A 104,170-nucleotide genomic window follows, 5' to 3' on the forward strand; every position below is an offset into this window, starting at 1 on the left:
AAAACCCCACCCAAACCCCAGACCTATCCTAGGTAGTGTCAATCATTAACACATATTGGATGGAATTCCAGGCAGTAAATAGTTTCATCCTGCTGAAACTCGTTCTCTCTGTGCTGGACCGCCCTTCAGCTGACAAACCCAAGGTATTGGTGTCACATCTGAATTGCTAGGATTGACCCAAGAAGAAAACATTCTGGCAGAGCTGATAGATCAAGTGAACAGAACAGGTCAATGACAAGACAAGAAAAACCAGGTAGCTTTAAGATTAAGCAAAATATATTGAGTTCTCAATGTAACACGTCCCTTCACCAAGGCAAGGGCATCACAGCTGTGCTGTGAAAACTCAGTCACTGCTTTTTAATTTTTTCCTCTCTTTCTTCTGACAGATCTGACTCCAGATGCACTCAGTGAAATTGGACAGTGGGAGGCTGCAGCAGTGCAAAAGCTGCACTCACACTGCACTTCATAGCGACTGAGCAGAGCCAGACCACAGCTGCTTCCAGTTCCAGAGATGATGGTCTCTGATGGTGTCCCTGAAGGGAAAACTGGTACCACGGTACCAACATGGGCCAAGCTCAGTCTGTAGCTGGTGAAGAGGAAAAGTAGGTTTTTTCCTTCAGGGACTGCCAAATTTCCTATGTAGTGCTGAAAAAAAAAATCCACTGGAAATGGCTTGGGAGACTGTTTTTGATAGCTCAGATAGCCATAAAGAGAAAAATAAAAAAGTCTGTTCAAATACCAAACTAGAAGGTTTTCCTTTTCTTCTTTTTTCCTCCTGCCACCTTATTCCTGACACCAATAGCTTCTTCTGTGTCATCATCATCATTCCGAGGTCGCTTCTTCTCTCCCTGCTCCCGCAGCTCCTGCAATGCAATTAATAGATTGACCCAGAGTTCTGGCACCTGAAGAAATTCAGACTACAGCAGTGAGGACAGGGTCAAAAAGCCAGCACCCACCATTCGAGCAAACCTCTGGGCCTCAGCCACACGCTCTGTCAGCATCATAACTTCTTCCTCTTGCATGGGGAACGCTGGCAGCTTCTTGCCAATCAGGTGTTCAATGCGCTGGAACAGCTCGACATCATACCTGAGGAGAGACAAGACACCAGCTTGAATCAGCCCTCCTGAGAGGGCCTCAGTTATCATCACATACAGACTTCACACCTCATCTCCCTCCAGCCCACAGATACTGTCAGTCTGTGCTGATGGTCTCACAAACAGCTCAGCTGCATCCAAATTATGGGCATGGCTTCTCAGGTTTATTCAGCTCATCTCTGTTCAGAAGTATTTGACGAAGATTTCCTTTTTAGACAATACTTCAGTGTTTATAAAACACCCTCACAGTTACTGAACCTGCATTATATATTTTAAAAATATAGAAACATATTGTATTGTCCAGTTATAAACAGTTCCGCTCAATGAATGCTTGCTTCTGGAATTTATCTAGACTTTCCTCCCTCCCCACCCTGGCCTTTGAATTCTTTCCCCTTTAACTAAATAAAACCAACTGGGCACTTCAAAATGAAAAGTAGTATTTTATTCTCACCCAGGATAAGGTCAGATGTTTTCTGCTCTGAAACACAGCTGGAAAGAATAAGTCTGTTAAATTTTATCACTTACTGTGTAACAAAGGTGATAGATTTGCCAGATCTCCCAGCTCGAGCTGTTCTCCCAACACGATGAATGTAATCCTGGAAAGAATTTTCTTGATAAGCAATAATAATATGTTCACCAAACACAGAAAAGATCTTATGGCAGATGAGCCTATATGTTTTCTCTTTAGGAAAGAAGGAGAGAGTGTCAAGAACATACTGCCAAGATTAAATGCTCAGGAGGGTGTGCAGCATCAGATTTTGAGAAGAGGCATAAGTGGCAGCATAACTTTAGTTTTTGCACTTGAATTCTTCTCTTTCTCTTTTTAAACAAGATAATCAACTTCAATTATTCCAGACTGCAGGACAAAAGTTGCAATAAATGACCTTCACCAAGACTTCCCTCTCACTTCCTTGGAAAGCTAATACCATCACTTCCTTGGAAAGCTAATATTCATAGTGACCCCATGCCTGTATTTTCAGTCTTGGGATCTAGTGCTCTACACATTGCATCTTCCAGAGAAACTCTGACAAGTAGATTTAAGCTTGGTAAGCATGGCAAAAGAGAGGATGATTGAGAATAATTTAGGAGAGTCTGATCTATTGAGCATCTTTGGTCAATATGGTTCTAGGCTGTTTTCCAGTTTATACTACATTATGGCAATGAAAATACTCCCTTCTCCATACAGGATTTGCCGAGAGAGGATTGTAAGAAAGATCTGTTCCATGGGTTAGATGGGAGACGAGCACAAAGACCTTAACACCATTCAAGCTGCTGCCGCCACCATTTTCTTTTTTCTTACTTTTGTGCTGTTACAAAAGGAGTGGCTTCAAAAGACCTACTATCCTTCCTTCTGTTTGCAAGGCACAGTATCTTTAATCATTGTAAGCAACAACAGCAATTCCTGAAGTCCATGTTAATGGTATGCTTTTTAGAATTAAGGTGGGAAACAGTCACATCCCTGAGATAAAATTCCACACTTTCCGTAAAACAGAGTTGGTAACTTACTTTCTTTTCCTTTTGCTGTACTTTTGTGATATGAAGGTGAAACATATTAAGGACACCTTTCTTAACCAAATGCTTGTTGAATGTCATAAGGTGACAATTTAATTTTTTTTTTCTTTTTTTTAAACATGGTTTAAAATACGAAAGCAGACATAGATCACAGGCACAGAGATGACTACATGAAACTAGTAGCATGTTAAAACTGTTTTCAAAGCCCTTTAATGTAATAAGGCAAAACATACAGTCTGAGCAGAAATGCAAACACACAGAGCATTCCACACTTCCCCTCTTCACTTACAGGATCGCTTCTTCTACCCAGGTCATGAGACCATACAAACAGAGATAACAGCTCAATACTGGAGTCTAAACTACACCTTTCAATGTACAGAATCATGAATTAGGCTTCCAGTCAGCAGAACAGAGAAAAGATGTCTCTGTTCCTTTATCTACCTTATTTGTCTATCTGCTGTCAGTGATCAGAAGCTCTCAGTTGGCACGCACACTTACCTTAGAGTGCGTAGGAATATCGAAGTTTATCACCACATCCACATGTGGGATATCCAGACCTCTGCTTGCAACATCAGTAGCCAAGAGAATAGAACGTGCCTTTGCCTTGAACTTGTTTAGGGCGCCCAACCGTTTATTCTGGAAAAATGACAAAAAGGAAATGAGAGAATAACATTCCTTCTAGTTTCTAGTTAATATGCTCTTGTTAAAATACTGGCACAAAAGAACTGGGGGAGAAACCACTCAAAAATTTCACTTCTCTAATGTCTTTTTTAAATATTACAGAATCAGGGGCAGTATTCACATTAGTTAAATTTCTAGGGATCAGTCCAGTCCACTAGTTGTGAAATACTCCTCCTGCAAGGCAGGTGTGACTCAGTATGGTGCAGCCCATTTCCCAAGGCCTAGGCCCCCTGACTATTCTATTCTGTGAGGTCATGCCCATACCTGACTCATCTGCCCATGGAGGGGAATGGCAGTGAACCCCAGGTTGCGGAGCAGTAGAGCAGTCCTCTGAGTATTGTTACATGTACTACAGAATATCATGAAAGAGTTACCAGCCAGTTCATTCAGGATATAAACCAGGTAGCTGTCCTGTACAGAAACAAGAGAGAGAATTCAAAAAATCTCAAGAGATAATCACATATGCAATATTAAGTCTAGGACTCAGAAAATGACAAGATATTGGACAGATGTGGGAACAAGAAAAGACACTAAGAGAGAAGAAACAGAAGTGCCATTACCTTGAATTTGGAGGGGATGAAAATGTAGTACTGCTGTAGTTTTTCAACTGTCTGATACTTGGAAGAAACGGCACATTTAACAGGATTCTTCAGAGCAGCACGCTGGAGTTTTTGAACCTGGTAAGATCAGTGAAATTTAGCTGGACAAAGATCTTGTCAGAAAATGGAATTAATACAGTTTAGTCAAGAGGAAAGCTTGATGGAAGGAGAACTAAAACAGATTAGTCTGCTCCCACCTTCTTGGTCATGGTGGCAGAAAACAGGAATGTCTTCCTGTCTCGAGGAATCACTTTTAATATCTTATCCACCTGTAAAAAAATAAGCAAATGGAAATGCTAAATACTACAAGTAGCAAGACACAAGCCTTTCACAAATATAAAGATCATGCACATGAACAGTAAGGCATGTGTAAACATAGAGTAGGAACAATTTTTTTCTCTTCTAAAGTGAAGGTGTAGGCTAATATCTTGTTGACAATTAGGCAGTGTGAACTCCAAAAATCCAACAATAATGCAAATATCTGGCAATGTTTCTGCAGAAATGTGTGTGTGATTGTTTTCTACACTAACTACATTCTACATCAGGCACTCCAGAAACACCAGTAGATTTCAGAGACAAAGTGCCTCCTACTGTCTTGGCAGTGTTCTATGTTCTAATCCCACCACAGACTCTTGTGTAATTATTAGATCTTAGTTACAATTTACTACTAATTTCTACAGAACAGCTTAGTGTTTGTATGTGATTATGACTGCATGAAGCAATTTTAAAGGGTCTCATGTGGTGTTCCAAATTTGTCTTTCAGCAGATTCCTACCTCTGTCTCAAAATCCATGTTAAGAATCCGGTCAGCCTCATCCATCACTAGGAACTTCAGAGCTCGTAAGTTGAAGCCCTTTGTGTTCTCCAGATGATCAACTAGACGGCCAGGGGTTGCTACCAACAGCATCAGAAGAGCAAATTCAGAACGAAAGCAAAGGAAAAGACTCAAGCAGGCAAGAAAGTTGTCCATTACAGAAATGGGATTCTTTGCTCAAGAAAAGTAAAGATTGCTTTATGGGAATAACTCTTTCATAAGGTATCTTCAGAAAGTGTTTTGAAATAAGACTAATAGACTCTTTGAAGAATGTCCTAAAAAGAAGTGACATAAAAAGAGACTGTAGACAAGCTGTACTTTGAAGGATGAGACCAGTATTTCAAATACTTGAGGAGAATGAAAAAACAAGCCAAAACCACTTTAGGTCTAGCAGGAATGCTTTGGAATGAGCTTGTAGGAACAAAGTTACTGGTGGATACTTTAGAAACATTAACAAGCCAGTATTTAGAGCTTGGAACAAAAAAAAAAAAAAAAAGAAGAACGTACTGTGCTTTTTTTTGTTTAGCTGGAGTTTGATAATATTCATACTCCAAATGCCCAGCACATCAACTTACCAATTATAACATGTGGTTTTTTGGCTAAGGCCAGAGACTGAGACATGGTGTCAATTCCACCCACAATAACCGCTGCAGGACAAAGAGAGTGGAGTGAATCCCTCAGTGTAGCACCAGCCCTCCCCAGCACTGCAGTGTTTACTCCTACTGCCCACCACCCACAGCAATTCTGTACAAATGAAAAGCTACTTATTTTTATAAGAATTTACTTTATTTTTGCATATCTGACTTTCCTAGGCTTTGTAAGCCATGCAATTAATTCCTTACTGGCCACAAGTATTTTATTTCACAGCTGAAGAACTACAAACAGAATCTGTTCCTTGCAGTTTACTCGGCTGCAAAAATCTAGGAATTCTAAAAATACCCACAAAGCTTTTTTGAAAGATTATCTAAAGAATCAATACAGACAGTCTGAACGGAAGATTAAACTACATTGCACCATAGCAGGGAGCTAGCTCCATGCAATTTCACTGGACACAAACCCACTACTGAGAACATTTTCTTCTACTTCCACCTTAAACTATTTAGACATGGAATCCAGAAGAGCTGTAAACGACTCCAAGAGCAAAGACCATACAGTCTTTTTTCCTCCAACCTGACACCAGATCTCTGTCTTCCAGCAACATAAGCTTTTCTCACATTTTGTTCAACCCCTCATACAAATCCTCTATTTTTATCTTTGCAATCTTGAGCTGACAAACTGGTCTTCAGAAAAACTGGTCCAATACCATAAAAGCTACTTACTACTTTGAACACCAATGGAGGAGCCAAGAGCTTCGAACTGCTCTGAGATTTGAAAGGCCAGTTCCCTTGTTGGTGTAAGGACGAGAGCAAATAATCGCTGAGGTGTTTCCAGCAGAGCTTGAAGAATTGGCAAAGCAAAGGCTCCTGTTTTTCCAGAGCCAGTTTCTGCCAGTCCAATGATGTCTCTGCCTGCAAGAATGGGGAAGGGAGCAAAAAGCTGTTACACATCCAGAACAGAGAAAGAAGACTTTAAAGCACTGTACAACAAAACATGAGAATTCCCTAAGGACAGAAAAAAAAAGGCAGACACAAAGAAGACAAAATAATCTTGAAGGACCAAACCAAAGAATTTCAGGATTTCTCTGGAGCATTTTTAGACTGTGATTTTATTCGTACAATCATTACAGTCTCAACAGTTAATTTTCTAGGTAATTTCTGTTAATATTCAAGGTTTTATAAAAACTTTAGGTTCAAAATAAATTTTAGTTTATTATGTCTCAAATCTGACATCAGTTTACAGCTGAATGACTCTATCTCACTATTCGAGTCCAAATGTTGTCTGTTTACTGGCTTGAAAGGAAACAGATTGAGGTGTTTGAGACTTCAGTCACACAAACTACACGACAACAGCACTACCAAACTCACATTTCACAAGCCACAATTGTGCCATTGACTGACAGAGTAATTTAAACTAGTTTGCAGTAGGAAGAGTAGGACAGAGTTTTTTGCCCCAAAACAATGCAGGCAACAGGGTGAAATGCATCAACAGAATCCATTATGACCTCCTCATACAGTGGAGAAGAATCTGCTGTCAACAAACCTTATACTGGAAACAATTTCTCAGGAATGCAATCTTACCTTTGTGTTGTTTTGTTGTTTTTTTTTTTTTTTCCCAAGAGAATGGGGGAAAAAAATCACGTGCAGTAAAAGAGTCTGACAAAAGTTAAATGCTAGGAGAGCGCAGATATTGTAAGTTTGTCCCCATTCTGTCACTATGTTGTTCCTTTCCTCCTCGAGAGTGATTTGGGAGGGGTTTTGTTAAAAAAAGGTATTTCTAGAGGCAGAAATATCTGCTGAATTCAGTAACTTATTTTTTGTAATTCCAGAGTGCTTACAGAAAGTCACTGTGGGTTTGTTATTACTCACTTCAGAATTCTAATTTCAAAGAGTTGACTGCTCATAGCAAAGCAAATTATACACACCACGGAATAGGTCAAGGCATCTTCACTTTCAGTCACCAACACACACACATACACTCTGTAGGTCTCTATCAGAAGCATCACAGTCAAAAACCTATTAAGCTTCCTGTGTATCCCTCAGTATTTCAGGAACAAAATGATCAATGCCAACTAGCAGCTCAAATGATTAATAAGAATTCTATTTAACATGGAGTGTCAGAACTACGTAACAGGAGTGAACACTCAAGGAACAATGTTTGTACCCATTTGAAAGTTCGTGACTGCAAGCAGTGTTATAGGATAAACTAGTATTCCAACCACCTGGGAAGGACACAGAATGAATATGAAAACTACTTCTAGACAGAGATCCTCAACAATGGAGAGTTGGGACACACTCATCCCTGATCCTTCTCACTAGGCAAAATTCATTCACAGAGAGCTCCTGGAGCAGTCCCCAGCTCAGGATCAAAGAAGCACGCTGCTCACCTTGGAGAGCCACTGGAATAGCCTCAATCTGGATCTTCGTTGGCACCTTCCATCCCAACTGGTCACAAGCTTCACACAGGACATCTGTTACTCCCTGGACATTAGTGACAAGAGAAAAGGGAAACAGACATCACCAAAAAGACCGAAATCAAATCACAGGATTAAATTAAATACATACTGCAACAGAGCCAACTTGTCTCTAGCGGAGATAAACCCCACCAGCCCCCAGTGCAATTCTGAAAGGGCAGGCTGCTCACAGTGATCGCTACTTCCATCAGTAACTTCATCAGATTTACTCAAAATCTATTAGAGATGACTGTCACAGGAAGGATATGGTCGATTTTGCGCTAGTTTAAACAAGGAACTTCCCTCCCCACACACAGCTATCTCTTCACCTCAGGGGCGACCCATGACCACGGAAAACAAAAAACACCACGTCAAGCTGAGACAACTTGAATAAAGCGGCGGCCGGCTGCGGAGCGGCGATGGGAGCATCAGTGCGAACCCCAGCGAGGCAGCGGCCGAGTGCCCACAGCTCCTGCCGGGCCCGGCACCGCTGCCCGCGGAGCGCCGCACGTGTCTGCCCAGCCGCCACACGGGACAGGCGGGAGCTCCCCCGGCCTCATCCGTGCGGCGGGAGCAGGACGCTACTCCTCGGGACAGGGCAGCGAGCAGCGGCGGCAGAAGCAGCTCCGGCTCAGCCTCACCAAGTCCTTAAAGTTCCGTGGCTCCTCCGCCGCCGGCTCCTGCTCCACCGCCGGCCCTTCCTGGTCCCCTGCCGCCATCTTGGCCCGTCTCCTCCCGGTGCAGCGCAGAGCACTCTGGGAGCTGTAGTCCCGCCCAGGGCGCGACGGGATTTGTAGTTCCGAAGGAAGAGCCGAGCCGAGCGGGTGGGGTTTCCCTCAGCCCGGAGAGGTGCCAAGGGCAGGGAGAGCTGCGGGTCTGCGGCCGCCTGTCCTGGGACACGGGCACCCTGAATTGGCTGCAGGAAAGCCTGCCCGCCTGGCAGTAACCCCGAGCGGCCAAGCCTCAGGTCTGCAGCTCAGCACTGCACGGTTTAGGCAGTGCTTGCTACCGGTTCATACCTTCTACAGCTCTGAAAGAACAGGCAAAATGAGCTGGCCAGGCACAAAAGGATAAGAATATGTATAAACTTACATCCATAATGCATATAAAGAACAAATAAAGTGCTTCAAATGTGTTGGTATGAAACATTTTGAAGCACTAGTGATGGGAAGAGAGAAAAGAGCTGTCATTGTCCCAAACTGTTTTCCTGTTTGTGCTAATTGCTAGCATGAATTTCTGAAGTGCCAGAAATACAAAATAAACTGAACTGTTGACACACATACTGTGAAATGAGGGAGTACAGGATGAGAATAGATGCGAACACTCTCTCAGCTCTCTTGATTGCTGCTGTTGTGACTCAGGCCTGCAAATGCTTGATGAGAGGTGAAAACAGATATGTGTTTAATGGCTATCCAGGGAGGGTAGCATCAAAATATCTCCACAATGGAAGTTTCTGAATCATTGGTTTCCTTCTGGTCTGGGTGTAACATCTCTGATCTGTAGTCCTGATGCTGACTGCAGCAGGGCAACCCTGCAGCTATGTGAAGTTCCTTTGTTTTAGGGAAAAGAAGGCTAACGTATACAAGATGTTAGGGTTAAATGTTTGGGCTTCAAAAGGCCAGCAGAGCTGGCTCCAAAATGAAATTCATGGCTGCATTTCTGAGCAGACTTTCCTTTCTCTGGGAAGGTTGTCTGGGCATGCTCTCAATGGAAATGCTGATATACTTCAGCATCTGGTCCATCCAGTCCCTGGATTCCAAGTGTGGCATTTCCTCTGCTCCCAGAACAATGAGCAAAGTGAGAGGAAATATGAACGAACGCTCTGCGTGACAGGAAAATAAGAGGAAACCTGAAACAATTCATGGGCAGGAGTAAAAATGAAACTGCTGCATCCCACTGTGCTCAAGAGCAATGATAAATTAAAACAAAAAAAGAACCCAAAACCACCCTGTGTAGATGCTCTTTGTTACCATATGTTTTGAAAATTACAGCAGCCTGAGCCATCAGCTTGCTGTATATCATTAGTGCTAAAGATTAAGCCTGGCCAGCACGTAGACATGAACCCATGTAAGAGTCACTGGGGTGCCTCAGGAAATGGAGTCAGGGATGTGACAGGAAGTCACTGCCTGTGATTCTTTATTGAACTCCTTACCCATATAATATGATGCTGTTCTAGTGGGGAGCAGGGTGGAGCAATTCTATTCTGGTGAAATTCCAGTTTTGTATTGTCAACAGATGTATTCGAATTAAAGTTTTCTCCTGTCCTAAACTGCTGTTAGGAGCATTCATGCATGATAAAATAAATATACAGCTTCTAAGTAGTAATTTGTTTTTTGTACTTTTCAGCAGAGGAAAAGTACAAAAAAGGAATTACTGCAGATTATACTGGATTTAGAAATTGTCACTCCAGGGCTTTTAAACTTGGCTTTTAAACAAATATGCACCTAGCTCTACTGCATGTTACAGCTCAGTCTTCCTTAGCAGGGGCAGGGTGAGAACATCCCCAGCAGATGAATTTTAATGCAGATATAATGTCAGCTGTTTCATAAGGGGTGCATAATGAGACAAGATGTACAATGTACATCACGTCACCTCCAGGTGTGCGGAGAGACACTGACACAAAAGTGCTTCATATTCATTTATTTGAATCAGCGGTGTACTTGTTCATTTCTGCCAAACAGGCATGGGTATCAAAAGCATTTGAGTCCCACTCTGAGGAACCAACTTTTATTCTACCTACAACATATTAAAACAAATATATATATCAGGAAAGAAGAGACAAAAAGGAAAAGGATTCAAGCTTTGTGACATGGAGTGTTGCCCTCCCAAAGAATTTGGTCAGTGTTACAGAATTACAGAGTAGGTTTTTCTGATCGTTTGGATTTGTGCCTCTGCAGAGAAGTTTCCCTTATCCACTGGGGCATGCTTGTGGAAGGAGTGACCTTTGCATTAACTCTTCTAGTCACCTCAAGCTAGTTTCAGGGCCTCTTCCTTGTACCTCTTTCAGTTACTGACGTGATCCCCACCGTCACCATAACTGGGCACTTCTCAGTGGGATGATCCCAGAAACAACCTTTTGAGGTAGGGAAGTGCTACTATCCCCATTTTTAGACAAGGAACTGAGGTACTGATGGCTCAAAATCACAAAGGACATATTTAGCAGAACAGTCACTTGAAACAGGGTTCCAGTCATTGCTCCTGCTTTGTAGGGGCTCTGTCACTGAATCATCCTACTCCTCTCTACTCCTCCTGAATATTAGTACCTGCATATATTTCACTAATATGAAGCCTTCCTCAGGAAGCATTGCTAGGAGTACGTGTAGCTTTCCATGAGTGCTGCCTCCCTCTTCACAGATGATCCACTGTGGGTCTCACAGGCTGCTTGACCACAGGCTGCTTGACTGCATGGAGAGTGGCACCTCCACCTCTCAGGTGTGCTCCCATCACAGCAGGGCTCCAGCTCAGACCAGTAACACCAGCCTATGCTTCCCTTCCTGCTGCAGGAGATATAACTGCTTCCTTCCACCAATGCTCCGAGGCAGACTCTGGTCCCAGGGTCACTCTTCTTCTCTCTGTTTTGGCTCCTAAGTTCTATTGTCACTGTTTGACTGTGTTTCACCTATTTTATAACTATCAGCATTCAGGTCATGCTTTCTTTTTCCTACAGGGATTTGCCCTCTCTCACAGCAAAATAACAGGCAACTTGCTCTCACATGCTACAGACTTGCTTTTAAGCTAAAAATCCAACTGCTTTCCTTTAGAATAGAGGCCTCCTTAAAAAAAAAATATATATGTATATATACACACACTCTTAAATCATTCTATGTAAATAAATAGAATACAAACATCATAGTTCTCAGTCTGGAGAGGTTTCTTCAAAAGGGATAAATTCTGGCTCTGCTATTTCACCCTGGGATGGTGAACTATCTATACAGCCTGTCATATCTGGGGCTGCTTCTTTCTACAGCCTTTCCAGATATACCTTGGTAATGGGATTGTACTCTGCTGGAAATTGGCTGGCAGCTGCTTTTGATCCAGCCCTTATACCACACACAGATTCATAAATTGTTTACAAACCAGGTTCAGTCAGCATCAGGTACTTCATCTGCCTCCTGACCTACTTCTTTTTGCTACCTTGGGGAAGCAGAGCAGTGGAGGTAACTGGGGAAGCAGGGGTCTGCAGAATGTCTGCCTCATGGCATCAGCACTGTGAACTGTAAAACAACAGGTAGCAGTACTAATCATCACAGTCAATAATGTAATGTCTCCAAACCCACTTTTAATATGGACCAAATTCTGCTTCAGCTGGACGGTCTCAGGATCTCAGCAGTGATTTTAGCACCCGAGCTGAGTCTCCTCTTACATGGGGAAAGCTCTGTTCTTGACTCAAGAAGATCACAGACTTCATCCATTGCCCTGGTGCAGGTCTCGAGATTGTCAGCCAGCTTCTGGATTTTGGCCTTCAGCACAGCCTGGCTTACTTTAGTGACCTCCTTTGTGTATTCTGGCACGAGGAAGCTGTGGGAGCCACAGAAGACCATGAAGCAGATGGAGTTGTAGAGCGAGATGGATGCCCTCTTCTCTGACTGGCGCAGTGTAGGGTCACCAGGGCTCTGCCCCCGGCGAAGGAACTCCAGGCAGCCAAGTATTTCCCTCATCTGTTTCCGACAAGTCATTGCAATTTCCTGCACCTTCCTCACCTCACGGGAATTGCAGAGCATTAAGGAGAGGTCGGAAGTGATGCTGACAGCCCCCCCAGCTGTGGCCAGGCCCAGACCCACAGCTGACGCCAGGAGAGAGGCTCCCAGTGTTGCGGGGCTCAGGGACAGCCCTAGGATGGCTGTAGCTGCTCCTGCAGCTGTCAGGGTGCTCCCGCTGACATTGGCAATCAGGGACCTTTTGCGGAGCTTGTTGAGTTTACGAGCTGCCTTGTGAAGGTGAGCAATGTGGCCATGCAGCCTCTGTCTCTGATCCAACAGGGCGACATGGAAATGGTGTGTGGGGTCTGGTGTTGGCAGAAAGGCAGCACTGTTCCTCTCCATGGATTCTGCCTGAAAAAAGAAAAGTCTGGTTTGGGATTTATGTAAAAAACCCCCCATGAGACATTCACATCCTGGACCACTATATCAGGGATGGCACCCAGCCAAATTTTTGTTGCTTCACCCAGCTCCATAAAGGTTTTCCATCTGTACACACATGCACACTCATATGAATGTGTACATTTGATTATGTATTCCTTTGTAACTTTCAAACAGAGAAACTTTAAATTGTTTTTCGTAATGTCAGCAAAGACTAAAATATCCTAAGGTCTGGAGTCAGAGGTGCTGTTACCATTATCTCTGTGAAGACACAAAACATCTCTTCAAACCCTGGGGACAGAAATTCCCTGAGATTAGGTGACTCAGTGCCCAGAAGAGTAATGCTGCCAGAACTAACCTGTTGTCCCCCTGATGGGATTCAGAGTATCTGCAATACAGAAGGACGTCTTTCACAAGAAAGATCAGACTCCAAGGATGTGAAAGCCACCATCCCAGGTTTTTGTTTAGGGGTGATTTCGTGTTAAAGGAGGACAGAGGGAAGCTGCTGAGTGGAATCTATGTCTGGATTTTCCAGGTAGAAGGTGAAGAGTTTATTAATGCCTTTGATGGATATTGTGAACATCCTTCCTTTCTTTAAGCTGCAGCAACTCAAGGCCCTGCAGCGGTTGTTTTTTTTTTTTTTTTTCCTATTGTAACCTGGTGTCAGTGTATGAACAAAGATGGGAACTATTGCTCTGTGGTGCTTAGTCTAACTTGTGGTCATAAATACCCAGTTACAGTGGCAGGGAGGCCTAAGAAACTTGTTTAAGAGTCATGAAGAGCATGTCAGAAAAACAGGCCCATTTTTAGTGTACACTCTCTTGTGGATGGGAAAACAGGGGAAATACAGAGGCCTGTGAATAGAAAAGGCTTGAAAACTGCTGGGTCTGGAAAACCTCCCCTGGCAAGATAGCAGGAGAGCCTTTGCTTCTAGAAGATAAATCTGCAGTGTTTCTGTGCTAGACAATCTCTGTTTGCTGTCTCCATTCTTTGCCATAATGGCAGAAAAAAAAATTCCAATAAACATTTGCTCTAGGGCTCCAAAATGCTTTACAATGCAAGTCAGCAACCTTAATCCTGCTTACAGAGAACCCAAGGCAACAGAGTCAACAGGAGTGATGTAGCTGTTTGTCTGGTGGAAGCAGAGTTTCTGTGCTTCACAATGCTGCATTGTGCACACAGCTATGCTGCCTCTGCACCTAGCAAAGTCCAGCCATAGAGCTGAGAATCAGTTTGGAGCCCATAATGCCCTCACAGCCAAAAGGAGTCTCTGTAGCAGAAAGACCCGGTCACTAAGCCAACTGAGCAAAACTATTAATTGCTGCAGGCACCTTTTCACTTTTAAGTCTTCTGTGCTGTGGGAACTGGAGGTGCCTGGTCCCTCATAAAGTTACACAATGTAGTTAGGATCCTTGGGGCTTCGTTCTGCAGAATCCTCATGTTTCAGAAAGAGAAAACTCTGTACCATAAATAGTCTTTCCATCCGGAACTGTATTCATAAATAATTCTCACTGCAATCTTTTCCCCTTATGCTGGCTTGTCCTAATCCATCTCACACAGATCCTTTAATGCCCCCCCATGCCCTTCAGAAAATGCTCCCAGTCTCTCTTGGTGTCATTGGGTCATTTGAATCACTTAGTATATTGTGATTCTCTCAACTGGGGGCTATGTCCTATTAATTTTATACTATAATTAGAAATAAAGATGGAAGCACAAGGACTAACACTAATCTAAATGGATACCAACATTGAAATGAACAATGAGCATGTCACCAATAACTTAACAGATCAATATGATGACCATTAAACATGTCAATTCCTGTAGCCTCTTAACAGTTTGTTCTGAAGATTTAGTTGCTGAGAACTGTCTAAGGTAATAGCAGTGACTATCTCACTGAAGTATTAGAACAATCATTCAGTATATAGCATAGGCCATGTAGTGATGCAAATGTTTTGATATTGATTAATGCCAGCACAAAGGAAAAAAAATCCAACTCCTGCTCTTAGAGAAAAATCTCCCCAACAACAAAGGCATACGTTAGTCCAACACCTGCAAACACTTTCGTAATAGAGTAGTCGGAGACACTCCAAAAATTACTGGTTCAAACTTACCTTCAGTTTTCAGCCACCCTCCCAGCAGACAAATTTTGATCTGTTTCTGGAGGAGATCAATTTATAGCTCCTGTGGACCAATTGCTGCGATAGGAATGCTTTGCCTCATACTGGGAGTTTGCCATTTCCTGTTCTCCCTTGTGCAGAAGGATGTGACACACTGGAAAGTGACCTGTGGGACAGTGAGCACACACCATGTTCAGGAAACGATCCCTGCGAATGAACATTGTGTGTCGGCTTTTCCTGAAGTGTAGTTGGAAAAAAGTTTGAAAATTGCAGCCTATTCCTGGCTCTGAGGTAGTGCAGACATTCTCTGCAAGGAGCAGTTGCCTTTCCTTTCCCTGAAATAGCAACTGACTTTACTCTGTGCTGGAGCTGCCAATTGCTTGATCACTTAAGTTTCCCTCCACTACACATCTAGAGCCGGGGGAGCTATCAGCCAGCCAAGTACTCCATTCAAGGCCAGTGTACTTTTAAAATCCCAGCTCTTTGGGAAAATCCATGAAAAGGAAGCAGCCCCACTGCAAGATCATTGCTTTGAATTTCCATCCCTTCTTCTTCCCAGTATATAAAAACATGCTGCAAAAGGAGTGATCACCCTGTGGTTTTACTCTGTTTCTCAACCATGGGCCCCACAATAGTTGAGAAACAGCCCTCTTGTTTTCCTGAAGTGCCTGCCTGCAATCAATAATCAGAAAGAAAGGATCATTTGGATCCCCCATTTTGCTGCCTGCTGTTGCCTGGAAGTTGTGCCATACAAATGTCTCTGGAGGGAAGAAGTGATGAAGGTGTCAGGGAAAAGCAGCCTAAGTGCCACTCCTGGGGCCCTGCCTTCTATGTTGAAACAGGGCCAGTTTTAATCAAAGAAAGATTCTTTTGATGGGATCAGGAAAAATAACTTTTTTGATGGCACTCAGTGGTAGTCCAAAGTGACATGTGTCTCCATTGACACAGGGCCTATTGGCCTATTGGGACATATCTTTTGAGCAGCTATGCTTGAAGATGGGGCATCTACTTTCTTGTTTGGTGGATTCTCACTCTTCAGGAAGCTCTGATTTTGCCCCGACCTATCTAATCTGAAAGCTATCTAGCTGTCACTGAGTGGTGAGGCTTTCCTGTGGAATTTGTGGGATGCATAGCCACACAATTGTTGGAGCTGACCTTAAAAAGGCCTGAGACTGAGAAGCAGCAGGCAGGGAGAGGAGAAAGCTAGGTTTATTCATTTCAATGGCAACTTAGTTTTTAATTATGCTGAAATATGTAGGAAATAGTATGTCAAATATTTTTTGAGGATGCCTAAATATGCAGTCCTTGTCTGTTACAATTCGTACATACTGCACAGGAAGGTGAGCTTTGACACCGAAGGAAACTGTACTTTAGCCTTTCCCTTTGTTTTAGCAAGTGTGTGCTTGTATTTGAGCCCATCTGCCTTGGCAAGGGTTTGCAGTTAATAGGGAGCTCTTTTCTCACACTCACAAATAGAATAGGGCACATTTTTTTACATGTAACTGCATCTGTATTAGAATTTGTTCCTGCAGATATGTCGTTGTTAGGACAGCAAATTCTGGTAAAAGTGAAATAACAAAGAAAAGTTTAAAAAGGGCTCTAAAATGAGCCTAAGATGATGACATTATTTTGGATGCCCCCCTTCCTTTCCCCGTTCTCTTCTTTCAAAATACTCAGCTGCAAAATACTGTCTGAAACTCCTGCAATACTCAGTCTGTGGGCAAGGACCTGATTAGGGTGAAGAAGAGACAAATCATTTTTCTTAGACTGTTTCCTCACAGGCTTTCATGCCCACTGAAAGATCTGCGCTTTACTCAAGATGAGATGTTGGCCTCAGTCAAGGATGGTTTCTCACAGGAATCATCCCTGGACTCCTACACCATTTAAAGAGAATGTTTCGCCACCCCTGTAATTAGGCGCATGCTCAGAAAGTATGGACTTCACATGAGGAGCTACAGATGTCAATGTGATTGTAGAAAAGAGACGTGTATTATCAAAATAAACTTTTTCTTCCTAGGGAATGGCCCTACCAGAGCATTTAGCTATCTGTTCTTGTCCCTGCTGACACTCTCACAAACAGCCCTCTGGTGAGAGCACTGTTCTCTCCCCCTGATCATGAGAAAGACTCACTCCAGCAAAGGTGAGCGAGTGGGAATATGTTGCCCTGAGATCTTCCTAGTTTCCTGAGCGTTCATACTAAAAGCAGAAGTGTGCAGCTTCTCACGCTCCTTACTATAAACACTGGCCATGTTTTGCTAACTCTTTCATTGTTTACATATTTCTAAGTGGGAGGAGAAAGGTGACTGACAGTTGGCTTGGCCAATGTGGATTGAGAGGTGGGATTCCATCCTCCAATCTACAGGCCCCATAGGAAATGTATAAAACTGAGTTTTGTAAATAAACTCGGGCTCTGGCTCTCCTGCCCTGATCCTCTCATGAACCCAGACCTCTGTCTCCTGAGTGTGTTCTTATCTAGCTAGGCTCACGGTGATAGGAATAGGAGCTGGATGGGAGAAAAGTGTCTTCTCTTAGCATCTGCCAAGGACTGAAAGGCTTCTAGTGCCATTAGTGCTCTTGCCCGGATGTAAATACATCTGCTGGGTCACCAAGTAGGTTGCAGGAGCTTGCTTGGAGTGGATCTTAGCTTATCAGAGATCTCCAGATGTGTGGAGCAGGTCTGACCTTCACTGGGCAGTTCTGCAAGCTGGTGGAGGCCTGACCATGCTGCCTGCTGTACCCTTTCACCCAACCCCTCTGCTGGTGCTACCTCTTTGTTGGTGACCTGCAAAGCACTTGGGCTGAATGGTGGAAGGGGCACAGCAGCTGTTTCACAATGACACTGACCAAAAATGGTACTTCTGCTCTACCCTTTCCCATCTAGCCACATCCTTTTGAAATGCCTGAGGGCTCTTTGTGGGAGCAGGTGACCAAAAAAGGGAAGGAAGGATGTTTGATTGCCTCAACTCTCTCCTTTTCAGGGGATTTTGGCAAAAAGGACTGGTCTTTATGCTCCCGGTCTCTCCAGTGGAAGGGATATATGGCAGAAGTGTTTGATCTGAAGCTCTTTGCAGCTACCATGATGTAACATTTGAATGCAAATGTGTAACATTTGAAGCTGGAGTTTCAAATATACATTTCCTTTCTTAACATTGCTTCGATTGAATAACTGAGAAAATTTGAGCAAATTTACACTTTTATACCATCTTTCTAACAGGAGATTTCTGCCATGCTTCGTACTTCCAGCCTTAACTACTGGACCCTGGAGCTAAAAGCTGTCTTTTTTTCTTTTATTTTCTTTCTCAAATGTGTCAAAGACAAATCTTAACTTTTCACAGCAAGATATCAATTCAGAATCAGTGGAAACTAGAATACTTCAAAACTAAAACAAAGAAAGCACATTGGAAGATAAGGGCTGCATCAGCTTTTAGTAACCTTACCGTAGATACAAATTAATTTTTTGAAAGCATTCCAGAATGCCACAGGCTGCTCTGGGCTCTGGTCACTGATGTATGTGGGACTTCAGCTGGGTTTGAAGAAAGCTGCAAAAAGCAGATTAGGGTGGGAGGAACAGGAAAGCCTATGGGATGAGAACACCTCTTGTTAGTTCCATTTAAGCAGAAAATTAGTCAAGTGCACTGACTGTGCCTGCTTTGTGAGCAAGCATTCATGTAACAAAAATACCATCCTAAATTGCCTTGTTAAAACACTGTTAGCAGTGTTTGCAGAGATCAAGTATTTATTTGGATGCGGATAATGAATTTCTGCAATGTGTTTAAACAGACCAACTTCTGCTGCCATTTGCCAGCTTTAATTACATGTTTCAGTGCAGGCTGTGTGGCATAAGACACTGTCTTTGACGCACAAAGGAGCAGCTCCCCCCTCAGCCCCTGAGCCTCCAGCCCTGGCTGTGGCACAGCTGACATAGTTCAGTGCAGCCACATGCAGGTTCTGCTGAGACCAGTGCTTCTGGAGGACTTTTCTCTGTTCACCATCCTAGCAGTGGCAGCAGCAGCACAACACCAGAGCAAGTCTGGCTACCCATCCCCTCCAGGACTATAGAAAATTGTTAACATATTTCCAGAACTGTGAAGAAACCTATTAGCTTGGTAGAAGGTAGAAATTAGGTAACCTGGTTTCTTGTGTCTCTTTTCCAATGGACTTCTTGATGGCTGAGTTCACAAGGCAACATTTCTCTTGAAAGAAAGAAGTCTGGATTATTCTCACCTACAAAATCTACTTATTTTTGTGAAACTTTCAAGAAGTCATTGTCTTTGAAATCTTGACTGCTTTATCAAATTCTGGCTGAGATTGCCTGGGAAACTGAAAAGCTACTGTCATTGCATTGACTAGCCTTCCCATCTGGCACAATAGAAACATGACAGAGACAGAGAGGCCTAAAGAAGTCCAGGAAAAGCTGAAAACTGTTTCCTTGAACTTCAGGTAGAGATGCATCTCACCTAATTTCAGCCCTCTTTAGAGCTTCATACACAGCCTATTCACACTCCAAAGCTCCCTCTAGAGCCAGGAGAAGAGTCACCCCCAAAAGCTCGTTCAGTCCATCTCTTCCAAGCACCTGTTCTATAATACATGACAAATTATAGGCAGCAATTCTTTATCCCTTTCCTGCCTCGTTCAATGTCCCACAGGTTTGCTGGTTTATGATCCAATTTCAGATATCCTGTCCCACGGACACTGCTCTGGGCCAGAGATGGTCCCTTAAACCAGCCCTTGCTGTTCTGCAGTGTGAGCAGGAGGTGCTGTTGTGGAAGACTGTGTGGCAGTGATGCATCCTTGCCTGTCCCTTCCGATAACAGGCTCTTCTCACCCATGGACTTTTCAGGTACCTTTTGACCCTGCTGACACCAGCAAGACTTGGGAACATTTCTGGAATACTGAACATTTGCATGAGAGGGATGGATCTCATCTAGATCCAAAGAGAAATGGGCATCTGGCTATGAGCATGCGGTGTGGCCTCCTACACCTCCCAAATATTTGTCATACACTTACCACTGCTTGCATGCATACTTAACTCAGTATTCAGCAAGAGATATATGGCTGTTGGGATGGCCTTTAGGTCTATCATAAATCAAGTTTCTGTATTTGACAAACCTGCTTTCAAGAGTGTTTATGAACTCTGCCTTTAAGGACAAATTACATTCTTGATACCAAGATCAGATTTTGACTAATATCTCTTGTAGTATCTTAGGGTTCCCCTCTAGGCTGAGTATTATTTTATGTTTGCAGCACATCATATATCTAGTGATTGTTCAGATCAGATGACAACATTTTGTAGTGAGCTGGTATAGCTCTAGAAGAATATTTCCCACTTGAAGCAGCTCTGCAGACTTGGAGAACTGGAACTGAGCAGAAAGGGTGAATATATTCTCTTCCTGTCAGCCCTTACTTGAATCTGGTGCAGTCAGGGAGCTGTATTGGATCTCAAAAATCAAATATGTTGCTGTACTTTGTGCCTCTACAGTGATGTCTGAAGATGAGCATCCCTCTTCCTTTAGCTTCAGGGCACACAAATCATTGCACCTGAAACACTTCCCTTCTTCAGCCACTCCATAGGTAGGTCTTCCCACAGTGAATGGTCATGAGGGAGCCTAGAAAACAGTAGTCTCTTTCCCCAAAATGTTCTCTTCAGTAGGAATCTTTTCCTCCATAGCACGGTAGATTGCAAGCAGGCATTGATAATCAGGCTGCCTACTTGCCACCACCTTTTATATTTTGGAAAGCATATGGTGGCTGACACATTTCCTGATGTATACTCAAAAATCACTTCAGTTTGGATCCAGGACTATTGACATGGAGCTACAGACAATTCACTTCCTTCTGTTCTGTAGCATTTTCAATGAACTTTGGAGGTTCCTGTTCTCACCTGATATGTAGGGAAACAGAGGCAGGGATGAAGTCAATGGTTTGCTCATTGCCTCCTGAGCAGAACAAACGGTGAATGTAGGTGGCCTTAGTTTCAGATGAATGTTTGCTCCCAGCAGCTACCCTCTGACCTGGAACAGCTTTATAACAGTGATTAAGGCATGATTTTAAATTCCCTTGTTCTGGGCCTCTTCAAGACTGGTGGATGAGACTTTGCCATGTTTAAGGGTATGTCATACTGAATTCTTCTTTTTATATTTCTTGGAATAGAAAAGGTTTCTGTAAGCCAACGAGTCTTTCCCTTGTAAGGCTTCTGGAATAAAATACTTTTCTTTTTTCTTTTTTTTTTTTTTTAGATTATTAATATGGAAGTGATTAGACAGCTGTCATAGGAATCCTCATTTGAATAGATGTCAGCAATAAGGAAAGAATATTGCTTCATGCAGATAATTTTTAAACACATCTTACAATCTGTTAGTCACTTCAAAACCGCCAGAAAAGTTAGTAGAAAAGGAACAAGAAACATGGATATATTCAGGATCCCACAACTAAGCACTTTACGTAACAGACCTTACATATGCTGAAAAATAAGGTGGTGAAACAACACACAAGAAGTATTCCTCCTCCTCTGGCTCTTATCTGAAGATGCCTGCTTGCCTAAATTCATGCATTTCCCCTGTCTTCACAGGTGCAGTGATACCATCAACTATTTTTGCTCTTAGCTCAGGGCAGCATTTCAGGTGCCAGACATCTGTGCCAAACTGTTCCTTTCCTTTGCTGGTTCGGCATCCCAGTGTCCTCTGGGAAAAGTGCAGGGAACTTCAATCCCTCCCTCAAGCAGCACAGAGGCAGGAGAGAGGGCAACTTTTCTCCCTCAAGGATTCTTGTCCACCTCTTCTGAGCCATTATGAGCTTGTTTTTGTGACGTGGTAACTCATCTCCCTGGCTTCTCTGCAGAAAGTTGAGGAGTTACAGGTTGATGTTCTCTGCTTGACCAGGGTGGGCACCAATGGGGAGCAGGAGAACCCCAAGGGCTGCAGTCAACCAGAAGTTTAAGACCAGCTGCCTCAGAGGAACTAAAACTGCCTAAGTGATGTGAATGTGGTGGTTCAGAGTGGGATGGAAAAAGATGCGAGTCCCCACCAGGAATTGGTAGGGAGAGTTGTACATTGCCACCCAAACCAAAACTGTGGGTCAGGATTTTCTCCAGATAGAAGCTGAAAGGTGAAACAAACTGCTCTTTCTACTGTCCCCTTTGGGTTTTGTGACTGTTACATGGGATGGAAATGCTATTATCTTAGAAGGACATTTTGGAAACTGAAGCTGGTTGTTCTTAGCCCAAAGCCTCCTGAGATGTGTCCTAATGAGAGTGCTGAAATGAAGGTGAAAGGGTGTTCTAGATGCAACTAACTGCTCTGGTCCCTATAAAAGGTCAGCCAAGCAATTCCCACATTTTTATGTTTGATGGCAAAAAAGTTGGGAATCACCACACTGAGGTTCAGGAACTGTTGTTCCCAGCCATCCTGAACCTAAACCTGGTGACTACATCCAGGGTCAATGATAAGCATAAATGGCAGAGGAATTTTGTTGAAACTGAAATCTGCTTTTCTCTCCATTAGGACTGTCATCAAACATCTGCATGCAACTTGGCCAAAAGTGCTCTCTGTGTCTGGGTCTAAAGAGCTGCTGAACCAGTGGTTTGGAGAGCCTTTTACAGTCCCTGCTTCACCAAGGAAGGGTACAGTCAGGGCACCACCAGCCCTGTCTGTACCTATCTGGCATTTCCTGGGGCTCCCCCAACCCTGTTCTGGTCTCAGGAGCCCATTCCAGCCCTACCCAGAGCCATCAGGCCCTATCCCAGCAACACAGAAACAGGGGCAGTCTCACGTTCAGCACAGCCCTGGCTGGCCATGGTGCCGCTGCCCCAGGATGGTATTCAATGCCCAGAGTTGAGGCTGAGCCCACAGCCCTTCTCTGGGCCTGATCCTGATCCCACCTGCAGACTGACTTCCTGGCCTTTTCTATGGCTGTGTATGGCAGGGAGCAGAGGCAAAATAAAAGTTTAAATGAGCAGACAAATTCATTGCGTTTTGAACAGGTTCTGGGGTTTTTTTGGGGGGGTGGGGTTTTTTTGGTTTTTTTTGTTGTGGTGGTTTTTTTTGGTTTTTTTTTTTTTGTTTGTTTTTTTTTGGGGGGGGTTGTTGTTATTGTTGTTGTTGTCATTGTTGTTGTTTGTTTGGTTTGGTTTTTATTTTTTTTTCCGATATGAAATTAGATGAATCATCTCTGAAGTATTTTTCTGCTGACAGGAAATGTTGAGAACTAACACCTATAGCTGAGCCTCAGCAGAATATTAGAACACATGAATCAGACTAAAATAGGAGGATACAAGCAACTGTATTTTTAAGAATTGTGAATGACTCTCAGTTCTCCTATCTCCAAAACAGAGATGGGCTTCACATGTTTGGGGAAGTCATGGTAATGTGAAATGCAGTGCAGTTAGGTATTCATGTGGAAAAGTCATAAGAAAGGGGAGGAATAGGAGAAAGAGTTCAAGAAGAATTATCCTCAGTATGAGTACAAACAGCTGAACACTGGACCTTTGGAAGGTCCTCTTCCTAGGACTTTCAATGTCATCTATGGTGGCCACCCGGCTTTGTTCCCTAGAGCCAAATGTCACAAAAGGGACATGCAATAATTGAAAAGAACATGCAATAATTGGAAAGCTACCCTGATTTTGCAATTTTTTTTAGTTGGCTAGCAGGCACTAAGCTTGGTTTGGATTACTATCTACTTTTGCAAGTTAATGGGCATTTGTTACTGGTTACAATAATCTATGCTTTCCGTGCTGTCAGGGAAGTTCTCTAAGGGTCTTTCAGATCTGATCTCTTGCAGTCCGAGCTGGGTCACAATGATAGCCCCTGCAAACAATAAATTGTTTTGTAGGATTTGCTGGCAGATTCTTGTTACTCTTGAGATCCTGTTGTTCTTGATTTCCCCTCTTCTAAGGTGAGGTGAAATTGTGCTGGCTGTAATTGTGATGGCAAATGCATAAGAGGGAGGGAGAATCTCTCCCAGTAAGGATCCTTCCTATCTGTTCTTTTTTATGTCTGCATTGCAGGAAAATATCTATTACTACATGTCTTAAATAAGTTTGACCGTGACTAGAGTAATGATCTCTGGTGTACAACTTCAGGTTTTCATGCAGCTAATCACACGAGAAACAGCAGGTTTTGGGGGAGGAGGGTGAACCATGAACCACAGTCATCGTATATTTACCACTCTATGAGGTGATGCTGTATTCGTATCTCCTTGTAGGTCTTGATTATTCTTTTTTACTTCAGCATCCTTCCCATAATAAAAATGACTTGACTGCTTGTATATAAAATGGCCATGAGATTATATAATCTTTGTAAAGATAAGGAAAGGGAATAATGGAATAAAAACAGAAGAGGAAAATCAAATAAGTTAGAGCCCCAAAAATAATGACAAAATTTAGCCTCAAGTTGCTCAGTTTAACATTTGATAGAGAATGGTGGAGTCAAAAGTAGAGTGAGACAAGGACTACTACAATGTGTTGCAGTGTTGCTGTGGCACATACTGAGAAGTTTTTGCTCTGGAGATGGTTGGTGTTGTGGTTGGCACCACTATACATGATTTAGGCATACAGATGTGTGCCAGCTGTGTGTGTATAAGGAAAACGGTTTTGGGAATATTCCATTACAGGCTGGAGGAAAGTGTGATATTGTGATGCATTATTACTCTTGTAAGATAAGGTTTGCAGAGAATGGGGGGAGTAGAAAGTCTTCTGTCCCAACACAAATATTGGCATTGGTGATTGAAGTGTTGATGAGTACAAAACCTGCTTAGACACTGTAACACTTTTAGTTTTTAAAGGACATCAAGGATTCTACCTAGATGGGACAGAGCAGACATACAGTCATTCACCTGACTGCAGGAAACTTTAGGCGGTGTCAATAGTTTCACTATTCAATTCTTTATGCCCCCTACTACTACATGGATTAAATGTCATAGAGTCAAGTTCTCTTGCCTTTGTAAAATTTCCAGTGAACCTTCTTCTATAAGCCATCCCACTTCCAATATGGTTTGAAAACCCATAGTTGCTGAATTTGCCATCTTATTGCCACTTTCTGCCTCATTGTAACATCATAATTCCTCAGCTAGGGGACCCCAATGGCATGGAGGACTTAGAAAGAAAACATAAATGCAAGAAAAATGTGTTTATTTTCCTAAAGTCTTTTTTACCATAATTATACAAGAAAATGTCAAAGTGCCTGTATGAGGTTTTTTTGAATCAGACTTTGTGATTTAATTGAAAATAAAGAGTCTTCCAAAATCTTCAAGAGGTTAATTTTACTGTCCTTTAGTGGAATGAAATAGAGGACTGAGGTGGTATTTTCCACTCACAGATTTTGACTCACCTTATTGAAAAAGGAAAATCATAACTGGTCAGCATCATATCTAAACTATTCAAGTGCAGTTTGTTTACATGAGGTATAAATGCAGCAGTTTGACATTGCTAAACTATTGATGGCCATTAAACAACAAGGTAAACTAATTAGGAACTTCTGACAGAGACACAAAACTGTACCCAAAGTAGTAGCTGGTGAGAATGTATGCGTGCTAATGGTGTGGTCACCACAATGTGCATAAAGAGCTTTGCCTCACTTTGTGCTGCAGCCAAAGATTTTATGTACAGAAGCTGCTGTGACATGATCTGTAACAGAAAAAGAACAGTGAGCAAAAATTGTGGCTTTTTTCTTTCCAGCTTCAGATCAAAATACAAATAGAATGATGCTCTCTCATCTCGTGCAGGATCAAACTGCCAGTTTTGTTTTCCCATGTTAATGAGTCATATGAACAGATTTTACAGATTTAGCACTATGTGCTTTATTTAGAGAGTGATCTGTGCACAGAGACTTACATGAAGCTATGTGGCCTAACACAAACTTTTTAATCTTTGGTCTTCATGTCTCAAATTATTCCACTGATATTGGGGAGCCTTTTGCTACGTTAACAGTAGAAAAGTGTTTCAAAGAGGCTAGCCCATTCTGAGGGGGATAAAGTAGATGCTGTCTAATACTTCATGCATAGAAGTGTGGAACGTCTGGAAACTTTATGTTTGGAAGTACAGGAAAAAAATATGCCTAACTGAGGGTTTCACAGTAGCCAGAGATAAACCTCGGTAGGAGGAGACATCATGGCTTTGTGCTGCCTCACTTTCTTTGAAATAGTTTTGTTTTAAAGAATGAGATTCTAATTGCTTTCTTATCTAATGCAGAAAGGACCCTCTGAAATTAATACTGAGTTTTCTGACTCACGTTAACATTAAAGGAGAATTTCTAATTTACAAAGAAAAACAAAACTTTTGTGTTCTCGAAGTCCGTTTGCTGGCAGGACTCGGGATTTCTTGTTCCCTAGCTACTCTAATACAACTCTTTTCGCGACAAAACATCAACAGGCGAAAAACAGCCACTCCCACAGCCTCAGAGATGTAGAAAAAGGACGATTTCGTAACAGATAAAATAGAAAAGAAGCATTCTATTTCACCCGAGGAAGCACAGACGGGGCGCGGGGCACTGGGCGGTGCCGGGGCGGGCGGAGCCAATCAGCGCCCGCAGCGCTGCTATAAAAAGCGGCGCCAAGGGGCCGCTGGGTTCAGTGCTCGTTCTGGTGCCGCCATGGCCGAGATTGCTCCCGCCGCCGCCCCGGCCCCCGCCGCCAAGAAGCCGAAGAAGGCGGCGAGCGGCTCCAAAGCCCGCAAGCCCGCGGGGCCCAGCGTCACCGAGCTGATCACCAAGGCCGTGTCCGCCTCCAAGGAGCGCAAGGGGCTCTCCCTGGCCGCGCTCAAGAAGGCGCTGGCCGCCGGCGGCTACGATGTGGAGAAGAACAACAGCCGCATCAAGCTGGGGCTCAAGAGCCTCGTCAGCAAGGGCACCCTGGTGCAGACCAAGGGCACCGGCGCCTCCGGCTCTTTCCGCCTCAGTAAGAAGCCCGGAGAAGTGAAGGAAAAAGCTCTCAAGAAAAGGGTGCCTGCAGCTAAGCCCAAGAAGCCGTCGGCCAAGAAGCTCGCCAGTGCTGCCAAGAATGTGGTGACAGCAAAGAAGAGCTCCAAAAAAGTTAAACCTGCAGCCAAGAAAGCAGCCAAAAGTCCCAAGAAGGTGACAAAGGCTGTCAGGCCCAAGAAACCGGTGGCAGCAGCAAAGAGCCCGGCTAAGGCAAAAGTGATGAAGCCCAAGGCAGCCAAGCCGAAAGCGGCCAAGGCAAAGAAGGCGGCCCCCAAGAAGAAGTAAGCCCCACGTGGAAATAACCTTGCTTCGGATTTAAACCCAACGGCTCTTTTAAGAGCCACCTTAATTTTGCTGAACGGGCTGAAAGGCTGTGGCTGCCCACGGTTTGGGGAGGATGAAGCGGGGAGGTTTATGGGGGCAGTGACTACTGCTCAATGTGCTATTTGAGTGCGGGACAAACTCGAGGGGTTGAATTGGTAGGGAGAGAATAGCAGGGACCGCTTCTATCCCCGCCCCAGAAGATAGCCTGGGGTTGGTGATCAGTGCACGGAGCTCCGACTGTAGTATAACACAAACATTTTAAAACCCCCAAGATGTATCAAAACCTTAAATAAATTTAAGCTCTTTTTCTGAATTTGTAGGTGGCTCTTAAAAGAGCCTTTGGGTTTCCAGTGGTAAAACTTTTGCGGCCTCTGTTCTGCGGCGCTCACTTGGCCTTAGCCTTGTGGCTGTCAGTCTTCTTGGGCAGCAACACGGCCTGGATGTTGGGCAGCACGCCGCCCTGCGCGATCGTCACCTTGCCCAGCAGCTTGTTGAGCTCCTCGTCGTTGCGGATGGCGAGCTGCAGGTGGCGGGGGATGATGCGCGTCTTCTTGTTGTCGCGGGCCGCGTTGCCCGCCAGCTCCAGGATCTCGGCCGTCAGGTACTCCAGCACGGCCGCCAGGTACACGGGCGCGCCGGCGCCCACGCGCTCCGCGTAGTTGCCCTTGCGCAGCAGGCGGTGCACGCGGCCCACGGGGAACTGCAGCCCGGCCCGCGACGAGCGCGACTTGGCCTTGGCGCGCGCCTTCCCGCCCTGCTTCCCGCGCCCGGACATCGCAGCACCGGCACAGTCTACGGCGAAACTCGCACCACTGTAACTACATCGTCTGAGCTCGACCTTATATGCCTTTTCGGAGAAGGACTGACTTTTGATTGGCTGAAACAGGTAAGTGCCTGAAACAGCCAATAGGCACGCGGATTGAGACTGCACCAATGGCAATGAACATCGTAAGGCTGTCGATGACAAGACTCAGCCAATAATAGCTTAGGCTACAAGAAACCCTAATTTGCATAAACTCCCTATAAATGCGTGGCACTCAGGCGAGCCTTTGGTGCTCTCCGTGACAGCGCATTGTGCAGTGCTCTTGAAGGATTTAGCCGTCATGCCCGAGCCGGCTAAATCTGCTCCCGCGCCCAAGAAGGGCTCCAAGAAGGCGGTCACTAAGACGCAGAAGAAAGGTGATAAGAAGCGTCGCAAGAGCCGCAAGGAGAGCTACTCCATCTACGTGTACAAGGTGCTGAAGCAGGTGCACCCCGACACGGGCATCTCGTCCAAGGCCATGGGCATCATGAACTCCTTCGTCAACGACATCTTCGAGCGCATCGCCGGCGAGGCGTCGCGCCTGGCGCACTACAACAAGCGCTCCACCATCACGTCGCGGGAGATCCAGACGGCCGTGCGCCTGCTGCTGCCCGGCGAGCTGGCCAAGCACGCCGTGTCCGAGGGCACCAAGGCGGTCACCAAGTACACCAGCTCCAAGTAAAAAGGATTTTAAGTTAGAACCCAAACGGCTCTTTTAAGAGCCACCCACCTTTTCAGTAAAAGAGCTGATGCTGTGGCGAGTTTTAGCTGTCTGGTTCATTTTTATTTTCGGGAGGGGTTAGGGGAGGGAGTTGGGAAATGTCCAGTTACGGTGGAAAGGTAGTGAAAATTTCAAGGATAACAGGATTTGCAGCGTCAATGGTAAGCAGCTATGTCCTGCATCTGCCACAACGACCGCGAGGATCTTCATAAGTCGTCGCTTAAAACCCTAGGAGCCCGCTTTTCGTGTATGTAGTGTAGGAGCGGCGGGTTAAAAATAAATACTGTCGGTACTCTCAGCGGTCAAGACAGATGTTCTTACCGCTGGTACGTGCTGTTTTCCGCTTAAGCTACGCTTACAAAAGACTGAATCGGAGGCATGCAGGGCACAGGCGATTGCAGACGACCCTGTGCTCCTGTATTTCAGTTCTCTGTTTATGAGCAAAAGGCTCTGATATGCATGCCCGCTCTCCTTCACTACCCCCAGAATATATTTTCGCAGGCAAACGGGGAGGGGAAGCAGGAGGCTGCTCTGCCTTTTCGGCCCCGAAGTGCACAGTCCCGCACAGGGGGTAGCACCTAGCACAGACTCCCCAGTGTGCCTCTTGCCCGCCTTTCGTTCGCCTCTCTGTCTACCGCCGATACCCCGCGCCCCGTAAACGCCGCCGCCCAGCAGCGGACGGGGCTGGGGGCGGGCGGGCAGAGCCGGGGCCGCGCCGCCGCCGCCGCGCTCGGTCCGACCTGAGTGAGGACTGCGCCCAGCCACCACCCCACCCCCTCCCTCCCCGCGTGTGGGGCGGGCCCGGCCGCCTCACGCACCGCCCCACACGGCGCTGACTTGTGCCGCTCGCGGCTCGCAGCCCGCGCGTCACCGGGGCGCGCTCCCCGCGAGAGACGCGGCGCTTCCACCGGGCCGGGGCGGCAGCCGAGAAAGCTCGGCTTGGCCAGGGAAGTCGGCTGCCGTCTGCGCCTTCAGCCTTTCTGCCGCGGCCCTGACCCGAACGCGGTTACTGAGCAGGAAGAAACCGCGAGCCCTCGCGGAAGGAGGCGGCTGCCGGCGGCAGCTTTAGCCAGCGGTCCCGAGGCCGGGGATGAACGCGAGCGGAGCGGCTTTGGAAAAAAGAGGGCGGGCCCGAGGCTCGGGCAGCGAGACCGTGTTGTAGTGCTCGCCCGCGGCGCTGCCGCCCTTCTCCTGGCTTGCAAGGTGCTGTTGGAAGGCGGCAGGGGCGGGGCGAGGACGGGGCGCGTTTCCCGCCCCGGAGGCGGGGCTTTTCCGAGGCTGGCGCGAAGCGTCCAATGGCAGCCGGCCGGTGTCGCGCGGGCGGCCAATGGGAGCGGGCGCGGGTGCTATAAATAGCGGCGCGGCGGCGCTGCGGTTGTAGTGCGGGCTGCGCCGAGTTTGGGGTGAGCGTTGTGTCCTGCTGCTGGGCGATGGCGCGTACGAAGCAGACGGCGCGGAAGTCGACGGGCGGGAAGGCGCCCCGCAAGCAGCTGGCCACCAAGGCTGCCCGCAAGAGCGCGCCGGCCACGGGCGGCGTCAAGAAGCCGCACCGCTACCGGCCCGGCACGGTGGCGCTGCGCGAGATCCGGCGCTACCAGAAGTCCACGGAGCTGCTGATCCGCAAGCTGCCCTTCCAGCGCCTGGTGCGCGAGATCGCGCAGGACTTCAAGACCGACCTGCGCTTCCAGAGCTCGGCCGTCATGGCACTGCAGGAGGCCAGCGAGGCCTACCTGGTGGGGCTCTTCGAGGACACCAACCTGTGTGCCATCCACGCCAAGCGCGTCACCATCATGCCCAAGGACATCCAGCTGGCCCGCCGCATCCGCGGCGAGCGTGCCTGAGTCTAGTCGCAGGCGATTGCGGCAAGTCACGTGGACCCAAAGGCTCTTTTCAGAGCCACTACATCCGCATTTAAAAGAGCTGTGGCGCTGCCGTGAACCAGAGTACCCTTAATAGTGATTTGGGGAGAAGAGTGCTTAGTGTTTAAGGAGATTTTCAGGCAATGAGGACTTCAGAACTGCGTCACGTGTTCCATGATCTACAGAACAAGCTGATAAAAGTTCCCGTAAGTAATAGTTTCGGGTACGAAAGCAAAAATTGCCATGAGGGTCAGCAATCTTTCTACTTCTTGTGAAGCCAGGTAGGTTTAAGTGTATAGTTGTAGCCCGGGTCTAATGCAGGCACAGTCGTTTCTACACTTGCCCTTCCTTCTTTAGAGCTGTGTCGTCAGGCAGAGTCATAGTGATATAAACTATTCTAATTAAGACTGTTTACCGCCCTTGACCGAGTATATTTTCACATCTCCTCCTGATTTTCTTGCCCTCACCCTGTGTTCATAAAACTCGTTACTTTCTGCAAAGCTTCGAGGATGAATAGTGAATAAAATTTAGAACCTTATGGGGTTTTATAAAATATTATTTTAACATGCAGGAACTCGGTATAATGAGACTTGGGGAAAAAAAAAAGAAGAAGCCAGGACTATTTAATCTCACGTTACAATGAAAAAAAAAATAAGCTCGATTAAAAGCAGTACTACAGTCCTTTTATTATGCATGTAGCGGCTCTTAAACTAACACCCTTTGGGTCTACGTTGGTTGTCTCTGTTCTCTCTAGGTCAGACTGACTTTTAAGAGCCACCACTTCTTTCATTTGAAGAACTTTGTCCCTTTTATTTCGTACACGTTATTTAACTTTTCATAAGTTCTGAATCCAGTAAGTTCTGCTTTTCTAAATTCTATGCCTTTGAAGTCCCACTTGCATAGCTTACCTTGGGACCAATTTTTCATCACTGTTGGCAGTTTTTCCTACCTATCTCAATCTGACGCTTTAACCCGATGCTGTATAACGAAAAAATTACAAAAAATTCAGACAGATCCATAAGGGTGCAGCAGGGACTAAGAAACCACTGTGTATGAATGCTTTTTAGTTCTGAAGCCGCTAACAAGCATTATTTGGAATCTTTCAATAGTAAAACTAATCAATAGGTAAATGCCTGATTAATATTTTAAGGAATTTAACTACTTTCGTTTATCAGATCCGGAAGACAAATGAAGCACAGAGCTAAAAAAAAAAAAAAGTACTTCTATAAACTAATAAATTCTTGAATACACCATTGAAATATAGGGCATTGGTCTGTGGTATGGATACGAGAGGGGAGAGACCACAGCTAAAACCGGTGGGAAGAAAGCAATTTAGTATTTTCCATTTTATTTTCAGAAAGGTCTTCGGCTGACTATCAGCACATAGGAGATGAACAGCACAGGGAAGGTTCTTTTTAAACATTTAATATTTCAAGCAACTCATGCATATCAGGAAAAAAGGCGGCTTATAAGCAAATATCTGGGATCAGTAAAGAAAACAAGATGCAAGTCTAAAAACCGTAATAGGATGGTTTTTATTTCTAATTTAACTAGATAAATTAATTTCCGATATCTAGGGTAAAGCACTTATCACAAAGTAAACCAGGAAACATGCTATGAACAAAGGTACAGCTAAAGAGATTAAAGCTCTTTTGCTGAAAAGGTGGGTGGCTCTTAAAAGAGCCGTTTGGGTTCTAACTTAAAATTCTTTTTACTTGGAGCTGGTGTACTTGGTGACCGCCTTGGTGCCCTCGGACACGGCGTGCTTGGCCAGCTCGCCGGGCAGCAGCAGGCGCACGGCCGTCTGGATCTCCCGCGACGTGATGGTGGAGCGCTTGTTGTAGTGCGCCAGGCGCGACGCCTCGCCGGCGATGCGCTCGAAGATGTCGTTGACGAAGGAGTTCATGATGCCCATGGCCTTGGACGAGATGCCCGTGTCGGGGTGCACCTGCTTCAGCACCTTGTACACGTAGATGGAGTAGCTCTCCTTGCGGCTCTTCTTGCGCTTCTTGTCGCCCTTCTTCTGCGTCTTGGTGACCGCCTTCTTGGAGCCCTTCTTGGGCGCGGGGGCGGACTTGGCCGGCTCGGGCATCGCAGCAAACGCACCTCAGTCCCTCACTAAGCACAGCGACTAACAGCTCGCCACAGCGCACCGCCTCGAGTGCCGCCTTTATAGCAGCGCCACCGACATCGCCGCATCGCTATTGGCCCGCCTCAAGCTCCGCGCACAGCGCCGGGATTCGCTATTGGACACGTCTGGATTCGCTTTTCCATTGGCTGTCGAACGCTTGCTCTCTCGCAGCCAATCACAAGAGGCGCTGCCGCTCCGCCCGAGTTGTATATAAAGCAGGCGGCGAGCCCAGCTCAAGCGCTTGTTTTGTTTGCCCGGGCCGCGTTTGGGTGCTGTTGCCGCTGTTGCTGCTGCTGTTGCTGAATCGCTGCGATGTCCGGGCGCGGGAAGCAGGGCGGGAAGGCGCGCGCCAAGGCCAAGTCGCGCTCGTCGCGGGCCGGGCTGCAGTTCCCCGTGGGCCGCGTGCACCGCCTGCTGCGCAAGGGCAACTACGCGGAGCGCGTGGGCGCCGGCGCGCCCGTGTACCTGGCGGCCGTGCTGGAGTACCTGACGGCCGAGATCCTGGAGCTGGCGGGCAACGCCGCCCGCGACAACAAGAAGACGCGCATCATCCCCCGCCACCTGCAGCTCGCCATCCGCAACGACGAGGAGCTCAACAAGCTGCTGGGCAAGGTGACGATCGCGCAGGGCGGCGTGCTGCCCAACATCCAGGCCGTGCTGCTGCCCAAGAAGACTGACAGCCACAAGGCTAAAGCCAAGTGAGCACCGAAGAACAGAGGCTGCAAAATTTACCTAGAGAAACCCAAAGGCTCTTTTCAGAGCCACCCACTTTTTCAGTAAAGGGCTAAATTGCTTCTAAGTATTAAAAAAAAAAAGTTGGTTCCTTAATTATTCTCTTATACATGTGTTATACATGTATTATGCACAAATCTTACTCTTTAATAAGCATTAAAGTTAACAAATAAAGGCTAGTAAAATTTATCCGAAAATCATGAACATCATCAATTTTTGGAACCAGAAGCCTAATTTCAGTTGTTTAAAAGAAACTGTGTGGCTCTTAAAAGAGCCGTTTGGTTTAAATTAAGAGCCAAGAGTTTGCTCTCTGAGAGGCTTACTTCATTTTGGGAGCTGCCTTCTTGGCTGCTTTCGGTTTAGCCACTTTAGGCTTCACCGTCTTCGCCTTAGCCGGGCTCTTTGCTGCTGCCGCCACTATCTTGGGCTTCGCAGCCTTTATTTTTTTCGGGCTCTTGGCTACATTTCTGTCCACCGGCTTCTTGGCTTTCTTGGGGCTCTTCTTTGCTGTCACCACCTTCTCCGGCTTTTTGGCGGCGCTGGAGGGCTTTCTGGCTGCCGGCTTCTTAGGCTTAGCTGCAGAAATTTTCTTTTGGGCGGCTTTTTCCTTCACTTCTCCGGGCTTCTTACTGAGGCGGAAAGAGCCGGAGGCGCCGGTGCCCTTGGTCTGCACCAGGGTGCCCTTGCTGACGAGGCTCTTGAGCCCCAGCTTGATGCGGCTGTTTTTCTTCTCCACATCGTAGCCGCCGGCGGCCAGCGCCTTCTTGAGCGCGGCCAGGGAGAGCCCCTTGCGCTCCTTGGAGGCGGACACGGCCTTGGTGATCAGCTCGGTGACGCTGGGCCCCGCGGGCTTGCGGGCTTTGGAGCCGCTCGCCGCCTTCTTCGGCTTCTTGGCGGCGGCCTTGGCGCCGCGCGCGGGCGCGCTCTCGGCCATGGCAGCGCGGCGTGAACGCGGCTGCGGCCGCACCGGTGGCTCCTCCTTCTACAGCAGCGCGGCGGGCGCTGATTGCTGCGCTCCCGAGCCCGCCCCTCACCCCGCCCCGCTCCCTGCCGCCCGCCTTGTGTTTCCTCCCTCTGAAAAAAGTGCGTTTTACTGAAAAAAACCTGGACCGCGGCTTCCCGTTTCTTAACATTCTTGGTGAGGACAGAGAATATTTTTTGTCTTCCGACGTTTCTTTCAACCGAGACTTGGAATGAGTTTCAGGTAAGTCAGTAATCCCCAAGTACGGCGATTGCACAGAGTTGGACCTTAAGAGTTTTATTTCTCCTTTTGAATTAAAACTTTTCTTCTGACACCACTGTCTCGGTGACATCGGATACATGTTTCTGAGAGGGTTTTTCATCGTTGTGCTGCAAATTGGGGGTAATCTCGAGACCTTATTTTAGAGTAAATTAGCTTTGAAAAGATACAAGTAACACAAGGTAATCCCTCGGCTCTGTATCTGGGTTATGAGCTGTTTTCCACAACACAATTTCCTTTCTTCAAAATGATGACACCTTTGTACATAGTGCCCTATTTACCTCTAGTAGGACTTGGTAAAAAATAAAAGAAAGTCTCCAGAAACATGAACATGAAAGGCAGCTCTCTTAAATAATCAGCTATCTTGAAAAATCCCAGAATAACATATACAAATTGCTGTCCCCTGGGCTTTCTGTGCCTTTGTATTAATATTTTAATGAACTATATTCCCAGTTTTTCTCAAAAATACTTATTTCTATGATTCACAGTAGATAAACCTGCTCATTTGTATGGTCTTATTTTAAGGTAGTGTTTATTTTTCCTCTTACTTTTACATTTTAATTCAGGAATTTTGCCAGCCATAATCAGCAATTTTATAAGAAGAAAAAATCAAAATACAATGCACATATTTTTGTTATGAAAAACACATAAATCTGCAGGCATTTCTTTAACAAAATAATGTAATTCAAGTGATTTAAGCGAATAGTTTTCTCCTCAGAACTGCTGAGAAAAGAAATGGCATGGCTTTTCGCAAAGTATGACTATTGTGATGTGGGATCAATTGAATATACATAAAAAATATTTTTTCTGGAGATGAGTTGGATAGCAACTGGATAGTCATGTTTAAACACTGTGGGAAAGAACTGGAGACCCAGGTGATTGATTTACATGAGTGTAAATGCAGTCATTTGTCTTCTTTTATCTTTTGATGTCAGAATATCACATACTGTCTTGTGAAGGTTTGATGATGATGGGGTCAGTTTTATGATCATGTCAGTGGTATTAGGTTGTCTTGACTGAGGTGTACTTAAAGACTGTCAAGAGATGTGGTGGCATTTCAGAGAGGCTTTTTTAACAGGGAAGACAACCAGCAGAATAACATCATGTGAGAGAAGCTGAAAACAGATGATTATGTGGATTTGGTTTTGGCTTGATGCTGTATTTCGTAGTAGTTTCACCTGCTGAATCCACTGTGAATTTCGGGTTGTGAACTACATTGGCACAGAAGTGAATCTCTTGGTAAGGATACACAACTCTGGGGAGAAATATCTGGGTGATAATTCTGTAGCATACATATTTCCTTCAAATTCTGTATCTAAATCCATTCTAATCACTCGGGGTCACTAGTTCCTTTGCCTTTAAATTCTTTTGAACATTTGCAACTGCATTTTCCCAGGTTTAGGCTAGGCCTCTATCCTACGTCCAAACACCTGATGTAGCAGCACATTCCTGGAGCATTCTATGTGTTTTCCTAATAGTTCCTTTTCCTGGTCCTCCAAAATTTTGACCGCCTATCTGGACATGTAAAATTTTGTTTTTCACAACTACATGCAGTTATCTTTAGGCTAAGCAAAGAAGGAAATGGGAAGAGATCTTGCAAATGTTTTCAGGTGGAGGAAGGAAGGAGAAATATGTTTAATTTCTTTAATTAATGGGTGAACTTACTTTAAAAAAATAATTACTTCAAATACTATGATGTGCTCAGTAAAAACAAAATTACTTCTGTCTTCTATTTTCTACTTAAAAAAAGTTGTCAAGCTAAGTGACCATTTATTAAATACCAGTTGGCCTTGTGCTGATTGGTTGGAAGATCAGGAACACAGGTTGTGATTTCTTTGATCCTTCTGGTAACAGAACACTCTTTGAATACAGTGGACAGAGATATTTGGAAGTGGTGGACCAGGAGGAACCTTCCCCCTCCTTCCGAAAACGTAACAAGAAGGACTGGCACCTTCTACAACAGGTATGAGGCCCTGGAAATAGAAGACCAGACAGCTGGTGAAGTGAGCCCTTCTGGGATAGAGGGGCTTCCTAAACCGCCACCATCTGCACCCCACATCAAGACCCCCTCTGCTTTGAGGAAAAGCAGGGTAATTGTAATCAGACACTCCCTTCTGCAAGGAACCAGTATTTCGGCTAGGCTGGTTCTTCCACGTCAGGCACAAAGAGTTAGAATGACTAGGGTAACACTAGGCTGTGGCTAGTAGGGTTCTGCAGGGCTCCATCCTCACTCAATTCTCTTCAGCATCTTCATTATCAACTTGGATGCAGAGCTCAAAGAAATACTAAACATTGGCACTAAACTGGGAGGAGTTGTCAATTCCCTCGAGTGCAGAGAGGCCCTGCAGAGAGACCTCAACAAATTGGAGAGATGGGCAATCATAGACAATTTGAAGTTTAATAAGGGCAAGTGCCAGAATCCGCATCTCAGACAGGGCAATCCTGGTTGTGTGTACAGACTGAGGAATGAGATGCTGGAGAGCAGTGCCATGGAAAGGGACCTGGGGGTCCTGCGTGATGGCAAGTTGAACATGAGTCAGCAGTGCCCTGGCAGCCAGGAGGGCCAGCCCTGTCCTGGGGTGAATCAGGAACAGCATGGCCAGCTGGGCAAGGGAGGGGATTGTCCCCTCTGCTGGGCACTGGGGTAGCCTCACCTCCAGTGCTGGGGGCAGTTTCGGTGCCACAGTAAAAAAAGACATTAAGTGATTAGAAAGCATCTGAAGAAGGGGCACAAGGATGGTGAAGAACCTTGAGGGGAAGCTGTATGAGGAGCAGCTGAGGTCACTTGGTCTCTTCAGCCTGGAGGAATCTGAGGGGAGAACTCATCACAGTCTGCAGCTTCCTCATGAGGGGAAGAGCAGGAGCAGGCACTGATTTCTTCACTCCTGTAATCAGTGACAGGACTCAAGGAAATGCCATGAAGCTGAGTCAGGGGAGATTTAGGTTGGATGTCAGGAAAAACTTTTTTATCCAGAGGGTGTTTGGGCACTGGAACAGGCTCCCTAGGGCAATGGTCACAGTACCAGCCTGACAGAGCTCAAGAAGCATTTGGACAACATACTCAGGCACATGGTGTGACTCTTGGGGTGTCCTGCACATGGCCAGAAGTTGGAATTGATGGTGCTGATGGGTCCCATCCAACTCAGCATACTTTATGATGCCATGATTCTATGAAATTTTTCCAAAGTTCAGTCAGGAATTCAAAACTCCCTTATCTCCTGTTCTGGTTTGGATAAGTGCTTTCAGGAAGGTCTTTCCTATGAGCCCATGTGACTTGGTGAACTATGGAATCATAGCACAGTTTGTGTTGGAAGGGTCCTTCAAAGATTATCTAGACCAACATCATTGTCATGGGCAAGGACATCCTTCACTAGACCAAGTTGCTCAAAGACTTATTCCACGTGGCTTTGAGATCTTCGATTGAAGGCATCAACAACTTCTCTTGACAACTTGTTCCAGTGTGTCCCACTTCATAATGAAAAAATTTCTTCCTTGGAACCTATCTAAATATAACTTATTTCACTTTTAAAACTTTACCCCTTGCCCTGTCAATACAGGCCCTGGTGAAAAGTCTTTCTCTGTCTTTCTTATAAGTGCTCTTCATATATCGAAAGGCCACACTGAGGTCTGCCCAGAGCATTGTCTTCTCCATGCCTAACAACCACTGCTCTCAGCCTTTCCTCATGTGAGAGGTGTTCAAGTTCCCTGATCATTTTCATGGCCCTCCTGTGGACCTCCTCCAAGTCTTTCTTGTACTGGGGACCCCAGAGGTAGATGCAGTACTCCAGGTGAGATCTTATTAGAGTGAAGCAAATGGAGGGAATCACCTCCCTCAACCTGCTAGCTGTTCTTTGTTTATGCAGCCCAGGATTCAACTAGCTTTCTGAGCAGCAAATGCACATTGCCACCTCACGTCCAAATTTTCATGCACCCATATCTCTGAGTCTTTCTATGCAGGGCTGCTTACAATCAGTTCATCCTGCAGTCTGTACTGATATTTAGAATGGCCCTGACGTGGGTGCAGGGCCATGCATTTGACATTGATGAGATTCGTGTGGGTCCACTCCTCAAGCCTGTCAAGGTCCCTCTGCCCGGTATCCCTGCCCTCCAGCGAATCAATGGCACCACTGAGCATGGTGTCACCCACAAACCTGCTGAGGGTGCACTTGCTCCCCCACTATGTTACTAATGAAAATATTAAACAATATCTGTATTGAAATTATATCTGCTAAGTCCCTGAAAACTCTGGGATGAATCCCCTTAGGTGCCATGGTTTTGTGTATATTCAGGTTCCTCAAATGGTCTTGAACCTGTTCTTTTCTTACAGTAGGGAGGGGACTGTTTGCCTAGTCTATCCCTTGAGTTTCACAGACTTGGGAGATGAGAAAGAGAGACCTTAACTTTCAGGTCTGTCCTTCTCCTTGATCTCTGAGGACAGTTTCCATATCCTATTTTCTTAAGCAACTGGATACTTACTAAATTAAATATCTTGTCTCTGTGGTTTGCGTGGCCCATATCCCTCAAATTTCTGATAGGTCTGGGCTCAGGCAGCAGCCCAGGTTACCACTATTCTCGACCTCTTCAATTACTTAATTTTTGTTGGCAAGAACAGGTTGAGTAGTGCTCCTCCTCTGGTTGGACTTCCTTTCACCTGGATAAAAAAATATCTTCAGCATGCTCTAGGAGCCTCCTGGATAATTCATGGCTTTCTTTGCAACATTTCAAGCAGATGTCACGTTGATTGACATTCCCCAACAGGAGCCTATGAATATGAGGGCACCTGTAGTTGAAGAAAGAAGCTTCATCAGCATCCTCCTTCTTCTGTGGCCTGTGGTAAATACAACTGCGAGGTTTCCTTTTTTGGCTTGGACTCTAGTTCTGTACCCAGAAGCTCTCAGCTGTTCATCACTGTTTTTCTGACACAGTTCTTTTCAATCAATCCACTATTTTTTTTTACGTGGAAGACAATCTGCCCCCACCCCTCTTTCCTGACCCCTGTGAACAGTTTATAGCCATCAATTTCAGCACTTCAGTCTTATGATTAATCTCACTGAGTGAACTATAACTTGTGACTGACTTTCAGTGTTTGCTTAGGAGGATATATGGAGATATCCATCTCAGATGCAGCTGAGGAGGCAGGCGTGCAGCCTATCTGTGCCTGTTTCAAATAGGGTGATCAAGTCATGCATGAAGCCTGTCGCTGCAAAGCCCCATTACCATGTTTTCCACCTGGGGGTGCCTAAGTCAGCACATTAACTTCAATATTTTCTCAAGTCCTTCCTGATGCTTGTACTACTGAGCAGTGATACTTCATATAGGTTGTGCAGATAAATCCATTCTGACTTTTGGGTGGTTCTGGTACAAAAAAACCCCCATAACTAAAGTCCGAGAGTTATTCATGGCAGCTCAAACCTGCCCTTGATGTAATTGCAGACTTTGTGTGATTTGAAAGACATCTTTTATCCATGCATGATGGATTTTATTTAAAAACTGATTTATTACAATATTCTAAACCATAATACATTATTACAGGAGTAAGAAAACTTCATGTCTCAATAGGGAAGAATTTATAATTACATACTGTTCAGTTTACAGCAAAGGACTCCTCCCCATGACAAAAATTCTTGGTATTCATAGAGATTTAAAGGCCACAGACAGAACTGCAATCTCTAAACATAAAAAAAAATTCATGGGCAGAGTTATAGTAGGCATTATGCAGGAAATTTAGGTCTTACACAGATACAGCTTGCTTTTTTTTTAAATAACCTTCTTAGGAAAATACTCAGATTTTTTCAACAGTTTTATTTTGGTTCAAAGCAAGAGAGAAATAGTTCCTTGATCATCCCAGACTGCCAAGTTTTTGATAATTTCTGAACTCAGTCAAAGGATAATTTCAAGAGTCAGTTCAGATCAATCAATCAATCAGTTGAATTACTAAAACTCTTTTTAATATTTAATGCACATGGTGAGTGGGGCAGGGATTGTGATGGTGACTGGGTACAGCCACACGATCCTGGATCACTGAGTAAGTCTGCAAGGATGGGGCTGGTATGAGGTGGGAAAGCGGAGCCAGTGGAGTCAGAGATGCACAGGCACAACATGGAAGGTAAAACCTGAGACTGAAGGCAACCACAAAGTCAAGGTGTTAAAATCAGCGGGTGGACTGCAGAGTTTCAAGTTTGAGAAAACTTGAAAAACAAGTTACCTTCAAGCCTGGCAAATGAAAAGAGAGAATAGATGTCTAACCAACAAGAAGTATGTTTCCCTAATGGGAACAGAGGCCTCTTGGATACAGAAGCACAAGCAGAACTGCAATGAAATCTGCCTGTACATTGTTACTGTGGTGTATTTTTGCTCTGCACTTCCAGCCCAGGGTCAGATTTTCCATCATGTGGAACTGGCAATGGGGACCAAATTTCCTTCCAAATGTCATTCTGTGTTCAGGGATTCAGTTATTCCATAAAGCTGAAAGCACAGAAGAAGTTAGGAGAGCAACAGACTGGTCAAATATCTCTGTAGGCTGCTCCTGAGGGAAAGACAATATTTTACAAGAACAAAAGGGTGTTTAAATCTCTGTCTGAAATGTGCAAATGCTTTTCTTTGTCTTTGCTATTCCCATTTCCTTAAAATCATGTGGATACATCTACCCTGAGCAATGCGTTCAGCTTACTCATTTACAGATCCTCAATGAATTTTTTTCTAGAAAGACACCAAACTAACCATGGGGGCCCTTACAGTTTTGTTTGTTAAAGATGCAGTTCAATAAGCAACTCCAAAAAAACCCCTGATTATACTGCTGGGGTCAATTTTGGATGGGTTTATTAGTGTGGTTTTTATTGTTTTGGTGATGAGGTTTTGTTGGTTTGGGTTTTTTTTTTTTTTGGCGGAGGGTGTGGATATTTGTGTATTGGGCATTTCTTTGTTGATGGTGGTTTTGGGTGTTTGTTTTTAAACCATGCCTTCTGGTGGTGATCTCAGCTGTTACTCACTATCTTTTTCCATGGCACTTAGCTTTTTTCCTCTTGTAAAATGCCATATGCACCAGTGCATATTAGGGAGAAGACTTTAACAGGCAATCCGTGGCAGAGAGACAACCCATCTGCAAAAATCCATCAAGAAGACTGTTTTAATTTAGATTCTCCTCATCTAAAAAAAAAAAAAAAATCCTGGGACCATGAAACTTTTCTAGATCATATGCAAGCAAAATTAAGGTGGTTGGTAAAATATTTGTTTATGTCCATGGTGGTTGTTGTAGTTTTGAAAAGAGAAAGCATTTCATACTGTCACTGAGAAGAGGAATTTTCCCCCCATCCCATGCCAAGATATTTTCACTTTAGGAGGCTGTATGTAATTGTTCTTGGAAAGCTAAGGATAACACAGAAGATCAGCTAGTGATAGCTGATTTGTTGATTAGGTGAAGCGTGGCTTCATGGCCAAATCTGTGCACAGGGGTGCCACTGACAGAAGGGGATGGGGTGGAGCATGCCCCTGAGTGCAGCAGTCTGCCCGTTGTGAAGGCTGGGAGGAGGCTTTGGACTGCTGAAAGGAACACACTCCTCCACACTTCAAGGAGCTGAGGCACACGAAGAACTCCGTGCCGCCCCTTCACTGTGGGCTGTGCCAGAGGTTCCCTCCTGCCCCAGCCAGACATCTCTCCCACGGTCCTGTGAGTGCATGGGGTCCGAAGCTGCAGCTGCAGCCGCTGAGGAGAGGAGATGAAGTGTGCCAGACCTGCATGGGAAAATGTAGACAGTGAAGGCAGACAATAAGCAAGCAGATTGACAGTCAGGGTCCTACTGTGATTCGGCCCTGAACCTGACCATTGCAGGTTCCCCTAAACAAGTTCTCTATTTGTGGCTATTTCCTGTGTGTGTTGTATTCCACAGATTTCGGCAGTGACAAATGGAGAGACAGGGAGGATCTGAGGAGGAGTCCAATATTTCCCATACAAGATAAGACATAGCATTTGTTTCAGCAGTTCCCACATGTAGAAAACTTCCACAAACAATCACTTTTTACTCAACACCCAGACAAGACAGAGACTTAGTACCAAGAGGAAAAGCAAGGTGAGGTTTGCTGTCAGCCCCATGGCAGTCCCACCTGGACAGGACAGGTTAACCAGGCTGCAGCAGCTGGGGAAAGGAACTCCTCCAGGACACGAGTACAACTGTGGGACTGAGTACAACTCCTCAAAGACCTTGGAAGCCCACACAGACCTTGGAAGCCTATTAAATGTTAATTTGGGGGCCTCAAGCATGACAGTTCAAGGGCTTCCTGCAAAGAGTCAAGAAAAAGAAAGTAATTAACCCCCTTAAAACCAATGTCTCTAGAAAGGCATAGCTGCATGAAACAGATACGAATTCGTCAAGGGAATGTGTGTGTAATTAAAATCTCAGTCTGAAAGCCAGGTGCGGAGAGAGGCTGGGAGCGCGGCTGCAAGCAGAGCACGGTGAAGCGCAGCGCTGGGGCCAGAGCGGAACTAGCCGCGGCTTTAGGCTGAGCGCTGTCGTTGAGCTCCTAATCACAGTGGGCACCTTCGTGACCAGCTCATCTTCCCTTGGCTGAGCAGGGGAGGGTCCGACAGCTAAGGGAGCTTCGGGCAAGAGGGCGGGGAGGGCAGCACTGTGCTCGGCAAACAGGAACACGGAAATGCAGAAGGTTTTCACCTCTCACTGTGCCGTTGCAGCTTGTGCGAGCTCGACTGAAGAAACACAGACTGGAACTGGTAAATTATGATCTAGTGAATTGCACAACATACACTCCCATGTCAAGAGGTGGGAGAAGGGAGACTTGATGTCTTCTTCTGAGTGCTCAGGAGCCCCAGCACGGGATTCTTATTACAGTGACCTCTTCTCTCCACAGCCCATTGCTGTGTTTCAGTACTCTGCTTTGTTCAGCATACACACCCTCCACTTTCTAAACGTTCCATAATATGTTTACCATTAATGATATGCAAACATACTCACAGTGTGTGTCTAAAGTACACATAGCTCTATGATCCCGAAAAAGACTGCGCACCCTGAAAAACAAATTAGATTTACACTCCCCAGCACCAACATCATCGTGCCACCCCCCCCGGACATAGATGTGTCTCCTCGCCACCAGTGCTGCCACCACTCTGCACCTCCTGAAACACACACTGCTCTCCTCCCAATGACATGGGCATTGTCCATGCACACACACACATCACTGCCGATTTACACATGTATGGCTTCATTCCTGAAGGAAAGCACATCTCTCTGCACTGTTTTACAAACCAATCACCCTGCGCCCGATGATGCATGCAGCCCATGACAGTCCCATATCTTTGAGTCACTCTTCACCATTGTCCCCACACACTCCCCACCTGCTGCCAGAAACACATTGCTCAGCACTCTCAATCCACATTAGCCTTATGTCTCGACACACAGAGCCCTCTGCATCCCCTGACACATACATTCCTCTGTTCCCTACAACATACAGTACCTTCTGAGCTCAGCAAACACACAGATCGTTCTGTGTCAGCAACAGCTGACAAACATTGTTCAGCACCTGATAGCACATGGTTTTGGTCTTCCCCGACAGGGGGATCATTCTGATCCTCGACAAACGGACACAGCCCTCTGCTGCTTCCCTATACACTCATTGCTCCACGCCACCCAACACACACATCACTCTGCACCGGCTGGCACACACCTCAGTCAGCACCTGATGGGGCATGGATCTCTCCTCTCCCGATGACAAGATGCATCGCTCTGTGCTTAAAACAGCAAACACTTCGCCTTGCTCTTCCCCAATATATGCATATTCCTCAGCACCCGCAGAAGACATCACCTCACTCTGCGCCCGTGGTGTCCCCACCTCTACGTTCCACGTGGAAAACACTGGATTTTGATACCCAGGAAGCACAAATATCCACGCACATGGATCTGGGGAGACGACGACTACATCTCTCTACAGCCCAGGAGAACTCCCATTGCTCAGCAATCCCATGTTGTAAACCACCCCGCACCCGAACGGAGCATGTAGCTGGCAGGGTGAAACAACATCCGTCTCTGAGCACACCAAGGCTCTCACCAAATACACCAGATCAAAGTAAGCGGCTTCTGTGCCCTGTGCCAGATCTCCTAGACCATCTTTTCAATGAGAGAGCTAATGCTATGGTGATCTATACTCTCCTGTCCAGTTTGTTGTTTTGTTGTTTGTTTTTTTTCCAGAAAAGAAAGGTTATGGTGTGAAAGCATTGTAAATTGTAAGGAAACTGGGACATGTGTTGTTGGTAGTAAAAGAATGTGTTCTACGTCTGCTTCAGTGGAAAAGGGAACGTTCAATATTCCCTTTAAAAACTCTGGGAACCCACTTTTAGGACATGTATGGTTTGGGGGCAGTGAGTTAGACAAGCAAGTGCAGTCGGTGGTCTCAAAACGTCCGAAAAAAATCTGTTCCTGACAGTCAGTACGTGCTGTTTCCCTGTTGAGCTATGCAAATGGATGACGGTGAAATCGGGATTATTCAACTCACAGGCGATTCCAGACGGCCCTGTGCTCTTCTATCTAAGCTCTTTAGTTTTTGAGCAAAAAGCCCCCAGATGGATGCCTTCGCTCCTTCCCTCCCATCAGTATGCGATTTCGGGCCCCGAAGTGCACAGTCCCGCACAGGGGTAGCACCTAGCACAGACTCCCCAGTGTGCCTCTTGCCCGCCTTTCGGTCGCCTCTTTGTCCACCGCCGATACCCGGCGCCCCGTAAACGCCGCCGCCCAGCAGCGGACGGGGCTGGGGGCGGGCGGGCAGAACCGGGGCCGCGCCACCGCCGCCGCGCTCGGTCCGACCTGAGTGAGGACTGCGCCCAGCCACCACCCCCACCCCTCCTTCCCCGCGTGTGGGGCGGGCCCGGCCGCCTCACGCACCGCCCCACACGGCGCTGATTTGTGCCGCTCGCGGCTCGCAGCCCGCGCGTCACCGGGGCGCGGCGCTTCCACCGGGCCGAGGCAGCAGCCGGGAAAGCTCGGCTTAGCCAGGGAAGTCGGCTGCCGCCTGCGCCTTCAGCCTTTCTGCCGCGGCCCTGACCCGAACGCGGCTACTGAGCGGGAAGAAACCGCGAGCCCTCGCGGAAGGAGGCGGCTGCCGGCGGCAGCTTTAGCCAGCGGTCCCGAGGTCGGGGATGAACGCGAGCGGAGGGCTTTGAAAAAAGAGGGGGGGCCCGAGGCTCGGGCAGTGAGATTGTGTTGTAGTGCTCGCCCGCGGCGCTGCCGCCCTTCTGGCTTGCAAGGCGCTGTTGGAAGGCGGCAGGGGCGGGGCGAGGACGGGGCGCGTTTCCCGCCCCGGAGGCGGGGCTTTTCCGAGGCTGGCGCGAAGCGTCCAATGGCAGCCGGCCGGTGTCGCGCGGGCGGCCAATGGGAGCGGGCGCGGGTGCTATAAATAGCGGCGCGGCGGCGCTGCGGTTGTAGTGCGGGCTGCGCCGAGTTTGGGGTGAGCGTTGTGTCCTGCTGCTGGGCGATGGCGCGTACGAAGCAGACGGCGCGGAAGTCGACGGGCGGGAAGGCGCCCCGCAAGCAGCTGGCCACCAAGGCTGCCCGCAAGAGCGCGCCGGCCACGGGCGGCGTCAAGAAGCCGCACCGCTACCGGCCCGGCACGGTGGCGCTGCGCGAGATCCGGCGCTACCAGAAGTCCACGGAGCTGCTGATCCGCAAGCTGCCCTTCCAGCGCCTGGTGCGCGAGATCGCGCAGGACTTCAAGACCGACCTGCGCTTCCAGAGCTCGGCCGTCATGGCGCTGCAGGAGGCCAGCGAGGCCTACCTGGTGGGGCTCTTCGAGGACACCAACCTGTGTGCCATCCACGCCAAGCGCGTCACCATCATGCCCAAGGACATCCAGCTGGCCCGCCGCATCCGCGGCGAGCGTGCTTAAGTGTTCTACTGCCGCCTACATAGACCCAAAGGCTCTTTTCAGAGCCATTACGCGCACACCTTAAAGAGCTGTGGCGCTGCATTTAAACGTTTTGAGTTTCAGTGGCTGGGGGAAGAAGGCTCGCTGTAGAGTAATTGTGTGAGTATTAGGAAGTCATGTAACAGGCAATGTCCAATCCATAGAAACAGCTTCACCTAGAGCTAGAGGCTCTTCTAGTCAGTACATGCGCGCAGAATTAAGCTGTATAGTACTGATATGTGATAGAAGTTACCCTTATTGTTCTACCGATCTTTGAAACAGCTGGTGTTTAATGAGCAATCCTGGAGAAAGGATGAAAAAACAAGAGAAAAAATGTTTGGTTTATACAGTTATGGCAGAACAGTTTATATCCCTGTGACTGCCTGGCCACATCTTTAAATGAGAATAGAGATGGAATGTAATACATGCTCAGTGGTTTTTCTATAGCTAAGATCTAGGAAGTAATTTACAAAGGCCCTCTGCAGTTTGGTCATATGTAGAGCATATTTACAGAATGTTTCAACAACGTTTACTGACAATGCAGCTTGTATTACAGAAACCCTTGGCTTTTAACAAGTCACCTCTGTTTTAACCCATTGGACTCAAAGCTTCTCCGTGATTTCCCACACCCTGCATAGCGGTATTCGTTAGCAGCACAGCAGCTCTTTAAGGTGTGCACGTAGTGGCTCTGAAAAGAGCCTTTGGGTCCACGTGACTTGCCGCAATCGCCTGCGACTAGACTCAGGCACGCTCGCCGCGGATGCGGCGGGCCAGCTGGATGTCCTTGGGCATGATGGTGACGCGCTTGGCGTGGATGGCACACAGGTTGGTGTCCTCGAAGAGCCCCACCAGGTAGGCCTCGCTGGCCTCCTGCAGCGCCATGACGGCCGAGCTCTGGAAGCGCAGGTCGGTCTTGAAGTCCTGCGCGATCTCGCGCACCAGGCGCTGGAAGGGCAGCTTGCGGATCAGCAGCTCCGTGGACTTCTGGTAGCGCCGGATCTCGCGCAGCGCCACCGTGCCGGGCCGGTAGCGGTGCGGCTTCTTGACGCCGCCCGTGGCCGGCGCGCTCTTGCGGGCAGCCTTGGTGGCCAGCTGCTTGCGGGGCGCCTTCCCGCCCGTCGACTTCCGCGCCGTCTGCTTCGTACGCGCCATCGCCCAGCAGCAGGACACAACGCTCACCCCAAACTCGGCGCAGCCCGCACTACAACCGCAGCGCCGCCGCGCCGCTATTTATAGCACCCGCGCCCGCTCCCATTGGCCGCCCGCGCGACACCGGCCGGCTGCCATTGGACGCTTCGCGCCAGCCTCGGAAAAGCCCCGCCTCCGGGGCGGGAAACGCGCCCCGTCCTCGCCCCGCCCCTGCCGCCTTCCAACAGCGCCTTGCAAGCCAGAAGGGCGGCAGCGCCGCGGGCGAGCACTACAACACAATCTCACTGCCCGAGCCTCGGGCCCCCCCTCTTTTTTCAAAGCCCTCCGCTCGCGTTCATCCCCGACCTCGGGACCGCTGGCTAAAGCTGCCGCCGGCAGCCGCCTCCTTCCGCGAGGGCTCGCGGTTTCTTCCCGCTCAGTAGCCGCGTTCGGGTCAGGGCCGCGGCAGAAAGGCTGAAGGCGCAGACGGCAGCCGACTTCCCTGGCCAAGCCGAGCTTTCCCGGCTGCTGCCTCGGCCCGGTGGAAGCGCCGCGCCCCGGTGACGCGCGGGCTGCGAGCCGCGAGCGGCACAAATCAGCGCCGTGTGGGGCGGTGCGTGAGGCGGCCGGGCCCGCCCCACACGCGGGGAGGGAGGGGGTGGGGTGGTGGCTGGGCGCAGTCCTCACTCAGGTCGGACCGAGCGCGGCGGCGGTGGCGCGGCCCCGGTTCTGCCCGCCCGCCCCCAGCCCCGTCCGCTGCTGGGCGGCGGCGTTTACGGGGCGCGGGGTATCGGCGGTGGACAGAGAGGCGAACGAAAGGCGGGCAAGAGGCACACTGGGGAGTCTGTGCTAGGTGCTACCCCTGTGCGGGACTGTGCACTTCGGGACCGAAAAGGCAGAGCAGCCTCCTGCTTCCCCTCCCCGTTTGCCTGCGAAAATATATTCTGGGGGTAGTGAAGGAGAGCGGGCATGCATCTCAGAGCCTTTTGCTCATAAACAGAGAACTGAAATACAGGGTCGTCTACAATCGCCTGTGCCCTGCGTGCCTCCGATTCAGTCTTTTGTAAGCGTAGCTTAAGCGGAAAACAGCACGTACCAGCGGTAAGAACATCTGTCTTGACCGCTGAGAGTACCGACAGTATTTATTTTTAACCCGCCGCTCCTACACTACATACACGAAAAGCGGGCTCCTAGGGTTTTAAGCGACGACTTATGAAGATCCTCGGGGTCGTTGTGGCAGATGCAGGACATAGCTGCTTACCACTGACGCTGCAAATCCTGTTATCCTTGAAATTTTCACTACCTTTCCACCGTAACTGGACATTTCCCAACTCCCTCCCCTAACCCCTCCCGTAAATAAAAATGAACCAGACAGCTAAAACTCGCCACAGCATCAACTCTTTTGCTGAAAAGGTGGGTGGCTCTTAAAAGAGCCGTTTGGGTTCTAACTTAAAATCCTTTTTACTTGGAGCTGGTGTACTTGGTGACCGCCTTGGTGCCCTCGGACACGGCGTGCTTGGCCAGCTCGCCGGGCAGCAGCAGGCGCACGGCCGTCTGGATCTCCCGCGACGTGATGGTGGAGCGCTTGTTGTAGTGCGCCAGGCGCGACGCCTCGCCGGCGATGCGCTCGAAGATGTCGTTGACGAAGGAGTTCATGATGCCCATGGCCTTGGACGAGATGCCCGTGTCGGGGTGCACCTGCTTCAGCACCTTGTACACGTAGATGGAGTAGCTCTCCTTGCGGCTCTTCTTGCGCTTCTTGTCGCCCTTCTTCTGCGTCTTGGTGACCGCCTTCTTGGAGCCCTTCTTGGGCGCGGGGGCGGACTTGGCCGGCTCGGGCATCGCAGCAAACGCACCTCAGTCCCTCACTAAGCACAGCGACTAACAGCTCGCCACAGCGCACCGCCTCGAGTGCCGCCTTTATAGCAGCGCCACCGACATCGCCGCATCGCTATTGGCCCGCCTCAAGCTCCGCGCACAGCGCCGGGATTCGCTATTGGACACGTCTGGATTCGCTTTTCCATTGGCTGTCGAACGCTTGCTCTCTCGCAGCCAATCACAAGAGGCGCTGCCGCTCCGCCCGAGTTGTATATAAAGCAGGCGGCGAGCCCAGCTCAAGCGCTTGTTTTGTTTGCCCGGGCCGCGTTTGGGTGCTGTTGCCGCTGTTGCTGCTGCTGTTGCTGAATCGCTGCGATGTCCGGGCGCGGGAAGCAGGGCGGGAAGGCGCGCGCCAAGGCCAAGTCGCGCTCGTCGCGGGCCGGGCTGCAGTTCCCCGTGGGCCGCGTGCACCGCCTGCTGCGCAAGGGCAACTACGCGGAGCGCGTGGGCGCCGGCGCGCCCGTGTACCTGGCGGCCGTGCTGGAGTACCTGACGGCCGAGATCCTGGAGCTGGCGGGCAACGCCGCCCGCGACAACAAGAAGACGCGCATCATCCCCCGCCACCTGCAGCTCGCCATCCGCAACGACGAGGAGCTCAACAAGCTGCTGGGCAAGGTGACGATCGCGCAGGGCGGCGTGCTGCCCAACATCCAGGCCGTGCTGCTGCCCAAGAAGACCGACAGCCACAAGGCTAAAGCCAAGTAAACCTCAAAGGTAGCATATTTGCTTTTCTGGGAAAACTCAAAGGCTCTTTTCAGAGCCACCCACATTTATCGTAAAGAGTTTGAATCACTACTGTTATTTGAGTAAAGACAGACACGTTTGTATGAGCCTTTAATTATGCAACTTGATTCTGTCTCCTTTTTCTTGTCTGGAAATTGTGTTATTGCAAGTCTCGTTTTTCCTAAAGAACCTATATTTTTTATCAATGAGGTTTTTTTAGTCATAATAGACTTTATAGGGTTTCTAAAAATTTTGTAGTTGCTTATATGTTTACGTTACAATGGGTGGAAACAGGAGGAAGTAGGGATTATATCGTGCTGTAAATATCACGTGTCCTGGCCAGCCAAGTCGGACCTTGCTCTCAGTGCTCATTTCAGTATGACTTGAAGAACAACATTATAAGTAAAGACTTACTAGCAACATGGGTTTTTTCTGTTTCCTTTAAGAGTAGTAAATAGGAGCTAGTCACTGTTTCACTTTCACGTTTCAGAGAGAGGGGAATTGGAAGGGAAGCAAAACTTGCAGACTAAAATTAAAGCCCTGAATAGTATTCCACGGTCCTGGCGGTGACCTTGAACTAATTGTTTTTCAACAGGAGTTATGTTCGTCGCCTCGGGCCCCTGACTGATCCACTTTTGCTGCCTTTTAACGCTCATGTATGAAAGAGTCCCACCGGCTTTCCTTGGCAGAATGGTAGAACACTAGGGAAAGATGTCAGGCAGGGAGGAGTTGCCTGTGTTCTCAAGGAACAGTCTGAAGCGATGTGCCACTACACTGGTGATCACTGCATTGCGCTGAAAGAACAGAATCACTTTAAATTTAATTTTTGTGGCACTGATCACAGGATCCTTGTCCTCTTCTCCCTGTGATATGGGGTGTTTTCAGCTGGCACTTGTTTTGGGGAGAAAGCGAATAATCCTTATAAAAGCTGCTGCTCTGAAAACAGGTCAGTGTTGCTTTAAAGTTTAATTCTCTAGTGGTGCCCTGCTGGCTTCTAATTTCCTTCTGGCATTAGTGGGAGTCCTCCTGGCTTGTTTTTTCCCTAAGCATCTCTTGCAGGTTCTTGGCTGCAGAAGCCAGCAGCTTCTTGGTTTTGTGAGACTCTGTCTTGCAGCTCATGGCACCACATCAACGGCAGAAGTTTTCAACATGACCATGTCCTTCCCCATCTCTATCCTCCCTCCAGTACAAGGAAAAAGAGATGTGACTTAACATCTGTGACCTGGTGTTCACTGAGTTTAATTTTCCTTAAACTGAGTCAGTGATCAATTCATCCTTTCACAGGGTAAGGAAGTCTGCACTCCGCTCTGTGTCACCCTGTTCCACATAACAAAACTGTCCTCTGCACATTGGATTGTAGTGAATAAGGGAAAGACTTCTGAGAAAAAACATTTATGTATCATTGCAATTTTGTGTGACTAAAATAAAATTCTAGTTTGTAGACTATAGAAACTTCCAATAGAACAATTTTATGGGTTTTTTTTTTCCTTATAAAAGAATGTTCTAGTATTAAGGGTACAGTGGTAATAGTCAAAAAGATCTATAATAATTATTATTGTAGTCATTCCTCTCATTTTTTTTTCTGCTACAGAATGTTTAGTCATTATGTAGTTGTAGTTTTGGGTTACATCCATAGGAAATAAAGTCATAAAATAAAAATAGGACTAAATGAGGTCTAAATCATGAAGGGCCGCAGGACCTTGAATGTGTATTGTACAGCCAGACTCTTGTGAAAATGCTTTATAGATGTGGTTTACCAAAATTGGGCTAAGTGGGCAGAACAGTTTTGAAAATATATGTACTTCCTAACAATGCTGGTGTGAACATCGGCAGCTTCCTTTGATCGGCACAGATGGACTTCTGGATATTTCTTTGACAATAACTTGTTTTTGCTAGCAGAATGGGAGAAGAAGGTGAAAATGGAGCACTTAGCAACACTGGCAAGACAGACCTTCGGGCAGGGCATCACGAGCCCACCACACCACCCACTGATGCCGCATCCCCCCCGACCTCCTTTTTCATCACCCACCCTCCCCCTCCGCTCCTAGTGCTTGAGGAAAGGAGTCTGTGCGCAGTTTGGAACGGCGGGATGCACTGTGGTTCCTAGACTGACAAGTTGGCTTTAAAACGAAGGAATTACATATGAATTTGTGGTTGGTTTTGTTGCTGTGGTTGCTGTTGTTGTGCGTTTTGTGATTTAATCGCAGAAGGTTCATTTGGGCACGTTAAGGAGGAGAGAGAGCTCGGCTGAAGTTGAGTTATCCTGTTGCTGCATAAATATAGCGGGGGGGAGTGTGAGGGGTAGGTAACAGTGCACGGTTCCCACTGGGAACCACCATTTCTCCAGCAACAACGAAATCCTTTGGGTTCGTCGGTCAGGCCGTGACAAGCACATACTTTCCTGCTCCCTGCGCTGGTACCAGGGACGGTGATTTAAGGACTAAACCCCCTCTGGGAGGAGGGAAAGGGGCGGGATGGAGCAGAATTTCACACTAGGAATAGGAGTGTTCTGGGATTAGGAGCTCATCAGTGGCTTCTACACACACCCTGCGTGCTGCAAGAGCCCCTAGGAACAGTGGGGAGAAGGCATATCTCCCGGAAGGGCAGAGCAGGGCCCTGGATTCTAAAATCCAGGAACAAGATATTTCCTTTTCAGTTTTGTCCCAGCTCGCAGTTAAAGAATTTTTTACTTTACCATTGTCAAGAAACAAACATCTGGGTGAAGCAGAAAAGTAGACATTTTTCAGTTCAGATAAATGCTGTAAATTAATCCCAGCTCTTTTGCAATTTCCTGGTGTTTCCCCCTGTTCTTTATACCCTGTCATTTCCTGCTGAGAAAGGTGAGCTGCTATGATAAGTCTGAGGTACAGCACATACTCACCCTATGAGGTTTTTTGCATCACATGTAAGTATCAGGTAAGGCTAAAATTTCAGCAGCTACATATGCCAATGAAATGTGACCATTTCGCTTCTTCCATGGGGTTTTTGCCAGCGATTTAAAAACCCCTGCATGCAGAGACTAGAACCGGCTCAGATAAATTTGGCTTCCTGAGCCAGCTCAGCTGAGTCCAGGCACACAGTCTGCCTGTGATGCCATCAGTCCAGTCTGCTGACACTTGGGGCATAGGTAGAGGCAGCTCTGTTTAAAGATGTATTTGGATGTATTGAAAGATTGGGCTTATGCCATTCCTATGGTAATTTTTGTTCTCTTTTCTAAGTGGAATGAGTGAAAGCACTAACTTTGCTGTGTCCCAAGAGCATAAGGGAAAAAAAACCCCTACACTTGATCATGTGGAGTGTTCAGATTTTTTTATTGTTGCAGTGGCTGCTATTTGCTCCAGAAGGGAGTATGCATACCAGAGATGTGTGCATTTCTTCACAGCTCTAATACTGCACAAAAGGAGGTCAATATCCTTTCATCTGTTTGAATTTCAGATTTCAAATGTAACACTACGTGTTCTTTCTTCTTATTTCAGGAATTATTTCTTTCATTTTCTTATGACATTTGCAAATAAAAAAATCTACATACAATGTAAGTAGGAGAACAAGTACAAAAAGGTTGTGGATTTTATGTGAGATTAAAATTCCAATCTGTTCCGGAACTCTTTTCAATCTACTTTTTTCCTAGTTGTTAAATTAATTGTGTTCAGAATTTCTTCCGGAGATTTTCAGTGTTAAAAATGAAAGGTTAAACTTTTTTTTTAATAATACCTTCTATAATTTTTGACAAGGAATGCTTTTGGAACAACCCCTTTTATAGGACTGAAGTCAAATAATTTAGTTTTTTGTAGTCATGAAAGAAACCAAAACCACCCTTTCCACCTACACAGGCCTCTGGTTCTGTGACCCCAGTCCTTGAGGAAAGAGCTGCCTCTGCTCATTGTGAGGCTTCTTCCTTCCTCGTACGTGTGTGAGCTGGGAAGGGAGAAGTTCCCAGCTGCATTCCCATCTACTTTCAGCCCTGTCCTCCAGTGAGATTTATGTCATGTCTTGAGCTGTGCTGTTCCTTGAATGGCAAAACCCTTAGACCAGTTTTTTGGAACCTGAAGACTCAATATTTTTCATTTACCATCTAAACTGGACAAATTTTCATTGCTGGCTGAAAACATTACATCAAGGTGTGTATAAGACCCAATATTTTTCCCTAGCTACAGCAAATATTTTCTCCTGCAACTGTAATTATTTTAAAACATAATATTTTCTATTTAAAATCAGAAAGAAAGTTTCTGGGAAACTAACATTGCAATAATTTGTCTTGGGTGTCAGATAATTATATTCTGTGGCTATAAAAATTATTTCAGGTTTGAGAGCAGATATTGCTTTACTGCATTAATAAAAACAAAATAAGCATTTAAAAAAAACCCCAACTAAACAAAAAAAAATCCCCACCAAAGCAAAAAACACTCAAAAAGCCCACATAACCCCAGAAAGCAGCAAAAAATTGCTAAAGACTGCCTGTAATTTGGTCAGGTTTTGGTCTAGGTGTGTGGCATCCATTTCTCATTTTTGATTCACTATTCAGTCAAATAACTAGAGAATACAGATATTTGTTTGCCCAGCTAGTGTATTTCACTTTCGCAGAAATAAAAAGAGAGGATGTTTTCTTTTTTAAACATGATGATGAATAAACAAATTTTACTGCAGGGATGGTCATCTAGAGAAGATATACATTCTTCCAGGAGTGATATTAACTTTATTATTCTAGTCAGAATAAAATAGGGGAATTTTTTGAAACTGGTTGTGTTGTTCTTCAGTATTTCTTTTTTACTGATCATTTACTACAGGACTAAACTGTAATGTCACTCTGATAATTTGAGATAGAAAAAGTTGCTGATATTAAAAAAATCGACAAAATGTTTGTATTACCAAGTGTAAATCTTCCAAATATTATAGATGCCATTAGTCAGGAGGTATTTTGAAGGTAAACATGGAGGGTAGATTAAAAGACAACATGAAGGGCCTGTTTATAGATGATGCATTCAAACACTTCTCAGTTTTGAGAATTGTTTGTATTAATAACTTTGCTTTGCACTGGAAGATCAACACGTTGGGCCCTAGGGCACATAAGCTGATGAGAATGTAAACTTTTGGCTAAAAATAATGTCACAAACACAGAACAAGCTGAAACTGGCAAGACAGAAGCAGAATGAGGATGGACCAAGGAACCAATTGCAAGAATGAGATAACTTTAGAAAGCAGCCAGCCCAATGACCAAAAAAACCCACTATGGGTGGTCAAGGGACCACCACCAAGAATTGAATTATTGGATTTGGGGATTGGATGATGGGTGCCACATATATAATCTGGGTTGCAATCTGGTGAAGGGAGTTGCTGTTTGGAGGCACCACGCTCTATCTGTTCAGCACACTGGATAAAGAAACTGTTTACTCAGTGAGTTGGAAACTCTTCTTCAAAGAGAAACCTAGGGCAGGAAAACTGTTTGAGGGGGCATCTGCTTAGTTCCTTCATAGTTTGGTAGCAGCAACAATAATACCTGCTCTACCAGGATGATGTATTTGAACACCCTGCCCTCTTACTGGTGCTGGGTGATGTCACCTGGGGAGGGTGTCTTTAAGAATACAAAGAAGACTGCTCTGAAACAAATAGGAAAGTACAGGTAAGAACCTGAATTATGGAAGAAGAAACTGTTATATGATTTATACTCACACTATTTGCATTAGTGGTTTGAATTCTCATCCTCTTGTGGCATGAAATTTTTAAGATGTATTATTTTTGCTGAGCTTAAATCCTACTACTTTTACTTCTGGTGAAAAGAACAAGTTCAAAAATATTCCATCATAGTAGCTCTTTGTCAGTTCAGAGACTTTGCTCTCAGCACTGTTAGAAAAATGAGTTATGTCACAATCAGACGTGATGTCAAATGTACGTTCACATTGTAGCCCGCTAATACTGCCTTATCATTCATACTGAAATTGAAAGAAGCAATCAGCAACATTTTGCTTTCTGTTTAGTGCTGAGTTTCATAGGCCTAGAAACAATTTCATACACTTAATCAATCTGTTTAAAAAATCCTCTGAATTTCTGTGATGGCTCCTAATGAAGTGTGCAACATGGAGCACACAAACACAGGAAAGGTAAAACGAACACTTATGAGCTGGGAGACCACTCCTATTTTAAATCAGGCAGCAGGGCTTTCCCATGACAGCTGTAATTTGAACTGGGATATTTTTACATGACTGATTATATAGAATAGCCACGGACAAATTCTTCTGGTGACCATCTTCAACTGTCAAACTATAAGCACTTCTTTGTGCTTTTGTAGTGACACAGGGAAACCTGAAAAAACCTAGAGACTGCAATATACAATGGTTCATTCATTTTTAAGGTATTAGACATATGCAGGCACTCAGAATAAGGAATCTGTGTTTCAGTTTGCACTGAAGTACTCAGAGATAGCAAAACCCCATTTCAAGCTGATAAAAAAGAGTTTGGAGAATGCTTCTTCCCACTGGATATCTGAAATCCAATCTGAAAAGTCCCCATAATCCTTCAAACTGAAATTACCATTTATTAGATAATAGGCAACAGATTTATGAGAGACCTGATGCCTGCCTTGTTACCTGTACTACCTAAGAATATGCAAGACAGTAGTAGAAAGGTCACTTTTGTTATTCTGTGGTTCCTGTATGAAATAAGTACGTTCATAAGTTCATAATATATACTTGAAATTTAGGATTATTAAGATCCAGTTTGAAAGTGATAATGGCTTTGATCTGTGTCTATGGTGGCATGTAATTATCCAAGAATGGGAGAGAATGACTCAGAAAGCCTGCAGATTGAGCCTAATTAGTAGCTATGTGATAAAGTCTGGTAGCTTATAAAGTCAGCCCAGGGTGTCTAGTTTGTTAGTATTTCATAGTTTTATTACAATTTGTGACAGATAAATGCAGAAAAGGTCAGATATGTAAAAAAAATATTACTCTTCACATGTTTTCTGACTTGCAAGGAGAACCTAATAGTCACAGGGGGAAGCTAGGCAAGTTACTGCAAAAACAAAACCAAAAAAACGCCCCACATGAACAGTAGAATTAAAAAGAAAAACAGTGAAGATAAAGGTTTTAGAAAGTACTTTTGAGCTATATTGATCACTGGGTTATTTGCAAGAGTTTAAGGTAAATGTCACTTGTCGTTACATAAATTCTTCTATAGTTTAGTGAGCTGTACTTATCTCAACTGTTACAACAAAAATGACCCAAATCCCCCAAAACCCGAAAGACTGAGCACCACGAAGTGGTAGACCTTGTTACTGCAGTGCTGTACATGGATGAGTATCTATTAATAACAATTCTGATTCCCACCCAAATAGAAAAATCCAGGCTAAAACTGAAAATTATGCAAAGCATAAAAATAAGGTAAGAACCACCTAAGAAAACCCCAACACTCCCAGGCATTTAAAACCTACTTTACAGCTACATTTCAGTAAAGGAATGTTTATTGAATCAGTAAACTCGAGAACGCTATTTTATCAAAAAAACCCTTTAAGAGTGTTCTCAAAATCCTAAAACCCGAAGAAAAAAAAAGGAAAAAAATAAAACAAAACAACCTAAAAAACCACAAAATAAACAAAAAAACCCCAAACCCGAATATTCTACAGTAAGAAGTTACATGGTGTTTTTTCAGCCCTTTTATTTAAAAAGTAGCTGGCTCTTAAAAGAGCCTTTGGGTTAAGCGATATTTTTAGCTACTATTTACTTGGAGCTGGTGTACTTGGTGACCGCCTTGGTGCCCTCGGACACGGCGTGCTTGGCCAGCTCGCCGGGCAGCAGCAGGCGCACGGCCGTCTGGATCTCCCGCGACGTGATGGTGGAGCGCTTGTTGTAGTGCGCCAGGCGCGACGCCTCGCCGGCGATGCGCTCGAAGATGTCGTTGACGAAGGAGTTCATGATGCCCATGGCCTTGGACGAGATGCCCGTGTCGGGGTGCACCTGCTTCAGCACCTTGTACACGTAGATGGAGTAGCTCTCCTTGCGGCTCTTCTTGCGCTTCTTGTCGCCCTTCTTCTGCGTCTTGGTGACCGCCTTCTTGGAGCCCTTCTTAGGCGCGGGGGCGGACTTGGCCGGCTCGGGCATCGCGGCAGTCACTACTGTCCACCAGTGACCGCTATGATCTGGAGGCAACTGAAGAGTTGAATAAGACGACCAGTGCCGTCCCACCTATTTATAGCAGCCCTATGCAAATGAGCTGCATTGACTCTGCGCGCTCTCATTGATCACACCACGATATTACGTCATCACTCCAATTATTCGTTTCTGATTGGTCAGAATTGGATTCGCTTTCTCATTGGCTGCCAACCACAAGACCTACTTCTCAGCCTATCAGCGAAGGGACGAGACACTAAAACGAGAGCGGAGCCGGGGAGCGCTGTGTGCCTGCTCTGCTGCGCTGGGAGTTTCTCTCTGTGTCTGCGGGGAGCGCGCAAGGGAAGATGTCCGGGCGCGGGAAGCAGGGCGGGAAGGCGCGCGCCAAGGCCAAGTCGCGCTCGTCGCGGGCCGGGCTGCAGTTCCCCGTGGGCCGCGTGCACCGCCTGCTGCGCAAGGGCAACTACGCGGAGCGCGTGGGCGCCGGCGCGCCCGTGTACCTGGCGGCCGTGCTGGAGTACCTGACGGCCGAGATCCTGGAGCTGGCGGGCAACGCCGCCCGCGACAACAAGAAGACGCGCATCATCCCCCGCCACCTGCAGCTCGCCATCCGCAACGACGAGGAGCTCAACAAGCTGCTGGGCAAGGTGACGATCGCGCAGGGCGGCGTGCTGCCCAACATCCAGGCCGTGCTGCTGCCCAAGAAGACTGACAGCCACAAGGCTAAAGCCAAGTAAACCTCAAAGGTAGCACATTTGCTTTTCTGGAAAAACTCAAAGGCTCTTTTCAGAGCCACCCACACGGTCCTAAGAGAGCTGGGCTATCCAAAAGAGAGTGAAGAGCATTTTGTAGTAACGAGTCAACCCATGTTCAAACTTTTTTTATTTTTGGTTGGATATAGTTGCAGTGTTTTCCCTATTTCCATTATCAAAGTCGTGCCATAACGTACTCCTAGTTAGGCAAGTCCTTTCATGGTATGGGATAGTATGCATTTAGTTCTTATGTCGGAGAACATACGGACACCATCTGTTGAGAGGTCCTGTCCCTCCCCCCTTCTTCGCCTCTTTCTTCTCCGAGTGGCTGATACAGTTGCAGAGATAGGAGGAGTAATTGTTTCCGGGAAAGGGAGGGGGAAGGGCAGCGGGCAGGGATTTCCGCTGGCCAATCCTTGGGCAGGGCGGGCTTTTTCAATACTCAAAGCTCCTTCTTTCTCATCGGGAACAAAAGGATTGTGAGAGATCAGCGCTATTTTTTGTGTCAGTAAAGAAACACTCGACCCTCCTCCTCCCAAGCAGACAAAGGCATTTATGGAGCTATTTTAAGAGCAATAATTCAATAGATTAGACATGGCTCAGTAGTAGCGTTCCTGACAATTGCATTATTTTGTTACAAAATATAACTTTAAAAACACATACATCCGATTTTTTTTTTATCAAATCATTACAAAACATTGTTTCTCGTAGTCAAAAGTAATCACTCGGAGGAAAAACAAGTCTACACTTCCCTAAAGCCGCTGCGCACTACCGCGTTCTTTAGTATTTCTTTAGGCAATCCTAGGGAACAAAAAACACAAGACACAATTGACCTCTTGACGACTTACGAATTGCTGGACCCTTGGCTGAAGGACGACCCCGGTGCATCAGCTCCTTTAGGGAAAGTGTGGGTGGCTCTTAAAAGAGCCGTTGGATAACAAAATATGTAGAACAAAACTCTTCTGGTGAAATCTACTTCTTTTTTGGCGCCGCCTTCTTTGCCTTGGCCGCTTTGGGTTTGGCCGCTTTGGGTTTGGCCGCTTTGGGCTTCACCGCTTTCGCTTTAGCCGGGCTCTTCGCTGCCTTCTTGGGGCGGCCTGCCTTTGCAGCTTTCTTTGGGCTCTTGGCCGCTTTCTTGGCCGCTGCGGCTGCCGGCTTCTTCGCCTTCTTGGGGCTCTTCTTCACTGCTGCCGCTTTCTTGGGCTTCTTGGCGGCGCTGGCGGGCTTCTTAGCCGCCGGCTTCTTGGGCTTAGCTGCAGGCACCCTTTTCTTGGGCGCTTTTTCCTTCACCTCTCCGGGCTTCTTACTGAGGCGGAAAGAGCCGGAGGCGCCGGTGCCCTTGGTCTGCACCAGGGTGCCCTTGCTGACGAGGCTCTTGAGCCCCAGCTTGATGCGGCTGTTGTTCTTCTCCACATCGTAGCCGCCGGCGGCCAGCGCCTTCTTGAGCGCGGCCAGGGAGAGCCCCTTGCGCTCCTTGGAGGCGGACACGGCCTTGGTGATCAGCTCGGTGACGCTGGGCCCCGCGGGCTTGCGGGCTTTGGAGCCGCTCGCCGCCTTCTTCGGCTTCTTGGCGGCGGCCTTGGCGCCGGGCGCGGGCGCATCAGGAGCGGCGGTGGGAGCGGTCTCGGACATCGCGGCGACTTCCTCTGCGGAGCGGGCGAACACAATTGGGCTGGCCCGGGTCAGATGCTCGTATTTTTAGAGCGGAGCCGCGCGGTGATTGGTGCGTTGCAAAGCCCGCCCCGCTGCACGGCCGGGGAGCCTTTCGGTGTGCTCGATTTGTGTTTCTTTGGACTAACAAAAGTGTATTTTCCTCGGAATTTCTGCCACGAAATCGCCCAATTTCTCCAGTGAGGGGGGAGAAGAGCAGGTACTTGCGTTCGGGAGAGTTTCCTGCAGCAAACATGCGATTTCAGTTAAAGGAGAGGCGATAAATCCCGTGTGCTGCTGCTGTAGAGACCTCTGAAGGGAGAAACTTTTGTTTTTCCTTGCAAATTAAAAATTTTCTTTTGACATATATGTTATAGCAACTCCTCAGTCTTACTCTTTAGAGGGTTTTCTTGTGATCAAAGTTGAAATCGGACGATTTGAAGCTGTTTTGACAGTTTAAATTGATTTTGAAGAGGAGGAAGTAACACAAACTCCTTTTTCAGCTCTGAATATGGATTAAGAACCGGTTCCTTTGACCATGTGTTTTACCTACTAAAACGCTAAAGTCTGGTGAAATAGTGTCTCGTACAATCTCCTCTTCCACTTTTTATAGAAACATAGGCAATTTTTCGTTATCTGGAGATTTATGAACATACAGTTGCTTTATTTTGTCTTCCTGGAATTTCACTTACAAGGGAGGCAAAGTTACCCTGCTGCTCTATGTGGGCTGTTTTCTTCTTGTTTGTCTTCCATACATTTTTTTTCCTACCAATTATTAAGTAAATCAAGCTATTTGCTTATCATGTTACATTTTATTTTGAAGTATATAGTAATTTAAAACCTTACGTTACAAACTGCAGCTTTGTAAAAGAAAGCAATCTGCTAAACTTCTGTTGTTTATGGAAATGATCTTTGTCTCTGGTAATTTAAGATTTGCAAGGACTTGCATTGCAGTTTAGTAATCATGTTCTCCATTCACAAAGAATATTATCTTGTTTTACATTTTCTTTAAAGTAGTAGAATTTTAAACCATATTACTGTTTGGATTTTTTATGTGTCTCACAGAATATGGGTACTCAAAGGTTTAGCTAAAGGGTCTGAATTCTGAATCCTCTTCTCACTCTAAATAAAACCCACCTAATTATTACTTGTGCATTTTACAACAGTCATTGAACTAAGGAAATACTTTTATGACAGAAAGTAGACCACTTTGTGATAACTTGAGTTTTAACAAGAGGAGAGGTAGGCCATAGGTCATTCCTAAAGAACCAGGAAGGAGTCAATCAATACTGATATCTGGTGGAAGTTGGTGTAATATGCTGAACAGAACAGAGCTCTGGATTAATATTTCATTAATCTGTAACTGATTATGAAAAAAAGTGTATTATCCAATGCATTTTGTAGTTTTTTAAGAACCACAAAGACTACACTACAGCCAGCCTATTGGTATTACCTGATGTAACATATAATGTGAATGCAGTATTTAAGTACATATTAGGAACCAGAAAATCAGAGTGTATGAGTAGACAGTTATAGGGAAATGTAATTCTATTTCTGTGTCATGGTTTCATTTACAATGCCTATTTCATAAATGCTAACATATATATAAGATGAGAGGTTTAGCTGGCTGTAAAATTGTGTTTCAGGGAATATGAAATTATGAATAAATGCAATGAAGAGAAAAATTATGACCTCCACCCCATAATGATAAAACACCATAAAAAAGGTTGCAGTGAAACCGCACCTGAGCTCTGTAGTGCTTTAAGGGGAAAATAATTGAGAGACGAGCTAATAAATTGTGACTTTCAAGGTCCTATTAGGCAATACCACGTAACACAAAGTGAGGGTACAGGGATTAAATGGAGTGGATGTGGGTCTTGTAGATATACCTTCAGAAAATGCCAAATGAAAATAAAATGTTTTGAAGCCTTTATCCTGTACGTAAAACTATGAATGAACCTTTCCATTGATTTGACTGCATAGTGTAATAAGGTAGCAATTGCTGGGATGATATGAAATATAGCAGTTGCCTAGAAGCTTCATTGCATATAGACAGAGGAAAAGCATAGACCATGAATGACATGTCAGCAAAATGAAAAATTCTTTTTGCTTATTCTTGTTATTTTGAACACATTCACTTCAGTAATCTTCACTGAAGGAAATGTAAATATTCCAGCTCTCATTCGTGGCTTCACAGAGTCTTCGTTCACATTTGTTGGTGGCAAAATAGAGGTGGCTAAAACGATCACTATCCCAGTTTTCTTCCTGGCTTTTCTCCCAGCAGTTGCCACCCTTTCCCCATTTCCAAAAAGGACTGCTAAGTATATATGTGTCAGCTTCTGGTCTCCAGTTACAATCCAGTACCTTAAACTGAAGTAACTTCAGAAATTTCATGAGAGAGAAGCTATGATTTTTTTTTTGGCGGTTTTTTTAGTGGTTTTGCAGCAGAGAGATAAATCAGCTTTACTGATGTAGAATTGCTGCTTGGGACATATAATCTTTATGTGAAAGAAATACATGCAGGAATAATATTTTGAAAAGTTAAGGTGTATTTGGCAATTTTAAAAAGAGCTGCTCTGCAGTCAGAACAGATGTACTCAGGCAGAGAAAAAATGTGGTGAAAGATTACCTAAAAGGCAGAAGTGGGAGTGTTACCTCCATCTGAGCAAATGAAGAAGGGCTGTAATTCTGTTTTAGATATAGGATATTGTGGAAAAATATCATTAAGAAGACACTACACAGACTGTTACATGCAGTTTGGTTTTCCCAATGAGGGAGGTAAAATTCATTATTCAATAAGAAAAGGAATGTAATATCAGGATCTCCAGAGAGACTTTCGGAAAAGGCACTACTGTAAGGTCTATTTTATAGGAATTACTTCAATCCTTCAATCTGTATGGGCACCCCAGCAGGCCACACTACATCACAAACCTGCAATCTGAGCCCTCCCTGCGAGCTGCTTCCCTTCAGATACCCAAATTTGTCCAATTTTTGCAGTTATCATTAAGACCTCTTGGCATAAGCAAGGAGACGCAGGAGCCACAGCCACCTGAGAGCTATCAAACATTCCCATCTGCAGTTTAGGACCTGCTAATACCTGTTCCTATGAAAATAAGCTGTGGGTTATATTTTGGTATGTCTGCATTAAGGAGATGTAGCACAGTAGTTGTTCCCAAGCAATTTTGTTGGAAGCATTAGCATGAGAGCCAGCCACACAAATGCAGCTGCTGGGCTGCTCTGCCTGCTGTAGCTGAGTGCTGTCATTCTTAGTCAGCTGAAGCAAGCACAGGTCTTACACTGGGGCACCAGGGCCCCTCTCCTTGCTTCAGATGGCAATTTCCAGAGAGCTGTAGGTGAGGGCCTTTACATTATATTCTGCATTCGCACATATATGTTCCACAGGAAAGAGGTATAAGTGCTCCCTGCAACTGTGATTATACTCCTATTACAGCGTTACACCCATGCCTTAGTTGCCCTCAGTGACGTCATCTTTCATATGAGTTTCAAATGTAATAGCACTTGTGTGATCCAACCAGCCAGCACAGTTTAGCAACTTTTAACACTTAGCTAAGGAGTTTTAAAGTGAGATCTACCAAACTACAAACTTGTTGCAGCTCAGCAGAACAAGCCTCTGCCTACATTATACTGATGTGTCTGCTGCTACTGCGGTTGAGGTTCTGAAGTATCCTGAGGTCACATAAGGCCTTTAAATTCAGGGTATGAGTGAACATCTATAGGGAGCAGAACAAATAGGGTAGGGCAACGGATGACTGTCCCCATAGACTCAGCTTCCTGGAATGTTGTATACTCCTCCCCATACCCTTGGTTAAGGGTTGGGACACCTGATGTGTCCTCTCTTCTTAATTGCCATGTGATTTGACAAATGAAAATCTATACTCTGAAACCTGGATATGTCCATAGTTAGGAGGCACTGGGGAAGGCAATCCTTCCTGAGAAAGCAAAAAAAAAAAAAAAGAAAAAATAAATAAAATCAGCAAAAAATGCAGGGGGCTAAAACCTTTCTGAGAACAGCTAATGATGAAAAAATATGGACTTTGTTCTTTACTGTATGTGTTTTATTAGCTCAATGCATTTTTACTTTTTTCACACATGATGGAAAGGTCCTCAGTTGGATAGCAAAGAAAAGAATTATTTATATCTCAGAGTAATTTGGTCTTCTAAAACTAATCCAAGTTAGTTGAAAAATTGTGTTCTGGACCACCGTGGCGTGGTTTGAATTTTGTCATCAATGGGAGATTGAAGACACCTCAGGCCCGTAGACAAACTGTCCCTGAAACGTGAACAACATTAACAGAAGCTGCATCAGCTATGGCTCCCTGAAGAAACTGTCTCCTCCTGAACTGAGAGTGCCTTGCTTTGACCTGCATTTAGTAGTGAAGTCCACCAAGTGAGGGTGCCATCGTGCTGTCTTTTCTTAGCAGCCTCTCCACCAGCACGGAATCCTGGCTGCTCAGACTAGTGAGAAGCTCACATGGAGTGATGCTGAGCAGCTCAGTCTTCCTCTCTGCAACACTGCAGCACTTCTGTGTATTTTCTACCCTCCACACTTTTCTGCTTGTGTGACAGTGCTCTGTGTGGCTTCTGGTATGTGGGAAGGAGCAATGTGATGAATCTAAATGTCACTTCCCGCTCCAGCCAGAAAAGTGTTTGGAACCTATGGGGGGACAAAGTGTCCTTGGATTCATTGTGCATGCACAGCTGGTCTGCAATCTGCCATCTTCCTGGCTGATGACACCCCAGACACTGATGAGACACACTTCCAGGTAAATTTGCGTTGGCAGGCAACTCATTTTTTGATCTTACAGGCACTGAGAGTAGCACCTAGGCACAATGTAGGCTAAGAGCCAGAGCACTGTGTGACACACCACATGAAGGTGCTCTCCTTAAGTGGTGCTGCCTTTCTGTTATTCATCAGAGGTGTGAGGACGCAACAGGTACTGGCTCCAGACAAGGCTGTTTGTGCCATCTTTCTAGAGCAGGAGAATAGCAAGTTAGCATTTGGGAGCTCTCTGTATAGACTGTTTTCCCATAGAAGGGAACAAAAAGGTTTTGAAGAGTTGTTCACTGTGTAAGTATAGTGCTGTAGTTCATGTTTTAACAGTACATGCTTCGCAGCTGTGCAGTCCCTAGTCTGGTTCCAGAGTAGCACTATCTCAGGTCATTATGTTGTCCAGATTGCCTGGTGCCTTGATTTTCCCCCAATATGCTAATGAGGCCAGCAGCTTGTCAATTCTGCTGTCATACAGTTAGGAAGTCAGGAATCTGGTTTCAGAGGCTCATGAGACTATGTATATATACGGTTTGGGCACATTCAGGAAGAATATATTTCATCTATTTTGTCTGCAAATTGCCTGGGTCCCAGAAAATATTAGCTTACATAATGAGTGTATTTAAACTAAATCTTGTTCTGTCTGACACAGGTGGTTTTTCTGCTTCGGATCTGAAAATGCCATCAAGATTTTGTTGATTTGGTTTTGAAATAGAGAGTAGAGTAACAAACTTTAACTTTTGTATGCTGTTTGAGGTTAGTAGTTTGCAACATCTGACGTTTAATTGCATAGTCAACAAGACTAGCACAGAAGCCCAGCACTGAGCAGCTAGGAGGGATCAGCAGACAAACGGCTGTATAGGTGGTAAGAGAAACCTGCTGGAGTTTGGGTTTGCTCAAATTGCAATAAGATATGTACAAGGAAACTTAATAGGTGAAATTACTCAAAGCTGTTGAAAAAGGGGCCTGGTGATCTGTAAGGTGAACATTTGAGTAATTTGAATGTTAATTGTCCAAATCCAAGGCATGTTTTTTTAATAAAAAAATCACAAGGATAAAAAAATAAAGAAGAAAGAAAAGAAAACAAAATAGAACCAAAACCTAAATGGCAGAAAATTTGCAGTCTTTTCTTGTTTTATTAATTTGTTAGAAGAAAACAGGCCTTGGCATGCTTGAGTACATAGAAAAGCTTTCAAGGGATGGCAGTGTCAGCCACATCAGTGGACAAAGATAGGATTTTTTGTTTGCATTTGATACTAATAAAAAAAGTGGGTTCCTAATCTTCAAGTCTGTTTGAGTTTTGATTTTAATTTTCATTTTATCACACGTAAAACATGTAAAACCCTACATTCACCCTACATGGTGAATGGTCGTAGCTTTAGTTTGTCGTTTTGTTTGGGTCTTTTAGGGTTGGTTATTTTCACCTTCCTCTTGGGTAGCAGACTCGTCTAATTATGGTCCTTTCAAACTTGAGGGACACACAAGCTCTTTTAGGTTAGTATTGGGAACACAAAAGCTGTAAGTCTGGGAGAGGTCAGATGAATACACAGTGTAGTAGTAGAACTTGTTTCTCAGGTTAGTAATATCAGCAGGGATCCAGAGCGGGGAGAAATTAATGGGCGTTATGAGCAGTACAGCTTTGAGATTCTGCCCTCTTTGAATTGCATGATGGAGACATAACACTTAGAGAAATGAATAATTAACAGGAAACTTCTTTCTGGACCAATATCCCTACTTTGACAGAGGCTAGTAAATAAAGAGCATCTGAACAATACCTGATAATCTCATCAAAGTGGTCCTTTAGATTTTTGTGCTTTGTAGGCCAGAGACTCGTTGAATCAAAGGGGATGTCTTAGGACATGGATGAATTAGGGAGCCGCAAATGGATTTATCTTCTTTGTGGGTAGCAGTTGGTTTCTCTAGACAAAACATTTTTCATATTTTGTGATTTGCTTTGCATTTTCAATCAAAAGGTTGAGGAATAGATGAGTGGGAGTGGTAAATGGATAAATGAGTGATAGACATGTATACTAAATGGACCGTATTCCTGTCATAGTGGAAAATTCCATTAAAATGTGGTTAGCTGTCCTCAGTGTGTGCCTGTGTTATAAAATGCTGCTGGAAGACATGCACAAAATGCATGTGGAACAAAATGCCCACCAGCAAAGAGAGTGAATTGAATATCCGCCCTTGTAGCTGTGGAGATGAAGATAATACATGTGAAACAGAGGGAATGGCAAGTCATATAAAAGAAGAAATAAAAAGGGATCACAGGCCTTCAAGGCCAGGCTGAGACATTCTTATATGAAATATCTGAGCTGAAAGATGCTGTGAAACAATTACTTCACCATAATATTTTTAGACCCCATCATTTTTTCAGACTTACCCTGCTGGAGTCATTGTGACTAAAAAATACCTGAGTCAAGGAGCAAAAGGGTTACCAGAATTCACAGAGCTCTTTCTGAGCCCTTCACCTTCAAGGACTTTCCTCTGTCTTTGTGTGAGTAATGATGTGTGTATTTGGCCATGATGAACACAGGCAAATTCTCGATATTGGAATTATATTAATTTCATAGACCCAGTGGATTCTGAACTACAGATGGAGGACTGCAGGCATAGCCAACAGAAATTAGCCATAGATTGAAAAGTCATAATGACTAAAATAACAAAGAGAAATGTCATCACTTGCAACATACCCTTGTGAAAGGAAAACATGTTTCATAAAAGAAAGAGTATCCACTCAGAATTGTGTCAAGCCTTTGAAGACATAGGGGTGCACATGAACTTGACTGGCAAAGCCATTTTTGTTGTGCATTTGACATATGTTAATAATTTGAATCCAGTTAGAAGTAATTACCTAATGGAAATATAATGCTTTTTGTATATCACTAGGATGTCTGGAATTTAATGTGAAGCAAACATTAGAGACAGAAAAAAAAAGGGTGAATGGAAGGCAAACACTGGAGACACTAGGATAGAAAATAAAGGGTCTTCAGTTCATTGCTGAAAAGGCCCTGTGCGGATTTGCCAGTGATATAATAGTCTGAGAGTCAGATGTAGCCAGTTTTGAGAGAAACAAAGGTTTCCTTCTGGTCTAGGGTGAACACTTAGGCATGATTTTCCTCATGCTTCATGGTGTATTACACAAATACTACTCTACCGAAACTGACGGAAGAGTTCTTACGTTTATCCTATGGTTCTCAGTATACCGAATGGCTGAAAGCAACCTCAGAAATTAAAATATATGATCACCATGGCCATACAACCGTGAGCGGCGGCAGAAAGACGGCCACGTCCCTGCACAGGGGCACTGCCGCACCATCAGGAAAAAAAAGGGTTGATGTGTTCTCGACACGACCGCAGGGCAAGAAGCGGGGCAAAGCGGTTCGGAGGAAGCGGGGGGCTGGGGGACTGCGAGCGAGGCGGGGCGGGCAGACACGGAGGCGGGCACAGGCGCGGAGGAGGCGGGCGGGACCCCGGGGAGGTGCCCGCCAGCGCCGAAAAGGGCGGAGGCGCAGGCCCGGCCCCCGCCCGCCGTGCCCGCCCCTGCTCCCAACCAGGTCGGACCACACCGCATAAAGGCCGCGGCGCGGGCAGCGCTGGCGCTGTTCCGCATTGTTTCCAACCGTAGTGTTGTGTCCGTCATGTCTGGTCGGGGCAAGGGCGGCAAGGGGCTCGGCAAGGGCGGCGCCAAGCGCCACCGCAAAGTGCTGCGCGACAACATCCAGGGCATCACCAAGCCGGCCATTCGCCGTCTGGCTCGGCGCGGCGGCGTCAAGCGCATCTCGGGGCTCATCTACGAGGAGACGCGTGGCGTGCTCAAGGTGTTCCTGGAGAACGTGATCCGCGACGCCGTCACCTACACGGAGCACGCCAAGAGGAAGACGGTCACGGCCATGGACGTGGTCTACGCGCTCAAGCGCCAGGGTCGCACCCTCTACGGCTTCGGCGGCTAAAGCCTTGCGCTCCCTCCCACCGGCCCATCGTCACCAAAACCCAAAGGCTCTTTTGAGAGCCACCCACCTTTTCCTTAAAGAGCTGTATTGCTGTGTGTTCGGATTTGTCTGTTGTGGTTTTAGCGTTTAGAATGCCTCCCCCTTTCAGACACTGTAGCAGTTCTTCTATGAAAATTTAGGGAAGCTGCGATTATGCATAAATTCTCCCCAAGGCTCCGCAGCAATTTTTCCCTTCTTTCTCCCGCCCGTGTGTGAAAGGGAACACGAGAACCATTTGCAGGGCCTATAGTAACGCTCTTACGGGCGGCGCCGGCGACCGGGGAAGCGCAGCAGGCCCGTGGCCACAGAGGGTTAAGCGCCCGGCCCATTTCCAAAAGCCCGCGCGGGCCACGATAGGCTCCGGGACGTTCCGCGCTTCCCTCGTCCCGCCTTCGTCCCAGCACAGCAGCTCCCCACGCGCCGGGGACACAGTGCTGCGACCGATCCCGGCCCACGAGGAAAACGCAGCCCGGCAGAACAGGCCCGGGCTGGCTACGGCAAAGACACACACCCAAAGACAACCCCAGGCGTCCTTCCCTTCCCTCCTCCCTTCTTGGCACTTGCTGCGCAGCATCTCGAGCTCTTTCTCGACGCTGTGGGTGGCTCTGAAAAGAGCCTTTGGGTTTCGCTTCTGGGCTCGGGACGCTTCCCCCCGCCTGGTTTATTTGCTCTTGGCTTTGTGACTCTCAGTCTTCTTGGGCAACAGCACGGCCTGGATGTTGGGCAGCACGCCGCCCTGCGCAATCGTCACCTTGCCCAGCAGCTTGTTGAGCTCCTCGTCGTTGCGGATGGCGAGCTGCAGGTGGCGGGGGATGATGCGCGTCTTCTTGTTGTCGCGGGCCGCGTTGCCCGCCAGCTCCAGGATCTCGGCCGTCAGGTACTCCAGCACGGCCGCCAGGTACACGGGCGCGCCGGCGCCCACGCGCTCCGCGTAGTTGCCCTTGCGCAGCAGGCGGTGCACGCGGCCCACGGGGAACTGCAGCCCGGCCCGCGACGAGCGCGACTTGGCCTTGGCGCGCGCCTTCCCGCCCTGCTTCCCGCGCCCGGACATCTTCCTTTGCGCGCTCGGCGAACAAAAGCCCCGCTCACACCGACAAACTGCGCCTCTGGCACTCACCGGCCTGAGGCCTCCGCCTTTATATCCCCTCCCTGCGCGCGGCCGCCGCCTCCTGATAGGCCGAGGCGCCTGTCGGGGCACGCGCACCCCAATGGCGCAGCGAATCCCACGCTGACCAATCGCCACGGGCACAGCGCCGAGAGGCCCCGCCCACGCTCTCCGCGCGGCCAATGATGAGCCGGCCTGGGCGGGCCTCGGCTCCAGCAACGGTCGCTCCCGCCGCCCGCGCCGCCGCCCGCACCGTGTTGGCTCTCTCCCATGTTTTATTATTCTTTTAAATAAAGAAAGTAATCGCTTGCACAGTGCGGATTGGGAGGGCCGAGTCGAGGAAACAAAGAGGAAGAGAGAGACAGTGGGGCTGTGTCCGTGACCGGGGAAACGGGCACAGGTGGGCCAAGCCGAGACTGACAAGGGAGCCTTGCCTTCCCACACTTTTAGCGAGACCTTGTTTGAACAGAGGCTCTTCACTCAAAACCTAAAATTACACTAAACGTTCAGTTACAAACCTTGCTTCCTAGCCATATCCCCTTGTTTCAAAACTGTTCAAAAAATTTTACCTAATAACTTATTATAATAGGGAACTCAAGGCTCTGAATGTTTTTCATACTTTAATATATCGTTTTAGTTCTTTCTTTTGAGTAGAGAAATTCTAAACTATTTTTCCCTCTTATATTTTTCATATCTCTGTGATATTTTAAGGTGACTAAATAAAAATACAGATACTCTCCAGATAACATTTGTCCTTGTTATCTCTGCTCAAATACATCCACCAAAATAAAATATGAAAATTTCACATTTGAAGGATGATAAAAAGACTTCATAAGGAAAATGTAGTTAATCGCTTCCTAAATGTAAAAAAAAAGATTTTAAATCCTGCGTAGCTTTATAGTCAAGTTAAACTTTGTCGGTAATAGCAATACTAAGCCTTAGAGGTTTCGCGAACGGTAATAGTAAATGCCGTAGCATTTTACAGGAGCAGTGCGCAGTAATGAACAAGGGCTGAAAACGGTAGGCGGTATCTGCCAAGGGCGGTAACTTTAAAATTTGAATCCTCCAATGAAATTCCGCACGTACCTGTCTGCCTATCAGAGAAGGCCCTACTGCTATAAATACTTCCCGAAGGCGAAGGGATCGCACTGCTGTTACTACTCTGTCTTTGGCTGCCTTTTACGCGAGCGATGGCGCGCACGAAGCAGACGGCGCGGAAGTCGACGGGCGGGAAGGCGCCCCGCAAGCAGCTGGCCACCAAGGCTGCCCGCAAGAGCGCGCCGGCCACGGGCGGCGTCAAGAAGCCGCACCGCTACCGGCCCGGCACGGTGGCGCTGCGCGAGATCCGGCGCTACCAGAAGTCCACGGAGCTGCTGATCCGCAAGCTGCCCTTCCAGCGCCTGGTGCGCGAGATCGCGCAGGACTTCAAGACCGACCTGCGCTTCCAGAGCTCGGCCGTCATGGCACTGCAGGAGGCCAGCGAGGCCTACCTGGTGGGGCTCTTCGAGGACACCAACCTGTGTGCCATCCACGCCAAGCGCGTCACCATCATGCCCAAGGACATCCAGCTGGCCCGCCGCATCCGCGGTGAGCGTGCATAGGCCTTGTCTAAACATCACCATCTGCGTTAAAACATTTTAACAACCCCAAAGGCTCTTTTAAGAGCCACCACATACACAATCAAAGGAGCTGTAATACTCGAGGGTTTGCATAAGGTGTGTAGAGTTAAAGGTATTACGCTAAACTGAAAAAAAACCCCATTCAATATAATCACAGAATATATGGAGGTCCTTGTACTTAGTTCACCTTACTTATTGGATACATACATAAATAGGAGTGGTGTTCTTCCGATACAGAGAGGACTGTGGTGCTTTTTTAGCTTAATAAAGGGATCGAATCGTTTTTAAAATCAGGCGAATTCTCGCGGGGAAAATACCAGCAGTGAAAAGAAAGCAAATTACTGCCTTGTCAGTCTCGGCTTGGCCCACCTGTGCCCGTTTCCCCGGTCACGGACACAGCCCCACTGTCTCTCTCTTCCTCTTTGTTTCCTCGACTCGGCCCTCCCAATCCGCACTGTGCAAGCGATTACTTTCTTTATTTAAAAGAATAATAAAACATGGGAGAGAGCCAACACGGTGCGGGCGGCGGCGCGGGCGGCGGGAGCGACCGTTGCTGGAGCCGAGGCCCGCCCAGGCCGGCTCATCATTGGCCGCGCGGAGAGCGTGGGCGGGGCCTCTCGGCGCTGTGCCCGTGGCGATTGGTCAGCGTGGGATTCGCTGCGCCATTGGGGTGCGCGTGCCCCGACAGGCGCCTCGGCCTATCAGGAGGCGGCGGCCGCGCGCAGGGAGGGGATATAAAGGCGGAGGCCTCAGGCCGGTGAGTGCCAGAGGCGCAGTTTGTCGGTGTGAGCGGGGCTTTTGTTCGCCGAGCGCGCAAAGGAAGATGTCCGGGCGCGGGAAGCAGGGCGGGAAGGCGCGCGCCAAGGCCAAGTCGCGCTCGTCGCGGGCCGGGCTGCAGTTCCCCGTGGGCCGCGTGCACCGCCTGCTGCGCAAGGGCAACTACGCGGAGCGCGTGGGCGCCGGCGCGCCCGTGTACCTGGCGGCCGTGCTGGAGTACCTGACGGCCGAGATCCTGGAGCTGGCGGGCAACGCGGCCCGCGACAACAAGAAGACGCGCATCATCCCCCGCCACCTGCAGCTCGCCATCCGCAACGACGAGGAGCTCAACAAGCTGCTGGGCAAGGTGACGATTGCGCAGGGCGGCGTGCTGCCCAACATCCAGGCCGTGCTGTTGCCCAAGAAGACTGAGAGTCACAAAGCCAAGAGCAAATAAACCAGGCGGGGGGAAGCGTCCCGAGCCCAGAAGCGAAACCCAAAGGCTCTTTTCAGAGCCACCCACAGCGTCGAGAAAGAGCTCGAGATGCTGCGCAGCAAGTGCCAAGAAGGGAGGAGGGAAGGGAAGGACGCCTGGGGTTGTCTTTGGGTGTGTGTCTTTGCCGTAGCCAGCCCGGGCCTGTTCTGCCGGGCTGCGTTTTCCTCGTGGGCCGGGATCGGTCGCAGCACTGTGTCCCCGGCGCGTGGGGAGCTGCTGTGCTGGGACGAAGGCGGGACGAGGGAAGCGCGGAACGTCCCGGAGCCTATCGTGGCCCGCGCGGGCTTTTGGAAATGGGCCGGGCGCTTAACCCTCTGTGGCCACGGGCCTGCTGCGCTTCCCCGGTCGCCGGCGCCGCCCGTAAGAGCGTTACTATAGGCCCTGCAAATGGTTCTCGTGTTCCCTTTCACACACGGGCGGGAGAAAGAAGGGAAAAATTGCTGCGGAGCCTTGGGGAGAATTTATGCATAATCGCAGCTTCCCTAAATTTTCATAGAAGAACTGCTACAGTGTCTGAAAGGGGGAGGCATTCTAAACGCTAAAACCACAACAGACAAATCCGAACACACAGCAATACAGCTCTTTAAGGAAAAGGTGGGTGGCTCTCAAAAGAGCCTTTGGGTTTTGGTGACGATGGGCCGGTGGGAGGGAGCGCAAGGCTTTAGCCGCCGAAGCCGTAGAGGGTGCGACCCTGGCGCTTGAGCGCGTAGACCACGTCCATGGCCGTGACCGTCTTCCTCTTGGCGTGCTCCGTGTAGGTGACGGCGTCGCGGATCACGTTCTCCAGGAACACCTTGAGCACGCCACGCGTCTCCTCGTAGATGAGCCCCGAGATGCGCTTGACGCCGCCGCGCCGAGCCAGACGGCGAATGGCCGGCTTGGTGATGCCCTGGATGTTGTCGCGCAGCACTTTGCGGTGGCGCTTGGCGCCGCCCTTGCCGAGCCCCTTGCCGCCCTTGCCCCGACCAGACATGACGAACACAACACTACGGTTGGAAACAATGCGGAACAGCGCCAGCGCTGCCCGCGCCGCGGCCTTTATGCGGTGTGGTCCGACCTGGTTGGGAGCAGGGGCGGGCACGGCGGGCGGGGGCCGGGCCTGCGCCTCCGCCCTTTTCGGCGCTGGCGGGCACCTCCCCGGGGTCCCGCCCGCCTCCTCCGCGCCTGTGCCCGCCTCCGTGTCTGCCCGCCCCGCCTCGCTCGCAGTCCCCCAGCCCCCCGCTTCCTCCGAACCGCTTTGCCCCGCTTCTTGCCCTGCGGGCGGCAAGGGCCCCATATCTGTCTTTAATGTTTTGAGCAGGTCCCCGCGGTCAACTCGATCTGCCTTCTGTGTGTCCAATCTCAGGCTGCTCAGAGGGCTGCAGGCCTCTGCGCCCTTGCGCTGGGGTTCGTCCGGCTTTGCCGGCTCCGCGAACCTACTCAGCGTGTGCTGGCCTGCGCTCTCCCAGTACTGTGTTCCCGAACAGCGTTAGGAGCTACTTTCTTGGACTTCACCTTACTGTCTCCTACCACCTGCCACACATCATGTAATTTTCTTCTTGTATTGTCACATCACTTTTTCTACCAGATGACTTAACAGTTAGAAACCTGTATTTGTCTTCTTATTGTTGTTACTTTCAAATTTATAATGAATATTTTCTACTTTGCTGTGTTGTTTTGCCTACAGCACTTTTTTTTTTTTTCAGCTGTCAAATTTGGATATAAATAACTTAACTTTTGTAAGTACTAATTTTTTCCAAGCATGGGCACAGATCTTATGATTCAACTTTCTTTTATTTCCCTTCATGAGTAGCACTAAATCCTCTTAATCTCTTGTTCTTCTGATTTTGTGTACTGTATACTGGGAACGTATATGACAGTACTTCATAAAGAAATATAGCCAGGTAGAGCTTACCTGGTGAAATTAATTGCCAGAACACAGTTTGCCCACCTCATTAGTCTTTCTCCTTTTTAAGAGATTGTTTTTGGGCCTACATATGCTCTGGAAACATTTTAAGCATCATTTCATGTGAATATGTATATATATCCTAGAAAATAATTAATAACTTAATTTATAAAGCCACAGGCTACTCATGGCAAGTATTGTGTAAGTTAATAGTGAAAAATCTGAAAGAATTTCATACAGTTTTTCTTAATCTATTTCCCCTGTTGAAGTTTTCCTAGATGTGGGTTTTTGGGGGGGGTGTTTTGTTTTTCTGAGAAGTTTGGTGATGTTTGATTTTTTTGCTTGATTTGGTTTTGGCTTGGTTTGGGTTTATATTTCAGAAAATCAGCAAGAATTATTTTATGTCGAAGATACTTTGGTTTCTATGTTGCAAACACTAAGTTGACTTCTTTATATTTCACCATCGAGGACCAGCACTGAATACGTGGAATATGAGCACATCATCTGTAAACTGAATTTCAGAATTACTCCTAGCTACAGGAAATTGCAGAAATTGCTGTCAAATGGCCACCCTGGCCTTTGTATGCCCCTAAACATTTACAGATATGTAGAACCTTAGAAAGCAAGGTTTCAAGCTCACTGTATTTTTATTTAGTGCTTTTTTAAAATAGCATTTGCACTCCCTTATGAGCCATCTGATTATCTTCCCTCTATTTTATCTACTTCAATGCATGCTGAAGAATCCACTCCATAATCTTATTTTATGTGCATGGGTTAAAATCTTCAAAAAACTGCAAAGCAGCAAGGACACACTTTTCCCTGAATTTTGGTTATTTACTCAAAATTCCAAGGGCTTCAGGATGGATGAAAGTTCTCTTGGAAGCTTTGCTTCATTCATCTGCAATTTACATCATTATGTTGATAAATAAATCCTGCTCTTTTGAAAATGCTTATTAAAGAGATTTTATATGCGGCAGTATTAAGACAAGACGAAGGAACATCAAAAATAAAGGAGGAATGTAAGTCTCTTTTTAGAAGAAACAATTAATATTTTAAGTTAGTTTATTAGAAACTGAAAGGGGAAAAATCTGTTTTAATGTTACAATGCATTATGCATTTTGTTAAAAAAAGCAAAGACAGATTTAAAAAATTTTGAAACAGGCAGTCAGACATTCCATGCAACACAGACAGGCCTGGAGTGTGGTCTAAAAGAACCCCCAGAATCTGGTCTTTTACATAGTAATAGGAATTCATTAACTAGTATCAATGGAGTTGGGGAACTCCATGAACTGATTTTGCCATATGGAGGAGAAGGAAAAAAAATCCACATCAGGTAGAAATTTTGCAAACATCCTTGATTTCCATCACTACACTGTATGAAAACTTTACCTGCTTGTGCCATATCTGGAGTTTGCAAAGGGCAATACCTATTCATTGCTTGTAGACAAGAAGGCATCATTCACTTCTGACCCCTACAACTCTAGGAAGAACTCTAACATGGTTCTTAGAAAACCACTGTAGGTCACAACAGTTTTCAATCAGCTTTGGGAATCTGACCTGAAAAGTGGTTCTTTGTAGTCCATACTTAATACCAGATCTGCACAGTCTACTAAGCATAAAATGTTCCTTGTCATAACTCACATTTTTTTGCCAGCTCCAGCAGCAGATTTAGGTCTAATGCTGTGTCAGAAACTCCTTAAGTTCCACTTAAGAAGAAAAATAACTTACAGTCCATTTGTGTTTCTGCATGCTGACCAAGAATGTTGGGAATTTGAATTTCTGTGATTAAAAAATTGTTTCATTTCCTGAACTTGAGGAATGTTCTATTGCATGAGGGGAAAAAAAAAAAAAAATCTTTAAAATGTGGCAAACAGACTTTAACACTTTGAAGTGCATATCTCACCATGAGCCTTGGCCTATACCCAGAAATTATCAAATAAATAAAATAAGAGTACTGTACAACAAAGCCAAGAGCCTCACCATTGTGGAAACCATAACACTTGGTGAAGAAATGGGGTGCTGTTCATTTAGACACGGGGTACTGAAAATACCAAATGAATATTTGCTACAGGATATTTTGACTTTACTAGTCACTCAGGAAAATAAATATCAGTAGGAACAGAGGAAAATAATGGCAGCCTACCGCTCTTTTAAGCAGAAGGAGCAGAGATTCATTATTTATTTTACATTAAAATACCTGTGCTAGGCATCAGCTTTAAAATTTATCATTAAAACAGCGATAAACAAGTATTTATTCCTACCTACCCTGTTCATCTTTGGAACAGGAGCAAGGGTAGATTTCTCATTTCTGTAAGCAATCTGCATAAAGTTGAATTAATTCACAACATGTCTGGGATTTTTGTGCAGAACACGAACCCACCTGAGAATGGTTCTTTTTTTTTTTCTCCTCTATAAATGTCCTAAAAAATTCTTTTAGAAGGTTTTAGGCCTTTGTATATGCCTGTGCTAATTCATTACTATGTTTATTCTCTGCAAGGAAAGCAAAATATTTTACTAAAATATTTTGGTGTTTCTATTGACATTTGATGATTTTAAAAATATTGGAAGGTGAATGAATGTTATCCAAACACAACTACTACGTGAAGAAATGATGGAGTATCAAAGCCTTAGGAAGCCTTCCTGCTCTACATGTGCAAATGCACCACCTTGCTGTGTTGAGCACATGTTCCCTTCTTGGGTTTTTTTCTATAGTAGGTGAAAAAAAATGTCTACAGTGTCTGAGAAATTAAAACCCACTTACTGGATTACAATACAAATACTTGGATGATTCTAGACTATTATGCTTGAATAACCAGAAGCAAAACACAGCTGAAGAAAAAGGTGAGGCAAATTATCTCCAACTTGCATCAACACTCAGGTCTGCCCTTCCTGTCTTCCAGTTTATGCCCACCTTTGTTTTGGTCTCCACTGAATAGGAGTTCATAATGGTTCATTTCCCATGAGAATCCACTGCCAGATACTACCAATCTGTCATTTCTTGGCCTCTCATAGTGGCTAGAGATTATCTTTAAGGCTCAGTGATATCTTAAATGAAGGAAAGATGAGCTTGAGACAGTAGAATCACATCTCTCAACAATTTCCAGCTTTTAAGTAAATCAATATACAATCATGACAATGAAAATAAAGAAAGACTAATGTTCTGTTTGTATTTCCAGGAATCTCAGAATTCCTTTCTGCCATAAAGAGGTAGGAAAAAAAAATAAAAGGATTACCGAGTCTTTCAAGGATTGTTAAACATCACAACACTTTGTGTACAAGCCCAGAAAGTTGACAGAAAGCTGCCACTAAATGTGAATATCTTGACAAAAACAAACCAAACCACTCATATACAAATATCAAGGGTCTAAAGAACAACAAATTTTAGCACTAGTGCCTCTGGATGTTTTGAACTCTGTTCTTGGCTATGGGGTTGCTAGTACTAGCTTAGAAACAAAATATTTTCAACATTCTGATAGTGTTGAGTAGCATCTCAGAAGGCCTTAATCCTCCCACACTATAGGAAATAACCAGATTAAATGGGAATTAAATGCATTTTCTCATTTCTGTATTTAATCAAGAAAGAATACAACAATCTGCAGGGTCACACTGCAGTTTTGTTATGCTCATCATTGCAGCCAGATCATCCAAAACATGCATTTACCTTTGTTTTATAAGTTTACTAAGGGAGACCTCACTAACATGTATTTTTTCAACATTTACCTTCAAACAGAGACAAAAAGGTAATTCAAGATGCTAAAATAAAACTAGTATTTCCTCTGATTGTAGCAGTTTAGATTTTTCAATTACACATGGGTAATAAGAAAAGAACGTGACATTTCTCAAATTACTCAAGTCATTGTGTTACTTTATTTTCACACTATTTTTACACTATTTTCACACTTCTCCCACTAAATAGCAGGAACTGTATGTGTTACCGACATTTCATTCACCCTTTCACACCTACTTTCAGCTCCAAATATTCACAGGTTTTTAGGGCTGGTGATAGCCCGGATATGGAGGGTACAGAGCACAATACTATTGCAGGCAGACTGTTAACTGTTTGGTTTTTGAATGAAAGCAACACTGCATTGAAAACGAAGAAAAAGTTAAAAAAGAGAATCCATTCATTGTTTGTAATACGGAGCTGCCACTTCCCTGGGTAGGAATCATCTTGATAAGGTGTAGGCTCCTCTCTTCTGAAAGTAGAAAAGCGGAATCACCAGATGGTGTTATTAAAAACAAAAACTTACACAATCAACATTCATTAAACCGAGAAATCAGTTTTGGGTTAAGTGTCCTGGCTACTCAACCAGCTACTACCCAAAAAAGACGAATTTTCAAGTTTAACTCCTTGTAAAATCAAAATTCATTACACTCCAGATTCTGCTTCCCAATCAGTTGTCATTACTTATAAGGCAAAGACGAGTAATTACTGTACATTTCAACACTAAAAGCAAATATACTGTAGTTACAGTTACCCTGATTTCTGAATTTAACAAACAAAAGCTACTTTGTTAAGGTTATATTGAAAGTGCGATGACAGGAAAATTAGTCTTCAGAGGGGGCATGTCGGTGCTTTGTTCCACTGAAATGCCGAAGCATAAGTAAAGTAACATCGACTTTCACACACGCTGCTAAAGCACAAACATCGCTGTTAAAGCACAAATATCTTCCAAAAAGGCGGCAGTTGAGACACCGTGATTGCTGAAGACACACTGAGGGGGTGATTTCGGAGGGAAGCGGCTCAGCCGAGAGAGTCAGCTCTACAACAGCGTCCGGGAGCATGCCGCGAAACTGTGTTACTTCCTCGGATATAATATCTGTTTACTCTTAAACCAACAGTTCAAACCACTCTGTTTTTCGCCTGATCTGTAGAGAACATTCTAAAGAATAAGATTTCATACCAGTTCTGCCCATTTAGCTCACGATAAAATTTTAATTTAAAATATAAACCGAAGGTTTCTCTCTACCGAGGTCTCTGCGGCTGCCCGCCGCTGAGTTTCGGTGGTCGTGTTTCCGTCATTGATGCTCCTTCTAATGGGAAACTCCACTAACTTGTAGGACAGACTCCCCGCTTCGCTCCAGGAAAGAAATGGGGTGCATCGGTGGCAAATTTCGTTAAGAAAATGTCCTTTTTGGACCTTGAAGAAACACAGCGGGCGCGGCGGCGGGCGGTGGAGCGGAGCGCGGCGCACCAATCAGCACGCGCGGCGCCGCTATAAAAGGGGCGGCGGCGGCGCTGCTTCCATTGTTCGCCCGGATCGAGTAGGAGCGGAGATGGCCGAGACTGCCCCTGTCGCTGCGCCCGATGTCGCCGCCGCCGCCCCGGCCCCGGCCAAAGCTCCCGCCGCCAAGAAGCCGAAGAAGGCGGCGAGCGGCTCCAAAGCCCGCAAGCCCGCGGGGCCCAGCGTCACCGAGCTGATCACCAAGGCCGTGTCCGCCTCCAAGGAGCGCAAGGGCCTCTCCTTGGCCGCGCTCAAGAAGGCGCTGGCCGCCGGCGGCTACGATGTGGAGAAGAGTAACAGCCGCATCAAGCTAGGCATCAAGAGTCTCGTCAGCAAGGGTGTCCTGGTGCAGACCAAGGGCACCGGCGCCTCCGGCTCCTTCCGCCTCAGCAAGAAGCCCGGAGAAGTGAAGGAAAAAGCCCACAAGAGGAGAACAGCTGCAGCCAAGCCCAAGAAGCCGGCGGCTAAGAAGCCCGCCAGCGCCGCCAAGAAGCCGAAGAAGCCGGTGACAGCGAAAAAGAGCCCCAAGAAGGCGAAGAAGCCGGCGGCCGCCGCAGCCAAGAAAGCGGCCAAGAGCCCCAAGAAGCCGACAAAGGCTGCCAAGCCCAAAAAAGCGGCGGCAGCAGCCAAGAGCCCGGCTAAGGCGAAAGCGGTGAAGCCGAAAGCAGCCAAGCCCAAGGTCGCCAAGCCGAAAGCAGCCAAGGCAAAGAAGGCAGCTCCCAAGAAAAAATAAAATGGTGTAAAAAAAAAAAATCTGCGTTGCAGATAACCCAACGGCTCTTTTAAGAGCCACCCAAATTTTTATAAAAAGAGCTGAAACTCACTTAATTTCTTAAAACCATTTTTCGTATAACGAGTGCAATTTTAACCTGGTTTTCTCTCGGTTTTGTCTCTTGTTTTTTTCTCTCTGTTGCTATCGCTATTATGTGAACCTGGTAACATTTTTGCGCTCTGTTCTTTGCCGGTGCAGAGCAGCGCCGTTGCGGAGCTTACCGCGACACGTCTTTAATAAAAGTCCCCATCCATCCGTGCAAATACCTTCCCGTTCTTCGCAGGAAATCGGCGCGAACCGAAATTCGCGGTAGTGAGGCACCTCTCAGGGCGCCTCAGCTTTTGGGAGGGGAATAGGTGGGGATGCCGCTCCCCGCAGTTTATCTCCCATCAGCCGAGAGGCGGGGAGCTGCATAGGGAAGCGCCTCGTACCGCCCCCAGAGCCCGGCAGATTTCGAAAAGCCCGCGCTCCGCAAAGATTGGCAGTTGCTCTTGGGCTTTTCTAGTGCCCAGCAATTTTCGGGTTAAAAAGGCACTCCGCCTTTTTCTTTACGTTTACTTGGCGGAAGAGGCTTACGAACTGCCTGGAAGGTTTGTACAGCCTCTCCCACCTCCCTCATCCCCTCGGGCTTTTTCCCGAGGGAAAAAAAAAAAAGTCCAGTTTTTGCCCGCTTTGAAAACCGTAGGGCCAGGAGTTCGAGGTTTCGAGCTGCCTTTGTGCTGCCCCCAGTCCTCCGGTGCTCAAACTCGCTCATTGGAGCTGCCGCGCTTAGTTCTTTGCCCGGTACTCATTTTTGCAGTCTTCGAACCGTAAATACTTGGTGTTTTCTGCACACATAACTACTTATAACTCTGGTCACTGGCAATTCTCCCGTCTCGGTTTAAAGGAGGCAGTGCACTTCTTACTGCGATTGCTCTATGTGGAAGCAGCTTATTGTGAGTAGGGGCAATCGTAGCCTGTGGGTAGGGATTCACCTTGTCAGTGAGCACAAAGCTTGAGCAAAGTTGATCTTTCAGTTAAGAGATAACTTATGTATTGTAAGAAACTGTTCCACACAAGAAAGTGTGTATGTGTGTAGGAACACTGAATGCACTGTCTGTACAAGTTCCAGTGGTTATACTGTCCATAACAGGAACAAAATTACCATCAAAGTTTCCTGTTAAACTTGTCAAGCTGGGTTGGGCAGCATAGCATAGATAGCTACTGGAAAAGGAGAGTGCAATGGCAAAGAGGAAGAGTGGCCAGGGAAAATTTATACTGCGGGGATAAGTGTAATGTTGTCTTTATGCCACTTGCAACACTGGCATATCAGTCAGTAACCCTAATTCATCGTTTCTCATGCACCTTTTCCCTCAGCTTGTGCAATGCCAGCCCTGTAGATGCCACCTCAGCTCAGCTATGGGAGAGCTGTGCACAACTCCAGACTGATTTTCCCTCAGAAATAGCTTATGGTAAATTACCAAGTCACTGACATGGTGTCTGATCAGTGTGTGTCCGTCAGGACCCGACATCACCTTCAACAGGCTTGTCTAGCTAATATGCAGATTCCTGTTCCAGACATAAGAAAAGTTACTTTCCTAAGAAAATCTCAGGTGATGCTATCACTATACTATACTATTGTGCTATCATGGCCTAAATTTCTAGCTAAGCTACTAGACTGAGGTTCAGTTGTGTGGTTCATGATTGCAGTGAAGAGGGCACACATCTCACTCTTCATATTTTTTTAACACATGGTCATTAATTTCTTTGGTCAAACATGTTAAGATGCCTCATGATACTGGCAAAAGAAAGAAAATACGAGCTCTGTTCAATATTTTCTAAGGTGTGCTGTGTGCTGGTGTTTAGTGTTTGGGCCTACTTGAAAAAAAAAACAAAAGGATATGCTTTATGATTAAATGCTAAGCTATCCCAAGATTAGAAGGAAGGTAAAAACAAAGCAAACAAAAAAAACAACAAAAATACAAATACACACAACAAACAAAAAAAAAAAACCCTCCACCAAGGGTTCAGTGTTGCAATTTATTACAAGGAAGATCTGCTTTCATTTGTTTTTGTCTTCAATACGTTTTTTTAACAGTTGTACTTAGTAAATGTCAATATCAAAAGGCTACGATGTTCCAATAATGGGAAATGAACCACTGAGTTAGATAAAGGTCTACATATAGCAGAACTGACATAGGAACTTGTGAAGAATTGTGTTTAAATTACTGCCCCCAGAATAACAAATCACTTTCTACTGATAAATGTTTTTAATGATGGGGTTACAACACTTTCCATCAGCATTAGACACCACAAAGCCCAATTCCCTGTCAGATTACCACAAAACCAGGTAAGTGTCAAATATATGTTTCTTCATGTCTTCATTTTCTTTTACTGGGTTATGTTATTCCCATTCTTCTTGTGTATCTCTGTATCTTTTGTGGCAGTTGTTGGCAGGTGAAAGAATTTATTCTGCATGGCTCATCAAGTCTTTGAAAAACAATAAAAACATCCCCCTTAGAGACTCAATTCTTGAAAACATCAAAGATCAAGGGGTTTTGCAAGTGAAACTATTCTACTAATTTATTAAGAAATCTATGTTTGATAGAGAAAATTAGAAGCTAGACTTCCATAAAAAGCAAACTATGTTACTTCAGGCCCAAAGATATTTAAAATTTGTGCTGGAAACTGTTGATAAGACAGGGATGTTTTAGTTATTGCTGAGCAGAGCTTACACACATCCAAGGTCTTTTCTACTTCTCACACCACCTCACCCATGAGGAGTCTGGGAGTGCACAGGGAGGTGGGAGGGGACACAGCCAGGAAAGCTGATCCCAATTGACCAAAGGACTATTCCAAATCATACAGTTTTATGTACAGCAGATAAAATGGGGAGAAGAAGAAGGGAGGGGAGTGATGGCTTTTATCTTCCCAAGTCACCATTACACATGAGAGAGCTCTGCTCTCCTGGAGGTGGCTGAACACCTGCCCACCCATGGGAAGTGATGAATTAATTGTTTTCCTTTGTTTGCATGCATGGCTTTTGCTTCACTAATTAAACCATCTTTATCTCAAGCCACAAAATTTTTTCACTTTTCTGATTTTCTCCCCCATCTCTGGGAATGAGTGTAGGAGCAGTTGCATAGTGTTTAGTTGCTGGCTGGGGTTAAACCATGACAGCTGAATAAAGCAGAGAAAAAGTCTTTCCTATTATCCCGGGCTAAATAAATTGTGAAATAGAAGTTATGTACATTTCAAGACTAAGTTTACAGGTTCTCAAAATGAAGGAGCTCAGTGGTGGAACACCTACGATATATGGGCAGGAAGCTGGAGATAGCCAGTGTGGAGTCTGAAGAGTGCAACATAAATAGCATTAATATCAGACCTGTTCTGTGCTGCTTGCGTGTCCGTACAGATTTGAACCAGCTTGAAATTGGGTACAGAACCACTTTTCAACTACACCCCTTTGACATAGTAAGATTACATAACAGAGTTTTCCTTCCACAGGTTTCTTTTTTCCTATGTAAATCACAGTGCATCCAGTGTAGTGCTGCACAAAGTTATCAGATACTATTTTCTGTGGGAATTTGAGATCTCTCCTGCACATAACATGTTGTCAAAGTATAATGAAGTCATCAGTGTGATTCCTCCTGGGATCGCCATTCACTCTCCATACTCAATTTTGGGCAATTATTTCTAGATTTGGAGTTATGCTACATTCTGACTTTCATTTTGCACATAGTGTTTTGTTGGTCTCTTTGCATTTCCATTTCCATATGAGTTTTGTTCATCAGTCCTTCATGAACTGCTGAGAGATTAGTGAAACCTCAGTGATTGCAGGACTCTTTTTTCAATGATTTCAGGATTGGGCTGCCAGCAGCTGTGGAAAAATTGAAATGTAAAGAAATACTAATAGGATTATGGCTTACATCAAACACTGAAACCTGATCTAGTAAAATAAGTCCCTACCTACAGCACAGAGGTGTGAGATGACAGCCAAGGGCCAAGACAAGGGCTGTAGCTCACTGTCGATGGCCTGCACTGTACCTCCTGTGTTATCTGTGCACACAGATAGATCTGATGCGTTGTTGATGCCAAGAGAGAATGATTGGGTTGAAGGGGGAGCTTCTGTGGAGATAGGATGGTCGTGCTTTAGCTCAGAAGGACAGCACAAATGGAACAAAGTCATGATCAGAACTTTGAAGGACACATAGCCAGAAAAGTCACTTTTGCCTGGTAAAGTCAGTTATATATTAAATTGCACGCTAGTGCATATGATAATAACTTTTATGAAGTATGTGCTACCACATATGTGATGCTACCACATATGTGACTATATTACTCAATTCTCCACCTAGATCATGCCACACATAAGAGGGAGAGAGGGATAAGATTATGCTCTATATAAGGAGAATAGAAATTTAATCTGTTTGGAGGGACGACAAAAAGACCTTGAAGACAGTCAACAGCCTACTCTCCTCTCCCTCCTCCCAGATGAGCAGGCCTTCTTGGTAAGTTTCTTCACATGATAATGATAATGATAAAGATAATTATATCTGGGTTAACACAACATTATTGTTCCTGTTTGAGCTCTATTGTAGTGCATTTAGCACTGACAGTTCTAAATTTGTAGTTCTGTTTCTTCAATAAATTACACTATTCTCCAATCTGTGATTACAGAAATTCTTACTGAATGCAACCAGATCTATAGAGCTGAATTTTTAAACTGAACTATTTGTGAATCTGTGTTCATGCTTCTTATTTTACACTACCAGGGCTACAGTGCTGAATTTGTGGGAATCAGAAAATTAGGGCTAACTGCAGCCAACCCCTCTGATCTCAGGACCAGCTGGAATGCAAAGTTGTTCATTTTCTGCCAAGTTTCTATACTATTAATGCAACACAGAGGTTAGTCTATGATCTTTGAATGTCTCTTCCAATGAAAATTATTCAATGGATCTAAAGTTACTGTTTAATTTTATGAAATAGGCTTCACAGAACAGATGATATTTTATGTATAATTTAGAATCAGCTGTGAACAAAGAAGAGCAGGAACTCAACTCAAAAGTTGTTCCCCTTTATTAGTGTAGTTCTGTCATGAGTTAAAAACACAACGGTATAAACTAACATGTATCTATTTTCTTCAAAAAATCATTTTCCAAATGGTTTCTGTTATTTTGCAAAGCAAACAGCAAGAGAGAGGAAACTATCATACGTAGTCAGATCCTTCAGCAGAAGCAGCTCATTATGGAGCAGGATTCCTATTATGCGTCTTTACCTTCATTTTATTACATTAAGGAGAAAAAAAAAGAGCAGAAAGGAAAGCTCGGCTTTAGAGAACTGAACAACTTATCACAAGCTGCTATGGTATGTGATTTGCCCAGGATTTTGTGATAGCTTCATGGCAGGAATCTGCAAGTGGTAACAACTCCTAGGGAAGACCTGATCGAGTCAGTCCCTGAAGTCTGATTGAGCATACTGAAGATCTGGATCTTCATAGCGGAGTAAGTTCGGGGAGTTCTGCAGCAGGTACTGCTCAACTCCCCTGTTGGTAACACCCTGGGGACTTGCCTGTGTACCCAGAGAGTGAAAAGCCTGCTGCAAGTATGACACTGTGTATCATTACCAGTGCACGACATACCTTACTCCCCAAATCTCCTGGAAGTGACAGAAGAGCTGACTACAGAGTGCCCAGTTTCTCCTGATAGCCCAGTCTCCCACAGCAGTCCACACAGGGTTCCTGAAATTCCCTCCCTCAAAAGGGCAAACTGGCCTTTGGAAAGATAACATCACAACCTAATCTGTGGCATCCCCATTGCATTCCAGAAGTAGCTCCATAGCCCAGATGAGAATACAATTAAGTTCCTTATGGAACAGAGCATTTGTTACAAGTTTGACATTTTATAATATATCTTCCCGAATTTTAGTGTTTGTTTTGCCCTATTTTGGTTTCCTTTGGGCCTGTGCTGAAAAGATGGTGCATGAAGATGTGACAGATCCCATTATTTTCATTTGACAGTAAGGGAGCGACCACTGAACAGTGATTTCTCTGCTAACAGGTGCAACATCTCTATCTGTGGTCTATGGGAAGATAGATTGATTATTGTTTATTTTTTTTTGTTGCATCTTCACAAAAGCACACTTTAAATAAAGATGCTCAGCCAGTAAGAAAAAAAACACTATCAAGCAATCATAAAACGTCCATGAGAGGGCAGCAGACACTCAATACAGGAAAAATTTTTATCCATCCAGATTATTTTCATGTCAAAAAAGATCAACTGAATAATTTTTGCTATTTACAGCTTGATATCAACAGCAAAATCTCAGAACATTTTCCTCCACTAAAGAAAGAAAACCCAGAATTCATAAATACCTGAGAAATGCAAACCCAATCTTCTTTTAAAGTATTTAATTTTTCAATCGCTCTAAATGTAACCATGCTCTTGTCTATGCCACCAGCATACTGGAAAATACTGTAAAAATATTAAAATAATATTTTTACCTTAAATAATACTTAATACTTATAATAATTAAATAATCCTTAAATAATACTTAAATAATATTATTTTTGCCTAAAATAATACTTTTACCTTAAAAAATGAAAGTGAAACACGTAAAATCTCAGTTAAGATATCTGTACCGCTAAATTCACCTTGAGATAACATTCAGACACGGTGGGAATTGAATATGTCAAAAAAAAACCTCCAAAAATTGAGGACAGGTAGAATTTCTCAGAAACACAATTGGACAGAATTTGCTGTAAGATTATCCATTAAAAAATAAAAAAATTGCAGTATAAACAGAGAAGCCACATAGGAGAATCCATATAAGCAGGTGAAACCGAAATACATAAGACATACAAATTTGAAAATAACAAATCAGACCATAATTTAAGTGAATCAGTAGGTGGGGTAACTTTCTATGAATGAGATTTTTCTTCTAAACGATCACGACACATCAAAGCTTTAAATATACATGAATCATAATAAAACACACACACACTGTCATTGCTATCTGTTAAGAAACACAAGAAACTCACAAAAAGCGACAGAAACACCCAACCCACTGTGCCTCGGGAAAGGGAAATTCCCGAAATTTTCTGCTCGCGGGCAGCTCGATAGAGTATGAGGGAAGTCTGCGAGAGCCAGACCCAAGTCCCGCCCCAAGCCCCGCCCCCTTGTCTCTGCAGTCCTCAACCAGGTCGGACCACACCGCATAAAGGCCGCAGGCGCTGACACAAGCAGCTGTGTGCGTACCAGCGATAGCAGTAGCGGTGGTAGTAGCAAGCTAGCTCATCATGTCTGGTCGGGGCAAGGGCGGTAAGGGGCTCGGCAAGGGTGGCGCCAAGCGCCACCGCAAAGTGCTGCGCGACAACATCCAGGGCATTACCAAGCCGGCCATTCGCCGTCTGGCTCGGCGCGGCGGCGTCAAACGCATCTCGGGGCTCATCTACGAGGAGACGCGTGGCGTGCTCAAGGTGTTCCTGGAGAACGTGATCCGCGACGCCGTCACCTACACGGAGCACGCCAAGAGGAAGACGGTCACGGCCATGGACGTGGTCTACGCGCTCAAGCGCCAGGGTCGCACCCTCTACGGCTTCGGCGGCTAAAGCCTTGCGCTCCCATCACCACCAAAACCCAAAGGCTCTTTTAAGAGCCGCACACTTAAGCTGGAAAAGAGCTGGGTTGCTTTAAACGAAAATGTTAGCTTTTATTTAGAACTTAAAACTTTTTTTTCTAGTATACCTGGAGTTCTGTGGAAAGCTGTATTTTAGCGAATCGGTAACTTAATTTTGGTGTAAGTACCCTGTAGGTAGTTCTAGTTCAAATTATGGAACATAAAGGCAGCTGTTTTTTAAACGTTAGATGTTAAAGACGAATTTATTTGCCTACGGTTAAATAAGCAAAACAACCTAAATGTCGTCTCTTGGTTCTTGCTGACGGCTGAAAGGCAGATAAGTATCTCCCCTGCGGGCATGTCTGCGTGTGGAGATTTTGAAGCAGAAGTAGACAGATACCTTCAGGACCAAAATTACCTTTATATTAAGGTAATGTCTATTGCAGTTAAGCGTGAGAGGTATCACATCCCTAAGTCCCTTGTCAATGTTAATAAATGATCCCCTTTGTCCTCTGAATTTGGCGTGTAGGAAATTGTCCATTATTTGTGCTTGTGCTGTTGAAGTTTAGGAATACACTTTTTTAATTGCGGGATGCCAGAAGGTGTTCTTCGTACCTGCTGTCCGTACCTGCCTTTTACATGAAAGCCCATGTGTGATCGGGATCCAACGACAGCTCACCCGAATAGGGAAATATTGCACATATATACAGTGAGGAAAATGGAAAATTCACCTTACGCCTTGCTGCACCTCACCAACAATTTAAGGATACTCCCCATGCTGGAAAATTCAGTCATTTTAAAGCACACTGTCTTGGATTAGAAAACTTATTTACAATTAATTTGGATGCTAAAGCATTTACCCTGCCGGATGAAAGTTTACACTGTGGAACCCAACCTCTCCCAACAAAACTCCCTCACAGTACACAACCCCATGCATCCCACAGTAGCGAAAATCCAAGCCCCCAAATACTCTTACAATTCCTATTTAGAGGGGGAAAAAAACCCAATTAAACCAAAAAAGGCAATTAGAGGAAAAGGATCCCATTAATTTTCTATGCATTCAGCTCAGGATAACTTGCAATTTCTCGTTTCCCGTTTTTACCTTTCTCCGTAAAGGTCTCATTGTTGAGAGAGACTGTAAAAGTTGTGATAAGAAGGAGACTCTCCTTAAAACAAAAACGGCAGGGGCGAGCCCGGGGAGGGGGTGGGGGGGCTGAAAGCTGGCAGACGTTGGTGAAGGCGCGCGCTTTCGAGGCGGGCTTTTCGAATTTGAAAGTTCCCAATAGAAGCGGCGGATTCCCGGCAGCCAATCAGGGAGCGGGACGGGCCTATAAAAGCCGCCGCGGAGACGGGCCGCCTTCAGTTCTTCGCCCCTGTTAGGAAAGTGAGCACTCTGTTCGTTGAGCGATGGCGCGCACGAAGCAGACGGCGCGGAAGTCGACGGGCGGGAAGGCGCCCCGCAAGCAGCTGGCCACCAAGGCTGCCCGCAAGAGCGCGCCGGCCACGGGCGGCGTCAAGAAGCCGCACCGCTACCGGCCCGGCACGGTGGCGCTGCGCGAGATCCGGCGCTACCAGAAGTCCACGGAGCTGCTGATCCGCAAGCTGCCCTTCCAGCGCCTGGTGCGCGAGATCGCGCAGGACTTCAAGACCGACCTGCGCTTCCAGAGCTCGGCCGTCATGGCGCTGCAGGAGGCCAGCGAGGCCTACCTGGTGGGGCTCTTCGAGGACACCAACCTGTGTGCCATCCACGCCAAGCGCGTCACCATCATGCCCAAGGACATCCAGCTGGCCCGCCGCATCCGCGGCGAGCGTGCCTGAGTCTCCAGCTGCAGGTCTACTAAATGTGAGCCTGAGTTATTTTCCCCACACCCTAAAGGCTCTTTTAAGAGCCACTACATTGCACAAGAGAGTTGAAACGCCACCTTACACTTTCTTACCAATACCCCGATTGTGAAGTTCTGAAAGCTTATTGAATTGCAGTGTTAACATGCAAGTAATTTCAAGTATTTACCGTAAGCTTTGGGCAGTGTTGTGTGGTTTTAGTGAGGTGCTTGCTACTGCCCATTCAGCTGTATGGGGTAAGTAAACTGCACAAAGCAAATGAATGTTTGGATACAGTAAATTAAAAATACCATACTAGGACAAGACCACGCACTTTTCCCACCCCCTTCCCTCCTCCTATCCACAACTAGATACTTTCTGTAAAATAGTCATTAAGATAGTCCAGGTTTTCATGGAAGATACAACCTCGGTCATATTGGAAGAAAAAAATCAGACTTCAAACAGCTTTTTATTAATATTGTATTGTATAGTTACTTTTACTATGATGTACTTTCAAATTTTTAATTGGATATCTCAGAGCCCTACCTCTATCAAACGACTAAAACAGAAGTACTAAGATTATAAACTTGATCATAGGATTAAAAATTGAGAAATTCAATTATAATTAAGTCTTATTGTCTTTTTTTTTTTTTTTCCTTACCTGCGTTGTGGGGGTCACTTGTTTTATGTCTGAGCACAGGCTGGAGAAGATGACGAAGGACGACCTGGAAAGGCAAAGAGAATCCAGTAGTTGTTTCTGAAAAGTCACCTCTCTTCTATTTTCCCAATACATGGAGACCACTGGCAATGAGAAGGTTTTGTGGCTTCTGTTTGGGACCACATCAGCTGAGGAAAAGAAAGTGGCTGTCACGACTTGGCGGATTTAGCACATGGGAGACCTGTAGGAAATAGGCTTATACTTTCTTGAGAGTTAAAGACAAGTCTTGTGTATTTGATGTTAAGAAAACTGAGTCAGTACAGGACCATGCATGGGGAGATCAAAGCCTAACACTTAGCAGAATTTAGTTCATTCAATAAAACTTGGTGGTCAGGGAATTACTCTTGGCCTTTGGTTCAATTTTTTTGGTTGTCCCAAGTCAGTCACTGTTTTAGTATTTTGTGGACGTCAAGTTTTCTACAAATTCACAAATAAAGCACAGAGATTTCTATGGATTTTGCTTCTTAGCTTGCAACATCTTTTCTGGTGTCCTTGACAATGGACTCCAGCCTGTCCAAAACCCTTCTGTAAATGTTACCAGCCAAATTGTTCTGAAATTAAAATTCAAGTATTTGAGTACAGTGTGTGGAGAACCCTGTAAGAGGTTTCATATGGTATTTTTCTGAAACAATACACAAGAGGTAAACAAAAAGAAATATTCATAGCATAGTGATGTAGATATGAAAGTACATATAAACACATATATGTAAATGTTATATACCTGCATACACACCTTCATATGGTCTTTTTCCATTCACAAATTTTAATTCTTTTCAGATCCATCCATCACTTTCTTGCTCCCCTGTGCCTCAGCACCATCTGGCATGTTTTTCTGTGGTTCCAGTATTACATGGTGTATTAAATAATAGAAACAGTTTTACAGCTGGTACTAGATTATCACTAAGTTTCTTTTAGCTGAAATTTTTCTATTATATTTTATTCTTTCATTCGTATGTCACTACTTGCAGAGTAAGGGGTGAAAAATTATACAGTGGCAGTGCTCCTGCTATTAGAGTACAGAGAGTGTGCCTAAGTGTAATTTTAAAAGGAACTGTATTATTATTATATTAAAATTAACAATATATCTGACTACTCTCTAACACTTCAGAAGCCTCCATCCTGATACTACTTTTCACTACACATTTGCAATTTATTACTAACTTAAACTTCGTAACTAGGCCCAAATTGGAGGTTAGCAAGGCTTAAAAGGGCTAAAACCTTAAAAGTGTTGCATTTGTAAATAAAGAGGCAATGGTCACTGTTGGCTGCTTATTGTGCACACCCAGGCTCTGTAAAGATCCTTCCTTGATACAGGTTGATACAGGTCTGTGGATTCTGCTCTCAGCAGCAAATGAGGAAATTATTCTTTATGAGTGGTACATTGTTAATGTCTCCTCTGTGTTCTCAGACTGTATATCAGTGATATCCAGTAAAATTGCTTAAAGGGACTGTGTGGGATCTTACAGCATTGACTGCTACTTGTTAGAAATAATACCAAGTTTCTTTCTTTATTTATTTTTCCTAGTCAGTGTTAAATATGATCTATTACAACTGAAGCAGAAGGAAGAAAGAAAGACTGAGGTTATTCTTTTGTTTATTATTTTCTCTGACTATTAAGAGAACATGGAACTTTATGGCTGACTGAAATATTTCTTTCTCTCCCCAGGCTGTTAGTTTAAAGTTTCTTATAACATTATTTTGCTTAATCAAGATAAGGGGAAATCTTCATCATGCTACAATATACAACTCTCCATCCACTTCAACATTTGTCCAAACTCAGGTCATGATGATCAATAAATTCATTCAGGGGGCTTTATGTGGGAAGAAGATAAAAGGGAGAAAATAAAAAGGATAAAAGGCAGAAGCCCCCAAAATAAATATTAATCCTATCTGACAATCCTGCTGATTGGTACACTCTGAAAATCTTTCTATTTTCTTTTCCCAGCCGCCAAAGTGCTGTCTCTGACAGACAGGCTCTGTAGCACAGCATCTCTAAGCAGGCAAATAGTGCCCAGAAGCCTCTACTGACAACAGATGGCCACTCTGGCTTCTAATAGCAGCCTTCAAGCGCTCACCAGTCCACAGGACAGTGGCACCCCAAGGACCAGATGTGATTTTTTGTAGATGGAGAGAAGAAAGGGAGATGGTTCCAAAAATAAATGGAGAAACATCAGCTACTGGTGAATCTGAGGTTTAATTTTTAACTTCCTATTTAGATTCTCAGACTCTTGTTAGATTGACCTTGTCTCAAAGTAGTAATTCAAACAAAGGTGGGTCCTTAGAAGGTTGAAAACTGCAGGTGTATATATCTGTCCTTCTAGAAACTCATAAAGAATCCTACAGGACTGGGTGCTAAAATGACAACTCAGTATACATCAGATATGGTGATCACTACTGAAGAAATGTAAATTCAAAGAAATACTTTTATTCTCATTAGTGCAAGAATACATAAATTTTCGCTCCATTACTTGTTTTATAAAACGTATTGCATCAGTTTCTTGGCCTTTTCAGTTACATTTCTGTGCTGCAAGAAGCTTCACACACCCTGTGCCATCAAGCATGGTCATTCATTGATTTGAGACCAGATATAACAATATGTATCAAACCTGAGATAATCAAAACTGATATATCAAGATGAGTATTCTTGTTCTTGGTGTCAAAAAATGTTGAAGCAAGGTGGCAACCCCCCTTACGGCAATCTGTATTAGTCAGCTCTGACAGTAACACAGAAAGTAACGGGACAGTGACACAGGAAGTTTCTGCTCTTGCTTTGAACCAGCCAGCCAGGGGTTTAGGTGTAGATTTCCTGAGCAAAGCTCCATTCGAGACGCAGGAGTGCCCCTGTCAGCCCCTCCCAACCCCCCTTTTCTCCTCAAAGCTGTATCAACTATCTGTCAGCCAAAAGGATGTAATCCCCTCTAACTTACCTGAGGCTCCCTAATCACTCTCCTACCTAACAGATTTATCTCAGTTCCCCAATCGAGTGTCCATAAAGCACTTTTGGCGGTGCAACCCAGGTGGATTTGAAGGGTAATATTTAGCAGCATTACAGCTCTTTTTAATGTGCATGTAGTGGCTCTTAAAAGAGCCTTTGGGTCTATGTAGGCTGCAGCAGAACACTTAAGCACGCTCGCCGCGGATGCGGCGGGCCAGCTGGATGTCCTTGGGCATGATGGTGACGCGCTTGGCGTGGATGGCACACAGGTTGGTGTCCTCGAAGAGCCCCACCAGGTAGGCCTCGCTGGCCTCCTGCAGCGCCATGACGGCCGAGCTCTGGAAGCGCAGGTCGGTCTTGAAGTCCTGCGCGATCTCGCGCACCAGGCGCTGGAAGGGCAGCTTGCGGATCAGCAGCTCCGTGGACTTCTGGTAGCGCCGGATCTCGCGCAGCGCCACCGTGCCGGGCCGGTAGCGGTGCGGCTTCTTGACGCCGCCCGTGGCCGGCGCGCTCTTGCGGGCAGCCTTGGTGGCCAGCTGCTTGCGGGGCGCCTTCCCGCCCGTCGACTTCCGCGCCGTCTGCTTCGTGCGCGCCATGGTAACTCCACCAGTAGAATCTCCCCGAGAGAAAAGAGTGAGTGCGGCACAGCTCGCAAGGCCGGTATTTATAGAGCGGCCTGGTTTCTGATTGGTCTCCAAGAAGCGCGATCCTATTGGCTGCCGTAGGATGCCGGCCCGGGGTAACTAAAGGTGCTTCCCGGGCGCTGGGCCCGCTCCGGCCGCACCGCGCTCCGTGTGGGTCCAGGGCCTGGGGTGGGCCGGGTAGTTCATACACGGTGCTCGGGTCCCTTCTGCTTCTCCGGCTCTGCATCTCTGCCAGTCTCCTGACAGATTGTAAACAGCATGGTGGCTGAAATTTAGGTGTCACTTGCTTTTTTTTCTTTCTTAGTGTCTTTGTTTTGTTTTGTTTTGCTTTTTTTTTAATGATGGGCTGATGACAAAAGAAAAAAAGGTTCTTTCAGTGCAGTACAGAGCTTCTTACGTGAATAGGCACGTTATCCCCAAACACACAAAGGACTGATGGGCAGGTACCTTGAAACAGGCGCTCACAAAATCCAGTAACACAAATTTGTAGCTATGATAAGTATGTAACAAGCTGTAGTGATCAAGATAATTTTAAGGTACTATTCTCACTTCTTTCATTGTTTAATTTCACTAAGAAATTATGAATGAGAAGCTTTACATATCATCAGGCAACATTGTGATAGTACTCTTTAGGCCATTTACTTTTTTGTGTGTGTGAAATCAATGTGAAGGAATATAGTAGTGGTCTATTTAATTTTTACCTACTCACAAAGGTGTGAGAAAACGAGACGTGACCACAAGCATTTTTTGATGTCATTGTTTGCAAGTGCCAAATGATTTCCAAAGTTTTTCATAAAAGTGAAATCGTTTTTTTTCCTTTTGGTCATAAAGTACAATAAAAATATTCTTGAAGTGAGGCCCAGACTGGAGTGTTCTTTATATGAGATCAAGAAAAATGTTAATACAAGGCGTCTTTCGAAATATTTTTTTAAAAAATATATTCTAGGTTTATAATTTGGTTTTATTGTCCAGTCCCTCCTAGCCCTTCCCTTTCCCCCTCCCAGCCAGCCCCCCCAAATGATCACTAGAAAACCGTACTAGATTTATTTTTTTATTTTTAAAGTAAAAGACAAATGAAGGGCAGGTAAAAGAAATATCAGACAGAAAGCATTTGTCTCACAGAAACTTTCCAATTTTTTCCTAGTTGTATACATTGCTCAAATTTCTTTATACTCAATTAAACGCAATTCTTAAAATCAAGACATAATTTATACATTATTGTTTATATTGGGGACCATTGAAAAATACCTTATTACAGAGCATTAGAAGTGATACTTTTTAAGAGAACTTGAAACACAAAAGACCGATTCCAAAGTAAAGACGATTTCATTGCTAACACCTGTTACACAATTAACTGCACTACTTAAGTCTCAGTAGAATTGCTTTATGAGCGTTAATAAGGCTTTAACATAATATCGTCGGTGTCTTGACTAACATCTTGCAACACTGTGACACAGCTCTTTTCCAGCTTAAGTGTGCGGCTCTTAAAAGAGCCTTTGGGTTTTAGTGGCGATGGGAGCGCAAGGCTTTAGCCGCCGAAGCCGTAGAGGGTGCGACCCTGGCGCTTGAGCGCGTAGACCACGTCCATGGCCGTGACCGTCTTCCTCTTGGCGTGCTCCGTGTAGGTGACGGCGTCGCGGATCACGTTCTCCAGGAACACCTTGAGCACGCCACGCGTCTCCTCGTAGATGAGCCCCGAGATGCGCTTGACGCCGCCGCGCCGAGCCAGACGGCGAATGGCCGGCTTGGTGATGCCCTGGATGTTGTCGCGCAGCACTTTGCGGTGGCGCTTGGCGCCACCCTTGCCGAGCCCCTTGCCGCCCTTGCCCCGACCAGACATGGTAAACTCACTGCACTTCCTAGACGCTTGAAACACTTAGGCTACCACCGCCCGCGCCGCGGCCTTTATGCGGTGTGGTCCGACCTGGTTGGAGACTGCAATTTGGGGGCGGTATTCCCGCCCATTTTCCCCGTGTCGTCACCTATGACGGAACATCATTCGCTGTTACCAACTAGGGTGCTGTAACGTCCGGCAAGTGAACCAAACAATAAACCTCCTTCCCGAAAACTGTTCTACCGATGTACGTGTTCATACAGTTGGAAAGCGTTTCCCCCCTCCTTAGAATTGTATAAACCGTTTACATTTATGCGGGTATTATATTTTGTTGCACTGGCAGGGGTTGGTGTGAATTCCTTCAAATTCTCGTAATTTTCATGCTTTTGTTCATTAATAATTTTGGTAGATTTGTAATCAAAGTACTTCAGAAACGATGCTTCAGAATTTTTAATGATGTGAGGTCTCAACACCTTTCAATAATTTTTCAAGATATTTTATTTTATTAGTTTCTTTTTTATTTCCTCCCCCTGTTTCTTAAATATACCAATTTTACATCAGCAACTTTTTGTCTGTAAACACATATTAACCAAAAGGTGGAATAGAATCTGTTTGATATTATTAAAGTTACATTAGTTTGTGCCTTCTGCTAATTTTGCTCATTTTGAGTTACGGTCCGGTAGTTTTGGAATTCTAATTTTTTACAAAATTACCTTTAATATAACTATGGACTAAAAATTTTGCTCCTTGATTAATAGAAAATATCACTCTGCTTATCACTATAGATTTTTTTTTTTTTAATGTGTGTGTGTGTGTATATCTATATCAATACTGGAAATAAAAGATAGTCTGAATTATACTTTGTGCAAGTCAAGAGTGATCTTTGTCTTAGGATATTCCAAATGTCATCAAGCAAAAAAATCCTCAGCTCGTATCACTGAAAAACTGATACCTAAGTAATATTATTTTTCTCTTTTCCTTGTATGTATGAAAGGCAAACATAATTTCTATGTACTTTTTTAAAGTCTTAAAGTTTTTTGAAAAATTCATTATTTGCTGCTAGTACTTCAGGGTTTGAATTTAGGTCAACATTATTAAAAAAAATTGCCAGACATTATATTTTAAGAATATTTATTAATAAAATTCTGGAAATATATTTGTATTTTTAAATTAATAGTTTTAAATTTAGTGTAAGTATTGGTTAAGTTTTCATATTCTTTATTTTCCACTGGCTGGCAGCTGCTGCTTCCTTCCCTCTTCAAAATATTCTTTGTCTCTCTCAAAGGAAGAATGGAAAATCAGTATGACCTCTGTGAATGAGACAGGTACAGATTCCGTCTTTGCATTGTATTGATGCTCTTGTGATCTGCCATGATGAAGACACATCTCATCTGGAGGACAGAAATAAATCCTTCCCTTGTACTGAAAAACCTGAGCATTTTTGATGGACTAGCATATTCCCACAAGATAGGAGAGCTCAGAGGAGACGGCCAAAACCACAATGAGCTGGAGAAATAACATACTGTGAAGAGAACAACACTTATTTCTACATCAGGGAGACTGACTGGTTACCATGGTTTTAGAGAAGAGAGCTGCACCAGTGAATCATCAGATTTCCTCAGATGATTAACAAAGACTTACTTCTTCCTGAGCAAGCCAGATGAGAATGAGGGGTGGGGAGGATGAGCTGAGTACATGTGAATCAGCCCAATATAACTTGTAAAAACTGGAGAACAAATAGAAAAGTTTGGAGATAGCAACAGGATTGAGATTATTTCAACCAACATATCCTTCACAAGGACTGGGCAGGGGGGAAAGCATTTGATATTGAGCATATAGAGACCAGTAATAAGAATTTTGTTTCTACGGTGATTTAACTGTATATTGCAAATACTTCATTATTCTTGGCTGCAATTTCAGTACAGTATCCTTCTGCCAATTAAAAATACAATGTAACATCAAGAATGCTCATTAGGAAAATTTAAAATTAAACATTAAATTCTCTTCGTGTAATATCTGAAAGAACCTGGATGGAGAAGATTCAACTCCTACAGCATGGAGATGGGATCAGCTGGGACCCGCCTCTACATAGGACTGTAAACTGCACAAGATCTGGCTTCTTTGGCAGTCCTTAAGCTACTAACTCTATCCCAGTAGTCTTTGTTCTCTGTATCCCCATGCTCTCATATTCCACCTTCAGTTCAGCACGTAAGCCATGCTAGAAAGCTCTGCTTAATAAAATAGAGCAGCCCACATCATTTTGGTAAAGAAATTTTTAAGCACAGAAAGCTCTGATTTTGAGACTGAGGCACAAAAGTCAATATTTGCATGTGTGGATTTACCATTTGGAAGGAATCTTCTGGCAGCAGCATAGGTGGAGAAATGCTCTATGCTATCCAAGCAAAACTAGCAAATACCACAAATTTTGTTTAATGACTGCTACACTGACAACTAATTTAGTGTTTTCCCCTGCTTTTCCTGCTAATTCTGACAGTCAGAGATGGAGATACTCATCTTTGTATTTATCCACTCCACCTGGTCAGAGATAAAAGAATTTGGGCTGTGGCCCTGGTTTGGTCTGTTTCCATCTTCCTTCTTGCTGCCAAATTTAGAAACTGTGCAGGGACTGACAAGAAAAGACCTCTGTCATGGTCCAGCATCTTAGGCTGACCTTTGAGGATGCAGTTCGCCATTCACACAGAGTGGCTTACAGGTCAGATGATCCACAGAGAGGCAAAATATTCCAAAAATTGTCTTGTGGGCATGTTGTCTGAGTCACTGCTGTGAAGAAGGCTTGCATGGGCCTCACCCCCATCACTCCATGCACAAGTAAAAGTCTTGCAGGCTCATTGAACAGCTGAAACAGCTGGTATAGCTGAATAGGTCCAGGAAAAAAGGCTGGAAGAACTCTTAGGAGAGGTTTGGGGTGTTGGGAAGTTAATGAAATACCTAGTTCTTCACATGAAGCTGCTATAGGATATGGGAGAGAAGGGACAGGGTCAATAACCTGTAAAGGGTGGTAAGGGCAACAATGCTGAGCAAATTCTCACCATGGCCATATCACTCCTGGGCTTGTCTGAGGAAGACACCAAAGAGTGCACTAAGATGTGCTCCAGGATGGCCTGTGGAGCTCCAAGCTCTGTAGCACACCATGCTCCTGCGTTCTGGTAGACACAGTAAACAGCAAACCTGCTACTCAGCTACCCCGCCTGACACGGAATTTCAGGAGCTTTGCTTCTCTCAAATCCTTTCTCTTTTTCTAAACTGGCATTTGAAGCAGCACAGGTCTTGTGATGCTGTCCTTTGATTAAGCTAGAAAGATTAATCCAGAAGAAATTGTAAGCACCACATTTTTTGCACAGCTGAGACTGAGTAGCTCCTCTTATTGCCTGGGCTCATGCAGAGCTGGTCTTGGCAGTAATTTTTTCAGCTGAACACTACCAAACTGTATAGACCTATAAGTACTTAAAAGCAGCTGAAGTACTGTCTTGTCCAAGCGATCTCTCTGTGGCATAGTTTTCAAAGCACAAATCTAATGGTGGGCATCCCTGTAGGAATTTACTAAATATTGTCTTGGGCTATGCATTTCTGACTCCAGATGCTGCTGTGCTCTGTTTTCATTACAGCAGTACTTGGTTGGAAAACAAAAAATCCATTTGAAAATCCCAGCCACACACAGGGATTTATTCATGGTCATTCTCTAGACAAAGCAGCTTGTCTTTAAGCACACAGCAGTTAGGAAAGTCACCACAATGTCCAGGTCCTGTCCAGGTCAGACCAGTCATTACCTGGACTATGCTGAGACACTAGCATGCATGCGTCTTCATGTGCAGAACTTGGCACTTCTCTTCCACAAACTGCACATGATTTCTGTTGCCCTACACCTCAAGTTTATTAATGTTCCTTTTGTCTGAAAGAATTTGACCCTGTCTAGCCTTCTTCTTGGTGCTATCCACACTAAGTGTACATTCTGTCTCATCACCCAGGTTGTTTCAGAAAACACTAAATAATACCAGCCCTGGAGCATTGTTTTGATAAACAGATATCTGCAGAAACTAAGTTGTTAACTATAGCCCTTTGGCCCTGTGCTACAGAAAATTTTCAAATATTAGAGCCTGCTTGTCCTGTCTGTAGTCCCTCTGATCCCAAACAAGAACATTTGGGAGATGGTTCCAAAAATATCATGAAATGTCAAGTATATTGCATACAGCATTCCTCCTTTGTCCACACAGATTTCCCTCCATTCAGAATGAAGGGCTGTAATTACCTTTGGTTTTTTAGGAAATGGCATCTAGTAACATGTACATCCTTGAGTCATGAAGGGGTAGGACCAAGTTTTTCTGTATTGATGGTGTAGTTTCAATTTGCATGTCTGACTAAATCAGTATTTATAATTTCTATCAAAAAAAAAAAAATTGACTGTTGTGCACCTGGGTGGACAGACAGCACGTCACAATTTCAATCACATTCCAGTTCTTCTCAGGCACTCTGTAAAGCTTACATGTAGGGTTACATTTCCATATTTTTGCATGTGGATCCCTGTATTTCTTCATTTTTCTGTTCTTACCTTCTTCCCCAAAATAAAGTAAAACAGGATCCTGCTCATAACTGAGATTCCTAAGCATACTGACACTACTACTACTAACAATAATTGTCAGTCCCATGGATGGATGAAGCAAAACTTGGTTAGAAAAGGATCTCTGATCCAAGGGCTTTCAGAAGCTAGAAGGAACATTTTGATGCTTTAAGCTCTCATTATAATTGGGAAAAGAGAAGATTTGGGGGATCATTCACTAAAATGCACAGCCCTTTTTCACTGGTTGGAAAATATTTAGCAGTTATAGCAGAAGAGTCACTTCTTTGATGAGTCAGTCAACTTTTGATCACTCCAGACTGCAGCAATTTAAGTTTTTCTGAGACTCTTACTAGCCTTAACAAATCCTTCAGTTATATACAGCATGAATAACCAGCCAAATCAGAGTTGCTCAAACTCATCTTGACAAGCCTTAAAACTAAGGACAGTGTGAGAGATTAAAGCGGTTTTTGAAGGTGTCTATACTGAACTACCAAAATTTAAAAAGTCATGGGAGTGTCATTCAGGATTAATTTATACATAGGCTTCAAAAATTAACACAGAGAAGAACTACATGCAAAATGGTACCCAGGGAAACAACTGTTTCCCTCCACTCAGCACTGGTAAGAGAAACTGGAGTGCTGTGTCCAGTTCTGGCCTTCCCAGTGCAACAGAAACATGAGCAGGACTGGAGAGGGACCAATGAAGGGCCACAGATGCTGAAGGGTGTGGAGCATCTCTCACATGAGGAGTGTCTTACTGTGCTCAGATATCCTGTGAGGGGAATAGAGGACACAGATCTGAGTCTTCTTAGTACTGCCCTGGAAAAGAGGCAATGGGCACAACTGTAACACAGGAAATTTGACTGAAAGGTAAGAAATGATTTTTTGGAACATGGTCCCCATGGAGGTTTTAGTGTCCCTCTGCTCTAGCCAATTCTTCTTTAAGCATGGCCAGGACCTACTTCATTAGGTGTTAGATTGAAAGATGAGATATTTTTTTTTAGATTTGATTGTCCTAACGCTGAAATAATTGTCCATATCTTTTTGTTAGCTTAGCTGAGGTATAACTAAAAGGATATAGGCTTCTTTATTACTGAAAACCCTTTGACACCTTGAATCTTCCCTACATATAAACTTTGCAGTTGCTGAATCAGTATTGTCAATATAGTTTCAGCACAACAGAGACCTGACTAATGTCTTTTGATCTTGTTTAGGTGTTTTTATTATTAATATTGAGAGTGATTGCTTGAGTGACTGCAAAATTATTATTTATGAAGAAAAGAGCATGCTTCAGTTAAAAGTTGTCAATTTCTCTGCATCTTCACCATTCTAACTGTAGTAATTTTAATTAAATGGGTGTAGGCTTTCAGCTAAATTTGTCTAATCAGCTTATCTGGATTGCTCTCCTCCTGCAGTCTGAATGTCTTATTTGCCTTTATTTGTCTAATGTCTAATCTGTTTTTCCTCCTTAAGAAGCTTCTCTCTTGACAAGAAGAAAAGTTAAGTATTTTATCTACTATAGAATTTTAGGAATTCTTACATTATATGTGAACTATTTTTGTTTTGAAGATCCCCGCATTAGAAAATACTCTGTCATTTTGTAGGTTCCTCTATAATCTGCAACAGCAGCTACGAGGCTGAGTGAGGCAGTCAGGGCATATGTGTGATGGTGCAGGGGAACGAGGCCATGTTTTGGGTGCACATTTAAAGAGGGCATAAAAATTGGTTTGAGTTCCTCAGTAAGAAATAAACAGAGAAAACAATTATACAGGGTGCTTGGACAGGAAATCAGGGAGAACACTGAAAAATGTTTGCTATTTAATCAAGTATTAAATGAGTCATATTTAAATATCATCTCTTCACATGGAAATTCCAAGCATTTTTATCACCAGCTTATTCTCAAGGGGCTTTTTAAAATTTTAATTTATTTTATTTTATTTATTGATTTTTTTTTTATTTTCAAGTAGTTTTGTTCAACATGAAGAAAATTTCTCTATCTGTTGAAAACAGTTCCCTAATCTGCCACTGATTTGATAAACTGTGTGCTCAGATGCTTGCTTTGCTTTGTCTTTTTTCTCTTATCAGTAAAACACCCAGGGCAATGTCAATGCTATTTGTAATGATCAGTCTCTAAAATACTAGAGAATTTTCATTGTGGTTCAGTATTGCATTTAACAGCTGTTTCCAGCAGTGCAAACTTGAAAATTGCTTAAAGCTCCTGACAAGTTTGTTTTATCCAATTAAGTAGAAAATATAATTGCTTGGCCCAGAGTGCGGAAATAACCCCCAAAAAGCCTCCCCATTTCACACCACCTCATATTCCTAAATCACCTCTCTTTATTAACACACACACACAAAAAAAAAAACAAAAAAACAAAAAAACAAAAAAACAAAAAAAAAAAAAAAAAAAAAAAAAAAACAAAAACAAAAAAAAAAAACAAAAAAAAACCAACCACCAAAACTCCTTCCCTAGAAATGGATGCTGAGACCAGGAACATTTTGTCTTCTCAGAAGTAGGCCAGGGATAATTCTCTGTGCAGATAAGAGCCAGTGTGATGGTTAAGGAAAAGATACAGTAAAGGATGCTGACACACAATGCCGGAGGCCAGC

At 45.3% G+C, this 104,170-nt stretch overlaps 22 protein-coding genes and 1 pseudogene across 24 annotated transcripts; 10 read left to right on the forward strand and 13 right to left on the reverse strand.

Annotated features, from left to right (window-relative positions):
* Window positions 1-254: 254 nt before the first annotated feature.
* DDX47 (DEAD-box helicase 47) lies at window positions 255-8,499 on the reverse strand. Its single transcript, XM_063396148.1, has 12 exons — window positions 8,390-8,499; window positions 7,683-7,776; window positions 6,019-6,207; window positions 5,275-5,346; window positions 4,661-4,779; window positions 4,084-4,155; window positions 3,848-3,964; window positions 3,552-3,698; window positions 3,105-3,242; window positions 1,620-1,690; window positions 957-1,086; window positions 255-863 (listed from the first exon to the last, which is right to left on the reverse strand). Exons 1-12 carry the CDS (start codon window positions 8,465-8,467, stop codon window positions 744-746), a joined length of 1,347 nt encoding a protein of 448 aa, XP_063252218.1. The 5' UTR covers window positions 8,468-8,499; the 3' UTR covers window positions 255-743.
* Window positions 8,500-10,373: 1,874 nt separating this feature from the next.
* Window positions 10,374-15,065, reverse strand: APOLD1 (apolipoprotein L domain containing 1). Its single transcript, XM_063396149.1, has 2 exons — window positions 14,938-15,065; window positions 10,374-12,799 (listed from the first exon to the last, which is right to left on the reverse strand). Exon 2 carries the CDS (start codon window positions 12,788-12,790, stop codon window positions 12,050-12,052), a length of 741 nt encoding a protein of 246 aa, XP_063252219.1. The 5' UTR covers window positions 12,791-12,799; window positions 14,938-15,065; the 3' UTR covers window positions 10,374-12,049.
* An 11,442-nt stretch (window positions 15,066-26,507) lies between these two features.
* On the forward strand, window positions 26,508-27,388 carry LOC134549967 (histone H1.11L-like). The gene has a single exon (XM_063396150.1). The coding sequence runs from the start codon at window positions 26,526-26,528 to the stop codon at window positions 27,135-27,137; it is 612 nt and encodes a 203-aa protein (XP_063252220.1). The 5' UTR covers window positions 26,508-26,525; the 3' UTR covers window positions 27,138-27,388.
* A 130-nt stretch (window positions 27,389-27,518) lies between these two features.
* LOC134549968 (histone H2A-IV) lies at window positions 27,519-27,977 on the reverse strand. Its single transcript, XM_063396151.1, has one exon. It carries the CDS (start codon window positions 27,949-27,951, stop codon window positions 27,562-27,564), a length of 390 nt encoding a protein of 129 aa, XP_063252221.1. The 5' UTR covers window positions 27,952-27,977; the 3' UTR covers window positions 27,519-27,561.
* A 233-nt stretch (window positions 27,978-28,210) lies between these two features.
* Window positions 28,211-28,735, forward strand: LOC134549969 (histone H2B 5). The gene has a single exon (XM_063396152.1). The coding sequence runs from the start codon at window positions 28,280-28,282 to the stop codon at window positions 28,658-28,660; it is 381 nt and encodes a 126-aa protein (XP_063252222.1). The 5' UTR covers window positions 28,211-28,279; the 3' UTR covers window positions 28,661-28,735.
* A 948-nt stretch (window positions 28,736-29,683) lies between these two features.
* LOC134549443 (uncharacterized) lies at window positions 29,684-46,632 on the forward strand. Its single transcript, XM_063394988.1, has 6 exons — window positions 29,684-30,534; window positions 32,280-32,384; window positions 33,023-33,387; window positions 34,056-34,086; window positions 34,165-34,504; window positions 46,063-46,632. The coding sequence occupies exons 1-6, from the start codon at window positions 30,130-30,132 to the stop codon at window positions 46,545-46,547; spliced, it is 1,731 nt and encodes a 576-aa protein (XP_063251058.1). The 5' UTR covers window positions 29,684-30,129; the 3' UTR covers window positions 46,548-46,632.
* LOC134549989 (histone H2B 1/2/3/4/6) lies at window positions 32,214-32,659 on the reverse strand. The gene has a single exon (XM_063396178.1). The coding sequence runs from the start codon at window positions 32,648-32,650 to the stop codon at window positions 32,270-32,272; it is 381 nt and encodes a 126-aa protein (XP_063252248.1). The 5' UTR covers window positions 32,651-32,659; the 3' UTR covers window positions 32,214-32,269.
* On the forward strand, window positions 33,002-33,456 carry LOC134549985 (histone H2A-IV). The gene has a single exon (XM_063396173.1). It carries the CDS (start codon window positions 33,002-33,004, stop codon window positions 33,389-33,391), a length of 390 nt encoding a protein of 129 aa, XP_063252243.1. The 3' UTR covers window positions 33,392-33,456.
* LOC134549977 (histone H1.11L-like) lies at window positions 33,598-34,390 on the reverse strand. Its single transcript, XM_063396161.1, has one exon. The coding sequence runs from the start codon at window positions 34,353-34,355 to the stop codon at window positions 33,741-33,743; it is 615 nt and encodes a 204-aa protein (XP_063252231.1). The 5' UTR covers window positions 34,356-34,390; the 3' UTR covers window positions 33,598-33,740.
* A 210-nt stretch (window positions 46,633-46,842) lies between the features above and the next one.
* On the reverse strand, window positions 46,843-47,780 carry LOC134550000 (histone H3). The gene has a single exon (XM_063396190.1). It carries the CDS (start codon window positions 47,715-47,717, stop codon window positions 47,307-47,309), a length of 411 nt encoding a protein of 136 aa, XP_063252260.1. The 5' UTR covers window positions 47,718-47,780; the 3' UTR covers window positions 46,843-47,306.
* A 1,283-nt stretch (window positions 47,781-49,063) lies between these two features.
* On the reverse strand, window positions 49,064-49,544 carry LOC134549990 (histone H2B 1/2/3/4/6). The gene has a single exon (XM_063396179.1). The coding sequence runs from the start codon at window positions 49,533-49,535 to the stop codon at window positions 49,155-49,157; it is 381 nt and encodes a 126-aa protein (XP_063252249.1). The 5' UTR covers window positions 49,536-49,544; the 3' UTR covers window positions 49,064-49,154.
* Window positions 49,545-49,886: 342 nt separating this feature from the next.
* On the forward strand, window positions 49,887-57,695 carry LOC134549982 (histone H2A-IV). Of its 3 annotated transcripts, none has more exons than XM_063396169.1 (2): window positions 49,887-50,285; window positions 52,191-57,695. In XM_063396169.1, exon 1 carries the CDS (start codon window positions 49,887-49,889, stop codon window positions 50,274-50,276), a length of 390 nt encoding a protein of 129 aa, XP_063252239.1. In that variant the 3' UTR covers window positions 50,277-50,285; window positions 52,191-57,695. The 3 variants fall into 3 exon arrangements, with proteins under 3 accessions (XP_063252239.1, XP_063252238.1, XP_063252237.1); XM_063396168.1 differs by having other exon boundaries at window positions 52,194-57,695; XM_063396167.1 differs by lacking the exon at window positions 52,191-57,695 and adding an exon at window positions 50,890-51,761.
* Window positions 57,152-58,384, reverse strand: LOC134549991 (histone H2B 1/2/3/4/6). Its single transcript, XM_063396180.1, has one exon. It carries the CDS (start codon window positions 58,382-58,384, stop codon window positions 58,004-58,006), a length of 381 nt encoding a protein of 126 aa, XP_063252250.1. The 3' UTR covers window positions 57,152-58,003.
* Window positions 58,385-58,733: 349 nt separating this feature from the next.
* On the forward strand, window positions 58,734-59,824 carry LOC134549984 (histone H2A-IV). Its single transcript, XM_063396172.1, has one exon. It carries the CDS (start codon window positions 58,741-58,743, stop codon window positions 59,128-59,130), a length of 390 nt encoding a protein of 129 aa, XP_063252242.1. The 5' UTR covers window positions 58,734-58,740; the 3' UTR covers window positions 59,131-59,824.
* On the reverse strand, window positions 59,752-60,828 carry LOC134549974 (histone H1.01). The gene has a single exon (XM_063396158.1). The coding sequence runs from the start codon at window positions 60,775-60,777 to the stop codon at window positions 60,118-60,120; it is 660 nt and encodes a 219-aa protein (XP_063252228.1). The 5' UTR covers window positions 60,778-60,828; the 3' UTR covers window positions 59,752-60,117.
* An 8,260-nt stretch (window positions 60,829-69,088) lies between these two features.
* Window positions 69,089-89,079, forward strand: LOC134549444 (uncharacterized; annotated as a pseudogene).
* On the reverse strand, window positions 69,573-70,735 carry LOC134549993 (histone H2A type 2-C). Its single transcript, XM_063396182.1, has one exon. The coding sequence runs from the start codon at window positions 70,628-70,630 to the stop codon at window positions 70,241-70,243; it is 390 nt and encodes a 129-aa protein (XP_063252252.1). The 5' UTR covers window positions 70,631-70,735; the 3' UTR covers window positions 69,573-70,240.
* LOC134549997 (histone H2A type 2-C) lies at window positions 73,097-73,531 on the forward strand. The gene has a single exon (XM_063396187.1). It carries the CDS (start codon window positions 73,127-73,129, stop codon window positions 73,514-73,516), a length of 390 nt encoding a protein of 129 aa, XP_063252257.1. The 5' UTR covers window positions 73,097-73,126; the 3' UTR covers window positions 73,517-73,531.
* Window positions 74,174-74,846, reverse strand: LOC134549976 (histone H4-like). The gene has a single exon (XM_063396160.1). It carries the CDS (start codon window positions 74,829-74,831, stop codon window positions 74,217-74,219), a length of 615 nt encoding a protein of 204 aa, XP_063252230.1. The 5' UTR covers window positions 74,832-74,846; the 3' UTR covers window positions 74,174-74,216.
* Window positions 80,676-81,700, forward strand: LOC134549972 (histone H1.03-like). The gene has a single exon (XM_063396156.1). The coding sequence runs from the start codon at window positions 80,718-80,720 to the stop codon at window positions 81,396-81,398; it is 681 nt and encodes a 226-aa protein (XP_063252226.1). The 5' UTR covers window positions 80,676-80,717; the 3' UTR covers window positions 81,399-81,700.
* Window positions 89,080-90,387: 1,308 nt separating the features above from the next.
* Window positions 90,388-92,127, forward strand: LOC134549980 (histone H3). The gene is made up of 2 exons (XM_063396165.1): window positions 90,388-90,876; window positions 91,555-92,127. Exon 1 carries the CDS (start codon window positions 90,441-90,443, stop codon window positions 90,849-90,851), a length of 411 nt encoding a protein of 136 aa, XP_063252235.1. The 5' UTR covers window positions 90,388-90,440; the 3' UTR covers window positions 90,852-90,876; window positions 91,555-92,127.
* Window positions 92,128-94,608: 2,481 nt separating this feature from the next.
* On the reverse strand, window positions 94,609-95,502 carry LOC134549981 (histone H3). The gene has a single exon (XM_063396166.1). It carries the CDS (start codon window positions 95,101-95,103, stop codon window positions 94,693-94,695), a length of 411 nt encoding a protein of 136 aa, XP_063252236.1. The 5' UTR covers window positions 95,104-95,502; the 3' UTR covers window positions 94,609-94,692.
* A 687-nt stretch (window positions 95,503-96,189) lies between these two features.
* LOC134549995 (histone H4) lies at window positions 96,190-97,193 on the reverse strand. Its single transcript, XM_063396184.1, has one exon. The coding sequence runs from the start codon at window positions 96,989-96,991 to the stop codon at window positions 96,680-96,682; it is 312 nt and encodes a 103-aa protein (XP_063252254.1). The 5' UTR covers window positions 96,992-97,193; the 3' UTR covers window positions 96,190-96,679.
* Window positions 97,194-104,170: the final 6,977 nt, after the last annotated feature.

The sequence above is a fragment of the Prinia subflava genome, chromosome 4 (genome assembly GCF_021018805.1).
Source record: "Prinia subflava isolate CZ2003 ecotype Zambia chromosome 4, Cam_Psub_1.2, whole genome shotgun sequence".
NCBI lineage: Eukaryota > Metazoa > Chordata > Aves > Passeriformes > Cisticolidae > Prinia > Prinia subflava.

What these genes read in the sequence shown, in the direction of transcription:
- DDX47 (XM_063396148.1), bottom strand. Translation starts at nt 8,467, where the DNA reads ATGGCGGCAGGGGACCAGGAAGGGCCGGCGGTGGAGCAGGAGCCGGCG. An exon ending in TCCATGGGCAGATGAGTCAG is followed by an intron (nt 3,243 to 3,551) that starts GTATGGGCATGA and finishes TCATTTTTCCAG; the next exon opens with AATAAACGGTTGGGCGCCCT. An exon ending in CCCAGAGGTTTGCTCGAATG is followed by an intron (nt 864 to 956) that starts GTGGGTGCTGGC and finishes ATTGCATTGCAG; the next exon opens with GAGCTGCGGGAGCAGGGAGA.
- APOLD1 (XM_063396149.1), bottom strand. Translation starts at nt 12,790, where the DNA reads ATGGAGAGGAACAGTGCTGCCTTTCTGCCAACACCAGACCCCACACAC.
- LOC134549967 (XM_063396150.1), top strand. Translation starts at nt 26,526, where the DNA reads ATGGCCGAGATTGCTCCCGCCGCCGCCCCGGCCCCCGCCGCCAAGAAG.
- LOC134549968 (XM_063396151.1), bottom strand. Translation starts at nt 27,951, where the DNA reads ATGTCCGGGCGCGGGAAGCAGGGCGGGAAGGCGCGCGCCAAGGCCAAG.
- LOC134549969 (XM_063396152.1), top strand. Translation starts at nt 28,280, where the DNA reads ATGCCCGAGCCGGCTAAATCTGCTCCCGCGCCCAAGAAGGGCTCCAAG.
- LOC134549443 (XM_063394988.1), top strand. Translation starts at nt 30,130, where the DNA reads ATGGCGCGTACGAAGCAGACGGCGCGGAAGTCGACGGGCGGGAAGGCG. An exon ending in GGATCTCCCGCGACGTGATG is followed by an intron (nt 32,385 to 33,022) that starts GTGGAGCGCTTG and finishes CGCGGGAAGCAG; the next exon opens with GGCGGGAAGGCGCGCGCCAA. An exon ending in GTTTCCTCCCTCTGAAAAAA is followed by an intron (nt 34,505 to 46,062) that starts GTGCGTTTTACT and finishes TGCTATAAATAG; the next exon opens with CGGCGCGGCGGCGCTGCGGT.
- LOC134549989 (XM_063396178.1), bottom strand. Translation starts at nt 32,650, where the DNA reads ATGCCCGAGCCGGCCAAGTCCGCCCCCGCGCCCAAGAAGGGCTCCAAG.
- LOC134549985 (XM_063396173.1), top strand. Translation starts at nt 33,002, where the DNA reads ATGTCCGGGCGCGGGAAGCAGGGCGGGAAGGCGCGCGCCAAGGCCAAG.
- LOC134549977 (XM_063396161.1), bottom strand. Translation starts at nt 34,355, where the DNA reads ATGGCCGAGAGCGCGCCCGCGCGCGGCGCCAAGGCCGCCGCCAAGAAG.
- LOC134550000 (XM_063396190.1), bottom strand. Translation starts at nt 47,717, where the DNA reads ATGGCGCGTACGAAGCAGACGGCGCGGAAGTCGACGGGCGGGAAGGCG.
- LOC134549990 (XM_063396179.1), bottom strand. Translation starts at nt 49,535, where the DNA reads ATGCCCGAGCCGGCCAAGTCCGCCCCCGCGCCCAAGAAGGGCTCCAAG.
- LOC134549982 (XM_063396169.1), top strand. Translation starts at nt 49,887, where the DNA reads ATGTCCGGGCGCGGGAAGCAGGGCGGGAAGGCGCGCGCCAAGGCCAAG.
- LOC134549991 (XM_063396180.1), bottom strand. Translation starts at nt 58,384, where the DNA reads ATGCCCGAGCCGGCCAAGTCCGCCCCCGCGCCTAAGAAGGGCTCCAAG.
- LOC134549984 (XM_063396172.1), top strand. Translation starts at nt 58,741, where the DNA reads ATGTCCGGGCGCGGGAAGCAGGGCGGGAAGGCGCGCGCCAAGGCCAAG.
- LOC134549974 (XM_063396158.1), bottom strand. Translation starts at nt 60,777, where the DNA reads ATGTCCGAGACCGCTCCCACCGCCGCTCCTGATGCGCCCGCGCCCGGC.
- LOC134549993 (XM_063396182.1), bottom strand. Translation starts at nt 70,630, where the DNA reads ATGTCCGGGCGCGGGAAGCAGGGCGGGAAGGCGCGCGCCAAGGCCAAG.
- LOC134549997 (XM_063396187.1), top strand. Translation starts at nt 73,127, where the DNA reads ATGTCCGGGCGCGGGAAGCAGGGCGGGAAGGCGCGCGCCAAGGCCAAG.
- LOC134549976 (XM_063396160.1), bottom strand. Translation starts at nt 74,831, where the DNA reads ATGGGGCCCTTGCCGCCCGCAGGGCAAGAAGCGGGGCAAAGCGGTTCG.
- LOC134549972 (XM_063396156.1), top strand. Translation starts at nt 80,718, where the DNA reads ATGGCCGAGACTGCCCCTGTCGCTGCGCCCGATGTCGCCGCCGCCGCC.
- LOC134549980 (XM_063396165.1), top strand. Translation starts at nt 90,441, where the DNA reads ATGGCGCGCACGAAGCAGACGGCGCGGAAGTCGACGGGCGGGAAGGCG.
- LOC134549981 (XM_063396166.1), bottom strand. Translation starts at nt 95,103, where the DNA reads ATGGCGCGCACGAAGCAGACGGCGCGGAAGTCGACGGGCGGGAAGGCG.
- LOC134549995 (XM_063396184.1), bottom strand. Translation starts at nt 96,991, where the DNA reads ATGTCTGGTCGGGGCAAGGGCGGCAAGGGGCTCGGCAAGGGTGGCGCC.